The sequence below is a fragment of the Engystomops pustulosus genome, chromosome 7 (genome assembly GCF_040894005.1).
Source record: "Engystomops pustulosus chromosome 7, aEngPut4.maternal, whole genome shotgun sequence".
In the NCBI taxonomy this organism is placed as follows: Eukaryota; Metazoa; Chordata; class Amphibia; order Anura; family Leptodactylidae; genus Engystomops; species Engystomops pustulosus.
This window is the reverse complement of record NC_092417.1, coordinates 45,250,408-45,394,586: the sequence shown is the minus strand read 5'-3', so window position 1 is coordinate 45,394,586 and position 144,179 is coordinate 45,250,408. Positions and strand designations below refer to the sequence as shown.

The following is a 144,179-nucleotide window of genomic DNA, read 5'->3' as shown; positions in this document are numbered from 1 at the left end:
GGAGAGGCACACGTATGGGGCACTTGTAACCAGAAGGAGATGGGTTCAAAATTTGGCTGGACCTAGTGATGGCATATATACTTCATAGCCCAAGAGACGTGGTATCTGCTGCGTCCCCTGGATCCGGTTACTAAGGAGTGACGGTTAGGATTGTTGTATGGATTTAGATACAGAAAACCAAGGTAGGTAGACTGCGCTGCCTTGAAGACCAGTGAAATGATGTGTTATATGAAAGAACTTTTGGACTAAAAAGTTTCAGGGACAAATTGTCTCCTTCATCATGTCCACTAAAAAAGATTCCTTATTAAACTGAAAAGCTGCAGGAGGAGGTGCACTGTGTGTGGGAACATGAGGGAAGACTGTAGACAAGGCAGAGCTAACATGCACCTCCGCTCATGGCTACCTGAGCAGAGATGGGAGCAACCATAGGGCATAAAGGGGTTGTCTTTATGAGAAAAGGCTGCAAAGGATGATAAAATTGAAAATTTAATACCAATCTTTTTGATAGCAGTATTATCTCATTACAGACATCCTGCATGACTTCTCCATGTAAACATCTAAATTGATGTTGGCTCATATCCTCAATAAACAACTCTACCCATATTATTGACAGAAGCGTGGCGTGTTCAAAGATATGACTCCACTCGCATCCTAGTCTGATTACAAATGTTTTATGCACCTCCTGCTGTGCCTATTATACTGCTCTGTTTTATACTGCACCCTATCAAAGTGGTAATGCATTATCCGAGAGCAAATTATTATCTAAATACGATTTTACTATGGAGATATTTTATCTTTTATATGACTATCATTACAAAATTCGGACTTTTCCCAATAGGCACTAGAGTATACACATTTCATGCTTTCTGCTGCTTTGTTGTGCAGACCAGGACACGATCAGGAGGGGGGAAAGGATTACATGGCAGGGATTTACAGGGGACCCGTCATCAGATTTTACACCACAAAACTACTAGTCCCCTCAGGTGAAATGTGAAATCCTACATTTACCTATAAAAAAAAAACTCCACATGGTTATTGAAGTCCATTAGTATGAACTAGTGATCACATAATTAGTATTGTGAAAATAAAAAAGTAAGTCATTCTGGAGTCATATTAAAGATGATAACATCATCTTTCAAATCAGATAGGACTTCTGTATGACCCAAGACTGAAGAACAGGCAGTGAAAGACATAGGGGCACATTTACTTACCCGGTCCAGGGGAGATTCCCAAAGTGCTTTGTCCAAAGACAATGCACTGTGAGGCGATTCACTAAGATCATGCCCCCAATATCCTGCATGTGTCGCTCCCCGCTCAGGTCCGCCGGAGTTCACCATCTTCCTCCCGATGCATGTAAGTGCTTGCAACACAATTTTTAAGGTAAATCCGCGCTCTGTCCGAATCTGTTAGATCGTCCTACCGGACCCTTAGTAAATAAGCCCCATATTCGGGAACTGATCCTTTGTCTACAGCTCACATTCCCAACAATATTTTTAACTGCCCATATTCCTGGTTCTCTAGATCATAAAACCAGGAGCTTGATGTGATTTGAAATATGAAATTCTCATCTTTAATAATATTACATTTTATATTAAAAGCCTTGTTCTAACTTCTATAAAGCCCAAGGTAAAAGTGACTTGTTTCAGCTTATTTGGATGTGAGTTTTGTAGCCTAAAAGAGTCATTGGGGCAGATTTACTTACACGGTCCTGACGCAATCCCGTGGTGCGTTGTCCGACGAGGATTCGGGTCTGCCGGGATTCACTGAGGTCGTGCGTCCAGCGTGTATCTCTGCTGCGCCAAGGTCCGCTGGAGTTCACCTTCTTCTTCCCGGTGCATGTGAGTGCTTGATCTTGCGACACAATTCATTTTTTAAATTCCGCGGTTTTTCCGAATCCATCGGGTTTTTCCGATGGCCACTCCCCCAATTTTTATTGCGTGCAAGCCGACACCGATGCGCTACAATCCGATAGCATGCACCAAAAACCTGGGGCAATTTGGCGCAAAACGGAAATATTCAGGGAACCCGACGAAAGTGCGCCGTTTGGACTCTTAGTAAATGTGCCCCACTGTCTCAGTTGTCTCCAAAACTCCCAAAGTCTCCAGTTGAGGAAACATGAATATTGCCACTTATTAATGCATAAAAGGAAATCTACGGTCAAAATCCAGCATGATAAACCAGGGACACTTACTCATAGATCCAGGCACCGGGACTGTGGTAATCTTCTTATAATTGTTTTCCTTCCTTCTAAAATCAACTTTTAAAATTTTGCAATTGAGTCTTAAGTGTTATGGGGGACGCATGACAATAGTCCCTCCGCGCTTTGTCTTCACTGGCTGCTACAGTGTCTCTCCTCCCCTTACTTTCTCAGAACTCCTCCCCTTTCCCTATATGCTGTAGTCTCACAGCTACTGTGAGTTTTAGCACACGCTGGGAAGGGGGAAATGCTTATACACAGTGTAACAGGCTGTAAAGCCAGAGAACAGAAGGGCTCTGGTATCAACCCAAGGAGCACTTCAGTCTCATTAGCATAATGTTAAAAGAGTTTAGAAGGAAAGAGGCCACGGAAAACAAACATAACATGATCACCTCAATGCCTGGATCTATGAGTAAGTGTCCCTGGTTTATCATGCTGGATTTTGATGGTAGGTTTTCTTTAAGCCGTTAAGTCATGTAAGGTCAGGAAGTGCGGTGTCTGGAGGTGCAACCACAATAAAAGAAAGAACAAAGAGTGAAATGGAAGTAATTGGGAGGCACATATCAGAGGAATGCTGGGAATGCTGTTCATGGTGTGTCCTACCTTCCATTGTTTGGAGGAATGAATGAAAGATATTGACACCCTGTAGAGGGAGCTCACTAGGAGGCCCTGGAGGAATTGCCTAAGTGGCTTCCCTCGGGAAAGCAGTGAGCATCCTCAGCAGCACAAAAGTGCCAAGCACATGCATTTTTTATCCTTTTTGTTCATTTATAATAAAAGCCCCCAAAAAAATCACGAAACACATGACGATTGTTCTCCGTGAATCAAAGAGACGTTTTGTTGGTTTAATCGTCGTTACATACCCAGAATTCCTTTGCCTACTCGCACATAAACCCACTTGCACTGAGAGCCTTTTCACAGTCCAATGTAAAATTAAGATAGGCGAATGGCTTAGCTGTAATTCACAAGCTGCGGGTCCATTCATTAACGTAATGCACAGCCGCTGCTTTTTAACTACATCTGGCCTCATACCGGAATTTATTTTACTATATATATATAAATTCTTTATGGATATTTTTTACTTAAAGCTACACTCACATTAAAAGTGAGAGGAATGTGCTGGTGTAATCATTACCAGGAGGCAATTTAGAGGAAAAGAGATCCGAAATTCTTTCAGTTAGCTTAGCAACCATATTTACTGTTTTATGACTTGTAATTGGTGACCCGGTAACCCCAGTATTACCGCAGGTTTTGTTTTTTTTTTCACTGGCATGTTGAATTTACTGCCCCTCATAAAACGCAAACAGCCAATTTATTTAAATTAAAATAATATGGATCATTCATGGGGGGAAAAAAAACGGAAATTGTTATCAAAATATGCCAGAAAAATTGGGGGTTTGGTTTATTGCATTGGGTTGTTTTTAATATTGACTTGGCTACGTACTGAACGGGGTAACTGCAGAGAAATAAACTTCAGTATGAAAACATTACACATACATATTACTACATTAATAAAAATAAAGGACACAGGTCCTATTGTTACAATGAGGTGCTACAGAAAAGAGGCCACTATAAGGAATGGGCTACAAAAAAAACTGTGGCTTTTGGCTACTGTGAGGACACTGTGACCAATGGCTATGGTAGGGGCATGTATTAGCTATGCCCCTGTCTCAGGTTATTTAACAATTCTCAGCTTTGTGGTTGCCCTCAAATGGCTAATTGTAAAGGTTATACTCTAAACACGTAACTATAAAACAGTTTTCACTGTAAACATGATACATGTATACAGGCAGTCCCCGGGTTACGTACAAGATAGGTTCCATAGGTTTGTTCTTAAGTTGAATTTGTATGTAAGTCGAAACTGTTTATTTTATAATTGTAGCTCCAGACAAAATTTTTTGTCTTTGAATCTGAGGGGCTCCATGCTAATTTGCATAATTTTAAAGCCTTTTTTTAAGTAAAAAAAATGGGCATATGAATATGTCAGTGCACTTGATCCTGGTGGTAGATTTCCTTTAAGGCAACTGCAAGGCTTATGCAGACCTAAGTGAAAAGGAGATTGACACCCCTGCTTTATAGACCCCCTTGCAGCCTGTAGTTCTGGATGTGACCACCCCATCTGCATCACCTCAAGTTTCAACCAAGCCTCATCTGTCCTAGAAGGAAGTAAAATGTGTTAAATGTGACCCTAAAATTTAGATATGCCTGATATGGACATTCATTCGTACACTCAACTGCCTGATACTTATCTCCTCTTACATTTGCAGTCTGGGGATAGATGGAAGACACATCGATATAGTAGTCAGTTGGTCAAACACATCAAAATTGATGTGCATGCATGTAACCCATCTGTCCAGCTTCATCTGTGAAGAGACAAGCAGGAGGTGATGACTCCTGGGAAATTGCCACTTCTCCCTTCCCTATAATCCAGTCTTCGCCCCATTGAAAGGGTGGTGCTGGTCAAGATTGATTCCATATTAGTGTACCTATGTCAGCATTTCAGAAATTTAGCAGACATGGAAGTAGGGTAGCCCTAGAATCACGCCATACATATAACTTATATTTGATAAGGAAAGGTAAAATATAATTTTGGACCTTTAGTCCCGGTGAAGCTGAAATTAGATGGAAGCCAACAACAGAAGATTCTTTTTTTCCCTTCTTTCCGACTGCCCATTGTTTAGTCATTATCCTAAGAGTTGTTAAATGAGATGTCGTCTGTATTGGATTTAGAGATTAGTAACATACGAGACTGAAAGGAAGAAGGTGATATCCCTGTAAATATTGGTCCATAAATATTAATGATGATAACATGCACCTCATATAGTTAACAAGCGTAACTCCTACTGGAAACAGCTTCCTAGCATCATCCGGCTTCCTCTCTACCATGACCGGGGTGGATTCAGATGTCCTTATTTGACATCAAACCTTCTGCCAGTTACTTGTTATCCAAGAAAAAAAACTTCCAAGAAATCAAAAGCACAAGGACATTTTAGTAAAAGTAAAGCCAAGAAGAATTATACAAGTCTCATGGTATTATCTGTGCCATACATAGTGCCAATAACTTCATTTTGGTCTTACACAGAGATTTTTTTAGGTCTTCTCTGATTGAAGAAAATGGATTCTAAAGATTCCCACCATCTCAAAGTTTTCCAACACTCAGTGAGGTGATGAATATGCATGATGCAATGATAGTAATGGCTCCTTGAAGGGATATTCCCATTTCAGCAAATAAATGTTATCGTTTGTATTATAAAAAGTTACACATCTTTCCGATATACTTCCTTTATCAATTCCTCATGGTTTTCTAGATCTCTGCTTGCTGTTAAATATAGAAAGCTTCAATGTTTACTTCCAGTGGAGAGAAATCTGACCCTGGTCACACAGGTGCACGGCTCGTTATATCACACAGCTCTGATTACTGTCTGTGATACTAACGAGCTGTGCACCTGTGTGACCATGCTCACAACCAGATTAATTGGTTGTTATTGTCACTGATAATGCACATTTCTTCTTTGCACACAATAAAGATCACACAGAAGGGGATTGTCGGGTGCATGCAGTTCTTGTGTATCCTAGAAGCCTTGTCTTCCATGTTGGCAAAGTGATGGCACTATTGGGCTGCCTGCCATGTAGTAGGGGCTCAGCAGATGAAACACCAAGGTTCACTAGAACAGGGATCCATTTCCACTCACTGAATGAAGTGCCAGATCGAGTATGTGTCCTGTTCCTTCATTCAATGATAATAATAGTACGTAATAGTATGTCACATGTTGGCTGAGGGTGTATGAAGAATGCTCACTAAGGTGGTGCCTAGGGCTCCAAAATGCCTGTATCTCGCCTGGATACACCTCAGATGCAGAATATCCTATATACACCTTACATGCAGAAAAATATGATAATAAACAACTCAGACACTGCACCATATTATAGGTCATACCTCCTCAGATGCTACAGAATATTATAGAACATTATTATATATAATATATAGACAAAGCAAATGTTGCAGATTCCATTTGTATACTGTATACCACAGATGATGTAGAATGCTATAGAACATACATTAGATGCCACATTATAGTTACATAGCACAGACGCTTCAGACCCTAATTGAGATGCACCTGAGATGCTGCAGAACATCATAGTACACAACTGGGATTCTGCAGAACATCATAGTGCACACATGGGATACTGCAGAACATCATAGTACACACCTGAGATGCTGCAGAACATAATAGTGCACACATGGGATGCTGCAGAACATAATAGTGCACACATGGGATGCTGCAGAACATAATAGTGCACACATGGGATACTGCAGAACATCATAGTGCACACATGGGATGCTGCAGAACATTATAGTACACACCTGAGATGCTGCAGAACATACTAGTGCACACATGGGATGCTGCAGAACATAATAGTGCACACATGGGATGCTGCAGAACATAATAGTGCACACAGGGGATGCTGAAGAAAATCATATTTCACAAATGGGATGCTGCAGAACATCATAGTGCACACATGGGATGCTGCAGAATGTCATGGCACACACTTGAGAGGCTGCAGGACATCATGGTACACATCTGAGATGCTGCAGAATATCACAGGGGCATTTACAGTTTACATATCTTTTGATATGTTAACAAACAACCAACCTAATATATCTGCTAGGTCGGTAACAAAGGAGTTGTGCCATTACTGGCCGGGTCATATACACATGCTGGGTGCACTTCAGGTTGGCATTGTGAAGGGCAGCCAATTGCATACTCAAAGTGTGCTAAAAACAGGTACATCTGACTAATAGCACCATACCTGAGTGCTCTGCTGCTAAGGTCATGGGCCGGTTGAAAATGCCATCAGGCACCCATTGGTTAGTTACCATGGTAATAAAGGCCCGAGGGCAAAGGATTTGCCTTTGCCAAGAAGGTTGTTTACAACAAAAGCTTTTTACGTCTCACATCGTATGCACCTGTAGATGGAAATCTTATGCTGTGTCTCATTTACACATTAATTGGGTTTCTTTGTAATGACTGCAAATTCTTCCGTAGGTGAATAAAACAATAAAACAAGCCAACGTGCACAAGTAGAGACATATTCGCATCCAGCTTCTGTATGCCTGAGATTCACTAGGTCCCAAAACCATTTGGATCTTTATGCAACTAGTCATATACAACGTGAAGCTGAAGTGGCACAATAGTGGCCACATTGGAGACTACAACCCTCATGAACTTCATGGCTACCCTAGATCATTGTTTTTCAGGGAAAGACATGCTGGCAATTTAATATTCTGTGCAATCTTTAATATTTATTATGAGGCAAGAGGGAGGGAGGAAGAGTTATCGGAGAGGAGATAATGATGATGATTGCAGCCTTGTAACAGACACCCCAGAGACTGGACCCTCTTTGCTGGCAGGGATCCAGGTCAACTTTTATATACTTTTATAAGTGAGTTGAAATAATGTTCATGATATAATCAGATTGGAAATTAGTATTAAAAAGGCTGTGGGAATCTGCTTTAAAGTGAAAATATTTGTCCTGTTGACAGGTTCCCTTTAAATTTCGACTGCCTGAAATCTGTTATCTGGAAGACAAGCGGCCGCCAGGGGGATCTTTTTGCACCTCTCTCCCCTTTCCCATTCAGCACACATGAACTGCTTGGCTAGATGCCTACATATAGGGTTGGCTCTAGTATACATTAGTGATATGTGGACCCAATGAGGCTCAAAATTTTGTTTGGGTCAGGCTAGTTAACTCTTTGAATGCTGCTGGTAAAGCTTTCAGGAGCATTTAAGTGCCCCCAGCGGCTTTGCCAGGAGCATTTAAAAACTCAACAGTGCCAGAGCGGTGTCCGGGGACCGGAACCCGTGATGTTCAGCGCGGATCCAAACATTGCTGGTTGTGGTCCACTCATCACTACTCTACATACAGTATATACATCTGTTGGCACTTCAATATGCTTGGTCAGGGCATCTAACTACAGACTAAGGGCTCATGCCCACTAATGTATGCCCGCCGTAGCCAGATGGGCACACGTCGGTGCGCGGGAGAGGGGAAGGGGGTGAGTCCCGCTGTACCGAGCCTATGTGCCATTGCTGTCTATGGGGGACATATGTACGGCCACGTCACCCTGCCTTAATTTGAACCTTTTTTCACATGTAAAGTGTCAGGGTGCTAGAAAGTTCCATTTCTGGTGATAAAATCCCTTTAGTAACATATCCCATTACCTAGAATCAGAGAATTACATGGTGGAGCACGAGCATTGCAGTAGTGCACGGGTCTGTTGGCATGTTTGCACATTCTTAGTATGAAGTTCTGTAAGTCAGCCTTTTTTAACAAGAAACACGGAACTCCTTCTAGTCTGTCTGCATCATAAAGGGATTACATTTTCTTTGATCTATGAGAAAATGTAACATCAAAGATGTGAAAGAATAATAATTAAGCGTATTCCAATTCCACTACAGCTCGGTGGCAGCAGGAGGATGGAGGAAAAAGTATATTGCAAACATCCCAAATTTTTTTGTCAGCTTCTTACACTTGGTGCCCTACATTAAAGTTGTTTTGTATTTGGGAAATGGCAGCACAACAGACATGAAGGTCCTGCTCCGAATCTCCAGCGTGGCGGAACGTCATCTACTACATAAGGCTCTTAAAGGGTTCTCTCCTATAGTGCCGCATAATTCCCTTGTACTAAGCTGATTAAAAGCTATGCTTTTTACATCTCTGTAAAATTCTTTTTGGTTCAAATTTTTGACAGGAGCCAACACTGAGAGGCCTCAGAGATTATGTGTGAATATATAAGAAAAAAAATCTTATAGACTTTGTACGGTATGTCACATTCATTCAAGTTTGGAAATGTAGCCATTTAGATCCAGGCCCCTTTGTAATTTTTATACAAGGACAGGTATGAATATTTTTTATGATGTTCTGCACTTTTTGCCAGAAATGTGATACTATGCAGCATTTGAACACTTCAGTGCTAATGTATAGTGCTAAGGCCTCGTGCACATGAATGTGTGCTCGCCTTGGAGAAACCTGGGCTAGTATACAGCAAGAGAGAGGAGGGGTGAAGGCTACTCACCCCACCCCTCTCCCTAGATAGCTGCCGTCCGGCTCACATTTATTAACCCCTTAAGGACGCAGGGTTTTTTCGCTCATTTCTCGCTCTCCACCTTAAAAAATCCATAACTTTTTCATTTTTACGTGTACAGAGCTGTGTAAGGGCTTATTTTGTGCGTAACAAATTTTACTTTCCTGTAATGTTATTCATTTTAACATGCCATGTACTACGAAGCTGAAAAAAAATTCCAAATGTGGAAAAGTTGAAAAGAAATCACGTTCTTGTGGGCTCAGTTTTTACGACTGACTGTGCGCTCCAAATAACACCTCAGCTTTATTCTTTGGTTCGGTGCGATCGCGGTGATACCAAATTTATATAGGTTTTATTAAACGAATGTGTACAAAAAAGAAAAAAAAAATGTTGCCATCTTCAGACGCTAATAACTTTTTCATACTTTGGCGCACAGAGATGATCCTTTTTTATTCCATTTTTTATGTGATGTAAAAAGGTGTAAAAGTCGCGTTTTGGACATTTGGGCGCCATTTCCCGTCTCGGAGGTCACCGCCGGCCATAACTGTTTTTATATTTTGATAGATCAGGCATTTTGGGACCCGGTGATACCTAATTTGTCTGTGATTTTTACTGTTTATTATGTTTTATATCAGTTCTAGGGAAAGGGGGGTGATTTGAATTTTTAATATTTTATAAAAAATTTTTATTTAAAAATTTTTTTTTTCTTTTTTTTTCACTATTTCTTAGACCAGCTAGGGTACATTAACCCTAGATGGTCAGATCGCTCCTACCATATACTGCAATACTACTGTATTGCAATATATGGCATTTTTGCAGCTCATGCATTACAATGAGCCACTGGCTCATTGTAATGAATCTGCAGAAGCCATGTAGCCTCGTGTGAAACGAAGACCCAAGGCTACCATGGCAACCAATCACCGCCCCTCGATGACGTTCGGGGGAGCGACGATCGTAATAAAGATGGCGGCGCCCACGCGCCACCGTCTTTTAATTGCCGCCGGCGACTTTGCCGGCGGCAATGAAAGGGTTAATAGCCGCGATCGGTGCAAACACAGACCGCGGTTATTAGTGGTGGGGGTTTGCTGCAATATGCAACAACCCCCACCCTTGCATGAAGAGGACTCGAGCCCGTGAGCCCTCTTCATACATTCCCTGTACCTCTGCGCCGTAGAGCTACAGCGCAGAGCGTTAAGGGGTTAAAGAGTTTGAACCAGTTTTCTGTTTGACTTTGCACTAAAATGAATGTGCAAACTGCTTGCACATGTATTTATAAAGCTGACCTGCAGTAATCCTGTACAGCCACTATGCAGTACATGGAGCCATCTGCCTTTATCTGCCTCTATAGCTTCCCATTCTGGAGGCATCCTGAAAAAGCTAAATGTTGTGGCATCTGCATCATGCATCCAATGATCTATACTGGGGATTCGTCATCAGTATAAAATAACCCCCCTGCCCTGAATATCCCATTTACATCCAAATTATTCAGAAGACAAATATATGGTGCAGCGCCCTGTAATCAATGAAGGGGGGCACTCGCTAAAGCATGCAGGATAGTGCCAGGAGTGGGACCATCACCAATCAGACATAGATGTTGAATAAAAGTAATCTATTTTATATTAGATATCATTACTCTACATCAACATTATGATTAACTCTTTGTTATATAGGCTCATCTCTAATCTGCAGTTGATGTGCAAGTTTCATCCTTTTCTATTCTCTGCAACCTTTCACTTAACTTTATTATCCAAGTTTAACAAAATCAATTCACACATTGTATGAAAAACACTAATAAATAAAAAGCACTGGTTTGTTTCCGCGCAATGTGCTGAAGTACAGAGATAATCTGATTTCCAAAGGTCACAATTTGCTAATGGTTTTGCAGTGACATCTTGGAGTAAATGAAGTAAATATGATCAGGAGGCGTGGGGGTTAATCGGACTGTGATGGCCGATCTCACTGGTAAAAATCTGAATTGCATCTAACCTTATGCGATGCCTTGTGTAAATCAATATTTCCGTTGTCTAATAATCTTTTACACATGTTCCCATCATAGATGCTTCCAGCTCATGCACTTATGTTATCGGATCCTGTAAACTGGGAAAGGTGGATATATAAGGGTTTCCATAAGTATCTATCATAGGACAGTATATGTTCAACCAATATAACACTACTAGTAGACATAAATATAGACTTTAAAGGGGTTATCCGGGTTTAAAAAATTTCTTATGGCCGGGCTGGGGAGGGCTATTTAAACACAATAAACATGTACTTACCTCCTCCGGTGCTGCCGATGTCCCGCGCCGCGGCCGGTCTTCTCTGTGCGCTGGTTTCATTACAAGGGCGCACAGGGAGCTTCCGGCCGGCCGGATGCTCCCATGTGCACCATCTCCCAGCGCTTACAACGCTGAGAGATAGGGACGGATGGGAGGAGCCGTCCACATCGCAGGGGCACGGATCGAACAGGGGCACGGATCGAAGGGACCGCGGCGCGGGACATCGGCGGCGCCGGAGGAGGTAAGTACATGTTTATTATGTTTAACTAGCCCTCCCCAGCCTGCTAAATATGGTCCTTAACGACTGTGGATTGGAATTCAAACCCTTTCAAAATGAAATAATTTTTTTACAGCCCAATGAGCATCAACAACTTTTCTACTGGTGTCCTTTTGCAGTGAAGTCCAGATTTTGATCCATGTTATTTAAAGAAAACATGTCAAGTCCCAGGGTCAACAACTGCAAAGAGTTTGTATGTTCTCTCCGTGTTTGCGTGGGTTTCCTCCGGGTCCTCCGGTTTCCTCCCACACTCCAAAACATACTGGTAGGTTGATTAGATTGAGAGCCCCATTGGGGTCTGGGACTGATTTGGCAAGTTCTGTGCAGCGCTGTGTAATCTGTGTGCGCTATTTAAATAAAGGAATTATTATTATTATGCCACCCACTTACCCTTTATGGTTACACCGATGGCTTTAAAATTTACCTTTAAACTATCTTCTTAAATGTATTTTTGTCACTTACCCATATCTATCATTTCCCTCAATAAATGAATGTCCAGATCTATTATTTTACTCATTTGTTTAATTTAATTCTTTTTATGTACTTGTAGGACTATAATTCTAGGCAGTCATATAGTAATTTCTGAAGGTTTCAGAAACCGTTAAGTACCGCTGTACATTTTATCACTTACTTTATAAAAGATAAAAGTATTGGAACCTATTCCTGTAATATCAACATTTTTAAAGTATCAATTAATTAGTGGGAACAAAGCCTTGAAAACGGTAATTGTCAGCTAGTGACACCATTGATGGAGAGGAAGAAATCAATGTACAATCACTCTTCATTGCAATTCTAAGCTCTATGGCCGTCATCTTGAGAAAAAGAACATGGCTATACAAAACATGGGATTTTGACAAAAGAGGCAGACGACCCAGGGCCTCCACTTTCTGAATGACCCCCTAAAATACAAGTCTTCTATGATTTGAATATTGCCAATCTATTGGAAGGGTCACAGGATTCTGATGCTGAGATCGCCTTCAATGCTTATATGTGGGGGTTATATGTCATCATGTAAGACATGGATCAACTACAGTAGGTCTCAGTAAATATTAATCCTTATGTAGGAACCTTTCTCCCTGGCTTAAAGCTTGGGGTCTAAATTAGGCTCATGTCCCTTAGTAGGGTTAATACAAAGCAATACATTTGAGGGAAGACCAACCTCCCCACCAGAATTTGGCACCTAGAATACAGTGGTCTGGGCAAATAAGGTCAGAGGAGGTTGATCACCTAATAGAACATAGCAAGGCTGAAGCACCTTGGCCTAGTACAGACCTGACTTGTAGAAGAGCGGGCCATGATAAAAATTTTCCATGTATTCCTACTTTATAAAAGGTGTTTACAATAAATTTGAGGGGAAATTTGAAGGGAAACCAACTTAACCAGCAGAAGTGTGGACCTAGAATACAGTGGCCTGGGCAGATAAGTAGACCTTACGTCACAGGAGGTTGGTCATGTAATAGAATGTAACAACCCTGAAGGTCCCTGGCATGGAACAGACTTGACTTGTAGAAGTTGGTGCCAAGATATCCATATATCCTTACTTTATAAAATAAGGTGTCATTAAAAATCAAAGATCTTATTGTGTGTTTTTTAGAGATGAGCGAACATGCTCGTCCGAGCTTGATGCTCGGTCGAGCATTAGGGTACTCGAAACTGCTCGTTACTCGGACGAATACTTCGCCCGCTCGAGAAAATGGCAGCTCCCGCCGTTTTGCTTTTTGGCGGCCAGAAACAGAGCCAATCACAAGCCAGGAGACTCTGCACTCCACCCAGCATGACGTGGTACCCTTACACGTCGATAGCAGTGGTTGGCTGGCCAGATCAGGTGACCCTGGGATAGACTAGCCGCTGGCCGCGCTGCTCGGATCATTCTGTCTCTGGATGCCGCTAGGGAGAGAGCTGCTGCTGGTCAGGGAAAGCGTTAGGGTGTTCTATTAGCTTACTGTTAGGCAGGAGTGATTCTCAAAGAACCCAACAGCCCTTCTTAGGGCTACAATAACGTTCTACTTTTTTTATTTTAATTTGCATCTATTACCATTTTGTGAGGAATTAGCAGGGGGACTTGCTACCGTTGTGTTTAGCTCTTAGTGGCACACATATCCATAGCAAAGACCGAAGTGGGAAAATTCAGTAGGGGTTGGATTTCTATTAGGCAATAACTCAGTGTCATCTCATCTGGCATAGTAGTGTGCTTCCTTTGATACTTGGCTAGAAAATAGCCATAGGAGAATACAAACAGCTTCTTGAAGCCTACAGTAGCGTTCTATATATTTGATTTCTGGTTGATCTGCTGGTGGCTGTAGTTTCTGCAGTGCATGTACTTGCCAATTCTGAGCAATTTGTAGTGAGACTTGCGACCGCTGTGTTCTGCGCTTAGTGGCGCACATATCCATAGCAAAGGCCGAAGTGGGAAAATTCAGTAGGGGTTGGATTTCTATTAGGCAATAACTCAGTGTCATCTCATCTGGCATAGTAGTGTGCTTCCTTTGATACTTGGCTAGAAAATAGCCATAGGAGAATACAAACAGCTTCTTGAAGCCTACAGTAGCGTTCTATATATTTGATTTCTGGTTGATCTGCTGGTGGCTGTAGTTTCTGCAGTGCATGTACTTGCCAATTCTGAGCAATTTGTAGTGAGACTTGCGACCGCTGTGTTCTGCGCTTAGTGGCGCACATATCCATAGCAAAGGCCGAAGTGGGAAAATTCAGTAGGGGTTGGATTTCTATTAGGCAATAACTCAGTGTCATCTCATCTGGCATAGTAGTGTGCTTCCTTTGATACTTGGCTAGAAAATAGCCATAGGAGAATACAAACAGCTTCTTGAAGCCTACAGTAGCGTTCTATATATTTGATTTCTGGTTGATCTGCTGGTGGCTGTAGTTTCTGCAGTGCATGTACTTGCCAATTCTGAGCAATTTGTAGTGAGACTTGCGACCGCTGTGTTCTGCGCTTAGTGGCGCACATATCCATAGCAAAGGCCGAAGTGGGAAAATTCAGTAGGGGTTGGATTTCTATTAGGCAATAACTCAGTGTCATCTCATCTGGCATAGTAGTGTGCTTCCTTTGATACTTGGCTAGAAAATAGCCATAGGAGAATACAAACAGCTTCTTGAAGCCTACAGTAGCGTTCTATATATTTGATTTCTGGTTGATCTGCTGGTGGCTGTAGTTTCTGCAGTGCATGTACTTGCCAATTCTGAGCAATTTGTAGTGAGACTTGCGACCGCTGTGTTCTGCGCTTAGTGGCGCACATATCCATAGCAAAGGCCGAAGTGGGAAAATTCAGTAGGGGTTGGATTTCTATTAGGCAATAACTCAGTGTCATCTCATCTGGCATAGTAGTGTGCTTCCTTTGATACTTGGCTAGAAAATAGCCATAGGAGAATACAAACAGCTTCTTGAAGCCTACAGTAGCGTTCTATATATTTGATTTCTGGTTGATCTGCTGGTGGCTGTAGTTTCTGCAGTGCATGTACTTGCCAATTCTGAGCAATTTGTAGTGAGACTTGCGACCGCTGTGTTCTGCGCTTAGTGGCGCACATATCCATAGCAAAGGCCGAAGTGGCAAAATTCAGTAGGGGTTGGATTTCTATTAGGCACTAACTCAGTGTCATCTCATCTGGCATAGTAGTGTGCTTCCTTTGATACTTGGCTAGAAAATAGCCATAGCAATAGGATAGGATTGTTTGGTTTTAAAAACTCAAAAAAAAACAAAAAACACAAAAAAAAAAAAAAAACACAAAAAAACACAAAAAAAACCAAAAAGAAGTAAAAAAAAAAAAAAAGTTATAACTCTCATTTTAAAAATGTTTAACCCGAGGGCTAGGGGTAGAGGACGAGGGCGGGGACGTGGGCGTCCAACTACTGCAGGGGTCAGAGGCCGTGGTCCTGGGCGGGGTGAGACACCACCTGCTGATGAGGGAGCAGGGGAACGCCGCAGAGCTACACTCCCTAGGTTCATGTCTGAAGTTACTGGGACTCGTGGTAGAGCACTGTTGAGGCCAGAACAGTGCGAACAGGTGATGTCGTGGATTGCTGACAATGCTTCGAGCAATTTGTCCACCACCAGTCAGTCTTCCACGCAGTCCACCCATGTCACCGAAATCCCCACTCCTCCAGCTCCTGCACCTCAGCCTCCTCCCCCCCAGTCTGCCCCCTCCCAGGAAAATTTGCCATTTGAACCGGCATACTCTGAGGAACTGTTTTCTGGACCCTTCCCACAGTCACAAACCACTTGTCCGGTTGCTGCTGAGCAATTTTCCGATGCCCAGGTTTTCCACCAGTCACAGTCTGTGGGTGATGATGACCTTCTTGACGTAGTGGAAGTGTGTAAAGAGGTGTCCGACGATGAGGAGACACGGTTGTCAGACAGTGGGGAAGTTGTTGTCAGGGCAGGAAGTCCGAGGGGGGAGCAGACTGAGGGATCGGAGGATGATGAGGTGACAGACCCAAGCTGGGTTGAGAGGCCGGGTGAACACAGTGCTTCTGAGACGGAGGAGAGTCCTCGACCTGAACAGGTTGGAAGAGGCAGTGGTGGGGCCAGACGGAGAGGCAGGGCCAGAGCTGGTGCATCAGCGCCACTGTCAACTAGTGAAGCTCCCGTGGTGAGGGCTCTTGCGGCGAGGGCTAGATCTTCAGAAGTGTGGAGGTTCTTTAAGGAAACACCGGATGACCGACGGACTGTGGTGTGCAACATTTGCCAAACCAGGCTCAGCAGGGGTTCCACCACTACTAGCTTAACTACCACCAGTATGCGCAGGCATATGAATGCTAAGCACCCCACTCAGTGGCAACAAGCCCGTTCACCTCCGGCCGTGCACACCACTGCTCCTTCCCCTGTGTCAGCTGCTAGTCAGCCCTCTGCCCAGGACCCTGGCACAAAAACCCCATCGTCGCCTCCACGATCCTCCACAGCATCCACCAGCGTTCAGCTCTCCATACCCCAGACGCTGGAGCGGAAACGCAAATATAGTGCAACCCACCCGCACGCCCAAGCCCTTAATGTGCACATCTCCAGATTGCTTAGCCTGGAGATGCTGCCCTATAGGCTAGTAGAGACCGAGGCCTTTCGCAACCTCATGGCGGCGGCCGCCCCTCGGTATTCGGTCCCCAGCCGCCACTACTTTTCCCGATGTGCCGTCCCAGCCCTGCACCAGCACGTGTCAGACAACATCATCCGTGCCCTGACCAACGCCGTTTCTGACAAGGTCCACCTGACCACGGACACGTGGACGAGTGCTGCCGGGCAGGGCCACTATATATCGCTGACGGCACATTGGGTTAACTTGGTGGAGGCTGGGACCGAGTCTGACCCTGGGGCTGCTCATATACTGCCGACGCCGAGGATTGCGGGGCCTACCTCGGTCCAGGTGTTTCAGGCCTACTATGCCTCCTCCTCCTCCCACCCCTCCTCCACCTCCTCCTCCGAACTACCATCCGTGGGCACGGCGCCATCAGTCGGTAGCTCTAGGCACAGCAGCAGTGCCGTCGCTAAGCGACAGCAGGCGGTGCTCAAACTGCTGAGCCTAGGCGACAAAAGGCACACCGCCCAAGAGCTATTACAGGGCATCACGGCGCAGACTGATCTGTGGCTGGCACCGCTGAACCTCAAGCCGGGAATGGTTGTGTGTGACAACGGCCGTAACCTGGTGGCGGCTCTGCAACTCGGCAGACTGACACATGTGCCATGCCTGGCCCATGTGTTAAATCTGATAGTGCAGCGTTTCCTCAAGACATACCCCAATCTGTCTGATTTGCTCACGAAGGTGCGCCGCATCTGTGCGCATTTCAGGAAGTCCAGCCCAGATGCTGCCACTCTCAGGGCAGCGCAGCGCCGCCTCCAACTGCCCGCTCACCGACTGTTGTGCGACGTGCCCACGAGGTGGAATTCAACACTGACCATGTTATCCAGAGTTTACCAGCAGCGCAGAGCGATTGTAGACTGCCAGATGTCAACTTCCACCAGAACTGGTAGTCAGGTCAGTCAGCTTCCTCAAGTCTACAATGAGGAGTGGACGTGGATGTCTGATATCTGTCAGGTGCTGAGTAACTTTGAGGAGTCAACACAGATGGTCAGTGGCGATGCCGCCATCATCAGCCTCACCATCCCGCTGCTTGGCCTGTTGAAAAACTCTCTGGTCAGCATGAAGTCGGAAGCTTTGCGCTCGTCACAAGAGACGGGGGAAGAATATTCCCTTGTTGATAGCCAAAGCACCCTGAGGTCTGTTTCTCAGCGCATATCGGAGGAGGTGGAGGTGGAGGAGGATGAGGAGGAAGAGGAGGAGAATGTTGGCGAGACACAAGAGGGGACCATTGTTGAGTCCTTCACTGTTCAGCGTGTATGGGCAGAAGAAGAGGAGTTGGAGGAGTTGGAGGAGGAGGAAATGGACAGTCAGGCCAGTGAGGGGAGTGAATTCTTACGCGTTGGTACTCTGGCGCATATGGCAGATTTCATGCTAGGCTGCCTATCCCGTGACCCTCGCGTTCAAAAAATTTATTCCAGCACCGATTACTGGGTGTTCACTCTCCTGGACCCACGGTACAAGCAAAATCTTTCCACTCTCATCCCTGCAGAGGAAAGGAGTGTGAGAATGCATGAATACCAGCAGGCCCTGGTGCACAAGCTGAAACAGTATTTCCCTTCTGACAGCGCTAGCGGCAGAGTGCGTAGTTCTGCGGGACAAGTAGCGAGGGAGAGTAGGCGAGCAGGCAGCTTGTCCAGCACTGGCAAGGGTACGCTTTACAAGGCTTTTGCCAGCTTTATGTCACCCCAGCAAGACACTGTCACCTGTCCCCAGTCTCGGCAGAGTAGGGCTGATCTTTACAGAAAGATGGTGAGGGAGTACGTAGCTGACCATACCATCGTCCTAAATGATCACACAGCTCCCTACAACTACTGGGTTTCAAAGCTGGACATGTGGCACGAACTGGCGCTGTACGCCTTGGAGGTTCTTGCCTGCCCTGCCGCTAGCGTCTTGTCCGAGCGGGTTTTCAGTGCAGCTGGTGGCATCATCACCGATAAGCGTACACGCCTGTCGACTGACAGCGCTGACAGGCTGACGCTTATTAAAATGAATAAAGGCTGGATTTCTCAGAATTTCCAATCTCCACCAGGTGAAGGAAGCTCAACCTGAATAATTGATCCACTCCTCCTCCTCCTCCTCATTTTCCTCCTTCTCCTCCTCTTTGTACAGTAAAGCAGAGGAAAATGGCTATTTTTTGACAGGGCCCACTGGCTCTTGCTATAGTACTTCATGCATTTAATTTTTCTGGAGGGCCACCTACCCGGTCCTCTGTTTGAAACAATTTTTGTGAGTGCCACATACAGGCACTCAATCTATTCCATTTTTCTGGAGGGCCACCTACCCGGTCCTCTGTTTTAAAAAATTTTTGGGACTGCCACATACAGGCACTCAATCTATTCCATTTTACTGGAGGGCCACCTACCTGCTCCTCTGGTTTGAAACATTTTTGGGACTGCCACATACAGGCACTCAATCTATTCCATTTTACTGCAGGGCCACCTACCTGCTCCTCTGGTTTGAACAATTTTTGGGACTGCCACATACAGGCACTCAATCTATTCCATTTTACTGGAGGGCCACCTACCTGCTCCTCTGGTTTGAAACATTTTTGGGACTGCCACATACAGGCACTCAATCTATTCCATTTTACTGCAGGGCCACCTACCTGCTCCTCTGGTTTGAACAATTTTTGGGACTGCCACATACAGGCACTCAATCTATTCCATTTTACTGGAGGGCCACCTACCTGCTCCTCTGGTTTGAAACATTTTTGGGACTGCCACATACAGGCACTCAATCTATTCCATTTTACTGCAGGGCCACCTACCTGCTCCTCTGGTTTGAAGAATTTTTGGGACTGCCACATACAGGCACTCAATCTATTCCATTTTACTGGAGGGCCACCTACCTGCTCCTCTGGTTTGAAGAATTTTTGGGACTGCCACATACAGGCACTCAATCTATTCCATTTTACTGGAGGGCCACCTACCTGCTCCTCTGGTTTGAAACATTTTTGGGACTGCCACATACAGGCACTCAATCTATTCCATTTTACTGGAGGGCCACCTACCTGCTCCTCTGGTTTGAAAAATGTTTGGGACTGCCACATACAGGCACTATCCAAATTAAATTGTCTCCATAGCAGCCTCCACACGTTGTCTCCATTGCTACCTCCAAAAGTCGTCCATATAGCTGCCTCCATACATCGTCCCTTTATCAAACGAGGTGTGTCAGGCAGAAATTTGGGTTGTTTTCATGGATTCCACATCAAAGTTGTTAACTTTGTCGCCACCCTGCTGTGTTATCCACAAAATATACTGGCAAACTTTTACCATTTAGGGATATTATTTCAGCGCTTCTTGCGCATCTGTTTACATTCCCCTCACCCGGCATATCCTAAACTTATAAGAACGCTACTACACTTGATCTTATACAAAAGGTTCTTAGAAGTGCTGTTTGGGGAGTAGCCTAGAAACAGGGGCTTGGATTGGCGAAAGCTCGCCTGGCTGCAGAGCGCCAGCTCCATCACAAGATCCAACTAACATAGTTGCAGCACCTTTAATCTACTACTAGTTCACTGCCTCCATAATAATAATAATCTTTATTTATATAGCGTCATCATATTCTGCAGCGCTTTACAAATCATAGGAAACAAATACAAATGTAATGTAACAGAGCACAACATTTGTATGGAACAACAGGAGTGAGGTCCCTGCTCGCCAGAGCTTACGGTTTATGAAGATGATGGGGTAACACGAGGTAAAAGAATATTTAATGGTCAAGCCATTCTTCTTAGGGAATAGAAAAAAATATAATAAATGGAATTGCTGTCGCTTGAAACACTCAGCCGTCATCTTATATACCAGGTCCAGGGTGAATGGGACTGCAGAGAAGTCTGGTGCCTGTTGGTTGCTGGATAACAGATGGGAGGACGACACAGGACGGGTTAGTAGAAGAGTTAAAACTTCATGCAGTTAATGAGTGTTATAGGCTTGCCTAAAGAAATGGGTTTTAAGAGCACGTTTGAAACTTTGGAGGTTAGGTATTAGTCTGATAGTCCGGGGCAGAGCATTCCATAGAATTGGTGCAGCTCTAGAGAAGTCTTGGAGACGCGAGTGGGAGGTCCGCACTAGGGTAGAGGTTAATCTAAGATCACTGGCGGATCTAAGAGCACGGGTTGGGCGATAGACTGAGATAAGAGAGGAGAGGTAGGGGGGTGCAGCATTATACAGAGCTTTATGGATGAGGGTTATTATTATTTTAAACTATTCGAAAGGAGACTGGCAGCAAGTGCAGCGACTGGCATGAACTGTAAGCATACATGGTCCCCTTATCAAACGAGCTGTGTCAGGCAGAATTTGTGGTTGTTTTCATGGCTTCCATGTTAACTTTGTCGCCACCCTGCTGTGTAATCCACAAAATATACTGGCAAACTTTTATCATGTAGCGATATTATTTGAGCGCTTCTTGCTCACCTCCTTTGGTTCCTCTCTGCCACCCATTGGTTTGAAGCCTGAGTCCATTTAGGGTATGTCGCCATGCCACTCTCTAGCCTGCCGCTGCTGCCGCTGCCTCTGCATGCCGTCCCCTATAGTGTCAGGGTCAATTATTGGATGTTTTAGATGCTATCTAGCTTCATTCTGTCACTCTGTCATGGCCATGCTGTTGCCCATAATTTTGGCATAATGGTGCGATTAGGCAGCCTCAGAGGCATCCATGCATGCTGCCCCTGCTGTTTCCTGTCCATTTCCGTGGTGTTTCCATCCTTTTCTGAGGTTCCCAGGTGTTTGGCCAAGCTTCCCTGTGCAGAGCCTTGGTCCCCTTGAAAAATGCTCGAGTCTCCCATTGACTTCAATGGGGTTCGTTATTCGAGACGAGCACTCGAGCATCGGGAAAAGTTCGTCTCGAATAACGAGTACCCGAGCATTTTAGTGTTCGCTCATCTCTAGTGTTTTTCTTTCAGAGATTACAGGGTGTGTTGTGAATGAAGCAGATGCTCCTTATAAATCATTTCTGAATGTTATATATCCAGGACAGACAGGTATAAAATGTTCGTCCTGATGATGAATCCTTGTACATGTCCGGTAGATAATGACATGTGAGGTTTATATTCACATTACAGACATGTAAGAGACATCAAGATTAACAATTACTTTCCTTATTTGCAGTCGTGTTCCCATTACAGCCACTTAAAGTGACTCTCAGACCTAAGAGCTTCCAAATCAATTAAAAGCCATTCCATCAGGAAGATTTCCCATTATCCCTCAGGAAATAGAGCACTGGACTTCCCGTATAGCAGACATGTTCACTGTCAATGCAGACCGCGAATATTGAAGGTTATTTGTTGCCCTGTATAAAAGCTGGCACTAATTGCATTCCGAGCCATGAATGCTCAAATACATCGGCTTTAATGATCATGGGCGAGGAGGACACGTCTCATGTTAACCATTACATATAAGTGTGGAATTACTCCCATACAAGCTATATTCAATGGCATGTACATATAATCTGAACCAGTGATATAACAGGATATTAAACTTGATATAGACATTAGACACATGTGATCCAGGTAACTTGTCATTGAAGGGATTGTCTATTCATGGCCTTTCCTCCAGTAATAGTAACTCCTGGACAACCCCTTTAATAGGAAGGGTTTACACTATACCTGTTCATGCCTCCCCCTGGAAAATAATCACTGCTAGAGTTGTCGAGCAGCAACTTATCTCCCATGTCCCTATTGAAATAAACAGGCATGTCATATGGTTTCCATCATAAAATGTATGATAAGCATAAGATAACATCTATCTCTATCCCCTTTGGCACAGCTCTTTCTGTTATAGAAGAATAGGCGCATTAGGTCCCACCTTTTAGTACTTCTCAGCCGTGTCTTATCTAAAACCTGGAAGGGATCAATTTGTATAAATCACTAGTACATTGGAACACATTTACTATCCCGGTCCAGAGTTCACAGAAAGTGCATTGTCTGACGATAATGCACTGTGCCGCGATTCACTAAGATCGTGCGCCAGATATCATACATGTGTCGTTTCTCTGCTCAGGTCCAACAGAGTTCACCTTCTTCTTCCCGGTGCATTTAAGTGCATTGTCTTGTGACACAATTTGAAAGTTAAATCCCGCGCTCAGTCCGAATCAGTCAGATTGTCCGACGGCACGGCCACTGATTTCTGTTGCATGGAAGAAAGCGCAGCTACGCCAAAAAAACTATTGCGTGCAACACAATCCCAGCGCAGACACCTGTTAAATACCTGTCAAAGCCGTGCAAATCCTGAAAACAGTGCACAGTCCAACGGAAGTGCGATCCACGACCTTTAGTAAATAAGCTCCATTGTGTGTACAGGTAACTATTGTGTGTGAAGAGGTTGTGTTAATTTTTAAAGGAACACTCCAGTCACAACTAATTCATAGATATATGATACCTTGTGAAGAGTCTGAAGGGAGGAGCAGGACTCTAGGTTCTAGGAATACAATGAAAATGTCCTGCTCCTCCCTTCATACCCTTCACCAAGCATTATACAATGAATTAGCTAGTGTTCCTTTAACTGTTCTCGTGTCTGTATCTGTAATATGTTGTTATCTCAATGGGTGGAGACCTAGCTGCTGTGACTCCCCTAGACCACTCAATAGATCCTTGTAATCGGACATCTCATAGAGCCCTTGTTAGTTTTGCTAGAAAGCAATAATTCAAGAGAAATTTCAGAGAGAAAGTCAAGTATTTCAGTAGAAATATTGTATGAGAGGAGAAAAGTACAGAGTATGAAGCTTCTATGTAATCTGATAGCTCTGTCCTTCTCTGTCCAGATCTTCTGTCCTTCTTGCTAGCAAGATACGATTCAGCAGAAGTTAGAAGTAGATTAAAGACAAGTGATGAAGGAGGACAAGAGGTAAGTCAGTGGAGATGGACACACTATATATCAGCGGTGGTGAACCTTTTAGAGATCGAGTGCCCAAACTACAACCAAGACCCACTTATTTTTTACAAAGTGCCAACACAGAAATTGAATTTGTGATTCATACTCCCTGTTCTGTCACAGCGCACACTCATATCAGCCCCCTGAGGACACCAATAAAGCAGAAAATAGAAGAAATTTGGATGATCATTGTAGCTTCCCTCCAGGGTGCCATAAACAGGAAGAATTGTCAGGGCCAGAGCAGGAGCTACAATGATGATCCAGATCTGTCCACACCTTCCCACTCCTCCAGTGGTCACAGGTATCACTGTCACTTTAAAATAGCTCTGTGTACAGCAAGTCCTGAGCTGTCTGGGACTGCAGGAAGATACCTGGAGTCATCACTGGTGATGGCCTGGGTGCCCACAGAGAGGGCTCAGAGTGCCACCTCTGGCACCCGTGCCATAGGTTCGCCACCACTGCTATATATAGAGTTAGGTCCATAAATACCGTATTTGGACACTGACACAAATTTAGGATTTTATCTGTTTACTGAGACTTATTCAAGTTATAGTTAAATAATGGCCTTCACGTAAAGTCCAGACTTTCAGGCTATCCACATAAAAATTTGATGAAGGGTTTAGGAGTTTCAGCTCCTTAACATGTGTCACCCTGTTTTTAAAGGGACCAAAAGTAATTAGATAATTCACTCAAAGGCTTTTTCATACGCAGGTTTGGGCGATACCTTCATTATGTCATTCTCAATTAAGCAGAATAAAGACCTGTAGTTGATTCACGGTGTTGTTCTTACACTTGGAAAATTTTCTCATAAAATTATGCTTATGAGCCAGAGGGGCTCTGGGGGAGGGGTTACCTGAGCCCTTCAGTGCTGTAGCTTATACTGTGTAAGGAGCACATTACTATGTGCTGATGCTGTGAGATGACATCAGGCAGAGAAGCAGGGAAATGCCAAAGGAGCAGGGGGTAGGTTGACAAAGTGTAACAGCCTGTGAAGCTACAGCTCGGAGAGCTCTGGTAATGCTTCCCAGAGTCCTTGTGGCTCATTAGCATAAGTATAAAAGTTGATTTTAGAAGGAAGGAGGCCATGGATAACAGATATAAGTGATTATCACTTCCAAAGAGACTGGATCTATGAATAAGTATCCCTGGTTTATCACGCTTGATTTTAAGGGTAAATTTCTTTCAAAAACTGTGGCAAGAACTCCATTTCAGCAACGCCATTACAAAAGTAATGAAGGATTGCAATCAATCAAACAAGGGCCCTCCCAATCAATCATTAACTTGGAATAATCATCCTCTTTGGGGATTACGACTAATGTCTGCTCTAAAATAAAGTGCTAATATACCTTTAAAAACTGGGATTTGACAGCTGTGTCTCTATATACTTTCTTGCTTAGTTAGGAGGAGCGTGTATATACTCAACATTACTCCATATTTACACATGAATTATCTGTTTGGGGATAATTCAGGAGGTCTTCATACTCAGGGCTTATAGTTGCACCTTAAAAGGGTAGAAGACCAGCCACCCAAAAATTTCCTATTTAAAATCCAAGGGTGTAGACTGTGTGAAATCCAATCCCTCATTTTCAAAACATTATGTAATTCTAGCAGTATTTCTCTTCTCCCTGTTATTTCTGACACTTTAATGCCATCTCTCCTGTTGTTGACACAGCATGATTAACGTACAGCTACAAATTTAATACCCTTGATCCTACAATCACGGGAAGAGCAAAGGAAAGGTTTTATGTCACTGTACAGACACAGATTACCAGTTAAATTACAGGTATCTTGAGCCAGGGAAGTTTGCTTTATCGAATGTGATATTATCCAAACTCACACTGAAGGAGAATTCACTTTGAAAGTCGCTGTAATAAATTAAAAAGTCCTGACGTCTCATTTCCAGGTCAAGCTGGGTTGTGGGATTGCACTGGGTGAAAGACAAAAATTTTAAAAAATAAATGACCAATTCACAGTGGGTTAAAGCAAACAGCATGTGCAGAATTACATGTCACCAGTTACCGGTCCTGTGGCCAAGATGTGTTATCACCGGGGACACATAGGAAGTAGAGGAGGATTAGATAACCATTTCATTTACCTGTGGTTATATAGATCATGTAATATTTATCCTACTGATTCTATATCTGATATATCCCATAGAGGGGTCAAAGGTAAAGACTGCAAGGTCTCCTGAGTAATAAAGATATATACTGATATCTCAATGTACTGTGCACACATCACTGTGCCTCCCTATCACATGGACATGTATTTTCATGTTGCTGTTTTAGAGACCATTCAATGACCCATAATTTTTTTTCTCAATGTTGGAGGAACCAGGGTGCCTACAGTACATACAAAGACCTCAAGCCTCCGAAAAATTTCCTATTTAAAATCCAAGGGTGTAGACTGTGTGAAATCCAATCCCTCATTATGTAATTCTAGCAGTATTTCCCTTCTCCATGTTATTGACCATTGAACCTGAGACTTCTTCTTTCTATTTTTTTTTATTCCACTCATTATTTTAGAGTTTTTCCATAACAAAAATTTGAATAACAGAGTGTAATACCAAACAGACAACAAAAAAAAGGAAAGGTTAACATTTGTTACTTACCAAAGACATTCACTGAATCAGGTCAAGATATGATAGCACCATGAATGGTTTAATACAACAATAAAGTTCAGGATCTGGCATTTTAGTTGTCCCAAAGAGTCCAGGTCTTCTCGAATTTATCTGTGATTTGGCACAGCACAGCGGTTATTTATTCCATGGATCTAAGATCCCTGAGGCACATATATAGATCTAATAAAGATGGCGGAACAGAGCGCATCCAATACAGAGATATCCAGCACTTTGCCGCTGTTATAATGTGTAGGAACAACCTGGTACTTGGACCCCAAAATGAATGGTATAGATTAAGGAGATATATTTCAGGGTCCATCGGGACTTGGACATTAAACACATCTCCAATGAGGAACCAGACCTCCAGCCAGAAATACATCAAGGCTGGGGTGCCCCAAAAAATATAAAATAAAGTGGCACCTGATCCTCCACACTTCCAGCATAAGTTGGGGACAAACGGGTAAAATTTGTGTGGAAGTTCCGGTGTAAGATACCCGTTTAACAAGATTTTTAGCTGGTTCTCCTTATGACATCATCTTTCTAATTGTATTGATACGCAGTAAGATTTTCATGGACTAGATAATCTTCTACCGTGCAAATTTACTTTCTATTTCTTAATTTTCATTTTTGGTACCAATAATTTTTAGTTTCCGCAGCGCTTTGTGTGAGTTGACTGACTGAACCTCAAAACTGAGAGAAGGTCCTATCTGGCCCATGTTTGAGGCTCGGGCAGTTTTTTGTACTGTCATCAGCATGTGAGTGAACCCTAGATCCATTGTTTGCAGCTTAATACTTGGGGGGTGTAGTCAGTCCCTACAAAGGAAAACATAACATTTAGAAATATTGTGATGGTGACTCTTCCTGCTCTGGAAGAAGGCATGGAGGACACATGCCCAGAGGCAGAACCTATGGGATTGAATTTTCCACTTGAACACAGAACAGCCATTGGGCTGCTGCCAAACTTTTGGCGCAGGGTCACTGTTTTGGCGTACAAAGGGTGCTTAAATTTTCACTGGGATGTTAGATTGTGGTGCAAGGGTTAATGAATTGGTGCAGAACCGAAAACGGTTAGAACTGACATTCATGAAATAGAGCTCCATGGACCAGCTTTTTGTCGGGAAACTAGATGCACAGAAAAGTGTTGGATTTCCAAATTGTGTGTGCAAGAAAAGAAAAAATTGTGAGTGTCTAAAAAGCACCAATACTGTGGCACCGCCACTTCATGAATAAGGCCCAATAAGCTCAGCAGGGGGAAAAAAGGAAAGTTTTCTGTCGAAAAGTCAATAACAAATGCCCCCCCCCCCCCATATGAAAAACAAAATGCAAAGGCGGTTTGTCAAAATTAAGCACTATTTTTCCATAGAAATGAAAAATGTAAGTAGAAGGCAGGCAGATGTTGCTGACCAATCGTCCTGGCTTAATTAATCTTGAGCAAGTGTGACCTCCTGAACAAAAGCAGAAGTATTCAGTGACCTGAAAGATTCAGGTTTGAGTTAACACATTGCTGTCCATTAATCTGGGAAGGGTTATTGGTCTATTTCTAAACAATTTGAAGTCTATCATTCAACATTGAAAAACATGATTCACTTGCGAAAAATAATACATTAAATCCGTATCGGTTCAGGGTTTTGTATGGTTTAATTTCTAACAAACTTTTACTAGAAACAATAGTTTTAAAACCTGGAGCCACCACTTCAGGAAGCTTGAGAGTTAATTGCGTGTTGCTACAATTTGATCTCAGTAATAGCGTTCACTAAGCTCCCTCTAGTGGTGACTGCTAGAAGCATTATTTTAAATATAGGTTTATGTTTGGCATTTAAATATCAGAAATAAAAAGGTTCCAGCCACTATAAGTAGAATCTTCAGAAAATTGTGCATGTGATTGTAGTAAATGAATGTGATTGTAACAAGTAAGCAATGATGCATCTATGACTGCTGTAGAATAGCTCTTAAGGTGTGTTATAAAAAGCACTTAACTCACCCCTATTTGAAAGGTCTTGGCTTGTAGCATTCACACAGACATAATGCCTCCATAATATTATAAGGATGGCAGGTAATGAGATGCCAGAAGTGGCTGTCAGATAAATTAGGCTCCTGTGGTATTATTATAGCTATTACCATCATTAGAAGCCTAGTGGGATTACACATTCCCTCAAGGGAGGGGACTGCTATTTTGAGACAACAATCAATTTTCTGTACATACATTCCAATTGCTGTATGCAGCTCATTTCAAATCTTAAAACATTTTTCAATCAAATTATCAACATCCAGAAATTCTGCTATTCAACGGACACTCACATTATAGCGTTACATAAAAATTTATTTCTATAGTACTAAACCTGCAACATTCCAAATTATCTTCTGTTGTCATTGTTTTTTAAGAATAAGACATTTGAACCCTGTCCTTGACTAACCAATGAACCACAGACAACCTGAATCTACCCTAAAATTATACAAGTCCACCCACAAGGGGTATGCAAGGGTAGGCGATCGCCTAAGGTGCCACCCTCACCTCCCAGACCTCAATTGTAATCAATGGGATGTGCGTCTTGCACATACCACCGATCGCAGGCTACAAGATGTTATTGCTGCCTGCATCCTCTATGTCAAGGGTAGGGAACCTATGGCTCTTTTGTTGGCTGCACCTGGCTCTCAGACAGATCTTTAATAAATAGTGATGGCTGCTGTGTGTCTTTTAGACTGATCACTGGACACAGGCAGCAATGTTACCGTTGCCTACATCCTTTGTACGACCCTGGCACCATCGTCTAAGCCTGGGTCAAAGAGAAGAGCGTGGGAGCAATGCTGCAAGCTGGCTACAGGGAGCGCTGGTACGTGAATATTCTTTTTTTTTTTTTTTTTTTGCTGTGGCTACCTATCTACTGGGAGTATGTGCTGTGGCTACCTATCTACTGGGAGTATGTGCTGTGGCTACCTATATACTGGGGGACATGTGTTATGGCTACCTATATGGATAGGTATCCGATCTTTATAGGAACCCGGGAAGTGGACAGCGCCAATCAGCGGCAAACTGGCCCTTTAAATCCACAAGTGCCAGCTCACACGCTGGCCATCCGGGAAGCCGGAAAGTGGTGGGTTGAATGCGCTCGGAAAGGGGCGCCGCCAAGGAGAGGGGAACGGGTGTGCTTGTGACCCAAGACCTAGATCGCAGGGGCACCCGTGACACTGGAACTACCTATCTACTGCATATGCATATGGTACGGCTCTTACGGAATAACATTTTAAAATATATGGCGTTCATGGCTCTCTCAGCCAAAAAGGTTCCTGACCCATGCTCTATGTGATCCACAGAACATCATTTCTAAGCAGCAACATTGACGCCACTGCCTGTGCCATAGAGAGGACGTTGTCAGCAGTATCATCATGCTGCAAGCGTCCTACATGAGAAGCAGTGGAGGAGGCTACTTTTTATTTTCTGCTGTGCTACCTATATAGTGGGGACATGTGCTAAGCTACCTATATACTGGATACATGTGCTGGGCTACCTATATACTGGGGGCATGTATTGGGCTACCTATATACTGGGAGCATGTGCTGGGCTACCTATATACTGGGAGCATGTGCTGGGCTACCTATACACCGGGGGCATGTTCTGAGCTACATATATACTGGGGGCATGTGCTGGACTACCTATATACTGGGAGCATGTGCTGGGCTACCTATATACTGGGGGCATGTGCTGGGCTACCTATATACTGGGGTCATGTGCTAGGCTAACTATGTACTGGGAGCATGTGCTGGGATACCTATATTCTGGGGGCATGTGCTGGGATACCTATATACTGGGGGCATGTGCTTGGATACCTATATACTGGGGGCATGTGCTGGGATACATTGATGCTTAGGGCATGTGCTGGGCTGCCTACTGTGTGTACTTGGTCCATGGGTTGGTCTACATATATACTGAAGGTGTGTGCTAGGCTACATGTACACTGGGGGTATGTTCTGACTTATCTATATACTCGGGACATGTACTGTGGGCATATATGCTATGGGAGTATTCTGGGGGTGTTGTTTTATTGTTTTAATTTAGTCAATAAAAACAAAATTTCGAGTAACATATAAACTTTTTCAGAGGATGCATCCTACTGTAAGAAACCCTTGCAAAGAATCCAAAAAATCTGTAGATTTTCTAAAAGTTTTGTAAGCAAGAATTACAGTAGCTTTGAAATAAATGTGTTTTCCATGTCACTATGCACTCCATGTAAAATCTTCTTGTACATATGTTGACATAAGCTGCAAATGTACGTATATGTTAATCCACAGGTAATCTCAATTTCCATACATAAACACTGTAATGCTGCGGAGACGTACAACCAAGGGAAAAATGAGCCCTAATGTTTAACCCACCCTACCTAATTACCCAACCTACCTGTTATGATAGGTGACAACTGGGTGACATTCCCCTCCTGCTTCAAAACAAAACACAGGAGCAAAGTTTTACCAATATAGGTTAAAACAAAGAGCACTACATGTGCAGGTAAAAAAATCAAACGGAAGGTAAGGCAGTCTGGCAAGGATCAGAAAATGAAAGTAAATCAATACAGAATACAGGCGGTCCCCTACTAAAGAACACCCAACTTACAGATGACCCCTAGTTACAAACGGACCTCTGGATGTTGGTAATTTATTGTACTTTAGCCTTAGGCTACAATAAACAGATATAACAAAGGTATCACAGGTGTCTGTAGTGAAGCTTTATTGTGGATCCTGGTTCTTATGAGAATCCAACATTTATAATATCCAATTGTCACAGAGACCAAAAAAAAAAATTGTCTGGAGCTACAATTATAAAATATACAGTTCTGACTTACATACAAATTCAACTAAAGAACAAACCTACACAACCTATCTTGTACGTAACCCAGGGACTGCCTGTATCCTAGCTCCAGAGATGACCTATAGCAAGCATAAGGAAGAGGGATTAACTTGTTTATGGATATCAGAGTCCTGGTCCAGGTGTGATTGGAATGGCCGCCCTTACATCAAACCCAAAGAGAAAACAGACCAGCAGGGGAGCAATGTGACTGGACAAAGCAGTTGTCCATCAAAACTAGCTTACCCATCAGTAGGCCACAAAATCAGCAGAAGACAGACAGGTGTTATGGAATTCAGCCAGGATTGGAATATGGCAGGGTTCAGACTAGACTGCAAGACAAAATGCAAAATAAGCACAAAATCATAATCAACAGCATTTCCTCTGGACAGAAGATGACACTAGAGCCCAACCGGTACAGACGTTACATGATGTTTCTGCATCTGTACATGTGGAGACCCTGCAGAAAGTTTGCTTTCCTTTACAAACTAGCAAATTTTATTCCAGAATATGTTTCATACAAACTATCATTAACTATATGAATAAAAGAGCAGGGAGGAATTTAGCTGGAATGACTTGTTGTGCCCTGTTTTCACTTATCCAGATGATGTATTTCTGCTTTATTATATTTGTGCTTTTGATACTGATAGCGTTGTGTGTTTTCATCAGGCAAGCCTAATATGCACGTGTTATTTGCTTGTAAGCAAATGTTTCCCTGTGCGTGAGTCTGTTCAGGATTTACGGTTTGCTAAAAACTGTATGGAATCCAACCACGGAAAGTACTCTGGCTGCTGATTACACATGAAATGCAATTTCAGTGCTCCAAACATGTGCAGTGATTTGCGAGAATTAGTGATGTACCCACCCCTGGAGACCCTATCCTAGAGGTCACCTTCAGGTCTTGTGCCTTGTGGTCATCATAGAGGACATCCTTGTTACTAAAGCAGAGCGACAATATTAATCAGGTGGCACAACCAGCAGGTGATATCACCTCCATTTTTTCATGAACCACAACATGCAATGGGAGGAAGTAAACAACTTTGGAGGATTCTGTCACATGTAGATACATGAATCCAGATTTTGGGGGAAAAAAATAAACATTTCTGAAACATCTGGAAAAAAAATAAAACCAGTTCCCGAAACACAATCAAGTTTTCAACAAACAAGTGGCTGGTGAAAGGGCTCCACGTCACCCAAGTGTGGCAGCCGCTTATAATAAGGAATGGCTGCACATGCTGAGGTAATCAGAAGTAAGCGTCTCTTTAGCTTTTAAGCCATTGTGTTGCGGTCACAGCATGAGAAGAATAAACCAGTTCCTGCCAGCGCTGTGCTGTAGCCTGTACCTTCTTTATATAGCCTGGAAGGCTCACCGGTGAATATCCTGGTAGTTCCATGCTGTGCCCAGCAGGGCCGAGGCAAAACTTCTCATGCAATTTTAATTGTGTGCAATTCTCAAGACAAATCTTGACATGTAAATACATCAAATAAAAAAATATTGCTCCGCTCAAACTGAGGACACAGGACTCCTATGATCATTGGGATTAAGGGCCCTAGAGATGAGGTAATGATCATCAGTTATACCTTTACATTTTATTATTACATATTCAAATATATTGAATATTACATATGAAGAACTCACCTTGTGTCTCAAGTAATTTGTTAGGTTCCTTGGTGTATTCACTGCAATTTACACTGCCATTTATAGATGGCTTTTTTATCACTGATAGAAGGTACTAGGGCTTATCAGAGAGATAGTGTAGATTGGAGAAAAGACAAGGACAATATCAAAGTAAGGAATCCAGGCAAATAGGGCAGGAGCAAGGTGTGACGGATAAACCCGGCGCCCCTTCGGCCCGTACTTAGACGAGCCTGCTTCCCGTCTGACTAGACCCCACGCGTCCCCGCTCCTAGGGGGCGCGCGCCGGCTCTTGAAGACTTAAAGGGCCAGCGTCCTCCTGATTCTTGCTGGTTACTCTGGCTCAGCCCTTATAATCCTTGCCGTGTGCCAGCTCCTGCTTGCCTGCCGTGAGCTCCATCTCATCCTTCCAAGCCATTCTCCTGCTGTCACCACAGGTTCGGGCTGTATCCTGCATTCCCTGTTACCTTGGCTGCCACCGCAGGCCTAGTCGCACCTGTGGAACATCCTGCTGGCACCCCACCGCAGCAAGACCATCCCGCTTTGTGGCGGGCTCTGGTGAAGACCAGGTGAAACTTGGACTCCGGTCCCGGGTGTCGGCTAGTACCATCTCCATCTCCCACAGGTGCCCAGAGGGTCCACAGACTCTTCCCAAAGAGACTCATGCTCCATCCAGGTACTCCCACATACACTCCGTTATGTGACACAAGGATTAGGATAAGTAGTAACCAGCCCAATGTGAGGGGGGGGGGGGAGGAGGTACATTACCTAAAAATGGGCCTAGCCAATGCTCTGGGAAGCAGAGGCAGCTAGTTCACGCAGCAGCCAGTTTGGAGGGTGGCTTCCCATCTGAATATGCAATGCAAATGCGCTAGTGCTAGTGCGATGAAGAGAGGGTAGGGAGAGGCTGTTACGGCACGCTATGGGCCTGCATAATTATACTAATGCCTAAGCGAAGAGCCCAGAGCGATGGACACAGGCCGACGGACAGAGGAGCTCCAAAGGGTAATTAGCATAATATAAGAATCGATTTTACAATGAAATGGACAGTTTCTGTAAATAATAGTAATGACGTCATTAGTCCTTCCTTAGGAGGGCTAGCAGGGCTGTGAATTGGCTGGTGGTGGCAGTAGGAAAAAGTCCTTGGCCAGCAAGAACCTCAGCTTGGACCGGTGGTCAACTAGGCTGCCAAGAATCGCACTAGACAAAGCCTATATTTACACACTTGCTGTGTCTAGACACTCTGGGGTGACAGCCAAGGAGACCTAAACCTCAGGGAGGTTACAATTAATACAAATATGATATAATCAAAGCATTTAAAGAGTTATTCCCATGAAGACAAGATTATTAAATATATATAGCATTTCACAGATATAATTACAACCTGTCTCTATCAGTACTGGTGTTTACAATTTTGGATGTCCCTGGATATGACCGTACATCTTGTGACTATGGTTGTATTCTTCTCGTGAATAGCTTCTCCTTTCTGCACACTGCAGTGTGCTCTGCCTCCTGCCCTTTCCCCCTGCATTACAAGACCAGCTCAGACACAGGCAATCTCCAAGCTACATGCAATATAAGCAGAGCTGACTGTCTGTATAATTGATTAGGTGAGGCAGCAGAGCTGAGAGTGTGTCAGATTCTAGTAGAATGATAAGAAGCTATATAAACGTGTAGATAAACCTAGCACCCTGATAATCTAAGATAAGAAGCTATATAAACGTATAAACCCAGCACCCTGATAATCTAAGAACTTTGTCAACACACAGCATCTCATCGCTGAATCATGATGTGTCTGCTAAGAGAGTCCTCGCCCACACTCTGGAATCTTACACTGACCATCACTGAGTGATAGGAGCTAAAACAGCAATAAACTGATAAGTTTTACAGAGTGAATGATAAATTAGGGGGGTTAAAATGATCTTTATTGTATAAACATCACTAGGGGATTCTAATTTGAGAAATTTCTCTTGTGTGCAAAGAATGGGTTAACAGACATATAAAAATACAAATAATGCCCTATTTCTGCCTCTTGGTGGTAGTGTTGTGCCATGCAGCCTAACCAGGGCATTGAATATGCAATTAAGGGGATCCTTAGTGCTAATGTGGCCCTAATACTTAGAAGCTAATTGGGTGAACAGTACCACTAGATCCCTGGAATTCCAGTGTTAAATACCCAGGTCAACATCTGCAAAGAGTTTGTATGTTCTCTCCGTGTTTCTCCGTGTTTCTTCCGGGTCCTCCGGTTTCCTTCAAAACCGATTTGGCAAGCTCTGTGCTGCACTGCGCGATCTGTGTGCACTATATAAATAAAGGGATTATTATTAGTAGTAGTAATAATGATGAGACAGTAGCTCCATCATCATCATTTATGCAGGAGCCCAGGGCCTATGACTTCACCAAGCAGTCACCAAGTTTAGTAAAGACACTTCTTTAGAAAGAAGAGTTTTCAGCCCTGTTATATTATTATTTTTATTATTATTATTATCATTACAGCCAGTCCCCGGGTTACATACAAGATAGGGTCTGTAGGTTTGTTCTTAAGTTGAATTTGTATGTAAGTCGGAGATGTATATTTTATCATTGTAATCCCAGCCAGAATTTTTTTGGTCTCTGTGACAATTGGATTTTAAAAATGTTGGGCTGTCATAAGAATCAATATTAACAATAAAGCTTCATTACAGACACCTGTGATAACTGTTACAGTTGTTTACTGTAGCCTAGGACTAAAGTAGAGAAAATTACCAATTACCAGAGGTCCGTTTGTAACTAGGGGTCGTATGTAAGTCGAGTGTTCTTAAGTAGGGGACCGCCTGTACTCTTGTTCTACATATTTATGGGCACTGCACAGTACTGTTGCTCTCATCCTGCATAAATGGGCCATCTCTTATCCTGCATGTTTGTACACGTAAAAGGACTACTACTATTATAACCTACATATGTGATATAGCACAGTACTACTATTCTCATTCTCTACATATGGGACTGCACAGCACTATTACTGCCATCTTGTATTTATGCCCACTGCACAGAATCACTATTACTATAAAGCCGAATATGTGACACATCAATGTTCTATTTCCATATCTAGGCAATAAGTGTCAAACTTTAAAAAAAAATTGTACCTGTGTGGGGGCCCCCATTTCCTTGTAACTCTCAGGGCCCATGGCAGATGTAATACTATGTTAAGTTGCATCTCAACTACTTAAAACTTGTTGGTTAGTTGAGATGTAACTTAAATCACTTGGCTCTAAATGTAAAATCTGTTTTACCTCCTACCTGCCTTTAAATCCTTCAGACATCAGTGTCCTGGAGTGACTGCTACCCCTGCACCCTCTATAGATATGCCCTGCAGGTAAGGTGGAGGAACAAGGACTAGGCAAATAACCCACCTATGATGATGTCATTGGGCTTTGATTGTTGGATGAGGCTTGGCGTTGATTGTGAGTGAAAAAACAAACCCTTGTAGGGTGCAGGAGGCTACTATCAGGGTATATTCACATACAGCAGGTTATTTTACATAAATTTCTGTATTTAGTTCTATACGCTTTAGGGGGGTGTGAATATTCCCCAACACAACACCTTTCTAGCCTGGCCCACATTTACCAAAGTGCATGGTCTACAATGTATACACATTCATTTGGCAAAATCAGTTTCACAATTTGGTGCAGATTTCTGCCCTATAATCCTGAGGTGATGGTGTACCCCTGAATCTGTCCATTTATGACATTTATGGTATAGTAATTGCCAGTAAATATCATCCATATTCTGCACGTGGCGGCTGCAATGCATCACATGAAAAATTTGCACTTGGAAGTGTTCCAGGATGTAACTCCATAAGGAATGTTCATTCTTTTCGGATACCTGCTCTATTAATCCGGGAGCAGACACAGAAGGGTTCCTCTTTGACATCCCGGACATGAAGAATGTCTATGTCGCTGTAACATACCTGCTCGCAGAGGATGCAGTTGTAGAGGATACATGAAAACAGATGCAGTTTGTGCGATAGTGTGAGAACTTCCAGCAGACATGAGATACCCTGACAAGTGCCAGACATATGGCGAGCAGGTGGAGCGCACACGGATCTGACTGCACACTTCAGCTGAATTTCATTTACCATTCGCTTTTTCCATGGAAGAATAAATAATCCTTTAATCAACTATCAGCAACTATCTTCCTGTCTCACTATAAGAACCCCATGAATACTTCCTACAACATGGCAGAGATCAGCAATGCCTAGAGCACAGGTCTCCACTTTCAGATTATTACAGTAAATGGGAAAACTGTATTAAATATTATATAATTTTACTCTAGTGGCTATTACAGATTAAATGGATTCAACCCCAGTTCAAGATTCAGTAAGATGATAATTCTGTCTCCTACTAGGGAACCCACTTTTCTCCCAGGTGTCCCTTTCCTCAATGGCTTCAATCAAAAACATATCAGGCAGAGAATCCCCAGTAGCGGGGCCCCAGGTCTGGGGCAAGTGCCTGGGCCCAGAGCTCCTGGGGGGCCCACACCACCAAATCTCAGTATATTATATAACCATGTGGGGTTGTAAATCATGGAAATATGAGGGGCTGTTTATAATCGTACTAATAAGGAAGCTTTATATGATAGAACCATGTAGGAATGAAAAACATTTGGGGGTGCCATTATCTAAATTGATAAAGGGGGGCAGTATATACAATTCATAGGGAGGGGGAGCAGTGTATATAATGAGGGGGGCCCATTATCTAAATTCATGAAGTGGGGACAGTGTATACAATGAGAAGACATTATCTAAATGCATGAAGGATGGGCAGTGTGTATAATGGAGGGGGGGGGGGCATTATCTAAATTCATGAATGGGGGAAGTATATAAAACAAATTAGAGGGCACATTAAGTAAATATATTGGGGGCAGTGTATATAATGAGGGGGCCCAGTATGGAAATTCATTAAGGGGGAATTGTATATAATTCACAAGGGGCACAGAGTGTATATAACTCATGTGGGTGCTCAGTGTGTATAATTTGTTAGGGTTCATGTCTTGGGGCTTGTGTACCTAATCTTCCTGGCTCATAGCCAAACCAGTTAAATGTGAATGTGTTGTTGGTACAATATTCAAACATTTGGGGCCCCAGTTAAAATTGAGCTCAGGACCCCACTTTGCCTAAAACCGGCCCTGAGTGCAGGAGACCACACTTCTCAGATTTGCCATGCTATATTTGATCTCTATGGCCTTCTTACATCCCTATCTGACCTGTCACTTCCCTCTTACATGCTTGAATAGGAGAATATATCTTTTGCCAATGACCAGAGGCAAAGTATTTAACACTGACGTACAAGTCATCCACAACAAAAGGCAAGTAATACAGTCCTCTCAAGTTGGTGTTGGGTGCCCTCTCCAGGCTCTATGCCTATTTACAGGGTTGGTTCCAGGTTTCCAGTTGGCCCCTGGGTGACAGAGCCTCAGTGGGCCTCTTTGCACTGAACTCAGGGGCATAACTACAGTGGTAGCAGCCATAGCAGCCGCTATGGGGACCACAGTGTCAAGGGGGCCCCTTCATCCAACCTGACAATAAAGGATATGCACCATTATATATATGCTGTACGTTTGTATATGGCACTGTATGTGTGTATATGTGATGTGTATGTGTGTAAGAGTGTATAAATGTGTGTGTATGAACTGTATGTTTATGTATATAGGTATATAAATGTGTGTGTTTATATGTGAGTGTAATATGCAAAATTTAAAACGGGAAGGGGGGCCCCATTCAGAAGTCTGCTATGGGGCCCTGTCTATCCAAGTTACACCCCTGACTGAACTCACATGGCGGCATTAAAAATTCTGAAATTAAAACAGTCCCTAAAATTCCCTAAAATATTTACTAGTTTATCATCCCAAACAGCCCCCTCATGGTTATTTTATATAAAGCCCCCTCACCCCTTATGGATTCATTAGATACGGCCCCGTTATCCCCACGGATTCCTTATGTACAGCCTTATGCGGACCCCCCAGCAGCTCTGGGCCCCGGCACTTGCCCAGGTATGCCCAGTGCTGGTGCCGGTGCTGGTTCTCTACCTCTGTTGAGCTAGAGGTGTAGGTCAGAAAGGGGAACAATCCTGCAGAAGCCGCACAGCTGTGGCCCTTACTTCCAAGTTCATGGATCCTATTCCACAATCACTGGTCTTATTTCTAATTTATCTTAGTGTCATGGATATGACGTTATTTTATAGTGAAGTTATTCATGAAGGAGTTAATCATTCACACACAGCGACATGACTTTAAAGAAGCTTATCCTGTACATGTGCTGATCACGCCTGTTACACAGAATCTATGTAAGCATTTCATGTACTATGAGCATTCTTTATGTATTTTTTTATGAAATGTCTATAAAATGTCATATATAGAAATGTTACTAAATGATAGAAATGGACTTTATAAAGGTTCGATCATGTGTTACTTGAAATAGCCTCTGTATTCAGATTTGTCCAGTATAGAAATCCATTCCCTTAGCACTGGTGGTACGTAGTGTCCCTGGCATATATTGGCCACGTGTCACTCACTCTGCTGATGATAAATGGACTGCAGTGTAGTTTGACTGCGGATACAATGTTACACTCACTTCCTTTATTTCCTGACATAATGATGGATGCTCCTCACATGCCACAGCCGAAACACTTTACTACTTCAATTAGGATGAGTCCTGGAGAGTTATGGAGAAATCACCAAGTCCCGGTTGTATTCCCGTCTACTGGAATTTATTATTGCACACTAGGGACCTTGTGAGAGGTTAGACGTTCCTGTCAGACTAGTTACCAGAAACCGACCCAGAGAACCCCCAATATATATCCAATAGGGGTCCTTGTGGAGCCACTACTTATATAATTGAAGCCTTTAAAGAGACTGCAATTCCACACTCAACCTTAGGGTGCACTGTGTGTGATTTGGTTTGTGATCTGCTATACCATACACAACCTATGAGCAGGGGGGGGGCACTGTTTATAGCAAAGTGAACAGACAAGTTTTTGGAATCCAGAAACATCTATTTCATTTATTGACAGTACTATATATATTTGGATGCTACTATGAACAGTCTATAGAGAACGTGCTTTTGCCAAAAAATTATTTTGACCTTTAGAAGGACCATTTTAAAATGAAATAGGCATTAAGATATCACACCAACATAGTGATGCTTTCAATTATGTATTCAAGGGAACAGATCGGATGTTCTTTTTTACCCAAAGACTGCCCACAGCATTTTCAGCAGAATTTTTGAGCCTGTCACAAAGATTTCTGTTGGTGATAAGTGAAGTGATAAGTCACCTAGTCATTTAGTTGTCATGCTATATCATATCCTGTAAGGCAGGACTGACATGTCACTCACACAGACCTGAGGAAGGTCATTACTTCACATTTAACATGCTGGGGTCAATTTATGGTGGGAAAAAATGCTGACAGGTTCCCTTTGTAGGCAGTCTTTTAGGTCCAAATGTCTCTTAACACATAGCAGGGTTGTGTAGGTGCCACCTAAATGTACAGTAGGCCTTCTCCAGAAGAACTATATAGGTAGAAAGTGGGTAATCCAACCAGAAATTATGTGAAGGGTGTGGAAGTGAGGAGGGACCCTGGAAAGACTTGATGGTAATGCCCAAATATCCAAATCACTGTCTACAGCAAAGACTAGACTCCCATTACACAAGGTAGTTAAAGTTGTGTTCCCATGAAGAAAAGATTCTTAAATATACTTAGGATAACAAAATAACACATTCTCTAATTCAATGTTATTAACAAAAATACAGCATTTCACAGATATTATTCCAACCTGTCTCTATCAGTCCTGGTGTACACAATTTGGTTGCCTCTGGATTTGACCGTGATTCTGACTATGGTCAGATTCTTCTCATGAATAGCTTCTCTTGTCTGCACGACTGCAGTGAAGTCTGCCTACTGCTTCTCCCTCCTGCATGACAAGCTCAGCTCAGACACAGGCACTTCCTGTCAGCAAGCACCGCACAGAGACTTGCTGTACTAACTATAGACATATAGATAAGGTCCTTATCCAAGGGAGTGGGCAGGACATATATAGCACAGCTGACTCTGTGTGTTATAGGTGAGATAGCAGAGCTGAGTGGATCTCAAGGATCTCATCATCTCTATTCTGTCTAATCCCTCTTTTTCTATGTGTAAGATACTAGTAGAATGTTCAGAAGCTAAATATAAGTGTAGAAAAACCCTGTACCCTGATAATCTAAGCTCATGTCAGCACACAGCACAGAGGGATCATGAAGTGTCTGCTTAGAGAGTCCTCGCTCACACTCTGGAATTTTGCAAGTTGGACGCATCATGTGTGAGCGGACAAAGCAAGTCACATGATCTTACTACAGGATTCATGGACTGATTTGGTGGATCGACTAAGAACAAACAACGTTTCGGCTATGCTGTTCTGTGTGGATGATGAGAGTCCTGGCATAGTATATAACTATGATGCTTGGAGTTTGGCAAAGAGGTTTATTCATGGTGATTCTCTTTGTCCCTTGGGCAGTACCCCAGTAACTGGGGCATCATACCACCCACCTTCCCTTGTTTTTGGTTCACCGCATTGGTTTTTGCTTAATTTAGTTGTGTAGTTTGTTAAAGGTTTGAGGGTTGACCTGCATGCCCATTACGTATTTGGCTGGGATTCGGGTCTTTCATTATGCCAATATTCAGTAAATCGGTGTCCGACCCCAACTCAATCCATAGACAAAGTTGGCATTAAGCTTATGTTTTTATTTATTGGTCATGGGATGGCCATCTAGATTGACCCTAAGGGTGCAGTCAGACTGGAAAAATTAGGTAGACACTCATGAATCCTGTGCCTAGAAGGAGCAGACTCAGTCTTTTCCTCCGAGGCACAGCAGGAGTTTTCCTCTTCTGCCTAAATGCTCCAAATTCTTTACAGAAGTATCTGGACAATGACCCTGATGATTTTCCAGAATGAAAGTTTCGGTAAATATCAGTTCTATTCATCACTGAAAAATTTCATCTCACTTGCTCCTTTGGCTTTGTGTCTTGGCTGCCTTGAAGCAGGATGGAAAAGGACAGTAATAATCTTCAATCAATAGATACATCTTGATATTTTATGTTTGCAGCAAACATCCCTTTCTGGCAGTAGACGGCCGATGTGATATATGACAGGAACGACCCTTAGTATTGGCGATGTATGGATAGGGAGACAAATGGACAGGTTCTGCATATGGCAGGATCCTCACTATATATTCCAGGCACATTTGCATGATATATGGGTAATAGAGGGGAAATCGTATCCCACAAAGTTTACAATCATGAATAATAAGCGCCTCTTTACTTGCCATTTGAATGCCTAACCATCTGAGCATTTTATGAGATGAATATGTTAAGGCTGCTGTCTGCATTTTGCTGGAGATTTTCTGCCAAGTTAAATCACCAGTTATTGATCTTGTGCGGGGGAAACCTTGCGTTTTTGCTGAGAGACGGGTCATTACTCTGCAGAATTTTTACAGCCCTCTCATTAGATATATATCCCCCGCACATCGTAAATACATGTGATTTCTATAATAAAGGGGAACACTGCTTTTAACCTTTTACACGTCTATGATACACTCCCATCATGGATAGATCCGGAACTTAAAGTGGGCTTCAAAAAATAATTCCATGTGCTCTCATACGGCAACCATTAGCCTTTTAAAGTCCACCCTAGCCTTAGGGCTCATCCACAAGAACATAGTTTGGGGATAGGTGCTAGCTGTTGTTTTAACGGCTAAAATGCATCTGCACGTATTTAGATAGGTTCATACAGGTTGTTTCTATAGTCCCATATGTGAGAGCCAATTGTATGAGCCAGAAAAGTCGTTAAAAAAAAACCTACTTGGTTAGAGGGGGGTTGTTCACTTTGAGCAAATTCAATATTATTTGTGTAATTAAAAGTTATACAATTTTCCAATATACTTTCTCTATCGATTCCTCACAGTTTTCTAGATCTCTGCTTGCTGTCAATGCAATGCAAGTGCAATGTGTTTTTCATGCATCAATTGCCATAGAAAAGATAGAGTTCAGTCCTGAGTCCTTTCACACGCATTACCTGCGCATGAAAAACGCATTGAAATTGCATTGAAAACGCGCGTGAAAAACTGAGACACTGAACAAACTCTGACTGAAAAGTGATTGCACTCTGATGCAAAAAGGCAGTTTTTTACTGACCAAACCCTGATCGCACCCTGATCAAACTCTGACGTGATCTGCAACGCAAGTGTGGAAGGGGCCTTACTGTTTGCCATGGTCATGTGATGTCACACAGGTGCACAACTTGTTAGAATCACTGCAAAACAATCAGAGCTGTGTGTTATAAGGAGCCGTGCATCTGTGTGACATGACATGACCAGGGACCGGTTATTATGCACACAAAGTAAACATTGAAGTGTCCTGGTTAATGTCAGCAACAGAGATCTAGAAACCAGTGAGGAATTGATACAGAAAGTATATTGCAAAATTGTATAGCTTTTCAATTTATAAACCGTATCAATGATTTCCTGAAAGTGGACAACCCCTTTAATTAGACAAGTGTTATATTACTATGTGTTTTACTACCATGAAAATTTAACACCCAATTTACAGAATTTATTGTGTATTTCTTGTTCTCATTCTGTGGACCCTTAGGCATCCTATAAGTTATGAGGCTAGTTATAGGATTCTATGAATAAATTAAGCAACATCCTCTAAGGATAACATGACTGTCACAAGCCAAAAGGTAAAGCACTTTTTTTACATGAACAGAGCTTACGCTATTGGTGATATGATGAAAAAACTGATCTGCTATGTTGAATGCATGCTTGTTCTTCATTTGCTTTTATAAAAAATGTAAGACTCTGTATGCCTTAAATGTAATACCCTTTGGATTGACAATATGTGACAATCCCATCTCTCATCCACTATTGGGCTTTACCAGACACATACAGTATAGCACATGTAGGGGAGTAACCATAAAGGTAGAAGCCATGCAGCTGTTATGGGGCCTGCAGCGTCAGGGGGCCTGACACCAAAGAGTGGAGGATGTGCTCCATTATATACATATTATGCTGCACATTGCATATATTCCACAGTACACAGCATGAATAAGTAATAATACATTTCGGGGAAGAGGGAGGGGACAGCAGAACAATAGGACTAGGGATCTCTCATCTCCCATTTCCTGCCGTGTACATGTAAAAACCCTTGGAATATTAGCAAGTATGCTCACAAAGCTAAGTTTTTTGCACTACTCTGCTATTGCTGTCTACAGATCTGTGGCTGGAGACATGATTATATCTGTCATGACAAACTTTGACTCTCTTAGGTGTCATAAAATTCTGGTTACTTTCAGCCACCACTAGGGGGAGCTTATGAATGTAATCACGCTTATGTTTTTATTCTAGTCTATGTGTGATGAAGTGATGGATTGTGTTACAAATTAACATGAGATATTTTTACATTCAAAAGAAATGATGTTCAAAGCAGCTACATCCACATATTTCAATGCCCTTGGTCAAAATCAGCAAAGTTGATTCACTCTGATGATCTGGCATCCTGGCACTCATCCTTGGCATGCAGTAGTGTTCCAATGGCCTGCAGTAGGCATAGTACTATGCATCTATGCTCTACTAAATTTTATAGTAGGAAACAGTAAAAAATGAATGCGGTTTATCTGATATTATGGCCATAATCCCAGCAAGTTTCAGAAAGCTCCTGAGTTACAAGTCACCTTCACAACCTCCTCATTCATCCTCTGACAGCCGAAACGGCTCCACTATTGCCGTGGCTTATAAAATATAGCGGAGTGCAGCTGTTCCTGCACTCTCTGGATAATGCATGTACAGTATATCGTGCAGGGATAACAATATATACTGCTTTACGTGCCCTGTAAGGAAGACATAGGCATAAAATAATTTGAAAGGAATCACAATCAAAATCCATTATGATAAACCAGCGGCACTTACTTATAGATCCAGGCACTGTGACTGTGGTCATCTTCTTATATTTGTTATCCATGGCCTCCTTCCTTCTAAAATCCACTTTCAAAATTAGCAGTCAGAATGGCTTTGGGGGCAATACAGGTGTCCTTCCATGCTGTAACTTCACAGGTTGTAACACTGTGCAGGAGGAGGAGGAGAAGGAGCAGGAGGAGGGAGGCAGTGTAACTGCCTATGTTTTGGACTACTGACAATAGCAGATGTAACCCGAAACGTGTCGGGCCAGGAGTCACCCAGGTAAACGGAACCTCATTACATGGGTAAGAACACTCCTTCCTATATGGTAGAAGACAGTTGATACAATATTCATTATAGGCTATGGGAAACAAATGTTATACTAATGAAACACGGCATCTTGGTATATGATAATATCATTTTGGTTCTGTAATGACCGAGTGGGATGACGTGTACCATCATCTGCCACTGCACATTGTTTTTGTGTTTATATTGGATTTCATGAATTATTTAATAAAGTTCTTGTTACATTGTAATTTCAGCTTGGTTTATACTTTGGCTTTGTCTCCGGTACCAGGGACACAATAGGCTATATGTGTTTGCATTTAGAGCCATTGTACTATTTGTACTGATTGGCACAACAGTAAAGGGGGCTGTCCTGTACCTCTGTAGGTGGCTTCTACCTAAAGTATATAACTGCTTATTGCAGCAAACACCCACCGCTAGCTAGCACCAACCGATTGTGTCTGCTCCTTGATTGCCGCGGGCAGCATTTAAAAGATGGCGGCGCGTGGGTGCTGCCATCTTGGTTTCCGATCCTTGCTCCCCAGAATGTCATTGGGGACCAGCGATCAGTTGCCATGACAGAAAGGTTGTCTGGTTTTTGCAGTTTTGTTGCTCATTGTAATGGCTCATTGTAATGGCTCATTGTAATGAATAGTGTGTAAGAATGTCATATACTGCAATACAGTAGTATTGCAATATATGTTAGGAACGACCAGACCATCTAGAATTAATAATAATACTAACTCTTTATTTATATAGCGCACACAGATTACGCAGCGCTGTACAAAGCATGTCAAATCGGTCCCTGTCCCCATAGGGCTCACAATCTAAACACCCTACCAGTATGTTTTGGAGTGTGGAAGGAAACCAGAGGACCCGGAGGAAACCCACGCAAACACGGAGAGAACATACAAACTCTTTGCAGATGTTGACCTGGGTGGGATTCGAACCCAGGACTCCAGCGCTGCAAGGCAGAAGTGAAAAAAAAGTTTCAAAAAAGAATAAAAAATGTAAAGATTCAAATCACCCCTGTTACCCTAGAACTAATATAAACGTAATAAACAGTAAAAGTCGCAAACGCTTTAGGTATCGACGCGACTCAAAATGCCTGATCTATCAAAATATAAAAACGTCACTGAGAAGTAAAATTTGTTACGCAGAAAATAACTCCTCACACAATTGACTGAATATAGTCATCGGAAATCATCTATAATAGGTTGTGATTCCGCAATCACAGATAGTGATGCTGAAAATAGATGATGGAAAACAATGAACAATCACTACTAGGGTGACTATATAAGTCCATATACTGTATGTGTTCTTCTTTAAGTACCAAAGTGGCTCAACTCGTGTCTAATAGAGCCCGTATAGTGAATACTTATAATAATATAGTAACAATTTCGTTGTACATAATAAAGGGCTCATGTGAACTTTACAAAATGAGGTCATGTAATAGCACAGTCTGTAGAATTGTGAGGTCCAAATACACAATTTTATTTTTTAAATTTGTAAATGCTCTAGAATATGACATCACTTTATGACCAAAATGAATCATTCTTTATATTATTTTACCAAGTGCGGGGCCACTTTTCATATCTCATTCCTTACAGTCACAATAGTGCCACCAACAGGTGAGAAAATGTATGCCAAGCCCAAACCAATTACTCCGCCACATCTCTGATGCTTTCAGAACTCTACATAACATATACTTCTTCTTAAGTACAAGGTTTGAAGTTAAACAGATGCTCAGCATTAGAAATAAAAAAAATATAGGAATATTTTTTTCACAGCTCCACTCTTGTTCACTGGGTCAGTATTCCATTTAGACTGGATAATGTATACAATGTGGGGACACACGTTTTTACAGTAGTTTTAAGGAAATCTAGTACCAGGATGAAGGATTGTAAACCAAGCACACTGACATACAGGTTTGTGCCCCTTGTGGCAGGATCTTTTCTTTTATCTTCCAATGTCCTTGCAAATGAGCCTAATGGGTTCTGGGCTCAATTAACAGTCTGGAGCCCCTCAGGCTCATTTGCTTAATTTTTTTAACTTTTTTTTTCTTAAAAACAATGGCATAAGAAGCTATAAAAAAAAAAGAGTGGATCCTGTGCAAAGTCAGTGTGCTTGGTTTACAATCTTTCATCCTGGTGGTATATTTCTTTTAAGGAATTGTCTTTGTGCATTGTATTTTCATGGTTTTGTTTCTAAACTTCAGAAAAAGATTATTGCAGAGGAAGTAAAATAATAATAATAAAAAAAAGTCCATGTGACACATTCCTCTGCCTGGAGAACACCGGACAGCGAGAGGAACGTCAATAATTTACTGTTATGGAACAAGGTTAATGATTACGTTTGTGCAGTTGTTAACAATGAAGTTTATTGAAAAGGCCTTGAAGAGCTCTGAATGGCCATTACATGAGAGGATTGTGAGAGCAAATTGTTCCAGGGGGTCTGCCGCCGTCATCATGGACACAGTGTAATATAGTCCCTTGTCTGACATGTCCTTTATGCGTGACAATGTTTCAGAAACAATAACCAATAAGGTGAAATGTGAAGTTAGATGAGTTCAGACCATCGTTAACTCAGGATTTAGGCAGCACTGTGTATTATAAGATAGCAAAATACATGGAAGAATCATATACACGACAAGGGGGAGATTTATTATCAAGTTTCTGAGGTAAAACTGTTCTAGTTGCCCATGGAAACCAATCAGAGCTCAGCTTTAATTTTATAAACAGATGTAGGAAGATGAAAGCTGAGCTCTGATTGGTTTCCATGGGCAACTAGAACAGTCCTGCTCTAGGAAACTTATGATAAATCTCCCCCCAAGTCTCTATAGGGAATTCAACATTGGCAATCAGTAAATGGTAAATGCAGAACAGTTGATAGGTATTGGAGTGTTTGGGCCTTGACATATATAATATGGCCGATTATACTATAATCTGGACCCATGGCGACCTTAATCACCCATCAAATCTTATACTGATCTTATACCTTTACCCATGAAACCCTTGTACATCTGTTCCTGCTCAATAAACATCTACACAAGAGCCATTTCAGGACTTTTGAAGGTTCAAAGGTTCTTAAACTGCAGGTTGAAAGGAAACAGAAGATAGCATGTGTTCCAAAATTTATGGGTAAAGGAATCCCTGGACATCTGTGGGGGCTCAAGTGGTTTGCTGGGTCAGTCACAAGTTGTAAATGTAAAGTCCATGGAACAACAATTCACATCCCCTATTATGTGAATTGTTGTACAGGCAGTCCCCTACTTAAGAACACCTGACTTACATAAGACCCCTTGTTACAAACGGACCTCTGGATTTTGGTAATTTAATGTACTTTTGCCTTAGGCTACAATAAACAGCTATAACAGTTATCAAATTCAACTTAAGAACAAACCTAAAGAAGCTATCTTGTACGTAACCCAGGGACTGCCTGTACTGTATTCCTGGCACTGCAGGAATGACCGGGATCAGAGCTAATAGTGATCCCAAACATAGATCAATTCTGATAAACTGGTGAACAGGTTACTTATCTACAGTGTACCTGTACAAGACACACACATATCTGATTATAGTAGTAAAATATAGAAATGAAATATACCACTCAATTGATTATTTACAGGTTTTGCTATTGCTGATCTATATGTGTTATATAAAGGAGAAATCTCATTACAGCTTTTGTCACTTCACAGATTGACGGTCTACATGAGCAGAAGTTTCATTTTTAATGCTCCTTGAATTCATTTGAAAATTCAGATCACAGGTATCAGATATAGCTTCACTTTTATCCAGTCGTTGTGTCTGGTATTGCAGCTTAGCCCAATTCACATGAATGAACAGGAACACAAGACATGGGGGCACATTTACTTACCCGGTCTGAGGAGTTCACAGAAAGTGCATTGTGCGATGATCATGCATTGGGCCGCAATTTACTAAGATCGTGCACCCGATATCCTGCATGTGTCGCTTCCCAGGTCCTACGGAGTTCACCTTCTTCTTCCTGGTGCATGTAAGTTCTTGATCTTGAGACACAATTTGAAAATGAAATTCCGCGTTCAGTCCGAATCAGTCGGATCGTCCAACGGCACGCCCTCTCATTTCTGTCGCATCAGTGTGCGACACAATCCCCTGTTAAATATCTGTCACAGCCGTGCAAAACCCAAAAATGTCGTGAAGTCCGCCGAGTGTGCGTCCGCAGACCCTTAGAAAATAAGCCCCAGGCCGGAGCAATGTGCAGCTGAAATCACTACTAAACTCAGATCCACCATCAGAACAGTGCCAAGACTATCGAATTAATTGTCTTCCAATTATACCAATACAATCTTCTTCATATTGCATATACAATCTATAGCCAGCTGCATGTAGAAATGATGACTACATCTCTAGAAAATAGGGCAGAAAAAACGTGGCACTCACTATTAATATTTCATACCTTCATTCCATTTCTTTAAAAGTGTCAGCAGGCGTGCAGGGTGGGAGCAGGGGGCAGCAGGGATGAAATCTCTGCTATAGTGTGAAACGGCATCCCCGCACACACATCCTGACTGCCCCCTGCTCCCATCCTGTATGCTTGCCGACACTTTTAGTGAGCACCATGTTTTTTTCTGCCCAAGTTTCTGGAGTTCCATATGGACTTATTCATATGTTTGAGCACCACTGTGTTTGTATGACTTGGATCTGTATAACAACAAAACTACCTCTGTTGTTCACTGTAGTTCTTAAAGGGGTAGTGACCCTCACCTTTTTTTTATATGGATAAATGATGATTAAATCTTGTGAGTTGATAGTAGAAGCAGGACTGTTAAGAAATGTGTTTATCTTTCAGGATTGTAGCTGGACTTGGAGCACTGTGGTGCACTAGTGTTGGGCTGTGTAGCAGGACAGTCAAGGTCTAGGAATTTCTGGACCCCTGACAGGCAAATGTTGTGCTACACTCTCCTTCCCCCTAAACATTATCTTTGGTTTGCAATGTGGTGTAATAGTAGCAAGCTTAGGACTATCACTGACCCTAGACTGTAAATAGATTGTTGCCCTTCTAAGGGTCTACATGTTTTCAATGATGTTTAGTGCATAAAAACAGTAATATAACCAGGGGCACTACTAGGAATTCTGGGACCCTTCGTAGGCTAAATTTGTGTGGATCCCTCTTAATTAGTAAAATAATAAATTCATTTTCCATCTTATACTATACCACATCAAATACATAAGTTTAAGACTATCACAGGCCCTAGTCTGTAAAAAGATTGTGGCTTCCCCAAGCCTAAAGTTTTAATATACTACAATCAGAATCAGAACCAAAGGTTACTACACAGATACAGCACCAGAATCAAGACAACTGCATAGATGCATTACCAGAACCAAGAATACTACATAGATACAGTAACAGGAACCAAGATTACTACATAGATACAGGACTGGAAACAAGATTCCTAGTTAGACTGATTACGATAACCAAGATTACTACTAGATACAGCACCGGAACAAAGATTACTATATAGAAACAGGTCCACAACTAATATTACTACATTGATATGTTACCAGAACTAAGTTTACTACATAAAAGCATCACTGGAATCAAGATTACTACATAGACACAGGACCAGAACCAAGGTTCATTCCTAGATATGTTAGCAGAATCAAGATTACTACATAGCTACATTAGCAGATCAAAGATGACTACATTAAAATGTTATGGTAACCATGATTACTACTTAGATATATTACTTGAACCAAGCTTACTACATAGATATGGTACCAGAACCAAAATTATAATAAAGATACTTTACCAGAACCAAGCTTACAACAAACTACTACATAGAAACAGCACTTGAACCAAGCTTACAATACAGATACAGGACCAAAACCAAAATGACTACATATATACGGGTCCAGAGTCAAGATAGAATTTTAACAGAACTAAGATTGTTACATAGATATGTTACCAGAACCAAGCTTACTACATAAATACTTACAAAAAAAAGCTAACTACATAGATACTTTACCAGACCAAAGATGACTAGCTAGATACAATAACAGAACCAAGGTTACGAAAGGCAAGAACCAAGCCTACTACATAAAAACAGCATTGGTACCAAGCTTACTACAAGGACCAGCAGAGTGAGACAGACAGCCTTATGCTGCATCACATTTATCTGTGCCTGATACTGAATGATAACTCTGACATATCTGCTTCTTATAGGAGAAGATATGAGAGAGTCACAGCACAGAGGAAATGCTGCAGAATTGTAAGGTCCTGGGTAATACGCACCAGCACTAACTGTAAATCTGGTGACATATCGGAGGAACTCTTCTTCTTCTACCTGGCTGCCTTGTGAGCTTTAGCATCCTCTTAGTACATAAACTTAATATTCTTCTTCTGCTGCCAGACATTAACCGGTTAAGGACAGGGCCCTTTCCTGTTTTTTCATGTCCATTTTTCACTCCCCACCTTCAAAAATCTATAACTTTGTTATTTTTACACGTAAAGAGCTGTGTGATGGCTTGTTTTCTGCGCAACAAATTGCACTTCATAGTGATGGTATTAAATATTCCATGCCATGTACTCGAAAGCGGGAAAAAAATTCCAAGTGCAGTGAAAATGGTGAAAAAACGCATTTGCGCCATTTTCTTGTGGGCTTGGATATTACGTCTTTCCCTGAGCGCCCCAAATGACATGTCTACTTTATTCTTTGGGTCGGTACGATTAAGGGGATACCAAATTTGTATAGGTTTTATAATGTTTTCATACATTTACAAAAATTAAAACCTCCTGTACAAAAATTTTTTTTAGATTTTGCCAACTTCTGGCGCTAATAACTTTTTTATACTTTGGTGTACGGAGCTGTGGGTGGTGTCATTTTTTCCAAAATTTGATAATATTTGATAATAAATGATATCATTTTTAGGACTGTATGACCTTTTGATCACTTTTTATAGATTTTTTTATATTTTTCAAAATGGAAAAAAAGTGCCATTTTCGACTTTGGGCGCTATTCTCCGTTACGTGGTTAAACGCATTGAAAAACCGTTATAATATTTTGATAGATCGGGCATTTTCGGACGTGTCGATACCTAATGTGTTTATGATTTGTACTGTTTATTTATATTTATGTCAGTTCTAGGGAAAGGGGGGTGATTTGAAATTTTAGTTTTTTTTATTATAATTTTTTTTTTAATTTTTTGTGATTTTTATTTTTACTATTTTTCAGACTCCCTAGGGTACTTTAACCCTAGGTTGTCTGATCGATCCTATCATATACTGCCATACTACAGTATGGCAGTATATGGGGATTTTCCTCCTCATTCATTACAATGTGCTATCAGGGGTTAAAACGAAATAGCCTCGGGTCCATGGAGACGGATCGCTGCCCCCTCGATGACGTCACAAGGAGCGGCGATCCCAGGTAAGATGGCAGCACCCATGCGCCGCTATCTTTTTGAGGCTGCCGGCAGCTTTGCCGGCAGCCATCGCTGTGAAAACACCCGCGATCGGTGCTAGCACCGATCGCGGGTGTTACCGGTAAGCCTTTGCTGCAATATGCAGCAAAGACTTACCTGCTATGGAGAGGGCTCAGCCCGTGAGCCCTCTCCATGCAGCGCGACCCGACCGCCGCTGTGAATACACGGCGGGCGGTCGTGAAGTGGTTAATACTATGCAACAACAGCAGACAATATAGTAACAGTGCCCCATTAGCCAATATAGTCACAGTCCACCAAAAGCAGCCAATTTAATACCAGTGCCCCCACAGTAGCCAATATAGTACCAATGTCTGCACAGTAGCCAATATCGTAATCATGAGCACCACAGTAGCCTATATTGTGACAGTGCCCCTCAGAAAAGCCAAGTCACAGCTGCCCTCGCATTAGCCAAGTTACAGTGCCCTCCACAGTAGCCAAGTCACAGTGCCCCACCGTAGTCATTTGTCACCATGCCATACATTACAATTTAGCAAGCTCTGTGCAGCGCTGCGTAATCCGTGTGTGCTATATAAATCAAGGAATTATTATTACCGAATAGTTATAGTACCCCTCACAGAAGCCAAGTCAAAGTTGCCCCCACAGTAGACAGGTCACAACCCCCCCCCCCCCCAAGTAGTAAATACTCACAGTGCCACACAGTAGTTAAAAGACACCGTTTTTCTCCACAGTTGCCAATAGTCACAGTGCTCCTCACCGTAGTCAATAGTTATAGCGTCTCCACACAGTAGCCCCACAGTAGCTAATAGTTACAGTGTCTCCTACAGTAGTCAAACCACAATTATCCCAACAATAGCTAAGTCACATTGCTCCCCCACATAGTAGCCAAGTTACAGACACCCCATGTTAGCCATCTCTCAGTGCCACAACATAGGAGCCAAGTCACAGTGGGGGGGCTCTGTTGCCTGGAATCCCAGTATTTCACCACGTTGATGGCCCAGGGTGCCAGCTACTGCATCCAGCTACAATATAAATGCATTTCTGATCCCTGGATAGGGCTGTCTACCACCACGGGCTCGCCATCCATTACCCAGGGACTTATCTTACACTCCGGGGTTGCCCATATTTCTTGCATACACCACCTGCTGGAGACCTGCCACTCCGGTATTCTGTGTCCCTGCTGCCTGCAGGCCCCAAGAAAAGGCTAGGCCCCGGTGGGGGATGTTGCACATCGTCTTCAGATCTAAGAATATCCTAGTATCTGTCCAGAAGAGAGTCTGTTGCCGGCCTACAGCACTGAAGCAAAAGAGCAGGAGATGCAATTCACAGAGCACCCTGTATCGATCAGAATGGCTCAGTATTTCCTGACACGGAAGTATTGCAGTCACGCCATCGACAAAGCGAGCCTTGGATCAGCACAGCGCTGATAGACTGATGAAAGGATGACTGTGCAGGAATGTGGACCAAGGGCTGCAGTAAGTTTAGTCACTGATGGGGAGAAACGTGCACTTTCCTGAATCCACACTTGTTCTGCTTAGAATACTGATCAAAATGGAAGTGTGAATGAGACCTAATGATGTGGTTTGCAAACAGCAGAAATCACTGCGCATACCTCTCAACCATCCCAGATCAAGCGGGATTGTCCCAGATTTCGGACTCTGTCCCATCCAGTGGAAGGCATGTGCCAGGTCAGTTGGTCTCTGCATTTTCCCTGTGCCTCTGCTACTGCTGTATGTAGCAGGGATAGAAGGCGCAATGTGATGATGTCATCACTGCCTGCTGGGGTCAGTACCACATACAGCAGACGGAGCAGAGAGAGGAGTTACTACGGGGGAACGAGGAAGGATGACTATGTGTGTTTATTGTGGGGTGGCACAATGGGGTGACTCTCTGCCAGTATCTGAAACTTGACTTTCCCGCTTACTCTGCCTAATCCTTTTTTGCATCAAGTCCTTACTACTGTTTTCATGATGAGGGGCACAAAGATGTGGGCATGAGCAAACATATTCTTATGTCTCATAACACTTCCACGAACTAGAAACCCTTTAGATGAAACATGTAACTCAAAGCTTCTTGAGCTCAATGGGACACGGTCACCAGTTTTGATCCCACTTAACTACGAGCCTCCCCAGGTAGGGTATAAAATGTCCTTTCTGGAATTTCCTCTGTTTTGTAAAATCTGTTCCAAACACTTTATCCACAAGAATAGGACCTGCTCTATAATTTGCGGCACAGTCAGTAGGCTTGGCCATGGCACAGTGGATGCACTGGCCATGTGCAAGAGCCTATAGGAAGTAATGGGGCCGAGTGTTAGCCGCAAAAAAAATGCTCAAGATGGAGATTCTGTATCCTTACTGACAGAGAGAACTGAACAAGGAGGAGGACGTCTGTGAGCTGGCCTTATTCAGAGGGACAGAGGAAGCATGTAAACTGGCATAAGGGTGTATCATAGGTAACTGGCAAATGGTGGAGTGTGAGGGGTCACTGTGGGACCAAAGCCTCTTTCCCTAGTGTTATCCTAAAGTCAGAGGACTGAATTTGCTGCAGAAGAGCCTGCCACCTCTAGTATCTCCCCCGGTGACACCACATTATCCCTCTGCAGGTCTCTCGGTTTACTTATTTATACCATGTGAACATAACTGGTCCCTAGTCCCTAATATGTCATGTCAGAAGTGATCAGAAAAACATATGATTTCACCTATTTCACTTTATAACTTGCTTTAGGACCACCCCCTCTACACACAGGTCCACAACAGAGACTGAATGCAGGTTCAGCTTCCAGTTGGGGTGATAGCTATATATAGGGCTATCACTCCAAACAAAGGCATTAAGGCTTAGGTTTAACAGGCTCTTTCTATTAAATAGGGTAGCACTATGGAAAGACGCTGTGGTCCCACGTGACCCCCCTCCACCATTTGCCAGTTTATACCAGCTGTCCATGCTACCTAGATGTCCAATGTTTCAGTTATTCTGTGACCTTATCTGTGATAACCATTCCTGCATAACCAGTGACCAGTGTTAAAAGTAAATAATTGTGTCACTTATGGTACCAAATGTGGTACCAATATACAAAAAAGGATCAAAAAGCGATCCTGGAAACTACAGACCTGAGAGTCTAACTTTTGTGGTGGAGAAAATATTTGAGGGGTTTGTTAGAGATGCTGTCCTCGAGTATCTCACTGTGCATAACCTTATAACCCAGCGTCAGCATGGGTTTATGAGAGATCGGTCCTGATAGACTAATCTGATTGGTTTCTACAAGGAGGTAAGTTCAAGACTGGATCTGGGAGACGCTGTGGATGTTGTATATCTGGACTTTTCAAAGGCATTTGACAACGTGCCCCATAAAAGGTTGCTATATAAAATGAGACTGCTGGGACTAGGGGAAAATCTGTGTATTTGGGTAAGTAATTGGCTTAGTGATAGAAAACAGAGGGTCATCATTAATGGCACATTCTCAGATTGGGTTGACGTTACCAGTGGAGTTCCACAGGGGTCAGTATTGGGGCCACTTATTTTTAATATTTTTATTAATGACCTTGTAATGGGTTTACACAGTCAAGTTTCAATATTTGCAGATGATACTAAGCTGTGTAAAGTAATAAATACTGAGGCCGATAGTTTAGCATTACAGAGGGATTTGTGGAAGCTTGAGGAGTGGGCAGAGAAATGGTTGATGTAGATAAATGTAAAGTTATGCACTTGGGCCATGGAAACAAAAAGTATAATTATGTTCTAAACAGTCAATTACTTGGTAAAACTGAAGCTGAAAAGGACTTGGGGGTATTGGTGGATGGTAAACTTAATTTTAGTGACCAGAGCCAGGCGGCTGCTGCTAAAGCAAATAAAATTATGGGATGTATCAAGAGAGGAATAGATTCTCATGATAAAGACATCGTTTTGCCCTTATACAAATCCCTGGTCAGACCACACATGGAATATTGTGTACAGTTTTGGGCACCAGTGTATAAAAAAGATATACCGTATTTTCCGGACTATAAGGCGCACTTAAAAGCCTTGGATTTCCTTATAGTCCGGTGCGCCCTATATGAGGGCAGCGGACCATACTTACATAGGTCCCCGCTACCGGAGACAGCAGATCTCCAGCGGGAACTGCAGACCACGTGGCACGAACAACTTCTGCCGCGTGGTCTGCAGTTCCCGCTGGAGATCTGCTGTCTCCGGTAGCGGGGACCTATGTAAGTATGCTATTCTCCACCTCCCCCTCCCCTTCCCCGCGTTCCGCGTCTCTTCTCGGCGTCGCGGCCCGCCGCGTCCCGTCGGGTCTCCGCTCCGCCCCCGGACCTCCGCCACGCCCCCGACCCTGCGCCTTATAGTCCGATGCGCCTTATATATGGAATTATTACATATATAAGGCGCATCGGACTGTTGCGCCTTATATTCCGGTGCGCCTAATGGCCCGGAAAATACGGTAGTAGAGTTGGAACGGGTGCAGAGGAGAGCAACCAGGATTATTAGGGGAATGGGGGGATTAGAATACAATGACAGATTACAAAATTTGGGGTTATTCAGTTTAGAAAAAAGACGACTGAGGGGAGACCTCATTACAATGTACAAATACCTGAACGGACAGTTCAAGGATCTCTCCAAAGATCTTTTTATACCTCGGCCTGTGACCAGGACAAGGGGCATCCTCTACGCCTAGAGGAGAGGTGATTCTACCATCAACATAGACAAAGGTTCTTTACTGTAAGAGCAGTGAGACTGTGGAACTCTCTGCCGCAGGAGGTTGTTATGGCGGACTCTATGTACATGTTCAAGAGAGGCCTGGATGCCTTTCTGGAGAGAAAAAATATCACGGGCTATAGGGATAAAACATTTATTTAATTCTTAAAGGTTGGACTTGATGGACTTGCGTCTTTTTCCAGCCTTATATACTATGATACTATGATATTTGCTCAGTACATGAGTTATTGTGAATTTTTTGTATTTTTATTTGGGTAAGGTGATAATTCAGCATCTTGTGGCTAGCATTTAAACGCCATTTGTTATACAGCTCTTGGGATGTAGAACAACTTTGCCTATTATCTTTACCTATGTGCAGCAGTTTATTTATTATCCTCCTCAGTTTAGCTTGGCTCTGCTCTAGCTGTGTCTCCTGGCTGCGCTGATTTCTCTTATGATCCGTGATCCATAGAGTTGTTCAGCAATACAGAATGAAAGAGGGGAGGAGCTTCTGCTCCCTGCTCAGAGAGGAGGAAGGAATTGGAGGTCATGTGACAGTGTTCTCTGTGTGTAGCAGAACTGAATATTTTGCTCTGTGGATGCAGAAGCTCCTACACAGAATACGAGGTCCAATATCTCCCCTGTTCCTTAGCAGCCCCCTCCATCCCAGTCTGTGACTCTGCGAACCTTTTTGATCTTTCTCTGTACCTCAAGCTGTGCCAAAGACTCCTCTGCACACCTCTCCCACTTTCTACTTTTGGCACTTTCTGCACATGAGAAAAACTATTAACCCCTAGGGCTCACATAGCACAGACAATACACTTTATGTAACTGTTTCAAGTCTGGTTTCTACTACTTATTACATTCTCCATGTGATGGAAGCTGCCATTATATTCATTTTCTACATGTCATAGTTCGTTTGTAGGAATCTCATTGGATATGCCTTCAAGAAAATCTAAATGAAATAACTAAAGTATATTAAATCAATTTTCCCCTCATTAAAAAAAAGGTAATTTCAAAAAAGTTATTTCTTATAACCCCTAAGTCTTGTGTACAGTCAGTCCCCGGGTTACGTACAGGATCGGTTCTGTAGGTTTGTTCTTAAGTTGAATTTTTATGTAAGTCGGAACTGTATACTTTATCATTGTAGCTCCAGTCAAAAATTTTTGGTCTCTGTGACAGTAGGATTTTAAAAATGTTGGGTTGTCATAAGAACCAGGATTAACACTAAATATTAATTGCAGACACCTTTGATAACTATTATAGCTGTTTATTGTAGGCTAAATTACCAACATCCAGAGGTCTGTCTTGCAGACACAAGACAAAAGATGGCCGCTGGTCACATGTCCACATCACATGTCCTGCACCTGCCTGGGCAGGTCATGTGATCAGCACTATGTTTGGCTGCAGCTGGTTGTCTGCAGTGCATCCAGTATGGCCAGTGTTGTGGTGAGACGTCATTTCAGTAAGGTAATGGCAGCTACACATCATTACTATGGTAACAGAGCAAGAAAGTCTGTTACATCAATAGCAGCAGAGCATAAGAGGGAGGAGGAGTTACTGAGAACTAAGGATCATGGGACTTGTAGTTTCCAGTGGTGGCCATCTCAGTGATAACTCCACCTACTTTAGAGAGGCCATAAAATTTTGTGAATCATTAAATCAAACAATTTAAGCTCCATTTTGTTACTAATGACATTGTTATATTCATTTATTTATATCATCATGGGTTTTTGTATCAGATGTTCATATTCAAGGAATACCCCTTTAATTCTTGTAGTAAAAGAAGAATCTCTTTACTAATTATAAAAAAGCAATCTAAGTTTAATAAACACAAAAATAGGAGCTTCCTGAGGTAAAGGTTAACCATTTATAAAAGGGAAGCTGTCAGCAGGATTTCAGGTTAATGGCATGCTGTTGTAGGTTACATTATACCCCACACAAACATGTATTTGTCTTATATATATATATATATATATTTTTTTTTTTAAATCTCTTTATTGGCACAGAAATGAAACGGTGCAACATCACAAAACAAGGAGCTTTAGCTGAGGTACATCAGATATAACAACATATATCTTTACACAATCATTTGTCATGTGTGATAACATCTGTACAAAAACAGCGATCCAGAAAACCCCTCCCCAACCCATACATAGAACAGTAACCAACCTGGTCGAGAGGTGTCAAGAGAGAAATGGAGTTAAAGAAAAGGTAGTAACAATGGTTAGGCAACAAGGTAACCTACCACCCTATTTCTGGAGAGCAAGGAATCCCTCCTGTTGACAGTGCACAGAGGAGTGCAGGAAGGGTGCCCAACTGTAGTATGTAAAATTATAATAATATCACCCACAGCGAGTATTGCACTCACTGAAAAGGGACAAGAGACTCTCTCAGACTGCAAACATTAAAAAGGGTATCTGGGAAGAGCACCAAGAGCCCCACACTCTTCGGAACTTCTCCGGGCAGCCGCAGTGTTTGTAAACTATATTCTCGTAAGGTAGAGTCAGATTAACCAGTTTCTTCCACTGAGAGACAGTAGGAGAGCGATCAGCCATCCAGCGTATGGCAATGGCCTTCCGGGCCAAAAACAGAGCTTCCTTCAAGAAAATAGCTTCATAATGGGACCAGTCATCCTCCCGGGTACTTCCCAACAGGCATAGGGCCGGCGAGGTAGGGACCGGTTTATTCAGGATATCAGACAGCAGAGAAACTACTTCTGTCCAGAATACGGTTATGTAATCGCAAGTCCATATTAGCTGGATGAAATTGTCCGGTCCACATGACATCTGTGACATTCGGCAATCTATGCATATGGAACAATCTGACTGGAGGGATATAGCATTGATGGATGATGAACAACTGAATTAGTTTATTATTGGCTGCAGGTGATACCGAGGTGTGAGACTCCTGGGCCGCCCCCAGTCTTCATCCGATAGTGAAGGAATGAGATGACTGGCAGAGGGGGACCCTCCAACAGCTCAGAAAGGAGGTGGGTATAGATAACAGATACCAGGCCTCTAGGACCCTGGGAGCGTAGAATTCCTATCAGTGGGAATGAGGAGAAAGCAGTCTCTGTCGGAGGGAACTGAGCCAGAAAAGCGTGCCTTAGCTGTAGGCAACGATAGACTTCCCTATCTGGAACATCAAAAGCTGATCTAATTGCCTCCACAGAGAGAGCCTCCCCATTCTCCCCAAGAAGTTGAGTAATGTTCACTAGACCCTTAGTGGTCCAGTATGAACCATTTTGCAAATCTGAGAAATGGAGCAAAGCTGGGTGGGACCAAAGGGGAACATGAACAATTGTGCCCAGTGCAGCTGATTGTTTCTTGGCATGAGACTATACCTGTCTGGCCAGCCTATGCAAAGGGAGAAGGTGGTTAGGCTTATAATCAACAGGCTCCAATACGGGCCACAGCGAGCGTAGGTGGAGGAACCGGGCAAGGTGGCTTTCAGCGTCTGGCATCTGCCAGGTGACACCCAACTATGGAGATAGCGAAGCTGACCCGCCAGGTAATACAAGAAGGGATCCGGCAAAGCAGCCCCCGCCTGTGCCTTAGGGTGACGCAAAGTAGACAGGCGGAGTTTAGCACGCTCACTCCCCCAGATGAATGAGGTGAACAAAGAGTCCAGCTGCGCAAAAAACTGTCTGGGCACTGGGATATCTGCATGCTCTAGGGTGTACAACAATTTAGGCAATGCAATCATCTTAAGTAAATTTATGCGTCCAGCCACAGACACAGGCAGGAGCTACCAAGTATTTACCTTATCTTTTAGATAAGTCACCAAAGGGGCTATATTAAGAGAGTAGGAACGGGAGATATCCTGTACAATATGTACACCCAGGTATTGAAATCCTTACACTATTTGAAGGCCGCAGAGCTCAGGACCCCAACCATAACCCTCCCTACGTAGTGGCATAAGAAAGGACTTATCCCAGTTAATGAGGAGGCCTGAGAAGTCACCAAACCTATTTATAATTGAGATGGCCCTGGGAAGGGTTACAGCAGGGTTAGCCATATACAAGGCTACATCATTGGCATAAAGGCTAATTCTATTTTCCTGTGCCCCCACTCGTACCCCCTGAAGAGCCGCATCAAGGCGGATCCGGATGGCTAGGGGCTCCATCGCAATTGCAAACAGGAGCGGTGAAAGGGGACAACCCTGCTTGGTACCTCTATGGAGGCAAAAGGAGGAGGTTTGTCTTATATTTTTTCTGGTTTATGAGAAATCATATTTAGAAAAAGTATCTATCCCTATTTAAGTTCTGGAGTGGAGTCATGAAGTCACTGTTGAAAACACACCCAGATGACTGGGTTCCAGATCCCCTTTAAAAAAATTCTTCACATCGACATAGTCCACCATCAGATGCAGACTGGCCATAGAGGTTACCAGGAATTTCCCCAGTGGGCCGCAGCTTCCACATTACTACTGTCCTCATGACGAGGGGCACAAAGATGTGGGCATGAGCAAACATATTCTTATGTCTCATAACACTTCCACGAACTAGAAACCCTTTAGATGAAATAAGTAACTCAAAGCTTCTTGAGCTTAACGGGACACGGTCAGCAGGCTACGAGCCTCAGGTAGGGTATAAAATGTCCTTTCTGGAATTTCCTCTTTTTTTAAAAAATCTGTTCCAAACACTTTATCCACAAGAATAGGACCTGCTCTATAATTTGCGGCAGAGTCAGTGGGCTTGGCCATGGCACAGTGGATGCACTGGCCATGTGCAAGAGCCTATAGGAAGTAATGGGGCCGATGGTTAGCCGCAAAAACAAATGCTCAAGATGGAGATTCTGTATCCTTACTGACAGAGAATTGAACAAGGAGGAGGACGTCTGTGAACTGGCCTTATTCAGAGGGACAGAGGAAGCATGTAAACTGGCATAAAGGTGTATCATAGGTGTAAAACTGGCAAATGGTGGAGTGCGGGGGGGGTCACTGTGGGACCAAAGTCTCTTTCCCTAGTGTTATCCTAAAGTCAGAGGACTGAAACATCCCTATCCCTATTTAAGTTCTGGAGTGGAGTCATGTTGAAAATAGTCACTGTTGAAAAGTCACTGTTGAAAATACACCCACATGACTCGGTTCCAGATTCCCTTTAAAAAAAATACTTCACATCGACATAGTCCACCATCAGATGCAGACTGGCCATAGAGGTTACTAGGAATTTCCCGAGTGGGCCGCAGCTCCCACATGTTATGCAGTGCTGTGGTCGGACCAGGCAGCTCATTACTTTCCAAGCATTGCCCTCACTATTTTTTTGTTTCCATATGATAAACTGACCTTATTATATAGAGCTGGGATGGCAGCCAGTTCTCCCCTGCACACCCCTGTCCCCACGCTGTATGCGCCAGGCCACCCAGAGACGGGGGAGTCTACACCCTCACAGCATGAACCCGGGACTAGCGGCGGGGCGTTTACCCTGAGAAGAGGAGGAGTTAAGGGGGGGGCTGTCTGTAGTCTATAATTTAAAGGGGTTGGCCACTGTGAGTCCTGTGAGAGTCCAGCTAGTAAGACTGCGTTAAATATTAAGGTTGTTAATTGACGCAGCCCTTTTCACATACCAGACCTAACAGTTACATTGTGAAGAGCTTGGGTTACAGGTTTATCACCTGGTCACACACTAGAAGTATTTGTGGTTCCAGTAAGAGATTTAGGAAGAATTCCAAATATCCCCTTAGGCTGGCTGCAGCCAAACCTATGCAACCCGTAGAAATGGACCCTATGTTGGTCACATCCCACAGACTTCACAAGAAGGGAGTCCTTTCATCGTAGGGTCACAACTGCAAAGAGTTTGTATGTTCTCTCTGTGTTTGCGTGGGTTTCCTCCTGGTTCTCAGGTTTCCTCCCACAATCCAAAACATAACGGTTGGTATACTGATAAGATTGTGAGCCCCACATGGACAGGACTGATTTAGCAAGCACAGTGCAGCGCTGCGTAATCTGTGTGCGCTATATAAATAAAGGTATCATATTGAAATATGATACAAGGACTCCCTGTCTGCCATGTAATATGATACAAGGACCCCCTGTCTGCCATGAAATATGATGCAAGGACCCCCTGTCTGCCACGAAATATGATACAAGGACCCCCTGTCTGCCACGAAATATGATACAAGGACCCCCTGTCTGCCATGAAATATGATACAAGGACCCCCTGTCTGCCGGCTAAACTGCAGCAGCACCGCATGCACTGTTGCAGAGGTGGGGGGCTGAGGCATTAATCCCATGATGCCTCAGCACACCATTACATGAGCCACTATAATAAGTAACATCTCTGCTGTCTGTGTAATCTTTTTCTCTATACATGTCTAAGAAGAAGCACATGTTATAGCCCGTCCAGTCATACGCAGTAGCTGTATTAGGAGACTTTTGTCCATTGCAAGTGATCACATCACCCACCGGATAGGATGTTATGGCTGGAGCTATAGAGGATACAGTGCAAGGGCTTCCCTATTCAGAACACTGTGGAAGTATCATCTACTATGAATAGGGGATTGGTGAAACTTCCTTATGACATTATGGGATACCCGAGCAATGAATGGTCATGCACTTCCACCAAAATAAGAGGTTTGGCAGCAATGTGGTTGATTGATTGTTGGATGTCTAAGAAACTGGCCATAGGTTTGCGGGACTTTGTGAAACTCTACTAGACTGTTCTTGTATGACATGGCCACCAAGCCAACTCTGCTATATAGCTGCTATCCTGCTGCCCAAAAGCCGAATAGACTAGGGACGATCACTGACAAACCATAAACTTCTCAGATTCCCATCCCCCAATTTTTCCCTGTGCAATTGTATTGGCAGGTTTAGAACAAGGTGCTAATACAGTTGTGTAACATTTCAATACAGTACAGGACCTTCTTCAGATTGCCAAGTTTGGAGAGAGGAATGGCAGCAAGGGTACCAGTGGCAGAGGGCATCATACCACTGCAAGTCCATACGTGCATATCCCATGATGTCCATGTAGCCGTTTGTCGTCATACCGGTGGGGTCAGTAACCCTTCTCATTCTTCATGCTGCCTTCAGCTGAAAGGTTTGGACCTATCAAACACATATCTTCTGAACCATGGCACCTGTTCTGGTTCCAATTTAAAGAAACAAATCTCCTCTTAAATACTGCATATAAGGATTATGTTTCTAGGTGACACTGAGATTTCCACAGTTTACGATACAGTCGGGGTGGGATATTTATAGGAAAATATAGGATAAAATAGATTTTAATTCTCCTCCTTAAATCAGAACCAGAATTGTGTTTCTATGTGCCACGGTTCAGAAGATTAACTTCTCTTCAGCCTTAGGTCATGGCTGAAGCAGCCACAGATTTCAGGTCTAGGATTATTTTTTTAGTATAGAATACGAGTGTGTTAAAACATAACAAAAATTGACTCATCTATTCAATTAACTACTTCCAAAAAGAACAAAAACCTGACGAAGACCTAAGACAGACTTGAAGGCGGCAGCTTCCTACATGGTGCCCTTTTCATGAAGAGCATTTTCGTAGTTTGTAGAATCATACGTTGGTCTTTTGCCATTACTCTTTGGTTACTTGATGTAGTACTCCCTTGTTTTGTGTTATCGTCCAACTTTAGTGGGCAACGAGTGTCCCCATGAGGATAACATGCTTGGGCTGTAGTGGTAGTTTTTTTTACTGTTCTCTGTGTGTAATCATCATGCGGCCATGAACAATGAAAGATCCCTTTAATTCTTCTAGAAACAAGCATTCTAACACTTAGACCCTGGACAATTACTGCCACAATTCTCTAGCCTGCCAACGACTGTAACCATATTAGCCCAAAAAGAATACGGAAGACTTGTTCCAAGGGAACAAGGTCCACCAGCAGCAAGGTCACCCTGGAATATCCATTAGTTTCACCATCAGAAATTTTTAAATGACCCTTTACAACTAAACATTGGAGTTGTTTTGCATGTACATTACTTAAAGGGGAATACTAGGTTCATGGGACAGCCCTGGTGAAAAAAAAAATACACGCCTACCCAGCGATGGCATCCTATGCCCACAGTGCGGGCCACACTTTCCTTGTGTAAACTTTAGATTTTACCAGAGGTGTGACTACTCTGATTGGCCATTGCCATCACCTGATGAAGGAACTTCTGACCCAATGAAGAGTGACCATGTGGTCACATGACTGCCGACACTAGTCTGGACTGACCAATGGAGGCTGGGGGCCTCCCCATGTATGTTACCCTTACCACTGCTCCTAAAGGGCTTCAGCATCTCTGAGTGCGGACACAAAGCTAACCCTCTGCAATCTCATCCTCCAAGTCATCTCCCCTCTAAACGTCATCTTACAAATAGTGAGCACATAAAATGCTTGTTTCAATAAGCTTTATTTATAAGAAAACTGGAGAAGCCCTTTAAACATATCTTTTTTTTGTTCTCCTTTGAACACTATTAAAAGAAAAAACATTATCAACAAAAAAAAGAGGAGTGTTTTATTTGTGGATGAAATCAAGATGCATCTCTACTCCCAAAGTGGATTTTAAGTAAAACAGTGTACAAGGTCTGTAATAAAAGGATATATATTTCATACATCGTCTTTATCATAGTTGAATCCTCTGAATAAATCTGTATTGAACAAAAAAAGGAGAAGGAGAAAGAAGGTAGGTACACGTCTTTACTGCAGCTTCAGGAATGTAAAGAGCTAAAGATCCAATCTGGATTTTTTTTTTTTAATTCCGTTTTTTTTGCTATAAAACTAAACTGTCTGCGGAGTGTCGTCTTTTTCTTTTTTTCCATTTTAACTTATTATTATTATTGTCCTGCTTTAAATCAGTAGTTTAACAAGAATTAGAAAAGATGTAGCTCATTTCAGTGTTTCTGACAAAGTAGAAAGGGTGAAGACATAAATAAGGCTTTAAATTTTGGCAAAATTTTAATTACAATGTCTTCAACTGCTTCCTCAATGGAGAAATCCCTTCGTGGCTTCATCCTGGAAAATAAAACAAGACCAACAGTAAAAAAAAAATGAAATATTTCTCTATGACAGGCGTACGCTATGGTCATTTCATGAAGTGACAGTCACTGAGGCATACAATAGGGTTAGGGGCTAGAGGTGGCTTTTTGTTTTTCATATCCACATTCCCTAGGACAGTTGTGGCGAAACTATAGCACAGGTGCCAGAGGTGGCACTCAGAACCCTCTCTTTGGGCACCCAGGCCATCACCCAGCACAAAGGTCAACATTCAGAACTCAAGAGCTGAATCAAGGAGGTGTGGACAGAGCTTGATTGTCATTGTAGCCTCTTCTCCGGACCCATGATTCATCCTGTTAAGAGGACTTTAGACGGAAACTACAACAATCCAAATTTCTCCTTCTTTCTCTTGTATTGGTGTAATCAGGGCGCCAATACGTTTGAAACCTGTGAGTTACTTTAAATTGGCATTTGGCACTTTGTGAAAATATCTCTTTTTTGCTTGTAGTTTTGGTGCCTAAAAGGTTCGCCATCAATGCCCTAGGAGAGGTGCTAGAAGATGACTTCTATTAAAAGGAATACTTTAGTCAGAGCCAATTTATTGAATTATACCCTGTGCAGGGGCTGAAGGGAGAAGCAGGACAATGGGAATACAATGAAAATGAGTCCTGATCCTGTCTTCAGACCCTGCACCATATTTTTCAATGAATTTGCTTTGACTGGAGTGTTCCTATAGCCATAAAGGAAAACCATTTTTCACATTTAAACTTAGTTTCTATAGCATTGTTCCTTTTACCTATAAAAGGAACAATGCCAGAGCCATAAGAGCGTCTCTCTCAGTCCTAACATCAGCAGTCTCTCTCCATTCTCCCCAGAAGTGACGATGTCTCGCATTCCTTGGCCTGAGACATGTGCGGGACGTCATCACTTCCGGGTTGACAGGACAAAGTCCATGGATATGCTACTTGAAACTAGTAGGTCCTCTAGAGGTGTAAATATATATGTCTGCTGTGTCCCCTCCTGGAGCTTTGTACATTAAGAGATTTCGCTGTATCCACAATAAGGAAATCCAATACTGCAAGTACAGACAGTCTTCCTCTAAGCAACCAATAAGACTTTTTTTTTTTTCATTTTCAGAAAAATTCTAAAAAGTATTGCTTGCCAAGTATATAAACATACATCAGCCTGGTCTACAGACTGTAAGAAGTAATACTAGGCAGAAGATGTGGCTTGAAAAACATTTATTGCAGTTTCAATAAAGAATGAATCAGATGCAGTCATAAACGCGGCAGATCATGGACCAAATTATAGGACAGCTGGGGGGTTCCATGTAATTGTGGCCACTTCTTTCTGAACGATGAGACATAAATGGGGAGGCTGGAGAGACAAGACCCTGATATAAGGCTCCGCGCTGGAGATGATGGCACTACAGAAGAGGCAATGTTATTATCTTCCGTATTATTTACAGCGAGACAACGCACTCATTTGCAATTTATATAAACGATGGCTTGAGCGCATGTAATATAGTTATCTTGTTATGTTAAATCATCCCACAGGGATCTGAAGAGTATGGCATCTGCTAGAAAAGTCTGTGCCGGCGGCGGCTGTGTATTGCCAGCCTTATAAGACCCATAAGCGAAATCACACATAAAAAGGTGCACATACACCTACAAGAGCAGAAGTGTTCGCTATCACATTGCCCATACGTGTATACATTTTCGAAAGTGGGGAGAGGGACCCTTGACACTCACTTATTAGTGCAAGTGGCAACAACAGATTGGGCATATGACATTCAACATGTCCAATCCGTTTTTCCAAGTCATCAATGGTCAAAAGGTGAATGAAGAGGCCCCCCTGAACACAACAACCACCTCCTATTACCTATTACTTGAAAGTGTTCACGTCCCTTTGTGAGTTGCTGAAGACACTGCTGTAGTTGTGTCACTGTCTGGCTTAAGCTTGAGGAGATTTTCTCTTTCTTCTGCTGTTCGTCCTTAAGTAAAAACAGTGGGGTCAGAAGAAATATTCAACCAGAAAAGACTGTAGGAGAAGGGTGGCAGCGATGTGGATTATTAATCCATGGAACAGTTTAAGCACCACCATTATCATTGCTCTTATGACACATGCATACCGTTGCTGGAGAGATATCGCTATTCTCTATGACATTCGGGTCACTCGTGCCTTTTAGGATTTCTAGCTGAATGAGATCTAGAGATTTCTGAGCCTGGAAAGAAAAAAATAATACAATGAAGCGCATTCAGTGCAAAGGAAACTGAAAAATCTGTTACAGATCGTTTTAGGAAACAAGTTTGTCATCTACAAAGCTTTGTACCTCATGTAGATCATTTGCTACTTTCTGTCTTTCCGTCTGCTCTCCTTCTAATTTCTGTAACGTTTCATTCAGTTGAGTCTTCAGCTATTGATGTTAGAAGAAAAATATAAGTGTCACATATACACAAAATACAGAAATATGGAGGGTAAAAGCATAAAAATATGCACCAAAATAATAAGGGCACAATAAAGATTTACTTAGTTAATAGTGCCGTGTAAATGTTAATGTCATGGTATTTTAATCCCTCTGGATTTGTTTGACAAAGACAATGCGCAAAGCAGGGTTAGAATGTCTTGGGCACAGGTGGTGATACATAGGTAAAGGAGTTAGCCAAGGCAATGCTGATTGGAGGCTGATCTTATAGCCATCTATCCCTAACCCTGGCATAGCCCTTTAAAGGGGTATTCTCATCTGGGCATTCACATTTAATTTAATTCATTTGCCATATGTAAACATTTCTTCAACTGGATGTGATTTAAAAAATGTTCCCATGTGAAGATAATTTGTAATAATAAATGCAGCCATGTTGTCCCTCAGAAACAAGATAGCTTCCTCGGATACGACCACCCCGCTTCTCTGACAGTTGTGGCCAGACATGCGCTATTGAGTCCTGCCTGACCACCTGGATTCAGCAATCATTACCATAGGACGGCTGTGGGACCTGCAGATACTCCCGGACATTTCATATACAAAAACTTTTAGTTTTTTTGTGCAATCATGCCAGCAGAGGTGGTCGTATCCAAGGACACATTCTTGTTTCTAAGGGACCATATGACTACATTTATGAGAAATTATCTTCACCCTGGTCCATTTTTTTTAATAACATTTAATTGAAGAAATGCTTATACATTTCAGATTAATTAAATTTGAATGCCTAGACGAGAAAAACCCTTTAAAGAGCTGTTCTTTCACCTAAAACTCACAAACAGCACATTTACTTCAATGCAACTCATTGGAGTCTAGTCTCCAGTTTAAGGTTTCACACAAGACATCTTGTATTAGATCAGATGTGCATTACTGCCTCTTCACCACTTTTCAAAGACGATGCCACATGTGAACTTGTGTGTGCACATTCGGCACGACCCTGTTGCCATACACCAGCTACAACATATTTTATACTGCACGCCCCAATGCAGGCAATGCTGGCAATCATGGCTGTGTAGTTTGATGTGTGCTGTCCTTCTCACCACGTATACATTGCAATATGGTATGGAGATGCGACACATCAGCCATTCCCCCACAACTCGCACAGAGCAGTGGGTCAGACACAAATTCTCTCTTAAAAGCCTAACTAAACGTTCTGCAAAATTGTAAAATTCGTAATATACTTAAGAAATGTGTTCCTGTGTCCTTCTCCCCCTGCCTTTCTTCCTTATTTAAGCAGTTTAACACTTTACAGACAGTCCCTGGATAGTCTAATCTCCATAGAGATAAATCAAGGCAAATATTCTCTGTATGGAAAGAGTTAATCTTTAACCTCCTTAGGTGTCAGAGGGGGCAGAGTTCAAAAGGTTTGCAGATAAACTGCTCACTGCAGGGGAAAGAAGCAGATAATGACAGAAGCCACTTAAAGTGGACCTGTCGCCCTAAAAAAAAAAAAAAACACTCTAATACTACCACCGTTAGCAGCGTTATACTGCCAGCTTTATCGGAACCTGATCTAGAGCAATTTTGTAGGGTAACAAGTCCTCTTTAATGAAGAATACTAGAAATTTTTCAAATCACTTGTTCTATTCACTTCTGCAAAACAAAACAAAGTTTCACAGGTTTAAGATTGACCCCCTAGTGTTTCATAAAGCGGGTCAATACTAGATTAGATGTTACAGCTTGTTAATGCATTGAACCAACTCAAAAACCATCTTCCAGCTCCCAACAAGCGCACTGCATGCAACGTGTTCTTATGGAGTAAGAGGATCAGAGTGGTATTTAATAATGAATAAGGGTAGGACAAGCAGAGACTGAAGGCTTGACAGGGAAAAGCTCCACAGTACACCCAACAGGATAGATTAGCAGACAGGTAGGAGTGAGGAGCTCAGATACACAGAAGAGAGACTGGGGTCTTACCAAGGTCAGCTCTTCATTCTGCCTTACTGCCTCTGAATATGAATCGTCAAGCTTTCTTTGCAACTCAGTCAACAGATCCTTCAGCTGAAACGAAGTTCAGAAGTTTTATAGTAGCTGTATAACCACAGGGGCAAATGCTCTACCGGGCAGTTCCCGCCTGGTGTAGAATGGCGCTACAGCCGACGCCAGTTATCGGTGAAAGCCATTGGTAGTCAGCTGTCCACTGCCATGCTCACCCCCCCTACATGCCCACTGGAATGGAGGGGACTTAAAGTTGAAAATAGGCGCAATTCCTGGCAGAAAACTGGTGCATTAGCCCTGATAAATACCCCTACAGACGGCAGAAACCTTATCTGTTCCAAAAAGAAGATCAGAAGCAGAGTGGCTAGAAACCGCACTACACCTCATGTACACAAACTGGGCATCTTACTGGAAATTTTATTTTAGGAGATATCCTGAGTTTGCACGCACTTACCTCTCGTACTTCAGACACGTACGTCGCCCTTTCATTTTCAGCCTTTTCCAGCTCGGTTTCCAAATGCTCCTTCTCTTTAAACAACTGAAAAAAATATAATAAAATAATTGTTTAGGATAACATTAGACAAAAACTACAAGTCCCCTAAAACTGTTCCCTATTACTTTATCTTTTTATCCCTGGATTCTGCATCCTCTTCCTATACATATCATTTAAGCAACATGTGACATGTACCCACAGAAACCACTACTCAAAGACTATGGGGAATATTTTTCAGTGCTTTTAAGCCAGTTCTCTGCACTGCAAGAAATCGTGACTCTTCTTGTGACTATGCCACCTCCATGACATGGGGGCATGGAAGAGGTGTGAAGGGGTACAGCTGCCAAAGTGGGCTGGCACGGCGCTCTCCTGCCTTCTAAATGCCTGCAAACATTCACCCCTGAATGTTCGCAGGTTTTTATACAAAACTACGACAGGCAGAGCCAAGCATAGTTTTGCCTGACAGTGCGGCCTCCTTACGGATCCACCAAGAGGTTTAAGCCTCTTCATGGATTTGCTGCAACGGGGAGTAGGGGGGATCTGGCCTGAATCAAGCACTGGTGCATTCCCTCAATATGAATATAGTATGTAGTTAGAAAATTCCACTAAACGTACATTTTCTCTCTCCTGACTCCGTCCCTTCACTCTATCCAGCTCCTGCTCCAATAAATGAACTGATGACTTTGCCTAAATGCAGGAGATAAATGAATGTAAATATTAAATGGAAAGATAAATAAATCATAAATATTCTATGAAGAATAAGAAGTGATCAATAACATTCTGCAGATGGAAGGGAATCCAATTCACTCCTGTAACAGGAATTAAAGTGATATTCCTATATTATATATTGGTAGTCCAACTTTCAGGACCCCTGTGGCCGTCCCACTATGTCACACCTACTAAGTGCAGCCTTTCCATTCACAGAATCAGTGGGGTCCTACTACCTGGCTATTACTTTCTGACCAGACAAAAATACCTCTTAAAGACTACAGTGCAAGTCATTCCAGACTATAATAGAGCTCATTTGGAGCAGCAGGAGCCGGTGAAACCTTGAAGGGACATTTGAAAAAATTTTTTGTTCACCTATCCATTAGGCTACACTGCAGCGTCCTCAGAGGACCACTCCCCTCTCCATAGCAAAGCATGGAGCACGGGAAAGGATAGAGGATGATAAGGGGTGTAGGAGAAGTATTGTTATTGACAGGCATCAGCCACCACCACCACCATCATATTTTAAAAGAAACTGCAGCCTTCAGACAAGTGATGTGGCTTCTTTACAGTCTGCCAGGCACAGTTCTGTATATTTTATAGTGGTTGTACTTGGTATTGCAGCTAATCCCCAATTACTTGAATGTGAACAAATTAAAAACCAGTCAGGTAACCAATAAATGGGACACCGCAAATCTGTGTGTCGGGTATTGGGGGTCCAAGGTGTCAAAAACCCTCCCATGGCCTATCCTAAGGGTTAGTCAGATATTGCCCTAAAAACTCCACTCTGGATGGATCTCCACAAGAAGCAGAAGCATCTTGCTTGAAGCGAGCTGTATCATCCAATACCATTAAGTATGTCAGTTACGTTAGAAAACCCAGTGTGGACTTCTATCAATGGAAGAACCTGCTTTATATTATAGAAGGTATGGAAATCTTAAAAGGAAATCTTCCATCCATGTATTACCCATTGCCTCATTAGGAAACGTGTGATGTGAAGCAGAGCCCTTGTATAAGATGCACCTGCGTATTCTAACAGGAAATAGGGATTTTATAGCAAACTTACAAAATGGACAAATAATATAAACCAGGCAGCGAGCTTCGGGTATTACATCAGAACAAATTAGAACCAAAAAAAAAAAAAAAAGAAATGCTAGTGGAGATTTGTTGGACCAACATCTGAAGGCTCATATGGTTGTAGTTTAGACCTGGCTGTGATGCAGTATGTTACACAATTTCTCAATGCAGAAGACATGGCCTGAAAAGCCATAGGGCTTATTCACATTGCCGGCAAAAGTACCTTGTATTAAAAATTTGGACTGGTATTTACTACTATGGGAATATAAAACTCAGATTCCCACAAATCTCTTATGGATCTAAGCTTCATTACCTCTCGCAGTTCATTCTGAGACTCCTCTAGCTTCACCTTCCACCGTCCTTCCTCTTCTTCCACGCTACGCTGCAATCTTTGTAAAATTCCTTCCTGTGAATAAGCAGGACAGGGAGCCTAAGAGAAGAGCACACCTGCAGCGCCTACAGCAGCCCTACAGACCAGAAAGGCTACATACCGTCTCCGCAAGCACCGATTTGTACTTCTCACACTCCAGCTGCAACAGCGTATGGATTTCCTCCCCTTCTTTCAACTTTTGCTCCAATTCCTTGAAAAAGAAGACAATTGTGGCTTATTGATAAGGACATAACTAGGACCAGACCTGCAAATTGGCCAGGTGCACAGAGAATAGGTTCACTCCTCTGGTCACTACACAGAGAACAGAGCTGGGTGCCCCGGGATCCACTCTTGTTATTCCAGCACCCAGTGGATGCCAGTCAGCAAGTGTTATTCTGATCAATATGAATGATCGTTGAATAGAACTGATATAATTCCATTATTTATTCAGGGTACCACAATGGCTGGACCCTTCAAATAATAATAAATGATAATAATACTAATAACAACAAATACAATAATTCCTTTATTTATATAGCGCAAACAGATTACGGAGTGCTGCACAGACCTTGTTTCAACTTATTTTCTATGGAAATTTTCTTGCTCACCTTAACCTTCTCCGCTCCTCCACTTTCATGCAGACACACCTTTGCTGCCTTTTCAAACTCTTGGATCCATTCACAATGCCGCTGATGGAGAAAAGGAAACGTTCTCTTACCCAAAAGTGTAAATTGTTTGCACTATATTTTCTTCCTCTGAGGCTCAGTTCACACTTGCGTCTGGACTAACTGTTACACAATCGGTTTTAGGAAAGAGAGTAACAGAAACTAAAAACTGGTGGTAAATGGGATGTCTACTGTTCCCTATTGACTTCAATGTACGGAACAATATTGGAAGGTAAAGATGCAAGTTGCTACAGGTGTGAACTAAACTTAAAGGGGTGTTCCCATTACAGCAATAATGTTATTGTTTGTATTATAAAAAGATAGCACATTTTCTTTCTGTATCAATTCCCCACAGTTTTCTAGATCTCTGCTTGCTGTCATTATATAGAAAGCTTCTATGTTTTTTTCCAGTGGACAGAAATCTGACAATGGTCACACAGGTGCACGGCTCATTATATCACAGAGAGTAATCAGAGCTGTGTGATATATAACGAGCCGTGCACCTGTGTGACCGTGGTGACCATTGTCCACTGGAAATAAACAATGAAGTTTCCTATAAAATGACAGCTGCCAGTGACGTACAAAACTACAAGGAATTGATACAGAAAGTATATTGGAAAATTATAATACAAACAAAAACATTAATTTGCTGTAAGGGGAACACCCCTTTAATGTTTCCTACACAAAACTTATAATTGTACCTTACCAAAGTAGAAGCAACAGACACAGTGGGGAAGATCTTCTGTAGGATTTCCCGGGCTTCATTCTCCCCTGTATTCTGCGGTCTCTCCTACAACACAACAAGAAGTCGCAATGAAGATCAAGAGTGAAAAGGTAACGCAAGACGTACATATGAGTATAACACACACAGATGTTATGTTGTAGAGGATATGAAGATCAAACATATGCAGTAGCTAGGAAAAAGTATTATGCGTCAACATGCACATGGACATCTTATACTTTTATCTCAGAGGTCAGTACATATTCTCCAAAACATGGGAAACAAGCAAAAAACTTAACTATATACAAGAGAATAAAGCCTATAGGTTAACTGGTCCCACACATAACCTGCACCAACCATGCCCTGAAGATTATGTAAGGTCTTGTCTGCTACAATGTAGTAAATCTACAGATGAGCTGTATACCAATGATAAAGCATAGACAAACAGGCAAACCCTGCACAAAAGTGGGAATGTGGCCACGCACACACGTCCCTATTCACAGCGCTGCATAATGCGGGACGGGGGAGTGTGGACGGCCGGAAGCTGAGTTCCGTGCCCCTGTTTGTTTGCATGGGGCGTGGACCAGGCGAGGGCAGCGTGGGACAGAGAGGGTGTCTGGAGCTAAGTACATGTTTATTTTTTTTTTTTTTTTTTTAAAGCAACCCCCTCCCGGCCACCTTTGTTTTTTTTTTTTTTTATAAAGTCTCAGACAACCCCTTTTAAGACTAACATTTTTTTTTTTCTCAATGACACAATCCCTTAAAGAATCCTCTAGGGAACTGGTCATATGAATTTCACATTTTGCCCAATGACAAGCATTCTAAGTTCCATTCAGTTTTACAAGTATTTAAAAGTTTACCTGGCTCCCTGCAAGCAAGGACAATTGGGGGGTTGAGGGGGGTGGGGGATTAGAAGAGGATTGGGGGAGGGATTAGAAGAGGATTGGGGGGGGGGGGGGGAGCAGACGGGAGAAGAAGGGAGAGCTAGGAGAGCAGTGTCTCGCATCCTTGACCCTCTATGATGGCAGGGAGCCAGATAAACCTTTATACACTTTAAGAACTAAGAACATTTAATACTAATTAGAAAAACATTTTTATACAATAAACAACCTGTAGGAACCAATCATTAGCTCAAAATTTTAATATCTGATGACAGGTTCCCTTTAAGGCTACATTCACACCTCCGTTGCCCGCCGTACCGTAGCACGTCGGGCAACGGCAGCACGCGGGGAGAGGAGGAGTGGGTGAGCGCTGCTCACCCCCGCCCCCTCTCCATACGGATGTATGGCGCATGGCGCCGTAATACGGGAAAGCATAGGACATGTCCTATCTTTTTCCCGGGTACAGAACGGTATGGTGCCGCACGTGTACTGTAGCGTACCACTCCCATATGGCGCTGTGCGCCCATTGCCATCTATGGGGGACGTATATTGGCCGTATATACGTCCCCCCCTTGCGGCAGTGTGAATGCAGCCTAACACTCACAAAACATATGCAAATGTAAATCTGTAACCTTAGAAGAAATATGGAGTAACCTGACCCTATACAAATAATTGTATGCATGCTATAGGATGCCTAGTATAAAACAGGGGTTAATTGTAAAGACCATCCTCTGTTGGATACAGACAACACACTCACACACTTGCATGCCCATGAGGAAAAATACACCAAAAGGGAACAGAAAAAAACAAAATCAAGAAAGAGATGGACAAGTGTCAAGAAAGAGAACATACAGTTATGATTGGGAGATTTGTGGGGGCAGCCGATCATGGCTGATCTTGGTTATCCCCCCTGGTGGGGAGGTAGTAGAGGCACGGGGTGATGTGCAGTGCCTCTGCTAGCTCACCCAGGTACTGACTAACAAGGACACAGCCGCTCTGGCTGCAGCTAGGAGAGAACTACATGCAGGTCCTGCCATGATTCCCCCTCCTCCTGAATGTAACTGCAGATTTCATGTAGCAAAGCATATACAGGAAGTGCAAAAGTTGGGGGAACAATATCTTGAACTACTGGAAATCTGCAGAGATCTTGTAATACTAGAGCCATTGGTTTTATATGTCAATATCTGCATGATGATATTATGTTATGGCATACCATATGCCTTCCCATTGTAGGACATTGTGTGGAGATCAAACCACTTGCTGTGCATAACCTAACGAATGATAATACTACTAAGTAAACATCTGCCTTTAAAGATAAGCTGTATGTCCAATTCAGTAAAGAACTTCATAAAAGCATTCTGATCTCCATTACTGATACAGGCATAAAGGCAGAATATACCAGCAGCTGCCACTAGAGGGAGCTTAGAGACTTCAAATTAATTCAGTACATAGTAGCTCTAGTGGTGGCACAGCATATATATTTTAAATTTATATCTATGTAGAGAATTAAATGGAAATCTACCATCAAAATAAAGCAAGATATACCAGGGGCATTAACTCATAGATTCAGGCATCTTCTTATATTTATTTGTTATCCACGGCCACCTTCCATCTTCCAGCCTGAAAGGCTCCTAGTGGGCAATACCAGAGGCCCTGCATGCTGTAGCTTCACAAGCTGTTAAGCTCTCCGACTGTGTGCTGAAACTTCCTCTGCTGCAGTCAGACGAACATAAGGCAGAGGGAGGGAGGAAATGCTAAGTGAGCAGAGGGGAGGGCGAGAAAGTGTAACAGCCTGTGAAGCTGCAGCATGGAGAGACTCTTGTAACAACCCCTATAGCTCTTCAGGCTTATTAGCATAATTTTAAAAATTGATTTAAGGATCTAAGGGCAAGTGTCCCCCTGGTTTATCATGCTGGATTTTGATGGTAGATTTCCTTGAAGGCTCTGTATCTGAAACATAACGTTCTGACCTCTATTAAGGAATACTAAGAAAGTAGCCATTTATTAAAATAAAAAAAGTGATTTATCTCCAAGACTGGATATTCACTTTAAAGGGAAAATATACCCTTTGCTTTATCTTGGCAGAATCTGCATGCAGTTTTGTAAAAATAAAATCCCTTCCTCTGTCTCAGAAACTGAGGTAAGAGTGAGCAGCCAGCGCAGCCGTGCCCCGGTACACCCTGCGCTATGTCCCCACCGGTAGCATTACAACCTTGGCGGTCTTGTTGACTCTCTCTTGTAGCATTTTTTCAGTTGATGCCAATGCCTCCATTGCTTTCCAGTTTTTCTCCCGAAGGTCCTAATTGTTTTTAGAAAGAGTTATTTCAGTTGACCGGCACACTAACATGTCTGTAGAGTTAATTCAGCAAACGGCATTATAAAGGAGTTGTATCAGTGTTTCACACCCCAAGCGAAGATATATGGAAGATCCCACACAGGTGACCTGCATAGTAGCATCCGAAATCAACTCTGACTAACATCTCTACCTATATGTGAATAATGGGGTCATAGGGATTACATAATCAGCCAGTAATGCAGCTTTCCTCAATGATAAATTATAATCCATGGTTAAAAAAAATTAGGGACCCTTAGGTCATCGTAGATCCAGGCACCATAACTATGGTAATCTTCTTAAATTCATTACCCATTCTTCTAAAAATCAACTTTTCAAATTATGCTAATACGTCTAAATGGATACTGGGGGTGTTAAGAGAACCCCTCCCTGCTGTAGCTTCAAAGGCTGTTACACTGTCTAACACAGTGGGGGAGTAGTGCTGAAGGAAAGGTGAGGAGGGTGAGACAATGTAACAGCCTGTGAAGCTATAGCACAGAAGGGCTCTGGTAAAGCCCTTCATGCTTACTAGCCCAATTTTAAAAGCGGATTTTAGAAGCTTACCACAGTCAAAGTGCTTGGATCTATGAGTAAGAGCCCCTGGTTTATCATGCTGGATTTTGATGGTAGATCCTTTAAAGAAGCTGTTGGCCAGGCCAATCTGGCGTTGTTTTTGGAATCTGGAACTAAAGATTCCCTTTAGGGGAGAAATAATCCAGTGTTAAGCTAAGCTTCAGAGCAGCGTTAATAGCACCTGCAGACACCAGTGTGGAAACAGCCATAGACAATGCTTGTACATTTACCATTACTGTCAGCCCTGGAAGCCTGGGCTTATACTGCAATGTTCTATATCATTGGGAGGTTTCATAGTCCAATTTGAAACCTGCAGCTACTTTTGGGGGAAATGTATTTTTGTGATTGTGCTAATGGATCTTGTGAGAAAGAAAAAAGTTTTGTCAGAAAAAGAACAGATTCCCATCCACCCACCAAGGTAAAGGGTTAATATTTAAAGCACAGAAGAAACTCTTCAGCAGGTTTTAAGCACAGGCCTAGAAAATGCTGGATATACAACACAATGTTCAACAATAATAGTAATCCCAACTACAAGTACAGTAATGTCCAACTACACAGACAACGTGGCAGAAACAGAATATTTATTAATTATACAGAGTTCTTATTCTATACAGTATTAAAGAGAACTGTCACCCAGCAGCATGTTATAGAGCAGGAGACACTGAGCAGATTGTACAAGTTGTCCTATTTCCAGGCTGCATGTGATAGAAAAGGAGGAAGTGAGCAGGTGATTTATCTGTAGGTGGCATTGTTGGAAAGTTCTTCTAATCTTTCTATGCGGAGACATCAAGAAGGTAGTCCCATCAGTGACCGATGCATTAAAGTACACCTACCAGCAGATTTAAGGGAGGTAGACTGTCACAAAAGCAATGCTTTTTAGGGGTTAAGTGGTGGTAGATGTCCTTTAAGGGTTGTAAATCACCGATCGGACCACCCCCCAAAAAAATCACAGCTTGGAGACAGCATATAATTCTCTTAATTTTTTAGGAGTTGTATAACGGGCTGCCCGCAAATAAGACACTAAGTACAGTGCAATCTTCTCAGCTACTCCTGCTCTATATCATGCTGCCTGCAGATACAACATGATGTACAATCTCCTCAGTCCATCCTACAGGCATTATATTAAAGAGCAGAATAGACTATTGTTTGTGGTGACAGGTTTGCTTTCAGATATAAGTTTTCCATTATTGAAAAAAAACAAACAAACAATTAGACTACAAACATGTACAAACCAAATCTTGGTCTCCCCCCGAGTTGCGAACACAATCAAACCAATATTGGATACAACGATTTTCCATTCTCAGGAAAGTGAAGGATGAGGTATGTACATGTGTGAAACCTCATTGTTCCCATTACTAACAGCAAACAAATAACCAAGTAAATGATAGGAATGGAAACATATGCTATGCCTTGTTATGAGGTATCACATTACAAAATAAGTTCAACAAATAAGCTGTAATTAAAACTTTGTAAAAAAAAAAAATAATAATAATAAAATAAAAATTCACCTTTACATAGGCTCCAGTCTGAATTGATTTTACATATTGACATGAAAGAAACTGCCCTTAGGAGGAGGCCATAAATGTCCACCACCAGTATTGAGCAATGGGTTATCTGTTGGGGGGCACTGCCCATGTTGAAATCCAACATGCTCACCCAACTCACTCATCACCCGCTATTAAGCCAATTTTCCAGCGTTCCGTGCAATAAAGGCATTTCCCGCACTGAATCTCATGTCACTGGATTGGACGGAGCATGTCAGTTCAGTCCAGTGATACAAGGTTTGGTCCAGGGAATCCATCCAATGCACTTGCTTGCAGGCAGGAAGCCTGAGGGTAAAGCTAGGAGGTCCTATACACACAGGCCTGTAACCATGCCAAAATGATGGCATTTGTGTCTTATGTGTATGTCCGGCTTAAGGGACTAAACCCTCAAAAAATGTCATACTACTAACTGTCCTAGACTTACATTGTTCTTCTTTCTTTGTTGCTCTACAGCAGATTTTTGATCTTCCAGCTCTGCCAGCAGCTCTGTGATTTTCTTGTCTTTTGCTGCTATACTAAAAACATATAATATATAAAATAATTTGACTCATTTTTCAACCAAGACAAAAAAAAGTTGTTATTTAATCGAACATGTAACACACTGTGCAAAATATTTAACCCTATATATAGAGTATGAGCCAACACAAGTACAAGCCGTGGCACCACAAAAAACAGGGAAAACCTATTGACTAAAGTATAAGCCTAGGGTGGGAAATGCATTGGTCACAGCTTCCAGCCAGTATATAGCTTTTCAGCCACTCCCCCCAGTATACAGCCAGCCAGCCCCTGCGCCCCGCCTTTCCGACATCCCCCTCAGGTCCTCTTCATGCTCCCAGTGGTTCATCTTTGGGTGCCGTGGGTAGCCAACACACACACTCAATGCAACGGCGCTTGTGTCAGCAAGCAGCTGACTTCATAATGTGTGTGCCGGCATCACCCAGGGACCTGAAGACGGAGCCTAAGGACCTGAAGCCAAAAGAGGGGGGGGGGGGGGGGGGTCAGAAAGGACCTGAAGTCAAAAGGGGTTAATCCAAGTGTTTCACAAATTCTGGTGGCAGGCTTCGGAGGCATTTTTTAAAAACAAACCTGTACTCACCTCCTCAGTCATTCCCAACGTCTCGCCTGGCCGTGTCCCTGAAGCGCCGCTGAGTTTGGCTTCCGGCCACAACCCCCCGTCACCATGTCTCAGCGCATGATGAGGCGCTAGGAATAGGGACAGGTGGGTCGTGACCATCCACCTTGGCCATAAGTCGAACTCAGCAGAACTTCCGTGCCTCTGTAAACAAACAGGGGCAACGACCGGCAAGACGATGGCAAGGGACGTCTGGAGTGACTGAGGAGGTGAATACAGGTTTGTTTTTTTAAAAATATGCCTCAGCAGCCTGACCTCATAATTTTATAAACACTCGGATAACCCCTTTATTTTAATAGACTCGAGTATAAGCAGAGTTAAATTTTTTCAGCCCATTGTTTTGGGCAGAAGCACTAGGCTTATACTTGAGTATATACAGTAATTGTTATCAGTGAAACCTATTTTGATGGTCGCCATTGTCTGCTGAGCATTTAATCACAGAATAGAGAACTTTGGCAATGTGGCTATTAAAGAGAAAAGCACATAGAAATTTACCCAAATGTGGAGAGGTGCAACATAACAGTTACTTACGCTTCTATTAATTCTTCACCTTTAGCAACTGAAGAAACCTAAAATAAGGAGTAAAATATGAAAGTAAATAAACTCATCCATCGTTCCACATATGTACAATTTAGATCTCCCGCAAAGCTCGCTTATAATTCATACCCTGCACTACTAAAAGATCTGACTACATAAAGCTTGTTTGTAGTCTGTTACCATAGGGATACATAGGTCAGCATAGGAACTGCAGACAAAACTGTACAAAATGTATCATTAAAACTTAATCCCAAAAGGAACATACAATTTATGTGAATTATTCCTCTGAAACTATTTTTTAGCCACAGTTAAATCGGCTAAGAATAGTCAAAACCATGAATAGTAGGATCCGTGCACATTCGCACCTGTCGTAGTTGTTCATCATGCTTCTTTTGTAGTTCACAGGCCTGAATTTTCAAAATCTCATTTTCTTTTTTCAGACCCTATAATATAAAGGAAAAAAATGGAAAAAAACTGTTTCCCTGCATAATGGATGAATTTAATAAAGCTTCTCCAGATCCCCAAATTTACCTTTAGTTCCTGAGTAGTGACTGTTAGATTTGCTTCTCTCTCTGAAAGTGCAGCCTCCATCCCCTTAATTTTCTCGTTATGTTGTTGCACTCTATATGCAGGAAAGATATAAAAGTAATACAAGGTCACCAGCAGAACAAGGCTAGATCTGTTTGTCTGGAAGAAAAGCTCTAAGACTATGTGATCGAAGATTACTGATGCCTGTACCTCATTTTAGTACAATTACAGATTAGCAATAAAAATAAAAAAAAAAGAAAATCTGGAAAATACTCACAGTCTCTGAAGCTCCTGCTCGCCTGGTGACGATGAGCCTTGCTAGGAAGGAAAAAAGAGAAACCTGGCAGTGAGCTTTGGGTATGACAGGGCAAGCCTCAGAGACATACGTTATCAAGTTCAGATTTTAGGTTTTCAGTGCATTATACATGGTGATTTTTATGGCACATCTATGGTAATATGGCACTTCTGGAGAATCTCGTAGGTGCCAATAATGTGCTGTACCTGCTGTAAGTTCTGCTGAACCTCTTCAATATGGATTTTCAGCTGTTGACTTTCCTTCTGTAGATCCTGTAAGAAAAATAGAGCATTATCCTAGTTACTAAGCACTTTCCCCATGGGCAGGGTATAAATGCTTTGGGTTTGTGCTCTGCTTCATCATATCATTAATACATGACAGACTATACATCACCAAAAGCCAATACATAGGAATAAAATGTTTTCCATATAATCTTTATTATTTGAATAGGATTAAAATGTAGCATTAAAATATTAAGCAATAAGGAAGCGACAAACAGAACAAAAAAAGTAGCATTATACCCCTATGTTAATGTTTTGAGCAAAATTACACCCCTAATGTTTCTAAATGCTAAATAAATGAGTCTATGATAAGCCCTGTTATATTAAAACATCAGCAAAAAAATCTAATCAATCAGGAAAAAGTACCACTAGTTCTGTCCCCTAATTGTAGATACAGAAGACAAAAACAACAATGGATCAGGTACCAATGTAAAGGGAGAATTCGTAACCGAACAGAGGAGTGTGCACCCGACACACTTGTCCCTAATTGCTTTGGAGTATTACATGACAGACTACGCAAAAAATTAGGTGGACATTTTGTACGGCAATCAACACAACACTAGAGGGCACCATAACAAATATACAACAGTTATCACTGAACAATATTCTTTTATTTTGGGGAAAACTTAAAGATCAGGGTCAGGAAATAAGAAGTCAGCAAGATGATACAATGGCATTTATTGTCGTTTTACATACAAGCCGGACACAAGCCCTTACAGGGGTTGAAGGAGACTAAACACAGAGAGCCTAGACCAGTGGTGGCGAACCTATGGCATGGGTGCCAGAGGTGGCACTCAGAGCCATTTCTGTGGGCACTCAGGTTATCACCCCAGGACTGAGTTCACCAGAAAGGAACAAATCCACCAAATCTTTCTGCAGTCCCAGGCAACTTAAGAGATGCTGCTCTCAGAACTGTTTTTAAGCAACACTTCATTAGCTGTTTGGAACTGCGGGAACAGTGAGAAGGCGTGGACAGGACTGCAAAATCTTTATGAGGTCCCCCTGCTGGACCCTTCATTATTTCTCTAAAGAGAGACCCTGGAGAGAAGCTACAATGAGAGTCTGAATTTGCACTCTTTCTTTCAACTGTATTGGTGTCCTCACTGGGCCAATAAGATTGAAAGATGTGGAAGAATAAGAAGCAATACGCAACTTCTTAAAATTCCATGTTGGCACTTCACAGTTAATAAGTGGATTTTGGTGGTAGCTTGGGCACTCGGTCTCTAAAAGGTTCGCCATCACTGGCCTAGACAAACCATGTCTGCTGGGATACTGACCCCTTGGACCCAAGCCAACAATTAGAACAAAGGGCTGTGGCCTTCTCATTGTATGTCCAGGCTCTGCGACACCTCTGTATGACATATCGCCTGGTACTGCAGCAAATATGCTAAACAGTTTATTGTTCCACACTATTTCCAAACCCTCTACAATAGGATGATTGATAGGAAATCAGGGAAAAAATCTGAATGACCAAAACATCCATTTTAAAGTTACCTCAATTTGTCTCTCTTTCTCTAGGATCACCTTCTCACGTTCATTAAACCGTTCTTCTATTCCCTTTAAGTTCTCCTCCTTGCTCCTCAATCTATGAAAATAGCAAGAATGAGCTCAGATTCCACACCAGTTCCACAGAACTAAAACTACACAATTTTAGAAATGTGTATGCATTTATAGCTTGTTTTGGGGAAGAAAATAAAAAACCCTGAGGTTCTAAAGGAAACCTACCACCACGGATCTGGTGGCAGGTTCCTCTAATGTAGAGTAGTATAGCCCTTTTTAGGGCTAATTCTTTGGTGGCCCAGAACTTTTATAGATTTTAATTCCCCCCAATATGCAAATTTCCTAAAGAGGTTACTGGGGCGTTGAGTAGCCGGAGCAGAGGCTACACGGCACAGCTACTCCATACCCCAGTAGCCTCTTGCGTTCCACCTACCAACTACAAGGAGCTACGCACACTCGCCTGCGAAGCTGGTTTCTGCGCATGTGCAGAACGCAGGCCGTGCAGTCTTAGGTCTGAAGCCGGAGCTAATGCACAGAAACCAGCTTCGCAGATGAGTGCATGTAGCTCCTCGTAGTTGGTAGGCGGAATGGAAAAGGCTAATGGGGCATGGAGCCTCAGCTCCGGCTACTCCACGCCCCAGTAGCCTCTTTAGGATATTTGCATATTGGGGAAATTAAAATGTATAACAGTTCTGGGCCACAAAAGAATTAGCCCTAAAAAGGGCTATACTACTCTACATTAGAGGAACCTGCCGCTGGATCTACCTTAACAGGTAGATCTGTGGTGGTAGGTTACCTTAAAAGAATACTTAAGTCATGGAAGTACATGGAAATATACACAGAGCTATACATACTCATTCTGAAGCGCCCGCACTTGTGCTGTAGTAGAGACCTAAATACATATAAAAAAAACTATATTTAATACTAGTACTGGACACACAGGTGTAACAACCATTACCTGTTTATGCTGGGAAATGTGCTGCCAACAAACAAAGATCGATGGAATCTTAACAAGTGCTAAGAGGAATAATCCTTACTTTGCCTTAATGGGGTTATCCAGTGACAATTAGTTTTTCTTTTATCCCCTAGATAAGGGATAGTTTGTTTATCAGTTGTGGCCCCCACAGTTCACAAGAACGAGTGTCTGCTGTCTATAGTAGTCTACAACTATATGAATAAGGAAGCCGACTGCTCAATGGTGCCAACAGAGATAGTGCAGCACAGTACTCAGCTACTCAATGAAACAGACAGGGAATGAAGTGAGGGCACACACGTGAGACCTGGTGCTTTGTTCTTGTGATCTATTGGGTTCCCACCACTGGGGCCGCCAGCAATTAGCAAGCTATCCCCTAGCCTTTAGATAAGGGAAAACTTGATGTGAAAACTAAACAACCCCATCAAAGGTAATCCATCTTCAAAATCAAGCATGATCAACCAGGAGCATTTAACTTATAGATCCGAGCAGTGTGACTGTGGGATTCTTCATATATTTATTATCTATGGTCTCCTTCCTTTTAAAAATCAACTTTTATAATTATGCTAAAGATCCTGAAGGGCTCCAATGGTGTTAACAGAGTCCCTGCATGCTGTAGCTTCACAGGCTATTACAGTCTCATCCTCACTTGTAGTTATCCTGCCAGCCACCGACCGCAATGAGCATAGAGGGGGCGTGAATAAATTAATAGCCGGTGGTGACGTAGCCCGGAACACCTCCAGCTCATTTACATTTTTTTTTATTTTATTTCTCCAATAGACGGCCATTAATTGATATAAAGAGACAAGGTCCCGGCACAGATTTGGAAAACAGGCAGGTCAGTATTAGGAATCTAATACTTGAGAACTGGATTCTTTAAGATATCAAGGTATCTATCACTTTGGGTGTTACCTGTTCAGCTTTCTCAAGCTGGCTACTTGCTAATGATTCCTTCAGGGCTTCAATTTCTTTAGTCAATTCCTTTACACAATGAAAACAAGACAAATGGAAGACATGAGCACAACACTATGACATGGAGTGGATATGTGGTTAGCCCATTTACTTGTCATTATACAAAACATTATCTTTTACCTTGCTAGACTTTAACAAAAATTACAAAATTACAAATTATAGAAATTCTTGAAAATGATTTACAGAGTGTAAAACGTAGTACCGTGTAGGGGCCAAGGTACAACAAATGTGATGAGAGGTGTGTGAACCACAAAGTAAGAAAAATGTTTAGCATCGATCACAGCCATTAAAAGAAAGCAACATCTGCCCTTTAAAGAGAAAGAGCAGCCCTCTTCATACATATATACATACATGAAGAAGTCTGCAGAATGCATGAAGTAGTCTACCAGCATTTTCACGTGTGATCCCTTCTGTTATCTTAAGAGATATACAGATGTGTCTGATAACATGTATCGGCCATAGCAGGCACATATATTTATGAGAGCATCCAAAAAATGTGCATCTCATAGATATTACAAGTATTTAGCCAAATAATGACTGCAATGGATAAATGGCAGCAACGTCTGTTAGAATGCAATAGACAGAAATGGCAAATGACCTCTACCCTAAAACCAGATCAATGAAATCAGTGATGGCACAGGATAGAGAATAACTGATAGGGGATAAAGATTGTTTATTTACAGGATAGGGATTAACAGTTAATAAACAGCAGGCGCTTATGACTGGCCTGTACTCTTTGCATTTCTATGTGACGTCTAAATTTTAATGGTCACAATCCAATGAAATTTTACACATGTAACTAAATATAATCTCACAACTTGGCAATAACTGGTGTAATATTGTTGGTTGAGAAATACCTGTACTGTCCTCCCCTCTTTGTCTGCTTTAAGCTGCCCAGCCTGTAGGAGTTCTTCCAGAGACTTGATCTTGCCATCCTTCTCCTGGATCCTAAATAAATAATCACAATTTTTGGCATAGGCAAGATTGTCAGAACATAAAGCTGAGAGTTTCAACTAAAATCAAATGACTGCTATTAACCTTAAAGAAAGTGGTTGTCACCCTAATGGCATTTAAAGGAAACCTACCACCACAAATCTACCTATAAAGGTAGATTGGGTGGTAGGTGCATCAATGGGACGTGAGGATAGCCCTTTTAAGGGCTAATCCTCACGTCCCCTCACTTTTTTGGTAACTTTTATTCCACATATATTTAAATTTACTTATGCGGCTACCGGGGCGTGGAGTAGCCGCATATGAGATTACATGAGGCGGCTACTCCACGCCCCGGTACCCACTTTACCCCTCCTACTCACCCATCTTCGGCGCGCAGCTCCGCGTAGCTGCGCGCCCTCGTCCGGCGACCCTGCCGTCTGCGCATGCGCAGAAGAGCAGGCCCGCGCCTGTTTCGGAGCAGTGACCGCGCAGGCGCGGGCCTGCTCTTCTGCGCATGCGCAGACGGCTGGGTCGCCGGACGAGGGCGCGCAGCTACGCGGAGCTGCGCGCCGAAGATGGGTGAGTAGGAGGGGTAAAGTGGGTACCGGGGCGTGGAGTAGCCGCCTCATGTAATCTCATATGCGGCTACTCCACGCCCCGGTAGCCGCATAAGTAAATTTAAATATATGTGGAATAAAAGTTACCAAAAAAGTGAGGGGACGTGAGGATTAGCCCTTAAAAGGGCTATCCTCACGTCCCATTGATGCACCTACCACCCAATCTACCTTTATAGGTAGATTTGTGGTGGTAGGTGCCCTTTAAACCGTAGTGAGTGGTATCTCCAGCGATCATAAGAACAGATACCTATGTGTCCCCATAAGCACCCCATGTGACTGGAGTAGAGGAGTACTCCCCTCCCTTTTCTATATACCAAAATGATTGGAGGCAAGACTCCTTTATTTCTTAAGCGCTCCACCTACAGCATTAAGCAGTCAGTCCACCTGCCCAGATAAATAGTAGCCGATTTTTACATTTAGCACTTATGAGCTATAGATCAATCTTATGATACAAGGCTATATTCCTTCCCAAGATGCCCTGTATAATAATAACTTACGCATTTTTCAGATCTTCAACCACTGACGAAGTGAAGGCTACCTGAAACATCACAAGGCAAAATATTAAAAATATATCTATATATATGTAACAAAGATATCTAAATGGTCTACAATAATTATGTAAGAAAGATCTTTTTAGTGGTCTGTAATAATATGAATAGGTCCATTCACTACAGCAAATAATGGTATAAACATAAAATATCTCATTGTAGGGATTGTCTGATTAAGACACCACTTGCATATGACATTTTTGAGCAGTTTAATACCCTGGCCAGTGATGGTCTACAGAAGCAGATTTCTCTAGCTGTTCACTATGGAGTACATCATTCACAAGTGTCTGCCACTAGCTTAGCGTCCTCTGGCATAAGTACCTGGTCATTGTGTTGTGCCTTGAAATTCTGCAAATCCATTCTTAATGAAGCATTTTCATCTCTTAGTAACTGTATTACAAAGGAACAAACATAAAAAACAAAAAGATTAAAAGACACTGAAAAACAGTAAAACCCTTCAATAACTCAGAATGACTATTGCAACCATTCAACACTGTTTTCTCTTGAACATTTTATGTTCATATCGTGCTTGAGGTTTTATTATAGTTGTGACCAGAACTTCTTCAAACATCACTTTGGAAACCAGATGGTTCTCATGATCTTGAGACATTTCTGATTATTTTGCAGTGCTGTACTAGACATGTGCAGGACAATCTGACCTAATTGAGGTCAGATGAATTTAGCTTAATGTATTGCACAGAATAGTTACCCGCAAGTCTTCTTCCTTATTTGCGACCTGTATGAGTCCGGTCTCCAACAACTCTTCAACCGTTTTCAGCTTCTCATCTTTTTCTTGCAAGCTTCAAAAAAAAATGGAGAGGAAAAAAAAGATCAAGATTTTACTATAAAATTGTGGCTTGCAATTGGCTCTCAGGTTCATAGGAATACAGGGAATTATCGACTCCCCACCATGTCTACACGTCGGGGCTAAAACACACGGCCGTGGACAGTCTGAATTACAAACTGTGCCGTATTCTACTTCACAGACCAACATTGCCAGGGATGTGAATCCGAGCATCATTGGGATATATACGATACAAATCCCTGCTTCTCCGCATTATAGTAGCGCCAACACTGTATTTATGAGAACAGTGGAGAAGAAGAAGAACACTTCTTGTATCATACATTACTATTATGTTTGGAATTCTGCCCCCAGCACAGTGTTGATCAGTTTAAAATCAGAGTCATATGTTTATCCTTCCGGTTCCCAAGGTCTCCATGACCATAGTTCATAGTATCATCAAATTATACGGTTGAAAAAAGACATGTCCATCAAGTTCAAACAAGGAAGGGAAAGGATTGGATAAGGAAGGGACTTAGGTGAAACAATTCTATATAACATAACCATGCTCTCTGCTGTCCCTGCTGTGACCAGCGGCGGAGGCAGGCTATTCCACAGATTGAGTTTTCATAGTAAAAGTTCCCATTATATTTGATTTTGAAGGGACATCCCACTTCAACAAGAGATCCATCACAACATAACATAGATGTAGATGGCTCGAGCTACAATTATGCAGACATTTTCGGATGCCATATATTTAAGGATCAGATCCATTCATGTTATATGCAGATTAACTGCTGTATAGTAAAAAAAAAATAGTTACCTCTTCTCCATCTGGGCAAGCACTTCTTTATTAGCCTTAAGAGAGCAAAATAAATACAAAGAAAAATAATGAATTCATTACAAATAGAGAACCAGATGAAAAGAAATATATCCTGTCCGGTCACTTACCTGGTCTTGAGGCTGCTCCTGTAACCTTTTCAACTGTGACTGTAATTCATTATTGATATTCTGTAGAGCCTGAAATCACAAGGAGACTGGTATTAACTATGTTGTAAAAGTTTAGACTACACCTACATACAAAGCAACTCCCAAATATCACATACTATCTATTAATATATCAATATAATTCCCTGGAACAGAAGGATTGCTCAGACAGTCAGGCTGGGGGGCTACAGAGGGTAAATCAGTTGTATAACTCAGGCTCTGTATACATTATGCTGGAGCCGCCATCAGTATTTACTGAGGATGTAAATGTTTGTGGAGGATGTCATACAGAGCCCTCCATCATCTATTGGGATCAAATACCACACAGTATTTACGTTTTTACATTGCATTTTTTAATTTAATTTAGAAAAGTATGCAACAAAGCAGACAAAATACTGTAGGAGACTTATGTCTGCTTAATAGGGGCCTTTTAGAACATATATAGCTCCTTCCTTTTTCTTAAATGTGTACACTGGTCTATGTTTCGGAGTCTCTCACGCTCCTAATATTCAACGTACAACAGTTACACTTTAGACCACAAAAAGAATTCTTTTGCAAAAATGTTTTATCGTTCAATAACATATACAGCGGTACATTAGGCATAAGTACTTCACCCCTCTTCGGTTGTAGTACGCCGTAGTCCTATTGAAAAGTCCACACTCAATCTTCCATGGCTTCACTGAGACATCGAACGCCAGGTGAATCTAATGACGTTTCGGAGGGGAATCCCTCCTTCCTCTGAGGAAGGAGGGATTCCCCTCCGAAACATCATTAGATTCACCTGGCGTTCGATGTCTCAGTGAAGCCATGGAAGATTGAGTGTGGACTTTTCAATAGGACTACGGCATACTACAACCGAAGAGGGGTGAAGTACTTATGCCTAATGTACCGCTGTATATGTTATTGAACGATAAAACATTTTTGCAAAAGAATTCTTTTTGTGGTCTAAAGTGTAACTGTTGTATGCTTAATAGGGGCCTATGAAATTGACACGGGAGTTTTCCTGCATGCACGTTATATGTAGTGTGAACATATCCCAAGAAAACCATTTTCAGATATCTATTAGTAGGTCATTAATGGAATCCTCAATTCAAGAGACTTTTTTACAAGCAGGAAGACACAAGTATCTGGATCTCCCAGTGACCACCATGTAATAGACCCTTCACCCCTACTAATGCTTATAGTTGTATATACCTTGTGCTCCTCAATGGTATTGATCACTTTCACAAGTTCAAACTGCAGTCTCTCTTCCAGAGCTTTGATCTTACCATCTTTCTCTACAATGCTGAGGAAAGGAAAAAGCATTAAAGGATATGTCCACTATTAGCAAATAATTGATATCGTTTGTATAGCGAAAAGTTATACAATTTTCTAATATACTAACTGTATCAATTCCTCATGGTTTTCTAGTTCTCTGATCGTTCTCAGTAACCTTCATTTTTTACTTCCTGCGGATAGACACCAGTCCCTGGTCATATGATGTCACATAGGTGCACGACTCGTATCCCTGGTTATGCGATTTCACACAGGTGCATGGCTCGTTATATCCCTGGTCATGTGATGTCACACAGGTGCATGGCTCGTTATATCCCTGGTCATGTGAAATCATACAGGTGCACGGCTCGTTATACCAGAGTAATCAGCGCTGCAAGTTATACTAATTTGTGCTCCTGTGTGACATCACATGACCCAGGATATAACGAGCTGTGCTCCTGTGTGACATCACAAGACCGGGATATATATAAAGACCCGTGCTCCTGTGTGACATCACAAGACCGGGATATATAAAGAGCCGTGCTCCTGTGTGACATCACAAGACCGGGATATATAAAGAGCCGTGCTCCTGTGTGACAACACAAGACCGGGATATATAACGAGCCGTGCTCCTGTGTGACAACACAAGACCGGGATATATAACGAGCTGTGCTCCTGTGTGACAACACAAGACCGGGATATATAACGAGCTGTGCTCCTGTGTGACAACACAAGACCGGGATATATAACGAGCTGTGCTCCTGTGTGATATCACATGACCGGGATATATAACGAGTCGTGCACCTGTGTGACATCATATGACCAGGGATATAATGACCCGTGCACCTGTGCGCCATCATATGACCAGGGACTGATTTTAATCCACAGAAAGTAAACATAAAAGCTTTCTATTGAATGACAGAAAACAGAGATCTAAAAAAAAACGGGAGGAAATGATACAGAAAATATATTGGAAAACTATATAACTTTTCATAATGCAAACAATCTCAATTATTTGCTGAAACAGGAAAACCCTAGCAAGTCTTCCAAATTCCGTTTTACACTGAACACAACAGACAATGGTTACTGAACAGAAGGATGGATTAATAGGAAACATGGAGCTACTGAAAACTACTGAGAAAATTCCTTTAATATCGGTCTGTGCAAAGCTCAGTTTTTATTGCATGTTTACAGGTCTACAAATTTTACAACTGGTTAGTAGAGATGAGTGGACTTGTAGTCCACGTCCAGGTACTGCTGCCCAACCCAGACATATTGCTGGTCTAACAGCCAATCCGGGCATATGAACGCCACTAGCAAACTAGCTATGATTGGCCGGGGGACTCCTAACGCGGACATCAAGTCCATCATTTTGACCAGTTAGTAAGCGTAGGATATACTACAAGAAAAACAATTGGAGTGTGGTTCGAAAAGTCACCTGTAGGCAAACTTTTCACAAGAAGATTGCTATGATAAATGGCTGTACGGTTATTACCAAACTTTGAAAACCATTCCCCTGGCCTCTATTTCTTGGTCCTGTCTGGCAACGCTCAGGCACCTGTACCTGCACACTCCATTACTGGCGGCTCCCTGATGTGACCAATAATTGGCTGAGAAGGGACCAATAAGGAAGGACCAGCGGGACACGAGGCGGCAATTGAACAAGATCAGTGGAGGAATTTGGAAGGCATTATCCATTGCTTATCTATTTTTATCCTATTCCGGGCCAAATAAGTATATTAGTAATTTGATTATCAACATGCAAAATATATACCTCTTCTCCATCTGTTCCAGCATCTTAGCAGCAGCAGACTGAAAGAGAGATTATTAGATTATATTGTTATTTTAATAATAATCTGCTCACAACAAAAAAAAAAACAAAGGCTAAATTTAAAGCAAGTTATAAACTCTACATGTCACTGCATAGGTTTCAAAAGTCATGAAGACACTACCTGCCTCTTCTGATGAATTCTCGCCTACCTGTTCACTTTTTGTAGATTGGATCTTCTGTAGCTCAGCCTTCAGTGATATGTTTTCTCTTTGTAGTGTCTAGAAGAGATGACAACCCGCTCCATCAGTCATATAGAAGGAAATGCAGTTTAACAAATACTCAGCATTGACAAAAGAAGCTGTGGCACAGGCAGATGCAGAGGCCTGACCTCTACTTTTACCTATCCAAAAATCTTATCCAAAGTTACGTGAAAATGGGCTACAAATGCATCTTTTGCCCAAGATGAGACAGACTGAGGCTGGAGGGGGAGCTTTACCTATATCATAAGTTTTATAGCAGCTGGAAGCATCAGATGAGAAACATTTTCTCTTTCAAACTATGTCAGGCGTGGGGTTCTAACTGTTCTAACCAGAGACATGGGCAGGTAAAGTCATAGTTAAGAATGCAAATCTGAGATAAAGATCCAATTCCTGCCTTTTTCTTTATTCTTGTGGTTCTGTGAGCTACAGTACCAGATATACAAGCAGATATTTAGATTTGAAAGATAAGAAAAGAGAGAAGGCCACAGCATTGTTGAAGATTTTACTATGCCTGTGTGAATAAAGGTTTAACCTTTTTTCATCATATTGGATGCTGTGGCCTTCTCTCCCCTTTTTGTCTTGGACAATGGATCCTGCACACTAGGACCCTGGGCTGCGGTCATCAAACAGCTTTTGGTAAATACATTGGTTGCTGTCTTTTTTTACATTTGAAAGATGTGATTCTGATCTTTAAATTTACCGTAGGTAAATGGGTGAGATGTCACATAACTGAAACAATGCTAGAAAGGATCTATTATAACCTACCTGATGGTGATGAAGTTTAGTTCACTTAAAGGAAACCTACCACTTGTAGTGGCAGGTTTCTGATGGAAATACCGGGCACCAGCTCAGGGTGAGCTGGTGCCGGAGCTCATTTTCGTTAGTGTTTTAAACCGCGGTATCGCGGTTTAAAACACTTTTTAAACTTTATAGCCAGCGCAGGCAGGTATGCGCTCGGCGCTTACCGTGCGCGCGGCTACATAGGAAGTGAATGAGAGCCGCGCGCATGGCAAGCGCCGAGCGCGTACCTGCCTGCGCCGGCTATAAAGTTTAAAAAGTGTTTTAAACCGCGATACCGCGGTTTAAAACACTAACGAAAATAAGCTTCGGCACCAGCTCACCCTGAGCTGGTGCCCGGTATTTCCATCAGAAACCTGCCACTACAAGTGGTAGGTTTCCTTTAAAGTCAGGTTAAGGAATGTCTGATTTGGCAGACAGACCAGCATAAGAAATAGTAAAACTACAGTTCGCTCTTTCTGCTATATAACATGCATCTAGCAGAATGTACACTGTGTAAAATCTGCTCAGCTCCTCCATCCATGATAAACAAGGTACACTTAGGCCCCTTACACAGGATCTTACACTGTGTAGGAGCACTTCTCCCACAAACTGTGTGCTAAAACTTCCTCTGCTGCAGTGATAACATCAGGCTTTGGGGGCGATGCTACAGCATGGAAGGGTATTGTTTAAACCATCAAGGAGCTTGTCATGCTCATTAGCATAATTATAAAGGTGAATTTGAGAAGGAAGGAGGCCAAGGGTAACAAATATTAGAAGATTATCAGTCACAGTGCCTGAATCCAGGAGTAAGTGTCCCTGGTTTATCATGATGGATTTTGATTTCCTTTAAAGAGTAACTGTAAATGTTTTTTCCCCACAAATCAATAGCTCTTGGGGTGTAAAGCAACTTTGCCTATTAGCTTTGTTATCTATATTCAGTAGTGTCCTTGCTTTACCTCTCAGATTACCTCAGTGCGGCAATGGCTCCCTCCTCTCCCTGTGCTGATAATCCCCATGCATGAAACCGTACTATGTTTATACATTGTTTCTCATTGGTTTTCATGGCAGGGGAGGACATGTAACAGAGCTATAGAGCTGGATGTGTACAGAACAGTGAATGCAGATGTCTCCTGCACAGATTGAGGAACAAGATGTTCCATATTCCCCATCAGTCCCTTCATCCCAGTCTGTGATTCAAACTTTTCTCTTTCTCTCTCCTCATGCAGCCCTTCCCCCACCTTGTCAGCTATGTGCAGATAAGCCATTAACCCTTAATGCTCACACAGCACAGGTTTGAGACTTCATGTAACTGGTTTATTTATGCTTTCTTCCACTTATTACATGTTCCCTGCTCCTCCATGTGATGGAAGCTGCCAGGCTGTCACTATATACATGCAATATGTGCACTGTGCAGTGATTTACTTGTGGAAAACTAAATGGATTTAATGCTAAATTACTTTGAGAGAGAACACAAGGCATCATGGGATCTGTGGTCAAGCTAACTAGCCTAAGCCCGGGGGCGCAGTCGGACAAATATTAGTCTCCGCCCACTTCACCTCTGGCGAGAAAGATTTTTTCAGAACAGAAAATGCCAGAACTTTGGGGAAAAAAGGACAAGCAGCACAAAATAGGCATCGTTCTGTTTGTCTTCAAAGGGAAAACCACATATAATTTGGTAAAAATCACTATAGCTTTACAGTTACGCTTTAAGTTACGAAGTGAATTTGCTATTTTTCAGACCTCTGGTTTGAGTTGTTATCGCTACTAGAAACTGATGAATAAAGTGACAATTGGGTGGTCCTGCAAGAGCCAGAATCTAGGTACATACTCATTTGAAAAAAGCAGTATAAAACCCAGTGGTCCATTTATTCAAATTAATAGAAGGAGTAACAGATAAAAGAAAAATTCAAGTATTTTTGAAACTGGAGATGTCAGGAAAGCCAACATGGTTAAATATTCTTCTACAATGCTAAACGGCTCATTTACCTTGAGTTCCTCTCCACTGTTTGCAAAATTGGCTTGTTCCAGAGCAACTGCATCTTTCACCTGCTTTATCTCCTTGTCTTTCTCTTCAATGCTGCAAAAACAACAAAAATTAACCCAGTTCCAGGTAAAGATCACTGAATGGTATGGGGTAGATTCATTATGGCCATTATGCACTTTTGGGCATGTCAGAGCATGTGGGTTAAAAAAAAACGTTTTACTATAGTAATACAGGCAGTCCCCGGGTTACGTACAAGATAGGGTCCGGAGGTTTGTTCTTAAGTTGAATTAGTATGTAAGTCGAAACTGTATATTTTATAATGGCAGACCCACACAAAAAAAATTTTGGCCCCAGTGACAATTGGAGTTTTGAACATTTTTTGCTGTAATGGGACAAAGGATTATCAATAAAGCTTCATTACAGACACATTACAGCTGATCATTGCAATCTAGGACTATAGTAAAGCATTCAGAAAGCTTCACCAGAGATCAAAGGGGTCTGTCTGTAACTATGGATTGTCTGTAAGTCGGGTGTCCTTAAGTAGGGGACTGTCTGTAATTAAAAAAAAAAAAAAAACACAAGTCCATGCCCAATCTACTAAGAGGCCGGGTCCTCTAAGTAGATATGGCCAACGGAGCGATGGTGGGGGGAAATTTTAAGAAATCTTATTTAATAATCCTCAATGTACCCCATTCACCAAGGCAGGATGCAAGTTCTGCTATTAGCTCATACAACATGCCATTCCTATAATCCATTTAGAAGCATCTTTTACATGTACTTACGTTTTCTGCAGCTGCTTGGCAATGACTGACGCCGAAGCCTGAAAAATGAAGAAATAGCTTGGTAAAAATATACCCTTATAATATTTGAATAAAGTTGTTCAATTGTGGTGTTCCTCTAGTACATGGGAAGGGCTACAACCCTACAATACTGGAAAGGACATGTTCAGAATAAAAAAAACCTGCATAACAATATGATCCCGAAATCTTACTTGCCAAGATGCCAGTACCCTACATATCTCACCTGGGTTTGTATTTGTGCAATGTAATTCTGTAGCTGAACGTTCAGGGATTCATTCTGTTTCCTAAGGTCCTGCAATATGTATATATAAAAAAGACAGAATCAAACACATGGAATTATAATTCTATGTAAGATGGATACAAACAAAGCAACGATTATTTGTAGCATTTGCATTTAATTCCTATTTCAGTGAATGGCACTAAGCTGCAGTGCTAAATACAGCCTTTGTATACTCAACTTCCTCAAAAGTGACTGTACCAAGTTTGCAAGTTATCCCCTATCCTTAGGAGAGGATCCAGAGTATGGGGTCTGGTTAATACTAATAGGTATAGGATGAGCATTCACCCATCCGCTTTATCAATATTGTAATGCTGGAATCTGCAGAGCCAGGCAGTAGGGCATCTGTCACTCACTGTCACGTTGCTTGTCCTCCTGGGGTAGCCGTTCTCATAATTCGTGGGGGTTTAGCAGTCGGAACCCCACTAATAACTCACAAACTTGATACAACCCCTTTAAGTATTACACATGCAACATTTCCCCTACCTTGAGTTCTTCTCCATTGTTTGCATAATTTGCACGTTCAAGGACAAAGGATTCTTCCATCTTTTTTACTTCCATTTCCTTCTCTACAAACCTAAAACAAAATTAAAGGATACAAAAAGAAGCAAAAAATAAATAAATGTATAAAACCTTCTACCAGCACACCTCCCTGGGGCTTTATATGATCTCTTTATACAAGGGAAAAGATCACAGTAGAGAAAGTAAAGCACCGTTCTACTTTTCAAGTTGGTCGTTGTTATTCAATATCACTGTTCAACTAAGTGAGAGAAATCTGACACAAGAGGAGGATCCTAAGACATATCAATGCTGGGTAAAAATCTGCTTCTATTACATGTACTGCAGATTTATCAAGATTTGCTAAAATTAAAGGGGTGTTCCCATTTCAACAAGTAATTGCTATTGTTTGAATAATGAAATGTTAAACAAATTTACAATATACTTTCTGTATCAATTCCTCAGTTTTCTAGATCTCTGCTTGCTGTCCTTCTATAGAAAGCTTCTATCTTTACTCCTGTGGACAGAAATCTGACAGGTCACACAGGTGCACGGCTCATTAGTATCATAGAGAGTAATCAGAGCTGTGTGATCTAACGAGCTGTGCACCTGTGTGACCGTGGTCAGAGTTCTGTCCACTGGAAGCAAATGTAGAAGCTTTCTACAGAAGGACAGCAAGCAGAGATCTAGAAAACCATGGGGAATTGATGCAGAAAATATATTGGAAATTTGTATAACTTTTCATTATTTAAACAATAGCAATTACTTGTTGAAATGGGAATACCCCTTTAAGCCCAGACATGGCAGTAAATCATACAGGGGGATAAATCTGGTGTAAACTTAGACCCCGTTATCCAATCTTACACTATCTCGTGGCTTACTGTAGAGATCTCTATAGACTTACAGTTGAATGATACAAGCATACATCTGTGCATGTGCCGTGGTAACAGAGATGAATTTTACATACACTTTACGTTGCTAAACTATTTTTTTTTCTTATAATTTTGGTATTACTTACTTTTTCTGTAGTTCTTCCACTATGACTGAAGCAGAAGACTAAAGAGAAAACACAAGAGAACCCTTTATTACAAAACAATAAATCTATATTATATTATATATGCTTAGGCTAAAAACTAAACCTGTAACTGTCAATCAAGATATTTTTTTAATATTGAGTGTGTGTTGAAATTATTTTTCTAATATACTTCATTAAAAAATTCTGCTTAGTTTGTACAGAAATGGGAATAAAAGTGTCTCTTAGTTTCCATCCCTCTGGACACAACACGTGTAAATGGTAAAGCATGCAGATACTGTATATGGAATCTTTACATCAGGTAAAAGATCAGGACACACACTGGGGCAGATTTATCAAGCTGCCCAAGAGTAAGAATGCGCTAAGTTGCCCATGCCAATCAATTACAGCTCAGCTTTCATTTTACCAGGGCTCATAAATATTTTAAAGGCGAGCAGTGATTGCTTGCCATGGGCAACTATGCATATTCTTACTCTTGGGCAGCTTGATAAATCTGCACCATTGTCTTCAGTTATTGGTGTATTTACCTGAGCCTGGATCTGAGAATGGTATTTCTGTATCTGTAGATTGAGGGCTTCGTTTTGTTTCCGTAAATCCTTGTAAAAAAAATTATATTATATTATGAAAATAAAAATATGAAAAATATGAATCACACTTTAAAAATGAGTTAATCAGGTAATCAATAAGAGTGTATTATGTAATCCCATGCCTTCTGCAGCGTTGGACATATGAATATAAATCTCCCTCAATGAGTAAGAAAAAAAAAAAAAAGCATTATCAGCCCAATTTTTTTTATTGTGAGTCAAGTAATCTTTGCCTGGGCCCGAGTGTAGATGGCGATTAATAATTGGTTGGTCTGGATACACTTCTCCCTTTATTGAGCCATTGCTTCAAATCTTCACCCATTATCATTCTTAATGCAGAGCATTACTTCCTCCTGCCATTTATCGGAAGAGGGGAAGGTGTGCTCTGCCTATACTTGTGGTCTGTATTATGCCTGTATATACAATTTTGGCAGAATTGTGAAGGTTACCTTTTACTTCGGCTGTGGACCTTTATATTTTTTATTTTACCCATGGTTACTGTAGTTTGGAATTCACTTGTTCATGATATTGGTTATATTATTTCTACTCGAGTATTCATTTATACTAAACATATAAACGGGAAAAATTTTTACAGAAGTGTCCGAGAACAGAACTGCTCTAGTTGCCATTTAGAGATTTAACCCCCTTACAAACATGTGACATAGTATTAAATCACATGCTGGCTGCGGGTGCATGGAGAGGGCTTATTGCAGCATAATGTAGTATAGCAGTATATTGTAGGATCGATCAGACAACCTAGGGTTAAAGTACCCTAGGGAATCTGAAAAATAGTAAAAATAAAAATTATAAAAATTCAAATCACCCCCCTTTCCCTAGAACTGATATAAATAAACATTTAACCCCGTATTGGAAATAGTGATCAAAAAGTCGTACAGTCCTAAAAATGATAACATCGAAAACGCCATCAAAAGTCGCAAAAAATGACACCCAAACCTCCGTATACCGGAGTATGAAAAAGTTATTAGTGCCAGACGATGGCAAATTCCCCCCCCCCCCCCCCCAAACTTTTTTGTACAGGAGGTTTTAATGTTTGTAAATGTATGAAAATATTATAAAACCTATACAAATTTGGTATCCCCGTAATCGTCCTGACCCAAAGAATAAAGTAGACATGTCATTTTGGGTGTACAGTGAAATCCAAAAAATCCAAGCGCACGAGAATGCTGCGCAAATGCGTTTTTTCAACAATTTCACTGAACTTGGAATTTTTATCCCGCTTCCCAGTACACTGCAGGGAATATTAAATACCACCATTTTGAAGTGTAATTTGTTGCACAGAAAAAAAGCCATAACACAGCTGTGTACATAGAAAAATATATGCGTTATAGATTTTTGAAGGTGGGGAGTGAAAAATGAAAACGCAAAAAATGAAAAAGGGCTGCGGCAGGAAGGAGTCCATTTTCCCACAGCCGTTTATAAAATGATTTTTGATTAACACCCTCCGCCCCAAAATTAACCAACTTGTTTCCTCCCAAACGCCTCGTATACCATCATTAAACTTTAATGAATAAAATTTACCTGCATCTGCATCTGGAGGCCGTCATCTGGCCGCTCGTCCATCAGCTGTAGGATTCTCTGCTCCATCTGCTGGTTGGTCACTATAGTGTCGGTCAGTTTGCTGTGTAAGCTCTGGACCTCAGCCTCTTTTGACATAAGTTTTGCCTGCAAATCTGTTAGAAAAAAAAAAATATAGCCGAGACATCAAGGACCAAAACAGAAGACATCAGAAGAAGCTGTACTGACCTTGTTGGCCCATTTCTAAATCAGACATCCTTTTCCTTAGATAACTTTCCACCTCTTCCCATCTTCTCTCTGCATCTTGCATCTGAGTCTAGAAAATAAAAAAACTAAATGTAAGAAACCTGCAAAAAAAAGTCTGAATGCCTTCATCCAAATTATCTATAGATACCCTATACCACCCCCCATTGTCCTAATCCCCTTTGGCCTTAACATTTATCAAGTCTGAGGAGCCCCTTAAAGGGATATTGTGTCAGAATATCAATGCAGTGGAATGAGAGCTATGGTCTCTTCACGCTTTACTCGGTACAGTGCAGTGTATTGTATAGTGGCTTTGCTTGGAATTACACCTTAGTCCCATTTACTCGAAAGAGACTGAGCCACAAATAGGCCACGAGGCAAATGGACGTGACATCACTAGGCTGTGCAGCAGAATTGGAGCTCGCTAGGAGGCAAACCCCTGACAACCTCAAACTGATCATCCATCTTCATGGCCAAATATCCGGACATTTCCATGCAGGGATGGATTAAGACTGTTGACGTGGTTATGAATAAGAATGAATTTTCCGAATTTTTCCCCTTTTCTCATGTGCACATGAAGGTTTTTAATATGGACTAAATAAATTTTGTTTTTAAACTTTTTTTTCCCTTTTCCCTCACTGGAGCAACTATTGTTTGTATCAGTTATGTCAACTCGGAGCAGCCCGACTTATCTACGTGCTGTGGGAAACATCTTTGATTTTTTTTTTTTTTTTTTAAATTTTACGCAGACTGCCATGGGCCCTGGGCTGTAGGAAGAATCCAAAGTAGAAGTGGATTTCCACTGATGATTTATGACCTGCAGCATGACCTCTATGCAATGTGGGTGAGGAGGTTATACACTTATCTCTGATCATGGACCATGATCCTGGTTCTCTGCAACTATATGGCTCCTGAGCGGGCACTATATTTACCAACATCCCCATGTAGGGCAGATGCTAGTAAGGGGGTTACATTGGGAACATGTCAGCAGGAATGTCATTTTTAGCCGGTGACAGATTCCAATAGCACAGTGGTGGCGAACCTATGGCACGGGTGCCAGAGGTGGCACTCAGAGCCCTCTACATGGGCACCCTTGCCATCACCCCAGGGCAGGGCTCGCCAGACAGGACTCAAGGCCTCTTGCAATCACAGGCAGCCCAGGACCCTAGAAGGCAGCTACAATGATGATCCAAACTTCTTCTTCTTCTTTCTACTGTATTGGTGTCCTCAGGTGTCTATATATTTTAAACCTGTGACAGAACAGGGAGTAATAAGTTACTGCTTACATTGTGGCATTGGCACTTTGCGAAAAAAATGTGGGTTTTGGTTGTAGTTTGGGCACTCGGTGTCTAAAAGGTTTGCTGTCACTGCAATAGCATATACTATGCTCTTTCTGTATCAACTCCTCACAATTTTCTCTGCTTGCTGTCCATCTATAGGAAGCTTCTATGATTACTCGAAGTGGATAGAAATGGTCACACATGTACACTCTCGTTATATCAAACAGCTCTAATTACTCTCCTTGATGATAACAAGCTGCACCATGGTCAGATTTTAGCAAGCGGAGATCAAGAAAACCACGAGGAATTGATACAGAAAGTATATTGGAATATCGTATAATTATTCATTATACAAATAATAACAATTTGTCAAAATGGAAATGTCCCTTTAAATTATTCTTGTCAAGTTCATTATTTTTTTAGGGTTTCTAATTCTTTCTCAAAATCTACATTATGAAATCCTGTTTCCGAACACAACTATATGATAAATCTTTATTGCCAGACAACAAAGTCCTATATAGTAATAGAAACTCCCCGATCATAACATCTGGCACCTTCAGACCGGCAGCCGTCTGCTCATGGTTCTTTTTCTGCATCTCCTCTTGAGCCAGGCAACTGTTCTTATCATTTAGCTCTTTGACAAGCCGAGCATAGTCCTGCCGCAGCTTATTAAGCTCATTAGATTGTCTGTAAAAAGAGGAGAGCAGCTAGTAAGTATTATCAGCACAAGGATCATTAGTAGTATTAGACGATTACACAGAAGAAAACATACTTGCTTTCCATCTGGTTGGTCGCCGAGCTCACAGCATCTCTTAAAATACCATTTTCCTGCTTCAGGTGGGTGATTTGGCTTTCCAACTGATCGTGGACCTTCTGAAACTACAATGCACAATGAGACGCATTACATGTGAGCATAACCAAATCATTACCCACAACAAATATGTAAGCATATTGAAAAATATATGTAAGCAGAAAATGCATCATTAGTCTGATCCTTCAAACCCCTCTCCTTGGCTCCATTACACACAAATATATAGCAATTGTAGGTGTACCATCCAGCATCAGTTCCCATGAGTTTCCCCTATGGCACGGGTGCCAGAGGTGGCACTCAGAGCCCTCTCTATGGGCACCTGCGCAATCGCTCCAGCACAGAGTTTGCCAGACAGGACTCAAGGCCTCTTGCAGTCCCAGGCAGCCCAGGACCCTAGAAGGAAGCTACAATGATAATCCAAACTTCTACTCCTTCTTTCTACTGCATTGGTGTCCTCAGGGGACTATACAATTTAAACATATGACAGAGCAGGGAGTAATAAATTACTGCTTAAATTGTCGCATCAGCACTTTGTGTAAAATATGTCGGTTTTGGTTGTAGTTTGGCCACTCGTTGTCTAAAAGGTTTGCCATCACTGCCCTACACCGTGATGTGAGCTTCTGTAAATGATCTTCCCCTACACCGTGATGTGAGCTTCTGTAAATGATCTTCCCCTACACCGTGATGTGAGCTTCTGTAAATGATCTTCCCCTACACCGTGATGTGAGCTTCTGTAGATGATCTTCCCCTATACTGAAGTGAGCTGCTGTAGACGATCTCTCTCTACACAATCATGTGAGCTGTTGTAAATGATATTTCTATACTTGGACGTAAGCATTTTGCAGCTACACTGTGCTTTATGCAGTCAATATATTTGGGCCAACAAAATTATCCAAATGTCTTTATTCCGTTTTAGTTTAGTGATCCAAACCCTCTTAACTTTATGCATTCATTTGCTGGCTTCCCAAGTTGACAGAGGGGATAGGCAGTGGGGGGCTGGTGACGTAAAGGGTTAATTTGCTGAAATGAGAATACCCCTTTAAGTCTGCAGAGGTATGCACACAACTAACTTCACTGTGCATGTGCCCCATAAGCTGGGTATGCCGACTTTGTCTTTACTACAGACATGAGGGTCTTCATTTTCTAAAAACTTTCCATCCCCTGTAGTAACTGGCTCTATATCTGCAGTGTTGCCTCCTGACTCACTTAAAAGCCCAGTGATCATTAAAGTATTGCCATTATGTTATAAAAAAAATCATGACGATTATAAAACACATTAAAAGTAGTAAAAGTTCACTAAAATTCTTAATAATGTAATAAAATATTTCCCAATTTAGTCTTCATACTCAAAAAATAAGCTTTCCTTTAGTAATATCATATGAAGGTCTAAAAGCAGCCTATCCTGTGTTCGTCTCTATGAAATAACTGAAATAACAGAGTAATCAGGTTATCCAACGTAGGACACAGGTTATTTATAAGTGCATATCTACACAGCCAGGTACGCTGAAGGATGTCTCAGGGGCACCATCTGTTCTCAGCTTACATTCTGGTATTATCGGACGCTGAGCCATGGTTCAGTCCGAAGCTATAAATGTAATATCTGCGCGTGAGGCTATTTAAAGTGGCAGCCGGGTGAGAGTGGTCACCGAGTAGTACATGAAGGGAAACTACACATCTAAGCAGAGCTAACAATGTAAGAAATCAATGTGCAGGACAGAAAAACAAAAACAGACTTTGTGGCAAGATTTACAGATGCCTTGAACTCAAGAATAGGGACTTTTTCAGGCACCAGATCAGAAAAGACAGGATCTGTGATATGGACCACAATTTTCACTCCTTTACCAGAATTTTTGGCCTACCCCGCAATTTTCTTGGAACAAATTGCAAGTATGGGCATCGTGGATTTGCTATTATATTGCCCTGTAGGCACTTGCAGGACTGGCTGTAAGATAACTGGCTATAGCCAGAGCTTCTCAACTCTGAGGCTTGTAGTAGTGTAAATGTTTCAAGACCCCCCCCCAACATAGGCAGCCAAACGCTGCAGCAGATACAGAAGATTGACCCTTGTCCTGTGCCTTAGAGGATTACTACAAGACTAGCGTCAAGAATAATGACAAACACATAGGGAAAGTATCCTGCAGACAGTCATTTATTTCTACGTTTTATGTAATTCTGCACATCAGACTCTTTTCGCACCATTTCAAATGCCGAACCTAGGGGTATAGAAAATTATTAGGTCACCATCAAAATAAAAGGGGTTGTCCGAGAGTTCCGAAAAAAAAAACTATAGGTGGCCGGGAGTGGGCTGCTTAAAACAATAAAGCTGTACTTACCTTCCGATGCCCTCCGGTATCCAGCGCTGCTGTCACTCCGGTCCGGGCGCCATGTAAACAAACATGGCCTTCGGAGCAATGCTGCATTCAGCTTCCGGCCGGCCGTGGCCAGGTACGCCTATCTGTCCCTAATCACAGCATTGTGAATGCGGGCCGGAAGGTTGTCGGGTGCGGCCGGAAGCTGAATGCAGCGCTGCTCCGGCGGCCATGTTTGTTTACATGCCACCCGGACCGGAGCGCCAAGCCAAACCCCTCCTTCCCCCCCATCTAAGCCTTTCAAATAAGACCCATTAGCACTAGATGTCTCGTGCTCCTACCTTGACCTGCATATTCTGAGCTTCCTGGTAGCCGCTATGTATCTTGCTTTGGAGAACTCCATGTTCCTTCTCCAGGAGGCTGATGCGTTCTCTTGCTTTTGCTTCTACCATGTTAGATTTCTGCTTCTCCGTTACCAATTCCTTTATAAGAAAAAAAAAAAAAAAACGAAAATAATAAAACAGCAGAAGTCTATATTTACAGAAATATAAGAGGCAAGTAAAACAAGTTTTCATTAGCTGATCTCAATAAACCAGGGACACTGACTGATGGATCCAGGCACTGTGACTGTGCTAATCTTCTTATATTTCTTATCCATGACCTCCTTCCTTCTAAAATCAACTTTTAAAAATATTTCCTGAGCCCCTCAGTGATGTCTTTTCAATTGTTGTTACAATGAGCAGAACAGGTCTGCCTGCACTTCCTGCTACTGTTAGATTACACAAGGAGAGAGGAGGGTGTGACTTTCTGCTCATTGTAACAGCCTGATGCACTCAGTGGCTCTGAAAACACCCAGCAGAGCCCCTTGGGTTAATTCACTTATTTTAAACGTTTAATTAAGAAGGAAGAAGGCCATGGATAACAAATATAAGAAGGATACCACAGTCATGGTGCCTGGATCCATGAGTAAGTGTCCCTAGTTTATCATGATGGATTTTGATGGTGGATTTCTTTTAAAGTAAATATGATACTATATACCTGACCAACCGCAGACACTGGGGCAAATTTTGCATCTTTTTCCGACAGTAAATTCTATTTGCACCACATACATCTAGGATTTAGACAGTTTTCATACTCATGTTAGCTTGCTGCAAGCTTTTCTGATGTAAACCAGGATAATTAATAGAGGTGCAAAGCCTTATACGGCACCAGTTTTATCATCCAGTATCAGTCACAGTGATGAATCTGGTGAGACTGGCAAAACTGTCAAGTATAACTTGACTCTTGATTAATAAAAAAAACAAAAGAAAATGCTGCAGTATGTGGTAGAGCAGAAGCGAGCTCAGCAAATTGCAGACAGCATGTTATAGAACAGGAAAAGCATAGCAAATTGGCTAGATGGTTATAGAGCAGAGCAAATTGTACATAAAATCTTTTTCCACAAAGCTATATCACAGTGTGCTCAGCTTCTCTATAAAATCCGACCTGCAGATAGGGCCCCATGAACAATCTGCACAGCACCTTCTTCTGTATAACATGCTGCCTGCAGATAGTAGACACTCTACAAGCTGCTCAGCTGTTACTGCTCTATAACATCCAGCCGGCAGATAGGACACCATGTACAAGCTGCTCAGCTCCTACTGCTCTATAACATCCAGCCGGCAGATAGGACACCATGTACAAGCTGCTCAGCTCCTACTGCTCTATAACATCCAGCCGGCAGATAGGACACCATGTACAAGCTGCTCAGCTCCTACTGCTCTATAACATCCAGCCGGCAGATAGGACATCATGTACAAGCTGTTTGCATATAACACGGATTTGATGTAAATTAGCGGCAGTAGAAATGTCTGAGGCTAATCTGAAGTGATTTACAGTACCAGGATAATGGATAGGATTTAAACAAATCCCAACACACACTGCAAGGAGATTTCTTCTGCGGGTTTAGAATCTGCAGCTTGCCCATTATTGCTGTGGATTTGGGTCGACAAATTAGACCTTTGTAATACAATTAATGTGTAACCCGTACTCATAATGTACATTAAAACAAACTCATCAATAAAGCTATATACCCCACTACGGCATGACATAGCGGCGGCACGGTACCTGTGAGAGCTGCCTGAACTGCTCCTTTAGTACGGCTGCATCATCTTTAGCTGCAGAAAGCAATTTATCCTTTTCCTGTAACCGAAGTAGAGCAGCAGAATCTCCCTTGTTTGCCTGTGAATAAGAAATATTAAAAGACATTAATGTAAAAGGTACCAGAAGGGTCATTATGTACTGTCTATAAAGAACCAGTCATGAGAATAAACTTAGATTTTCAGTCCTTCCCATTCCACTTGGCTGTAGTAAATGGAACAATAGGCAAGAAAGCGTCAGCGATACTTCCTTCACACATTGGCACAAGCCGCTACACAAAAGCTGGAGTTCACCCAACAGAAGGGAAACCCACCCACACTAATGAGCTCAAGTGTTATTCTATCCGGAAACACCATGTAGTTGTCACTGGGGACAAAGGCCTGAAAGTAGACGCCAGGCGCTTACTGTACTACTCAGAGGCGACAGGGCTGAAGCTCTAAACCCACTGAGCAGCCGCTTCAGTCTCAGGACTAGGAGAGGTCAGGCATCCACACATCAGAAAGTGATCACACATATCATTACTTTATGATATGGGAAACAACTTACAGGTTAAATCAATAAGATATGTCTCCGATTCCCTTTCTAACCCACGTGGTCTCAAAGAAGAGCCGTTTAGGTTTACTGCAGGAGATACCACTCTGCTAATTTTTTCCCCCTCAATTTCCAGCGTGGAATTCCAAAATAGAACATCAGAACATTAAATTCTCTGCAGGGACACAGCTCAGAAAGTGATATTACAGTAGCTGTCCGATAGACAGACTTAGCTTATAAAAGTACGGCTTATTCATCGATCCGAGGAGGAGGTGACTACAGAATCAAGCCTGTCAGTCATCTGGTATGGGAGTGGTGACCCCCGGAGAAGCTGGAGAGCCTAGGACGGCCCGCTCATGAGTGCACCACTTCTTTTGGTGTACCTTCAACGTGGGGCGTGTGACACCATTCTGTCGGACTTTGCGTGATAAATGTGGCGCACGGTCCAACTGAGCACCGGAACGTCCCGTTCAGTCCAGAAATTTGTATTGCATGAATGGTTGCGTGCAACACAAATGTGGCGTAGGCACTGCTTAAATACTTATGCAAGCAGAATGCACTGAAAAGAATGTACAAAGTCCTACAGAAAACCTTAGTAAACGTGGGCCAGTGTCTTTAGCAAGCCTGTCGAAACGTCACAGTATTCTCTGAATAAAGAACATCTCTGTATGACAATCAGAGATAGGGGAGCACATGGCAATTTCCATACTATGGAGAAGCTGGTCTAACATTACACACCAATTAGCAAATATTAGCGGATCACTGGTGGTCTCAGCAGTCAGACCCTCATCAATCATCTTGTTTTCCCATTATCCTTAAGATAATGAAAAAAATTCACAACTTTTCACAACTTCCATCCGGAATACACCATGATTGGGTGCAGACTCTCATTGACTTGATCTTCAAAAGCCTTCTCAGAAATCGTATAAAGAGGTTATTAGTATTACCTTATTCACCAGCTCCTTCACAGAACTGGACCTCTCCTTTAGCATCTCCACCACGGACATTGCCTCATTGTCTGAGAAAATTAGGTTCTTCATGGTTGATAGGAAATCTTTAAACTTCACCTCTGCATTTTCTAAAAATACCACAGAAAAAACATTAGCATTACTTGAGTACCTCACCCACATCCACAAGGACATGGAAGAATACAATATAATGCCACATATCTGATAAAACGTCACATGCCCCCGAACACAGGCTGAAGAAAACAGAAGAAAAAAAACAGTGCCACGCTCATCCACAGGCTGTGGTCTGTATTACAGATTATCAAACAAGAAAAAAAATCTTTAATCTCACAATCCACACAATTGTTAATATTTTAGTAGGAAAAAAAAAAGTCATTACCTTTGCGCTCACCTTTGTCGGTGACATTCTTCCCTTTCTTGCCCCCACTCTTCTGTACTACCTCAGTTACCACAGGTTTCTGGAAGTTGACCACTTCCTTCTTCTCCACCACAACTGGTTCCGAGTTGTCCATCAATGGGATGTATACAGTTGGTTGGATTAGTGGCTCATCTACTAAAGCTGGAGCTAAAAGAAAAGAACTGTGCTATAAAACCCGACCAAGGAACGGATTTATGGTAACCTACTTGCCAGAAGTGCACGCCTGCCAATAATAATAATCACAGATTACGCAGCGCTGCACAGAGCTTGCCAAATCAGTACCTGTCCCCTTCGGGCTCACAATCTTATAAACCTACCAGTATGTTTTGGAGTGTGGGAGGAAAGCGGAGGATCCAGAGGAAACCCAAGCAAACACGGTGAGAACATACAAACTCTTTGCAGATGTTGACACTGGGACATAAACCCAGTTCCCAGCGCTACAAGGCTGTAATGCTTACCACGGAGCCACCATGCTGTCCCTTCGTGTTACTAAGCACGGTGGCTGAAAGGGTAGCACTTCTGCCTTGCAGCGCTGGAGTCCTGGGTTCAAGTCCCACCCAGGTCAAAATCTGCAAAGAGTTTGTATGATCTCTCTGTGTTTGTGTGGGTTTCTTCCGGGTCCTCCAGTTTCCTCCCACACTCCAAAAAAAAAAAACAAAAAAAAAAACATACTGGTAGGTTTAGATTGTGAGCCCCACTGGGGACATGGACTGATTTGGCAAACTCTGTGCAGCGCTGTGTTACTACTAACTGTGTTATTACTCCAAACTCTGAAGTTAGAAGATGACAAGCATCGAGGGCACAATTTTGAGTCCCTTACAGATATAGGAGACTATACTAGTCTATCTACACTCCCCATTACTACATACCACATTCTACTTTCTGCTTCTTCTTGGATGCCGTCTTCTTCCCAGACCCAGATTCCTGTGGCTTCACCTCTGCCAGGGGAATGACTGCTTCTTGCTTCTTAGAAGGTACCACTTGTTCAGTTTTTGGCTCGGGTGTGACAGGGGAGTCATCTGAGAAAGACAGAAGTAAAATCAGACTTATTTGCATATCTACATTGTATGAGGCTAACCCGCATGCGGAACCACATTAGAGACATGTTTTCTAGCACAGAATTGAAGAGATTTGGGATCTGATCTGGGTGTCGGCCTCAAAATCCAATCACTTATCCCCCTCCATAGCTTGACATAAGTACCGTACTTATTTATAGCATAGTATAGTTACTTGTTTTTGCTGGGGGCCTTGGAAAATAAAAGTAATAATAATTTATATAGTGACATCATGTTCGGTAGCGCTTTACATAAATACAGATTTGAAAAGAAAAGCTCCCCCCCCCATAAAAAAAAAAAACATAATACTATGATCCTGTGGTGGTTCATGCCCTCTTCTGTTTTCTAGTAACCTCTTCCTGCCATAATTACCTATGATGCCATCTCTTATCCCGCATTATGTGACATGACTGACTGTTTCCATTCAGCAGCTTAACACCACGGAAATGGATTTTAGTTAATGACACGACACATCTGTCACTAAGCGATAACCGACTTGTCAGGAGGTTACAATACAGTAAACCTTTTGGTAAAAAATTGTAACTCCCCCATGTTGGGGACTTTCCTACAGGATTATTTTTTAAATGCTTTAGTGTTTACAGGCATGGGGACGATTATATGTTAACCTTTTTTGTTCATATTTTTTACTTGTTTTCTATAGCAAGTGGGTGAGGTTAATTTTATTCAGTTTTTTTTTTTAACCATCTTGTTCAAGCTCCCTCTGGGGGTCCGACTGCTCATACAATATACTGTAATCTGTAATACAACTGCAAATTATTGCCAATTTGGGTGCAGTCACACACTGTGTCCTTTATTTGCATGTTCACCATGCGTTTGGCTGGTTTGAATCAGTTTTCTCTTCATTTCTGGAAGTGTAAGCAGTTGTATTACCATTTCCACAGCTCCTTAATCTTCCACAAATATAGAATAACAGATTCAAACCAGCCAAACACATGGTAAACATGCAGAAAAACATACGTTTTTAGTGTGTTTAAATACGCACCAAAAAAAGACCAGGAACGCACCGTGTCACCGCAGTCTTAGGATTGCATGGATACCAGAATTTTGAGTGCAATACGATATCTGGAGCAGTGTACCGTATTTTTCGGACTATAAGGCGCACCATCAATAAATGCCTGCTTAAACGTCTCGGTTCATATATAAGGCGCACCTTATTATAAGGATGAATGACCAGCAGGTGGCAGACCTGTGCACAGTTCAAGGCAGCTGTGGTCTGTAAGTACAATTCATATACAAGGCGCACTGGACTATAAGGGGCACCTTTGATTTCTGAGAAAATCTAAGGATTTTTTGTGCACCTTACAGTCCGAAAAATACGGTAATGATACTGATATAATAATTTCAAGAAAAACAGAAAGTTACTGTGTGTCTTTTTATTAATGCAATTTAATTTAATTATTTATTTGCTTTAAAAAAAGGATTATGTAGTGATATATAAAGAGATGTCTGAAAAGATCCATCTTTAAATACCACTGAATTAAACTTGTTTGACGGCAACTGTCCAGAAGTCATTTAATGCACAGTACCAAAAATGACAGAAGGAGATTTTGAACTGTTCAGAGCTTTAAGGGTGCCGTCACACGGTGCTCTCTTGGTGCGTTTTTGCATGTTTCCCATACATTAGGCTGCTTTGAATCAGTTTTTCCTAATTGCTGGAAGTGTAAGCAGCAGTATTAATATTTTCATAGCTGCTTAAACTTTCACAAATGAAAAAAAACTGGATTCAAACCAGCCAAACGCATGGTAAACATGTATACACAGACCAAGAGCCGTCTGCTATTTCTGCAGCAGCTGCATCCCAGAAGAAATGTGATAAAGCTTCTGTGGGGAAGGAGAATCTTTCAGAAAGTAGGTTTCCTTTAAAGTATCCAAAAAGTACAGATGTTTTGATACATTGGGTAACCTTATTGCCAATGCATTGCATTCTTATAACACTCTTCCTCCAAAATTTTGCTATATGTCCAGGAATCTCTGGGTGAACAGCAGAAATCTCTGGTGATGGTAAAACTGACACTGTTTAGGTTTCGTGTCCCATCAAACTGGTTACCAGAAGACGACTACTGAAAACAGAAGGCTCGGTACGTGAACCATCTCTACTCAGCCGGAATGAATAGCAAGTCACTATTAGTTAGGGGATCATTTCATAAAAAGCCTCATCACCTATCCACAGTATAGCAACAGTGACACATGAATCAAGTTATTTTGGAAAAGGGGCGCACAGGAGTTATGGTTGAAGTTAAAAAAAACTTAAAAGTATTAGGGTAAAGGAAATTATACCTCGTCCATTCTTCTGCTTTTTCTGCCCTTGTTTTTTCTTGGATCCAGTCGTTTCAGGAGGAGGAGGAGGGGGAGGAGTCGGCTGCTTTGTTACAGGAATCGGCTCAGGCTTCTTCACCGGGACCTTTGTCCCATTGACCTCCTTGTTGACCGGTTCCTCCACCACCGGTTTTGGCTGCTTCTTGTCCTTCTTCTTGCGCTCTCTTACATTGGGCGTGTTCTCGGTTGGAATCACAGGAGCAGGGACAACATGTTCTTCTTCGCTGGACAAAGCATCTCCCAAGTCAAAGTCGCGTATGGCCGGTTCCGAATCAGACTCGTGAAGGTTCCCGTTTTGAGTTTCTTTTTTCTTGTTCTTTTTTTTGTCAATTTTCTTTTTGTCTACCTTTGTGGAAGGGAGCTTCAGGTCCTTCTTCTGTTTTGCCAGAACCTCATCATAAGAAGTCTCTTTCATGAAGAGGCAGAAGAAGAGGACGCTGACTATAATGACCACCAGTGGGACCAGGATAAGAAAATGCTCGTAAAACTCCATTGTGCTTTCTTAATATTGTGCAGGTCTTCTTTCTACAAGAGGCAAAAGCATTGAGACATCAGTACTTTAGGAAACACAGAACAGATGTTGACACTTAAATACAAGTTATAACCTCTCCTTTATCACACTAGCCGCAATCGCCCCCTGCTAATAGTTTCTTTTTACCCTCCCCACTCCCCTGAGTTGCAAAAGGTTGCAATTCCAATTTCCTACATGGTCACCCTGGTTCTGGCTCAGGTGGTGTCCCCTACCGGGAATCAGGGCTTTTGTATATCATGTACCTAAGGGCTACATTCAAGCTGCTACACTGAAGAGATCCAGTCCCCTCAGTCACTACAGCTGAACATACAGAGATATAAAATATAATGTGTGATTCATGTAGGATTTACAGACCTCTACTCCAGTATCAGAATGAGAATCTAAATTTTAACTGCGATCTTTGATAATTATAGATATAAAGTTATAACAGATAAAAATGCTTTGCCCATGACACCGAAGGACAACACAAAGTGATTTTCACTTTTACACCCGAGTAATGGAATAAGCAGAGCCGAGAAAACGCACTGGCTGATTTAGCTAAGCCGACTTATAGAGGATAACAAGTTTATGCTACTGTGCACTCCATGAACCCGACAGCTCAGACCTGGACTCAGAGATGATGCCTGCATCTAGACAATCACCCCCAACCTCACAGAGCCGCAACATTTACACATCATAAAGGGAGAGGCCGAAAAGAAAAAAAATAAATAAAAAAAAAATAAAAAAAATCGATAAAAATAGAAGTTCCATTAGAACATTTTATTCTTAAGTAATCAGATAAATGCTGCACATAATGAAGAGAACATCCCTTCTCAGCAGCACAGACGGATCCATCATAGGATAACGGACAAGCAAACCATCCACAAGCCATGAGACCAACCTATCAGTATATAACACTGTACATAATGTTCAAACGCAGGAGCTATGGCCTCTATCACACGAATGTAGGCTATGCCCAGCCTAGGAGTAGCATACATTCGGCTGCGGAGGTGGAGGGGGTAAGCGCTGCTCGACCCTTCCCTCTTCATAGAGGGTGACGGCCACACGTGTGTGCTCACAGTACTGTGCCTTGCACAATGTACTTACATGGCAGCCCTACTCTAGTAGCCGTTCGTACGACTGGCATACGGCCGACTGAAAGGGGCCCGAGACTAAGTAGTCGGAGGAGTAAAACCTTTAATTATTTGTCTCAACCCATTATCATCCACACATGCTTTTGGCCTCAAAAACTGCATCTGAAAAACTGAAAGTGTGAACCGACCCTTATGCTGAAGGCACCACAAATATTTCCTTGACTGTCCCGTCTTTCAGTCATATCATGAACAGCTATGAAATGCTTCTCCCAGCAGATAAAACATAAAAATATATATATTAGTGGGGGGTAAACTTACGTGTAGGGGCCATCTAATGCACAGACTACTAGGTCTGGATAGTCTGTATGAGACATGCAGACGTCACAGCTTCACATCCGCCCCGAGCGCTGTTGACTGCGTGCTAGGAGGATCCATCCCTGTCAGTGTGCCCTCGTGCCCGGGCTCTGCCAGGCTCTCACTGCTTTCTACAAGCAAATCAGAGCTAAATAAAGCCAGCCCTTGTGTAGCACAATGAGCGACAACTCAGCCATCATGAAATCCCTTTGCTCTTCACTTGATTAACTTGATCCAATCAGACTATCTGCTGAACACTATAATCTCAGAGCTTCATTTGCCCCTGAGGTAAATACTTTCCATTCTTCCTCTGCTCATGTTCTAGCGGACATATGTTCTTGCACAGTTAAAGGGCTATTTTATCAACCTTTAAGGAACCATTGAATAACATCTTTCAAGTCAGAGCCACAGAGGTGGTGCTTCATAAATGGGAGTCATTTTGAGAATTTCTCCTACATCATCTTATTTTTTTTCTAGGAAGGACTATCGCTTATACTCAAGTTTAAGCTGAGTTTTTCAGCAAAAATAAAATGTGCTGAATAAACCCGACTCGGCTTATACTCGAGTGTATAAAGAAAGCGCACTAGAGGTAAGTACTGTTTATTATTTTTTTTCAAGGGGCTAAGTAGCTGGACATTAAATTATTAAGGGGGGCTCTTCTGCTTAACATAACATTAAAGAGTAGTTGCTGCACTTCTCACCCTTGGATTATGCTAGAGTTATTAAGTTTTCCCAGTTTTCTTGTTGTAAAATTAGGTACCTCGGCATATACTTATAATCAGGTATATACGGTATACGCAGTTTCAAGATTTCAAATTGATAAGATACAACAAGCACAAATCTTTTTCTGCCATCCAATATTGGGAGGAGTCACATATATCAGATGGTCACACCGAAATTGTCATATTACATATGAGTAATGAGTATGGCCCCCCCATGAGGTAAAATTCTTTGTTGGTTTGAGGATTCTCAATAGTCTTTATAATTTTCCTGTCTGACAACCACAGGGGTTCTGTAGTCACAACATCCTATCCTACATATAATAAGTATAATATGAGGAGAGCCATAAGTCCTGTCCGGGAAATAGTAATCCTGGAATCTAATTTTGTCACAAGCAGCTAAATTGGGAACGATCCAGCGATATCCAGCAAGGCCAAGATGTCTGAATGACAAACTGTACAAGGAGCTTTTAATAAACTGAAGTGAAGCAGAAGATATTCTAGAGAAAGTCCCGACTGCAGAGACATTTTCCTGACTGAACAGCCATTGACTGAAAATGCTGGTGGCATTCTCTAAGGGTTAACCTATTCTAAAGGTTCTCCATAGAATTTGTGATAAAAGTCCCACCCAAATATCACTGGAACATGGGTACTGAGCCCCCTTTTCCTTCACCAACTTCGGGAAGATTCATGTACCTTAGGGCGATGCCACAAATCCAGTTTTTGGACCGTTTTAAAGCATGCGTTTCCAGTCCGTTAAAAAATTTTTCTTGTTTACCATGCATTTGGCTGCTTTGCCAAATAGATAAACAGGTCAAAGCAGCCAAATGCATGGTAAACAGCAAAAAACAGATGCGATTGAAAACGCATGCTTTAAAACGGTCCGAAAATGGGAAGTGTGGCAGCACCTAAGGTTACATTCACATTAACATGTGCCCGTCAGTACCGTAGCACAACAGGCACATGTCAGCGCCGTAGAGAGGAAGAGACCCTCTCCACAGTAATATATGGTGCATGGTGCCGTATTCCAGCAAAAGATAGAACATCCATGGCAATGATTAAGTAGGCCAACTTCAGGAAACTTGAAAAAGTGGCAGCCTCACCAATACAAAAATTTTGTATTAAAACAAGGATCAGAAAATCCCAACTTAGCTTCCTCATTCTGGCAAGTGCCTTGATTTATGGGAATTTCCTAGTAAATAAACCAAAGGTCAGTGATAACCAGCACTACCAAATGGGCAGTGGATTGGCAGATTCCGTACTCGGATGCTGATGACGTAAGAACTAGAGTTAGAATAGCTACAGTATGAGATTCTCTCTGGGTGGACACTTTGCTGAAGCTTCCCAAAATAAGATACTCCTTAGCCCTGAAGTATAATTAGGACCTGGAATGCATTGGAATAAACCTCCTTGCAAGGCAGCTGATGACTTTGGAGGAGAAGTGTGAAGCCATGTTGGAAAGCGTTTTACAGATAGTCCCATCATTCTTAGAAAACCCGGCTAGTGTCAGATATAGATTCCCCTCCCTCCGGAAGTGACCTCACAGCATACAAATAGACTTTAGATGACTTTCATGTCCTTAAACATAAGTAACACCATTAAAAATACTACTGGTAACTATACATTGACCGCGCACTTATATACACAAACATTTTACCTCAGTTTTTTCTACAGATATTAATAACAAATACCACAGCATGTGATAGATATCTGAGGTAAAAATAGTATGGATAGGAAGTGACCACTTTATTTCATCTTCTGGCAGGAGCCCCAATGGGATATGACAAGGGGTAAAATCCCCCCACCCTCCATTTTTTTACAACTGAACAATGAAGTCTTCTTTCACGAAAACTAAAAATTAAAAATAAAAACTTTCAAAAAATGTTTCAAGCTGTGAGCAGAAGAAGTTAGGACATTTTGGCTAGAAGACGCATCTAGTCCTCTCCAGCTCACAGGGTAAAAGCTCGATGTGCAGTCTTCATGTAAGAGCTGTCGATATAATGAGACTATTACACACGACTAGACATGGGGATAAACTTGGCTGCGGACATCCCACACATGGGCTATAAAGAGACATGACCCATTCTACAGAGATGAGTAAGGGTCCAAATAAATATACTATATAATATTCTATGTATAAACAACACTGTCCCCAGGATCCCAATAAACCATGATCAAGAGAAAGCAGAAAAACTACTTTTTAGAGTTACATTTTTTTCCAAAACTTAAAAAAAAAATCACATTCAGGACCTGCCTTGTACATAAAGCCCATCACTTCTTATTCACAGTTGGCACTGAATGAGGTTTGCAAAGAATATCTTGTAAACTGAAGCCTGCAATCACATTGGGAAACACCTTCTAAATACATTGGCCGCTTTCCAAGAGGGAGAGGAAGTTGAAACTTCCATGAACACCTTCAGAAGACAAGATAACATTCCACAGTCTTCTTGAAGAAATACCTCATATGCTAATAAGTTACAGAAAGTACACAACATGGAGGGTCACTCTGCCGTCTCCTTGTGCGGAGGTCCTCTGTTTCACACTATGCACCACATGCAGGTTTTTCCATGTTTATTCAGAGAACCAAAATACATTGTGACTGATAGGACGCAAAAAGGCAAGACTGTCCTGGTACAAAAAGGAACTAAACATTTAAGAAAATTGCCCAAATGAATAGTGCAGATGATAATAGTAAACTTCTTTTCCCTCTGCTTTCCTTACTTATTTAGGCTACATTCACACTACAGTATGGGGGACGTATATACGTCCCCCATACACTTCTATGGGCTTGCGGCGCCTACGGGAGCGGTACGGTGCAGCACACGTGCGGCACCGTACCGCTCCGTAGCCCGGGAAAAGATAGGACATGTCCTATCTTTCCCCGTATTACGGCACCGCGGCCACACATCGCTATGGAGAGGGGCGGGGATAAGCTGCGCTCACCTCCTCCTCCCGCGCCGCCCTGTGCCCGCCGTGCTACGGTGCGGCGGGTTCACAGCAGTGGGAATGTAGCCTTAAGCAGTTTGTGTAAATCAGCTTTCTGTCCTGTATCCACTGACAGCTGAGAGATAAAGGAACCTGAGAAAGTGTCTAATGGCTCTTTACAGACAGTCCCTGGATAGTTTGGAAACATTTGCTTAGTATTGAAAGAGTTAATCTTTAGCCTCCTTAACATATCTCTATCCTGTGTTAAAAACTTCAGCTACACTGTTCACTACAGGAGAAAGAAGAGACACAAAAAGGCACAGTAAAGTCGCCTAATAAACTATATTACAAACTTTAATATCATTACCTGCATTATATTCATTTCTAAAATTAAAAGAAAGATACTTTAAAAGGTTTACTTACACTTTAAAGAAGTTTTCCCATGAACAAAATTTAGGCCCTATTCACAGTGCCGAGACCCCCACAGATAACAAAAACGAAGGATCTGATAGGGTCCCACGGATCTCCGTCGGAACACTCGTCACTCAAACGCATGTGGACATGCGCCGCACATTACTGTTGTGCTCCATTAGTCTGACGGAGCAATGAGGGTGTCTGACAGAGGTACGTGGGACCCCATCAGACCCCTCGTTTTCGTGATCTGAGTGGGGGTCTCATCACTGAGATCCCCACTGATCAGCCCCCTTTTTTTCATAGGAAAACCGCTTCAAGGCTGAATACTTATTAAGTAATACCCTAATCATATAATAGAAAACAAGTTGGTGATCATTGGGAGTCCATCCTTTGGGACCACTAAAGATTACAAGAAGGGGGGAGTCCGTGCAATCCGAATGACTGGAGCAGCTTGCTGCAAATCCCCTCTGTAATGCGTTTCAATATGCAATGAAAACGCAACCAAAACGCAAGGTGTGACCGCACCCTTCTACCCATAAATGAGACACTTTATGACATCCCGAATAGGGAATGACCGAATAAAGCGTTGAGGCTTAGTTACATGCAAATCTTATTAACCAACCTTCATTAAAACCTCCACACAAGGTCACAAGTGAATTATTTGACATAGAGGAAGCCAAACTTCAGCCATGACTTTCATTTTAATTTTTTTTTTTTTTTAAATCTCACTTTACCTAGGGCCATTTCACGATGTAACACTGGTTTTATAACAAAAGTTAAAACAACAACACTGATCCACATTTCAGGCGTACAAGCCCCGTGGTCCTGTGTGTGAGCACAGCTTCGACCAGGTACTGTCCAGGCAACCAAAACCCTCCAACCTAGCAGCGCCACCTAATGGTAACATTTTCATGAAGACCGCTCGTATACTGCAGCCTTATGCAGCAATGCTATTATACACTTCTCTTGCGTATGTTAGCTGATGAAACACATCTTAGCCCACGTCTAGTAACCCAACACCATGTGCCATGATGCATCAAGCACAACTTTCACTATGTACAAAAAAACTTTTCTATATTTAGGCCATGAAACCATCCAAGATGATTAGCAGTTCAGTCATCACCCAACAGATTATACAGATGCAACACTGACCTGGAGGAAAGGTCTTATGTACAATATACAGTCAGAGCGGTCATGATGGATCCTGCATTGGTGTTCTGCTAATAGGACAGCCTATAGATCTCCAGCTTCGGCAAAGTCACTATTCCCACTGAAGTTTTGTTTTCAAACTCTTTTTATTAGACTTTTTTGCCAATAAACAAAAGACAATACAAGGCATTATGCTGTCATCTGTTACATATACAATTGTCAGTAGTTTTGGGGTTCCATATTCAACTGGGAGGACCTCTCCTGAAGGAGCCGCTTATCTACCCAGCATCCTGTGTCCAATTTAAAGTCAATCCCGTTGAAGTTATTCAGCAGCTGAAAAGTAATTTTCTGCGGCATGATATGAAAGCTATCTTACAATATCTTGGTAGGAAAAGATTTACGCTGTAGGTGACTTTAGGCAGCAGAATCATCATGATGTAGGTTACCCATACGGCTCGGCAGCAGGTTACTGCCTGTCTAGCCCTTCCCTGGAAATACCTTCCAGACGAGCTTTGCCGTTTCCAATCACCTCCCCACACCCAGCGCTGCATCTTCAGCACCACGTGGCTTTCATCAGGAAGACAGGAACATTTTTAAAGAGACATCGACCTCTGAGTCAGCAAGTAGCATCAAAGAAGGTGCATGAGACAGCGGCTTTCACCCTAGTAGGACACGCCGTCAGACAGGACCGTGTTACTTGCTCTGTTGGGACATGTCTGGCTTATAGGGTGTGACAAGGGGGGGCACTCCGTGTAAACAGTGGGCACCATGATGTGCATTTATCCAAGCACTACTTAAAAAAAAAAAAATAAAAAAAATTGAAATATTCCAATCCTGGATTTACCAGGAAACTATTTTCTTTTAGAACATAGCCAACGCAAAGTGGCAAAAACCCAGAAAATAATAACTCAAAGATGACCAACCAGGTGACCCAAACAGGCTCTTCCAACATTGGGTTCGAACTGTATGTTCAAGACCTACAATATTAGAAAGCCCAGAGCCATTTATGTTATTCATAGACGATGCACTCCCTGACAACGCTCTGCTCAGACAAAGAGGGTAGTCCCAAATGCCACCTAGGGTACATCTTCTGTAATACAGTCTGGAATGGTTCAACCTATATATGCAAATATGTTTTCTAGGATAGGACAAGGAAAACATAGTAAGGCAGCTCCCTTACCATCAAGCATGACTTTCAGGAAGCCTATTGACATACCGTGGGAATAAAGCCAAAGCAGTATATCTATCCCAGAAGTAACAGATTACAAGGTAGCTTTCCATCCTGGAAAACATATTTGTATATTTCCCCAAATCCTCTAGTGGCGCATCAGTGGCTATAGGTCTCCACACGCCTGCAAGGTGGCCATAAATGGTAAAGTCTCCGTAAGAAGAAATCTTACTCCCTAAACTACTGAAAATACACAACCACATCGAAACAGTGCTGTGTACAGTTGGGAGTCTGTTCTGGAATAGATATCCTGGTTTGGCTTTAATCCCACATCATGTATTAAGGCTTCATGAAAGTCTTGCTTGATGTTAAGGGCGCCTTCTTACAAGGCAGAAAAAGAGGTGTGGTTTTCCTTGTGCCGTCCTGGAAAACATATCTGCATATTTCCCAGAATCCTCTAGTGGAGAAACAATGGCTATAAGTCTCCACAAGCCTACAAGGTGGCCTTAACTGGCAAAGTCTCTGAGGGTGGCATCTTGGTCGGGTTCTTGGACTGTTTATAAACGCATTAATACTGTGTGTTTAGCTGGTTTTAATCCTGTATTAACATTTTAACTGCTTACACTTCCACAAATGAAGGAAAAGATTCAAACCAGCCAAAAACTTGGTAAACTCATGCCTTTTCAGTGCGTTTAAAAACGGTCCATAAACATATCATGTGACAGAACCCTGAGGAAAGCCCTTACTTCCTGACCCTCAATCAACATATGACAGACCAATGATATTAGATGAGTGGGGGGGTTAAAATATTGGCACCCCTGCTTGTGAAAGGGGCAACAAAATCAGCATGACCCGCCGGACTGCTGAGAGTTGTCTCCCATTGATCTATTATTGATGGCTAGTCCATTAAAGGAACATTTCAGCCAAAGCAGATTCATTGAATAGTACACGGTGCAGGGCCTGAAGCTCCTTCCTTTATGCCATGCACAAGGTAGAATTCAATAAATCCAATGTTCCTTTAACCAAATGCCCTCCCAAAAAAAAAAAAAAAAAAAAAAAAAAAAAACAACTTTAATTCCCCCGTAACATTGAAAAATGTTACGGGGGAACAATATGGTGCACATCACAGTTTGTATGTTAACGGCGCACAACGCAGGCCATTCCCCTTTCGGACCCCAGAAGTAACTTTACCCAATGTTCCACACCCCACCATCGGTCTCAACTGTTGCAGTCTGTGGTTCGGGGTTAGTACACTTCAGTGCATACAGAAGCCTTGGTAAGACAATGCTGTTATATATAGCGTGCAGAGCGTGCCAGCCACAAGACGACAACAAAACAGAGAGCGCCCGCTATTCCTCCGCCTGGTGACTTTTTCCTAGCAGGAAAACATGAGCTGTAATTTTTTCCTTTCCATCGCAAATGTTTGTTCAGGTCACATTTTTGGCTGTAAAAAACTGAATATTCTACGTATTGGTCTGGTTTTAGTTCAAAGACACTTAAGGAAATCTACCATCAAATTGAAGCATGATGAACCAGGGACACTTACTCATAGATCCAGGCACTGGGACTGTGGTAATCTTCCTATATTTGTGATCCAAGGCCTCCCTCCTACAAACAACTTTTAAAATCATGCTAATGAGCCTGAAGGGATCCTGGGGGTATTACCAGAGCCCCTCAGTGTTACATCAGGCAGTGGGAGGGGGAAATGCTGAAGGAGTAGGGGGAGACAGTAACAGCCCATGAAGCTACAGCATGGAGGGGCTCTGGTAACATGCCAAGGAGACTTTCAGGTTCAGTAGCATAACTATAAAACTTGATTTTAGAAGGAAAGAGGCCATAGATAAATATAAGAAGATTACCACAGTCACGGGTCATGGATCTACGAATAAGTGTACCTGGTTTATCATTCTTGATTTTCATGGTCGATTTCTTTTCAAGGGTTTATCCAAATTTTTAATACTGATTATGATTTAGATCGGGAGTCTCTTTTAATGGTTTGATCCACAGGACAGGGGGATCAATAGCCACTTTGTGTCGATTCAACTTCTGGGATCTCTAATGATCAGAACGGGACCATCAGCCATCCATAGAATAGGGGGCAAGTTTTTACCAATTGGTGTGTGGACACTCAATTCAATAGTATGGGAGTGTCAGAAACTGCTGAGCACAGCACGCAGCTATCTCCAGCACTCTCACTGACAATGAATGGTAGAGATGGATAAGGTTCTCTGCAGATTCCAAGACTCCCATATTATTTGTGATAACATGAGCTCATTCTCTAGATTTCTGGAGGTCCAGTTGTTGTGCTTGTTAGTTGTCAGACCCTTATCGATCACCTTATCACTCATCCTATGGACAGAAGATAACTTGCAAAGACCCCTTTAAGTATTCACAAAACTTTCAAAGTCAGCGCACTGTTTGATAAAATCCTACACAAATCAATACTGCAGACTCCAGCCAAAAAATCCCCCTCACGAAAATCTTGTAAAATTAATAATACATGGGTCGAAACTGGCGTCAAGAAGAATTTGGGCCTGAAGGTGGCAAACATGTAATGTTTAATAAAATGTATATTTCCATGTCAGTAAATCTGAGTATATGTACTTCCAGCACCCAGGAGAGAAGGCAGCTGGGAATGTGCAATGGTGCGTGCGCACAAGTCGCCCGGGGTGGAATAGTCATATAGTTTTGGCATGTGCTTGTTATTGGTTCTTTCTACCCAATGTCCAATTAACCCTTTTGGCGTAAAAATGCAAAAGACAAATCCCAAAAATTTGTGTGCTCAGTTGTTACATCAGCAAAAGGCCTCCTGGGTCTAGTTCTGGAAAAGATGACCTCACACATTCAGCCATCAAATCTTTGATTATTGATTGTCTCGGAAGTCACACACATAGTAATAGAGGGCCACCACTGCAACCAAAGAGGGGAGTACACGATTTGTATAGGGTTAGACTAATACTTCAGCTTTCTTCCAGAAACAGCACCACACATGTCCACAGGCTGTATCTTGTATTGCAGCTCATCAACACTTGGGCTACTAGAGGGAGACACTCCCATTGAGCTCTACCCATGTAATGAAGAGACTCACCCAATGGATCATGTATGCATCATCAGGCACCTTTTCAGAATTATGGGAAAGCTGGGTGACCGGCACAATATAATTAAAAGACAAAAAAAAAAGGGAAGGAAAAACAAGAACAACAGGTCTACTACGGCTTCTGTACTTTAGCCCCGGCAGACATGACTTCTAGGAGGCACTCCTCTGGGTGTGCCACAGAGGTGGAAGATTGTCAGATAATATAGGGTACAGGTAAGTATGGAGCAGTGCCAGGGAAGTGCCCGTGTCAGGAGGATCCCATAGAATAAGGCATCACCTGGCAGAAGATTAGGGAGTCCCACCAGGTTCTAGAATCTTCATCACCTTACATACAGTAACGAAAGTTCATGTAAAGCTCCAGTGAAGATTAACCATGAGATAGAATAGCCCTGGAGGGCCAGGGGTGTGCATATAGATCACAATGACTGTCACAAAGTGCAGCCCCTGGCAGAATATAGGCTGCCACTACCAGCGCTTGCCTAGGAAGCAGCCCAGTATGGGCACAGTTTAGACACATCACACTACCTGCCCTTGTGAATACAACCAAATAACCTAAGGTGACAATACCTACCACAAAGTGACGGAAGCGCTGAGGACATTCATACAGACTTTATGTGCACTTTAACCCAGAAAATAGCACAAGAAACAAAAATATTTCACTTTCAATTCCAGAAATGTCCCTGCCCTCAGAGAGTAACCCAACCATGTACAGAAACAGGAAGAAGCCATCCAAGAGCCCTTCAGGAAGGAGGAGGGTGAAGCAATCGTGACGGCCGCACTGTACACACACGGCGTCTGGGTTCAGTAACCTTCAAAGAAGCAGATGGCCGAGCGAGTGCCAGGGAAGACGACGCCCGAGGCCTCTAAGACCCCCATTAGATCATGGCGGCTGTGCCATAGAAACCATAGCAATAGATGGCATGAAGATGCTTGGCGTCTCCTTAGCTCTCTTAAGACATCTTGTAAGATTACAATGTATATGACATTGCAAAACTTTCACGGAGAGACAACTTCAAAGGGTCGTAGCTCCTTCCTGAGCTGTCTCAGGGGATACGGGGGAATAGATGGGATCCCCATCAATCACTGAAACAGGGGTCCAGCTTGTTCTTAAGATTGGGGGATAAAACATGCGCTCCCTGTCTCTCCGTTCATTCTCTTTGGCTCTGCCAAAAAAAAAATTAACCATTTCTGGCAGTTCCATAGACAAAGAAAGGAACAACACAACAATTAGTGCCCATTCTTGTGGACCCCTCCGGCTCAGCTTGTTATCCTGTGCATAGGAGATAACACTGAATCTTAGGACAACTCCCTCAAATTATACTTCTAGATCAATGTTACCTCCTCACAGCCAACAAAAATTAGCCCTTGCTTTACTGAGTGTTCTCAAATGTGTATAACACTGCAGGCAGGATCTATTGATCAGCTCTTTTTTGGGCACCAAACCTGAATCCTAAATGACATTACACCAGAAGCCCATTCATTGAGGTGATCGGGTCCTATCCAAGTGCTAAGGCAATGGGCACTGGCGCTGATTGTCTAAAATTTCTTGAGGTGCGTTTCTCCCAAGCAGGGCCAGTACGAGGGGAGAGATAAACACCATTAATAAATGGATTGCCCTGCAGTGACAGATTGCCCTGAAAACTAGGATTGAAACAAAAGTCTTCATTTTAATGAAATTTCAATTTCTGAACAGGTAACTGTGCCACAGGAGTCCGCTGTGAAGAAAGAGGCCGCGCTGTTAACCCCTTCACTGTCGAGGCACTGCATACTGGAGGAATGCAGCACAAAGGTGACGGAGCACTGAATCTAAAGTACAAAGGTTATACACATGGACATATACACATAGGTCACTGTATATGGAAGCCCTTATAACTGGGAATGTATCCCTACAGCACAGGCAGGCCGTCTACAGAGAACGAAAGTATTAAAATCAAAAATGACCTTATATGATACACTACTTAAATCAGAAAGTAGTGCAATGTATCTAGCGGAGTTACAATCCCCAGCTCTGCATCACATAAGCTGATGGAGATAAAGCTGTGTATTCTATAATATTGTCCTTCTGGTCCACTCTATACACATGCACCCTCAGCTCAGCCAAGTGTGCAGGTATTCTAAACTAGACTAGCAAAAAGAGAATCTTCCTGGTAAAGGAGTAAATAAAACGGATTTGGCACATTGGGTGCAGTGTTCTCCTTGCTCCAGACATAGGTTGGCAGTGGTAAGGTCAGGGTTATCATCCAATACCCATACAAAGATTGGCTGAACCCACTGGTATATGCCATCAGGGAAGCCAATAGGAACTATTTGGGTATGTGGGCACACAATAAACATGTACTGTGCCAGGTTTATTAATATGCCAAGTTTTACACAACACACAGAGGTTACATGTGATGCAGTTGTTGTTGGATGTACTAATATTTGTGCCTGCAGGATGTTAGCCCATACACACAGTATATATAATGTATACTTCACCAAGTAATAAACTCTTCATATGATGTAACAGAGGTAATATCATGTCTGTACGTTCTATGTGGAACCTATGGGCTATTCTTACTATCAGGAAGTTCCTGTGCGGGGTAAAAGGACAAGGTCCCTTTGTAGTTTTTGTTTTTCTGTGTCATTGTCTCCTTATAGAGCATCACTACAGCGTATCCTGCTGCAAGAATAGCACAAGGTCCGGGACGTCACCCATGAGGTGGGCAGTGCCCGGGCGATGGACATTGGCTCATCACAGATACAATGTATCATGCGAGGGTCACCGTTATAAATGGGGAGGATTTTAAGAAGCTGTCAAGGTACCAATTGGTAAACCCTCACAGATGTAAGAGGAAGACGGTGCTAACCCTAAAGGGGCGTGTGGCTTGGAGGACACATTTGGGTCACCATATACGACACCCGGCTGTACTTATGGTTTTGTGTTGCGGTTCTGGTATAACCCATCAGCACAGCAGCACGAGGATTGTCCACAATGCAGGAATCTATGTGCAAACTCTAGGTCTTGTTACTTTGTATCTGTGCCTGGGAAAGCTGGGTGCCAAGCAATATGGCTCCCACATGGGTGCCCACCCATCTGTAGTGCTGGGATTAGACTATGTGATGCCCGGTGCTGGGAGCACACAGGACAGCGGGCACCTCACATGGCTGCCGGGCGACTCCATGGCTCAGCATGAAATCTCAGCTCCGCCATCCTCCCCATCCCACGGATAAGGAGAGGAACAGCAGCAGCAGCAGCGCCCTCCCCGCAGCACACAGGCCGCGCCAGCACCCGGGCCCATAGCGGCCCAGGCCTCACACCTCCCCCCGCTCACCTGTACCGGGCCGCCGCTGCTGATCACACTCCCTCCGGCCTGCTGAGCGCTGGATGTGGCCGGTCCCCGGATCACAAGCAGATCCTACACGGGAGGAGAGAGGAGGAGGAGGAGGGGACAGGGAGAGGCGGGGGAGGAGCCGCCCAGCACTGCACGTCCGGTGCTACGTGACCCCGCCCCCTGCCTCTATCTATAGGAGTAATACAAAGAGGGAGAAACATCATCCCATGTATCACACCCGTTATGTTACATCTCATGCATCACACCCGTTATATTACATCTCATGTATCACACCCGTTATATTACATCTCATGCATAACACCCGTTATGTTACATCTCATGTATAACACCCGTTATATTACATCTCATGCATCACACCCGTTATATTACATCTCATGTATCACACCCGTTATATTACATCTCATGTATCACACCCGTTATATTACATCTCATGTATCACACCCGTTATATTACATCTCATGCATAACACCCGTTATATTACATCTCATGCATAACACCCGTTATATTACATCTCATGCATAACACCCGTTATATTACATCTCATGCATAACACCCGTTATATTACATCTCATGCATAACACCCGTTATATTACATCTCATGCATAACACCCGTTATATTACATCTCATGCATCACACCCGTTATATTACATCTCATGCATCACACCCGTTATATTACATCTCATGTATCACACCCGTTATATTACATCTCATGTATCACATCCGTTATATTACATCTCATGTATCACACCCGTTATATTACATCTCATGTATCACACCCGTTATATTACATCTCATGCATCACACCCGTTATATTACATCTCATGCATCACATCCGTTATATTACATCTCATGTATCACACCCGTTATATTACATCTCATGTATAACACCCGTTATATTACATCTCATGTATCACACCCGTTATATTACATCTCATGTATCACACCCGGATTACATCTCATGTATAACACCCGTTATATTACATCTCATGTATCACACCCGTTATATTACATCTCATGTATAACACCCGGCTTACATCTCATGTATAACACCCGTTATATTGCATCTCATATATAACACCTGTTATATTACATCTCATGTATAACACCCGTTATATTACATCTCATGTATAACACCCGTTATATTACATCTCATGTATAACACCCGGCTTATATCTCGTGTATAACACCCGTTATATTACATCTCATGTATAACACCCGGCTTACATCTCATGTATAACACCCGTTATATTACATCTCATGTATAACATCTGTTATATTACATCTCATGTATAACACCGGTTATATTACATCTCATGTATAACACCGGTTATATTACATCTCATGTATCACACCCGTTATATTACATCTCATGTATAACACCCGGCTTACATCTCATGTATAACACCCGTTATATTACATCTCATGTATAACACCCGTTATATTACATCTCATGTATAACACCCGTTATATTACATCTCATGTATAACACCCGGCTTACATCTCATGTAATATCTATCATCTCATGTATAACATGTATATAACCCGGCTTACATCTCATGTAATAACTATCATCTCATATATAACACCCGGCTTACATCTCATGTAATAACTATCATCCCATATATAACATGTCCACCCATCTCATGTAATAACTATCATCATATATATAACATGTACTCCCGGCTCACATCTCAAGTAATAACTATTATCTCATATATAACATGTCCACCCGGGTTACATCTCATGTAATAACTATCATCTCATGCATAACACCCGGCTTACATCTCACGTAATAACTATTATCTCATATATAACATGTACTCCCGCCTTATATCTCATGTAATAACTATCATCTCATGTATAACATGTCTGCCTGTCTCATGTAATAACTATCATCTCATATATAACAAGTCCCCCAATCTCATGTAATATCTATCATCTCATATATAACACCCGGCTTAGATCTCATGTAATAACTATTATCTCATATATAACACCCGGCTTACATCTCATGTAATAACTATTATCTCATATATAACATGTCCACCTGGCTTACATCTCATGTAATAACTATTATCTCATATATATAACATGTCCACCCGGCTTACATCTCATGTAATAACTATTATCTCATATATAACATGTCCATCCGGCTTACATCTCATGTAATATCTATCATCTCATATATAACATGTCCACCCGGCTTACATCTCATTTAATATCTATCATCTCATGTATAACATGTCCACCCGGCTTACATCTCAAGGCTACATCCGGGCATATATCCGGCGTGATGGAGAGGAGGAGGGGTGACCCCTCCCCTCTCCATAGGGAACCACGGCGCACATCTCGTAACAAGGGGAGAGATTGGACATGTCTTATCTTTTCCCCGTGTACAGAGCGGCACATGTGGCACTGTGTCGCTCCATGATAGTTTGAGCTGCCATGGGCCCTGAGAACATGGGACCTCGGCTGCCGCCCAAAACGAGGATCCACCATTGCAGGTGGATATCTAGAAAGCAGGGTGGAGAGCTAAAGGAAAATGTAATATATATGAAATAGATAGATGTTACATATTTATGACATATATATGAGTTGAAGGATAGATATAAGCTAGAAAGAAATGAAAAATATATGATAGAAAGATATGTAAATGATAGATAGATAATCCATAGAAATGGCAGCACTCCGAAGTTCAAAAAGTGAAATGGTGATCCTTTATTCCATATTAGAGTGCAATGTTTCAGTTATAAACCATGAGGAAGGTTGTGTAAACAAAACTTTTTGAATTTCGGAGTGCTGCCATTTCTATGGATTATCTATCTATCATTTACATATCTTTCTATCATATATTTTTCATTTCTATCTAGCTTATACCTATCATCTGATATATATAAACTGCTAGCACATGCATGTATAAAGTGTCTGTAACACATTTGTGTCACGGCTGCACTATACCTGACGCTACAAAAAATTGTGCCCTGAAAGGGGCATTCTGGTGCACAGTCGGACCATGCGCCACATTATATGTTGCTGAGTTGCATTAGGGGCTATTATATGTTGCTGAGTTTCATTAGGGGCTATTATATGGTTCCTCGTTGGGGGGGTCACAAGAAGGCTATTAAGGTCGATATTATACTATAAGGAAAATTGGTATCCAGAACTCAGCCACTTGTCATCTACGACTAAGAATCATGTAGATTCGCAACGCATCAGTTTCTTTTATTCTTTTGTCATGGCAAGATGAATATTTTTAAATCTTAATGAAATAAAAGTTGTTTAAAATCATCTAGTACACCAAGGATTTGGCCGAGTGCTGGATACCAATTTTCCTTGTAAGATGTGCTGACTCCGACTCAAATACTCTGCGCACTTGCTAGCTTGGAAAGCAACAAAGGTAAGCTGAAAAAAATAACAAAAAAACTTTTTTCTTGTATCTAGGGGATATTATATGTTTGGGGGTGGGACAATGGGCGTGGTTTCTGTCCCTCTTTCTCTAGCCCAAAAATTGGGAGGTATGATTGACCATAGTAGGAATCCACAGGATCTGGTTGCAGGCTTTGTCGCAGGCAGAGACTATAGCAGGTTCCTGCTATGATGGGGCTGTTACTGTTGGTAATAAATGTATATTGTAGGATTGGTTCCAGTACTGTATCAGTATCTTATTGTATTAACCACTAGATTATTTTAACTCGTAAAGGGCCCAAATTTTTTAGACTGCCCTGAGTCCATAGAGCCCTTAATCCTTCACTTTCCACCTGCCCTCAAAATAGAGATAAGTCGGTAAAAGATTTTGTGAACCTCCTTCACAAAGTAGTGGATAATAATATAAGCAGTTTGGGCAGTAGCCCGGGGCACATGATTTCTAGGGGACCCATGGTCACCCAAACCACCCACCAAATTTTATACTCAGAAGAACCTTTACCCATGAAATCCTCACACATCTGTTCCTGCTCTCAATACAGATGTACATAAGAGCCATTTCAGAACCTTTTAATGTCCTCCAAAGGTCCTGAAACCGCAGGTTGAAAGGCGGCAGAAAGGACACATCCTCCATTCCCCAAGAAGCTTGATTCTAGTACCATATGTAGGAAGTGAATATCATACAAACAAAATAGATATTAAAGAGCAATAATATGGTCAGATGAAAGAATACTAGCATTTACTATAACAGACATGTCAGGATAGCTGACAGGTCCTATCTAAATGCATGTGCCTTTGCACTGCCCCCTAAGGTCCAGCCCTAGGTATGGCATAGTCTATGAGTTTTGCATGTATTCCTGTAAAGAGTAAATGTTGTGGTTGTTGTTTAAAGGGTATAATTTACTGCACAGGTCAGGAGTCAGCAGAGATGATCACTCTCACCCACACTTTTGTATTATCCTTTATGTAGGGTAGGTGTAAGGGTTGTGCAGCTGCAGGTACCATGAGGTAAAAACTCTGGAGGAAGCCTCCTCACATGTGCACTGTAGTTTACATGTCACATTTTAGGTGACACTCCTAGTGTTTGATCAGCTGTGTATCTGGGTATAACAGGGAGCGCAGGGAAGAGATTGTATTATCCGTATCTCAAATTCCTCTGTAGGGACAAAATTAACTAATTTCGAGGATCCTTCTATGCCCCTCCATGATTTAGTTATTTTTGCAGCTAGTTTATGAGATATACAGCTCTGGTTTCAAAATCTTACAAGACTGGCACTGCTTTAGATTCAGCCAGGCTATGCCCACATGTGATGGAAAATGCCATAATGATTTTTTTTTTTTTATTCCTGACAGATAGATGTAGTACAGGTGTTTTATATGGCCCATGTCACAACTGCAAACCCAATTACAACGAAGGGTACATCCACACGTTCCGTTTTTTAGATGCCAAAAGAAGATATGGATCATATTGGGTTGAGAACATATAACTGAAGGTGTCACTCCTCCTCTTATTTTAATTCCACTACTGGTTTAGACATCAAAACATGTTTTAAGTTCTGGTCAGGGTTTGGCATGGGTTTAGTGCTATTAAGTCATGTATATAAGGGCCCATTTGTAACGTCCATCCACCGGGAATGACCACAGTGTGGGGCAGTTGGATATCCTGGTACCTCAGTGGCTGGCTTGTGGTGCAGCCTAGCGCCAGTGTCATGTCATGTCACAGGTGGCTTGGCGCAGGTGAAGACACCTTCATCCACACCCATCAAGGCTAGCGAAGGAACGCAAGAAGGAGGGAGACCAGAATGTAGTGGAAGGGTTCCCCCTGGGGCACTTTCGGTGTACTCGTAGGATACAATTCCTAGGAAGAGGGTGAAGGGGAGGCTCATGATGTTAGCAGAAGCCAGGGATCACACATGGAGACAGGACTGATGAACATAAACTCACTGGCCTACATGTATTAACTGGTCTTTGCCAGTTTTCTGGTGCAGTTTGCACATACGTACGTATGTAGTGTGCCCGCCAGTAATGCCTCACGGCTGCAAACTCTGCAACTTATACTCTGCGTATTTGCACTGGCCACCACATGTATGTCAGACGGTCACAATCTCTTTATTCAGTAGACAATCCAATGCAGCAATGGTTAACAGGCTGAGGTAAAGGTTCCTTCCTACAGGTTTCCACGAGGCAGTTTTTGGTTCGGTCTGTAGTCTGGTAGAATATCTCATCCCTGGTCCTGTAGCCTGGGGTTGGAATGTAGGTTGCTTTGGCAGAAAACTGGTGCAGGCTCTGAGAAGTGTAAGCACACAGAGGGGCTCATTTACTAAGGGTCCGCGGAGCACATTTCGTCGGGTTTCCCGACGATTTCCATTTTGCGCTGCATTTAAAAGGGGATTTTGGCGCATCGGCGCCGGCTTGCACGCGAAACAAATCGGGGGGCGGGCCATCGGACAACCTGACGGATTCGGACAACGCGTAGGATTTAACATTTCGAATTTTGTCGCAAGACACGCACTTACAAGCAGCGAGAAGAAGAAGGTGAACTCCGGCAGGGAAGCGACAGATGCAGGAACTCGGGCGCACAAGCTACGTGAATCGCGCCTGACTTCATCTTCGTAAATTTGCCCCAATGTCCCTGGTCTAGCAGAGGGGTATTCTACTGGAGGGAGACAGCAGCTGCAGGCTGACTGTCACTGTGCACTGTCGTGGAAGGCAGGACTAAAAGGCCCAGAGCCTTGCAATGAGCTTCCTTTTATAAACTTTATCTATTGGTAGTGCTGTATTCCAGGTGGGTTGTCGGCGCCGACAACCCACCTGGAATACACCACTACCAATAGATAAACCAAACGGGGTGAAAACGCTGAACCTCGACATCCAGGACGGCCGCCGAAACAACTCAACTAATAACTGCGCTCAAACGTGTTGTACCGATCGTACAACCTAGAAAGGTGAGCATCATTCTAAACACCCTGTTTCACTGTAAAACGTTTTTTACACATGTGGCGCCCGTATCGCCTCTTTTTTGTTTAAATCTGATTTTATAAACTTTAGCAGGAGGTCACTGCAATGTAGTCTGGGGTTACCAACCAATGGGTGCCTTGGGCTGCAGGAGAGAAAGAGAACATTAACCATTCTTACACAGGCAGATCACACACCAGCTGTAGTACCACAGATGGTCATTACACTGTAGCATAGGATAAGGAATGCATCCATTGGCAATAGGTAAAATTACCTAGCGTACCTTATACACTGATGACATCTGGGCAGCAGATCTTCTATTTGTGGCGTGACAATGCACAGGTTTGTGTGCAGGTAGCTTTATAGTAAGAAAACTGTAAATCAGCAGTTCATTGGTCGGAAGACTCCACATTTACTGCACACTTTAACCAATAACTGGGGAGTGAGAAAATAATGGAGGTATTGTTATAAGGAGCTGGAGCACAGTGTTGTGGTAAGTGGGAGAATACACAGCAACATCAGCAGTACAAGCCTGCTCCTTTTAGAACTTTACATGACTGAATTACCAGTTCATACTGTCACGGGTGCTCCTGCGACACATATCCCGGGTCGCAGGCACACACATGTGCATCCCTGTATCCCCTCACTCCAGCAACAGCTTCTCTCGCCACGCTCCAGCGATGGTCTCCTTTTTGCAGCCGGCACCTCCGTGCCTCCTGTGTGCCGGCCGACTTGGGGTTTAAAGGGCCAGCGGGCCGCTAATTGGCGCTGGCCACCTGACAGTCTATGAATAGCCAACCTCTTCCCTCATGCCCCGCCAGATCTTTATGGCCTTATGCCATTGAGAAAGCGATCCCTTACTGTATGGCCGTGGTCACACGTATCGCTAGGCGTCCGTTCATGACGCGACGCTAGCACACAAGGGGCGGTCCTCAGCCCCAACGCACATGTCAGGAACAAAAACCATGTTCTCTACCTCTAGCAGTCACTTAGAGGTCATAACAGGTTTGTCCATCAGTGGGCCAAAACAGATAATTATATAATTGTCAACGATGACACATAGGACTAAAGGAGGCCACAAAACCTTAGAGCTAAGCATAAGGCAACAAACTGTGAATTTAGAGGCACAGATGTGTGTTATCCACCAAAACTCCGACAGAGCACGACAACACTAGTCATTTGCTGCAACACATTCATCATTGTGATCATGAACCTGTCCTAGTTTAAGACTGTTGATTTCTTCTTTTAGACCTGCTTTTAGCGACTCTAAACCATATGCCACTGCAACACCCTCGCCGATGCAAGGCGAAGGAGTGCTTGCGAATACGTCCCACAGAGTGTCACTCCATCACACTACATAGTCCTTATAGGACACAAGGGACATTGCAGTGGTAAGATCCTGCCTGGCAAGGCAGGAGTTAAGTGTATTATGTGATGCCATATGTGTTAGCCAATCACATGTATTACACTCTATCTCTGTGAGCTGAGAGGTAATTGGAGGAGCAGCCACCACCTGACCAGTGGGAGTAACAAAACCCCTGGCCAGGAATGTTCTAGAGAAGACTCTGAGTAGTAGTCAGTCAGACCAGGGAGTCTGAACAAGTTAGAGAGAGAGAGGAAAGGGGTATCATCCTACCTTCAAGGGTGATACCTGAAGCAATCCAGGATAAAGCTGAAGCATCCTTCCAGGACACAGCTACCTCCCAGCCTGCCATTGCATCCAGGCTGGTGATCTACATCCTGTGGCTCACTCCAAATACCTCTCCAGCATCCCACCAGTCTGTTAAAGGCACGTTGCTGATGTTCCTGTCGGTTCCCAATAAAGAACTGTAAGTTGTTTTTGTTCAACCTCTGCCTCCGTCTGGTCCCTGCTACTACAACTACCATCATCACAGGCACCCTGTCCACCACACAGAGACTCTAGATACAAAAAGGGTTGCCCCAGGGAGATCCGCTATAGCAGCCTCTCCGTCATCATTTCTTGCCAACACCACCCTGCTGGAGACCTGCCAGGCTGTGGGACAGCCCTCCGGTTCCCCATACCAAGCACCGTGACACTAGCGTGCCTAGGCCGCAACCGCCAGCCACTCAGGTACTGCGGGCCCCGGCTGACTCCAGGCCCCGAGAAAAGGCTAGGCCCCGGTGGGGGATGTTACAAGTGGCGTCACGATCACAGGATATATACTTCTGTGCCTTATTCTGGCACTAAAGACTGTACTTTATTGTAGAAACGATTGTACTGCCTAACCCTGCTGCCATTCGGGTATAGGCCCAAGTGACTTTGTGTGTTTCACATTGAACTGTATTACTGCTGCCACGTGCTGTCGAGCTCCGCTCCAGCACTCAAGAGGTTAAACCCTGCAAAGAACTTTGTCAGCTCTGCTGCATCCGGCGCTGCTGCGCCTGAAGCATTTTACCTCAGAGGCGTGTGGCGCAGCAAGTATTTCCAGCCCGCCAAATCCTCACTGGCGGGAACTCCAGAGTCGCCACTAGGCTCCGCCCCCTGCGCGAGTGGCAAGTACCGTGGAGGAGGAGCTGGAGCGTGTGCGGCCAGCATGAAGAGGGTTAATCGGCCATCTTGGATTTCGGCGCAGGCCGCGCCTTAAGCCTGCCAGCAGCGTGCGCCTCATCCGGAGTTCCGGCGCATGTGTCCTGCGACTGGAGGAGAACACCGCTGAGCATCACCGTGCCTCTGCTGCCTGCCGGACATCGGGAACGGAGTCCTTCGTGCACCGCGGCTGATCCTGAGTGAGTACCGCTGGGGTAGTTAAAGGGGGGTAGAGATTGTTTCCGATGCTAGGTTATTGGCTCACCTCCCAGGGAATAGTGACTGTGTCTTAAAGTGCCCACGTCCCATTCTAGCCATCGCCCATAGCAACGGACATTGTGTAACCCTACAGACTTCCCTCAGCTAGGCCAGTCATGTCCACCCAGGACGAAGATACAGGACTGGAGCAGGTCCCGTCCCCTGGTCCCTCCTCAGGGTACCGGAGCATGTTAAGCCCTCCAGAGAGTCCTTTCACCCCTGCTACAGCCAGGGTCCCTGGGACCCCCACCATGATGCCTCTGACTATGCCCTACTATCCGGGGGCCCCCTGGTTACCCCACTACGAGGGAGAATCACACACTCTCCCTGAATTCAGGGACAAGTTGTTAGCCACCTTAGCCCTGTACCCGTTCACAGAGGAACAGAAAGTGGGCAACCCAACCGGGCAGTTGAAAGGACCCGCTCTCCGGGAAGTCAAGTCTTGGCCCCAAGAACAGTGTCAGAATGTGGTCCAAATTCTTGATAGGCTGCGCAACACCTTTGACAAGTGTACTGCCTCAGAGTTGAAGCAGCAATTCTTCGGGAAAAGACAGAAGCCCCAAGAGTCCCTCCGAGACTTTGCCCTCTCCCTACAGGAGACATGGAAGGCCATAACCCGTCTTGATCCCAAAGACGCTGAAACCTCTGACCAAACCCTGAGGGAACAATTCATTAATGGACTTGTTGATAGAAATCAAAGGTGTCAACTAAAGATCATCTCTTCTCAACATGCCCAGGCGTCCTTTCTTGAGTTTAAGGAAATTGCCATTGACATATTAGGGGACCGACCGCCTACTGGACCGCAGAAAGAGCCTGAATCCGTGGAAATGGAGGAATCTGCTCTAGCTTGCCATCCAATACAGTCGACATCACCTACTCCTGCGGCTACGGAAGTTGCTGGCTTAGCAGGACAGGTCCCTAATCTGGCGGACACCCTGCATCAAATACTCGATCGGTTGACCCAGTTGGAAGTGACTGTCTCCGCCATGAGCAGGTAACCTCCAGAGAACTCTGTACGGTCAGCTACCCCTCGTGATTCCCCGGCCAAACAGCGCCCACGAGAGGGGAAGTCGTTAAGCACCTGGAGTCAGAAGGGACCCCGCCAGCGGTGCAGCTACTGACGTAAATATGGGCATGAAGAGGATGGATGTCGTCAGTTAAACGACAAACCCTTGGAGCTAAGGGACGACCTCCAAGGGAAGAACCTGTAAGTCCCCGAGATGCCAACTGGATGCCCAGGTTCGTGGGGACTCGCCCCATGGTTCATGTAACCATCAACGGAGTTACCCTACCGGCCTTAATTGATACCGGCTCTCAAGTGACCACCCTCCGGAGTGCTGCCTTTGAGAAATGCCGAGGAAGAGCATCCTTAGTCCAGCCTCCCAAGGCTTACTTGAACATTATTGCTACGAACGGAAAGTCCGTACCCATCCGTGGCTACTGGGAGCCCACGCTAACCATTGGAGACACTGAGTTAACCAGACAGGGCGTAGTGGTGACACGAGTGCCCGAAAACGGTAACTTCCCACTGGTACTGGGTACCAATGTCCTCCGCCACTGCTACCCTGAAGTGCTGAAGGCTCTCCACGACTCCCTGCCAACAATGCCCAACGGTTCCCGGAAGGTAATTCAGGAGACTATGCAGGTTCTAGCGGCGCAACAGAAGTTTGCTGGCCCTAATGGAGAAATCTGCAGAGCCCGGATCAAGGATCCCCAACCTGTCCGCCTTCAACCTGGGACTGAGACGTTAGTATGGTGTCGAGCCTGCATGGGCGTCCAAGGTCAAGACTACCAGGCGATAGTAGAACCTCTACCAGCTGATGAAGACCTGCCCATTCTAGCCGCCAGGAGCCTAGTCACTGTGTCCCGAGGACAAGTACCCATTCGACTACTAAATGTGGGAGACTCCCCAGTGGATCTGAGAAAGTACGAAGCCGTAGCCACTCTCTTCAGCGTGCATCCTGAAGACTTGGTGGAAACCTCTCTGTCTGCCTCCCAACAGTTGGAACTGAAGCAAAGTGCTGAAGGTGAGCCTGCCGAACAATCCTGGTGGCTTGAGCTCAATATTGGAGCCGACGATTTTACTCCTGCAGACCAAGTACAAGGTGTCCTGGATATCGTTATGAAGCACCACCAGGCCTTCAGCAAACACCCACTGGATTTTGGGCAGACTACCCTGATCCAACATACCATCCCTACTGGCTCTCATCCTCCTATCAAGGAACGATACCGGCCCATACCGCCAGTCCGCTACCAAGAGGTGAAAAAGCTGGTACAAGAGATGAAGACAGCCAACGTTATCCGGGAGAGTCACAGCCCATGGGCTGCCCCGCTGGTCCTTGTGAAAAAGATTCTGTGTTGACTATAGGAAGATCAACAATATCACCCACAAGGATGCCTATCCTCTGCCTCGAATCGAGGAATCCCTCGCAGCCCTAGGGTCAGCTGCCTACTTCTCTACCCTGGACCTGACCAGTGGCTACTGGCAAGTGGCCATGGCGCCGGAAGACAGAGAGAAGACGGCTTTCACCACCCCAATGGGCCTGTTCGAGTTCAACAACATGCCGTTCGGGCTATGCAACGCCCCAGGCACATTTCAACGGCTGATGGAGAGATGTTTGGGTCATCGCAACTTCGAGACCGTCCTACTATACTTGGAAGACATCATCATCTACTCCAAGACTTATGAAGACCCCCTCCACCATCTGGCTGAAGTCTTCCAAATCCTGACCCAACATGGGTTGAAGGTCAAGCCATCCAAGTGCCACCTGCTACAACCTAGCGTCAAGTACCTGGGACATGTGGTGAGCGCTCATGGAACTGAGCCAGATCCAGAGAAGATTGCAGCTGTCCACGACTGGCCTACCCCATCAACCGTACGGGACATCAAAAGCTTCCTGGGATTTGCCAGTTATTACAGGCGTTTCATCCCGAAGCTTGCCCAGCTGGCGGCTCCCCTGCAAGAGCTTCTAAGGGGCCTGCCAAAAGAGAGACAACGTTCCCGAGTATCCATTGAGTGGACGGCCGAACGAGAAGCTGCCTTCCAGATGCTCAAGCAACGGTTGACTGAGCCTCCGGTGTTGGGATATCCAGACTACAGTCTGCCTTTCACCCTATACACTGATGCCAGCAAGCAAGGCCTAGGGGCTGTACTATCCCAGCTCCAAAACGGAACTGAAAGGGTCATAGCCTACGCCAGCCGTTCCCTCCGAGAACCGGAGCAAAACGACCAGAACTACAGTTCCTTCAAGTTGGAGTTTCTGGCGTTAGTCTGGGCTGTGACCGAAAAGTTCAAGGACTACCTGGCTGCATCATTCTTCATTGTCTTCACAGACAATAATCCCTTGGCGCATCTGAACACCGCTCGTCTTGGAGCACTGGAACAACGGTGGGCCTCCAGACTTGCCAACTTCAACTTTACCATCAAGTACCGGGCTGGTAAGACCAATGACAACGCCGACGCTCTGTCACGTCTCCCTGACCAGTGGGAGGGACCCTCCACGGATGCTCAGTGGGAAGATGTGGAGATGCCAGCGTTCTATGCCCGGTTTGTGCGTCAAGATGCCCAGAGAGTTTACTCCTTACCGTCAGAGGCAGCGCCAGCTACTCCCCAAGAAGAGTCAGAGCCCCCTGCGGAGAAGGACCTCTGGATAAGTCTTCAGGCGGATAGCCGCACCATAGGAGAAGTAATGGACTATCTCTCTAGTGGGCGAGTGCCTGAAAGAATCTCCCGCAGAAGAGCTGATGGAGAACTGTCTCAATTGTGGCGTCAGAGAAAGACTCTGAACATGCATCAGGGTCTGCTAAAGAGAAGAACTCTGGACCCTACCACTTATGACCGGCTGTACCAGATTGTGATTCCCAGGAGGGACGCCAAGATAGTACTGGATATGTACCATGACCAGTCCGGACACTTTGGCGCTCAGAAGACTGAAGCCACCCTCCGAAAGCGCTTCTACTGGGTCAACATGAAGCCCGACATCGAAGCCTGGTGTCGAGAATGCCCAGCCTGCGCCATCGCTCGAGGAGAGCGACACAATCAAAGGGCCCCTCTACATCCCATTGTGAGCCAACGACCCTTAGAGATCCTGGCATTGGATCATGTGAAGTTGGAGCCCAGCAGATCCGGTCACAGTTATGCTCTCACGATCATCGACCACTATACCAAATTTGTGGTTGCAGTACCTGTCAGAGACCTATCTGCAAGGACCACCGCAGCGGCCCTGTGGAAGAGCTTCATCCTCCCCTATGGCTGTCCGGACCAGATCCTTACGGACCAAAGAACAGCATTTGAGTCCCAAGTCTTCCAAGAGCTGTGCACTCTATATGGCTGTAAAAAGCTGAGGACCACAGCCTATCATCCCCAAGGCAACGGGCTTTGTGAAAAGATGAATCGGACTCTAATCAACATGCTGAGGACTCTGACCCCTGCAAAAAGGGCTGACTGGCCAAAACTGTTGCCCGAATTAGTGTACCTGTACAACAATACCACTCATTGCTCCACAGGATACACCCCGTATTATCTGATGTTTGGGAGGCACGGCCATCTCCCTGCGGATATGACCTGGGACATGGAGTCCCCTGATTCCCAGTCTTTACTCCCCCAGACTGACTGGGTTCACGAACACCAGAGGCGCCTGGTGGATGCCAGAGAAGTTGTGGATCTGCGGTTGGAAGAGGCCCGGAGAAACAAAAAAGGGACTTCGATCGTAATGCCTGTGCTGAGCCTTTTGCCCCAGGAGATCGAGTGTGGCTGCGCAACAACCATCCTACCAGTAAGCTAGATGGGCGTTGGGAGCGTGAGCCATACCTAGTTAGGGACAGTCTCTCCCCTGAAGTCTACGAGATTTCAAGAGGAGACCGTCCACCACTCCGGGTACATAGGAACCGGCTGAAGAGATGTCTTCGTCCTTTTGCCCCTATGTCCACACCTCTCACCTCGACCCCCAACTTACAGACCTCCTTGTGTTCACCTACCCCCAGTTTCTTAGAACTTGTGACTGTGCCTCAACACTGTTTTGTTGTTTCCACTCCAGTAAGAGGTACCCCAGAGAGACCATCATCCCCACCGCAGTCTCCAATACTGCTGCCTGTAGAGGATGATCCGGCTCCAGTGTCTGCAACCCCTGAAGCATCAGAGGCAGCTGAGACTCCGACTCCAGCGCCTGACTCAGAGGAGGACGATGAGGAGGTTGTTATCTTCTCCAGGGCGGAACTTCGGAGGTCTCAAAGGGAGACAAAAGGTAAAGCTCCTGCGTACCTGCAGGAGTATCAGCTGGTGTCACACAGAAGGAGGAGGCAGGTACGCTTTTCTGACACCGAAGTACTTACCACCGAAGAAGATACTGAGTAACCCCTGATGGGCTGAAAGCCTTACCAGGTACTGTGTATATTGTACGTATTGTAAATATTATTTCAGCTATCCCACAAGAGCCAGAAACTTTCCTGGGACTCTCACCCTTATTTATTTCAGTCAAGAGACATACCTTGAACTGCCCACTGTCATGTGCTATGATAGCACCCCTTCCTCTGCCACAGCAGAGATTCCTTCAAAGGACTCTGTCCCTCTCCACCTAGAGGAGACCCTTTGCATCTTTATTGCACTTTTCCCACCTCAAGGGCTGTACCCAGAAGATGGACTTTGATCTTAAAGACCTTCTGTGAGACTTTTGCCAACCTCAAGGAAAAGTTGCTGCTTTATTTATTTTTATATTGCACTAACCTTTTATAGGCTTTTCAGATTGTAGTGTGGCTGTGTCGGACCGTCTCTATGTAGTATAATGTTTAATTGTGTCACATATGCCAATGTAATGCATATACCAGTGATGGGCAACCTTTTGAGCTTGGTGTGTCAAAATTCGCCAAAAAACCGAGCATAACTCGGGTGGTGTGTCACCATGACAAAAAAACATAATTTTGTGATATTTATAGTTTAAATAATAAATCTGTATACTATTTAACTTCTAGGGTACTTTAACTGTAGGTTGTCTGATTGATCCTACCATGTACTGCCATTCTATGTGCAAATCACACATTGTAATAGATTGGTTACAATCAGACAAGTGTCGAAATGCTTAGTAACCTGTGAACTTTCAGTCATGAAACTTCACAGGTTATAGCGAGGGCGCAGGCGCCACTGTCTGCATCTCCCTTATGCCCTCTTGGCATGGAGAAGGCGTGAGGAGCAAAATAATCGCAATGTCTGGCGATTTGCAAGGCGTTGTGATTATTTCAGGGCTTGTACATCACAAAACTGACACACAAGCCCTGATGACTGTCTTCTATCATACAGTGCACTGACCTTACTTACTATAAGATGAGAGTGGTTGTCCTCCCTTGCCCCTGCCGTGGAGATGGTCAGTGTAAAGGTGGCAGCTGCTGAGACATCACACAAGGCAGCAGCGATGTGACCTCTGACTGTGGTGCCATCCTCCCCCCACCACAACTATCAGGAGCTGCAGAGGAGCCTCCTGGGTGTATGGCCGGGTCACCTCTCCTGCTGTGCCCCATGCTGATACCTGTGCTGACTGGAGACACTAGGCACAGCTCACACATGGGGAGGCGCCGGCCCGGGGAAGGAGGAGGAGGGGGGAGTGCTGGAAGCTCAGTGCAATCTCTCAGCCTCGCGGCTACTGCACCTGGTCATGTAGGATGAAACTTAACTCTCAGGCAGCCGTGTGTCAGTGAAAATGGCTACGTGTGTCAGCACTGACACGCGTGTCATAGGTTAGCCATCACTGGCATATACACACTATATATTTGTCGCTAGGGAAGAAGTGTTTATATAACAAATATACAGGCCCTGGTGCAAGGAGTGGATTACAGTACATGACACCACACCTTTCCTACTGTACAGTTTGGTTTAATGGCGTTAGCGACCAACTGTCATACTTAGCATTTACATATCCGTGTCTTAGTCCGACACCAACCCAGGTGCCTGTCTCCAGGACCATGGGCGGTTTGTCCCTACATCTCATGTAGCCTGCACTTCATAGAAGTGCCTCTATCTACCTCTGCGCCCCAACCATCCGTAGTCGAGCCGAGGTCGGCTCTTTCAATTGCCCCGGGGGTATGCAACACCCTCGCCGATGCAAGGCGAAGGAGTGCTTGCGAATACGTCCCACAGAGTGTCACTCCATCACACTACATAGTCCTTATAGGACACAAGGGACATTGCAGTGGTAAGATCCTGCCTGGCAAGGCAGGAGTTAAGTGTATTATGTGATGCCATATGTGTTAGCCAATCACATGTATTACACTCTATCTCTGTGAGCTGAGAGGTAATTGGAGGAGCAGCCACCACCTGACCAGTGGGAG

General features: G+C 42.9%; 1 protein-coding gene across 11 annotated transcripts; it reads right to left on the bottom strand.

Annotated features, from left to right (window-relative positions):
• Positions 1-65,676: 65,676 nt before the first annotated feature.
• Positions 65,677-127,844, bottom strand: KTN1 (kinectin 1). Of its 11 annotated transcripts, none has more exons than XM_072115732.1 (47): positions 127,657-127,844; positions 112,876-113,439; positions 110,392-110,541; positions 109,496-109,669; positions 109,084-109,214; positions 107,573-107,686; positions 105,808-105,948; positions 103,119-103,225; positions 102,901-103,033; positions 101,052-101,139; positions 100,827-100,978; positions 99,231-99,299; positions 98,689-98,726; positions 97,659-97,749; positions 97,119-97,187; positions 96,878-96,915; positions 96,098-96,188; positions 93,281-93,349; positions 93,075-93,112; positions 91,241-91,331; positions 90,011-90,079; positions 89,883-89,917; positions 88,988-89,078; positions 88,600-88,668; positions 88,228-88,268; positions 87,038-87,128; positions 86,121-86,189; positions 85,090-85,127; positions 84,230-84,320; positions 82,661-82,726; positions 82,437-82,477; positions 82,163-82,253; positions 81,997-82,074; positions 81,626-81,663; positions 80,387-80,477; positions 77,726-77,812; positions 74,618-74,701; positions 73,855-73,935; positions 73,368-73,457; positions 73,190-73,282; positions 71,707-71,778; positions 71,053-71,136; positions 70,578-70,661; positions 68,514-68,597; positions 68,313-68,405; positions 68,063-68,174; positions 65,677-66,199 (listed from the first exon to the last, which is right to left on the bottom strand). In XM_072115732.1, the coding sequence occupies exons 2-47, from the start codon at positions 113,405-113,407 to the stop codon at positions 66,195-66,197; spliced, it is 4,284 nt and encodes a 1,427-aa protein (XP_071971833.1). In that variant the 5' UTR covers positions 113,408-113,439; positions 127,657-127,844; the 3' UTR covers positions 65,677-66,194. The 11 variants fall into 11 exon arrangements, with proteins under 11 accessions (XP_071971833.1, XP_071971831.1, XP_071971832.1 ...); XM_072115730.1 differs by having other exon boundaries at positions 109,484-109,669; positions 127,657-127,843; XM_072115731.1 differs by lacking the exon at positions 127,657-127,844 and adding an exon at positions 114,838-115,009 and having other exon boundaries at positions 109,484-109,669.
• Between the last annotated feature and the right edge of the window lie 16,335 nt (positions 127,845-144,179).

Excerpts from the sequence above, each read along its gene's own strand:
- KTN1 (XM_072115730.1), bottom strand. The coding sequence starts at position 113,407 with ATGGAGTTTTACGAGCATTTTCTTATCCTGGTCCCACTGGTGGTCATT. Across the intron at positions 99,300-100,826 it reads GCCTCCAGATGCAGATGCAG|GATTTACGGAAACAAAACGA; the intron begins GTAAATTTTATT and ends TTTTTTTACAAG. Across the intron at positions 89,079-89,882 it reads CTTGCCCAGATGGAGAAGAG|CTTGCAAGAAAAAGATGAGA; the intron begins GTAACTATTTTT and ends TTTTTTTTGAAG.